Below are 144,179 nucleotides of genomic sequence, written 5' to 3'. Positions count from 1 at the left end.
AGTTAGTGTGGTGTAGCAGTATCCTATTTAAGATTGCTTTGTTTAATTATTTAAGAGCCATTATGGTAACTGGATATACTCTAACTGTAATTTATTAACTCATACACTTGAATTATCCAAGTGTCTACATCCACTTCACAGAATTACAGAGGAACAAGAATAAGGTAATCGTATCAAAATGCCGCAGAATATTCCCTCTGCTGAGAAGTACAGAAGTTCTGTTATCTCGCATAGCACAGGGTTCGTAAGCTTTTTCAAACTATGCACTAAGACCATAAGAATCATTTTATACCAGCAGCAGTTGTTCATATAGACAGTATTAAGAAAATGTGTGCATTGTATATGTATTATGTATAAGTAAATATTTACACATATATATGCATGCATAGATATGTCTTCAATGTAATACTACAATTTGCTTCCCTTTTTTGTGTAAAAAGTGATACATCCATCTGTTCATCCCCCTCTCTCTGCTCCTCCGAATATGCTGCTTTATACTCTGATCCTTGTCTCTTTTTCTACTCTTGTGCTTTCTTGTCTATCATCTTGCCTAACCTAGGCTGCCATGTTAAATGCTTCCTTCCTCGCTGGAAATACTGCCCATTCCCCTAAATCCCTCTTCACCATCATCCTCTGCATAGGCTGCCTCTTGCTTGCCTGCCTGGGACATCTTTTTTCCTCTGGAGAACAACACCTCTGGGAGCAGCACCTGGAGAGTAGCTCTTCCTTGCTCCAATGCGGTGTCTGTTCTTGCCATCAGCAGCTAGATTCTCCTCTTGCCATTCAGGCACTTTTACACATTTCAGAGCTGTCATTTGCGAAAAGAATAGAGACACATGGAGCAGCAGATGAAGAAAAAAACCTAGACTAAATCATGTGAGCAACCAGCTCCCTGAAAGCCATAGCAAGCACTCACAGACCATCTCAGTGTCATAAATTAATTTGGAACTGCTTAGAAAGGAAAACTTTTAGCACTCAAGATTCTTACTTATAGCAGTGTCTTGAACAGAATATTGCTTTAGTTACAGCATGTATCTTTCTTACCCCAAGATGCTTACCAGAATTCTGCCGTGCTCCAGACAATATGTCATAAACATCACGAACGTGCACAGCCATTATAAGTCCTGGATTCTGAGCTGCAGCATCCCTGCTGTTCAAATATACTGGCACAGAACAGAAAACTGATAACAGCAATTCTACAAAGCTTTTGAGTCAGGAGGAGATGAGGACTGCAACCAAATAGTGCCTTGGAGGCTCAGATGTTCCAAAGCAAAAAGGGGGAAAATTCATAATTTACCTGGACTGACCACTTTTGAAAAAAAAAAAAAAAAAAAAAAAAAAAGTAATTTGCTCTCAACTAAGAGCTTGCCAAAAACTAAAAGTTAGGCAGGCATGCCTGAGACAGATTATTAGAAGATACAGAAAGCTCTCCTGCACAAACAGAATTGTGTAATCACTAATGCCCAACATCCCTCTTACACTTAACCTTTATGTGCTACCAAAGCACAGTGTCACGATTGTCCTTCCAGCACACGTCTGTAACTGAAAGCTTTTAATATCCTCCTTCCGTCTCCCTCAAAGCCAAGTTATCAGGAACATAGAAAGATTTAACCACTTCTTAAACAGCACTATCGTGTCAAGCAATATGTTCTTTTCTGCAGGGCACCAGTGAATTGAATGTGCAAGAGAGACAAAGCGTCTAACAAAGAAAAAGTTGCTGCATGACAAGTATGGCTTCTCCTCTGCCAAGGAATTCGACGAGCAAGGAAACCTCCTCGTGCAGTACAAAACGAAGCAATCCTATGACAGCAAATAAGGAAATCACGCAAATAAAGATGTAGAGAGATTGGTGGACATTAATTTTGTAGCTTTGTTTTGTAAATGCTGCTTCAATAATAACAGGAAATCTTGGGGCCTAATTGCTTTGATTACCTGGCTCATGGTGAACCTGTCTGTCCCTTCCTCTTATTCTGCAAAGTGGAGTTGGAGAACCCAACTCTCGCGGTCATGTTTTACACCACCACTGCACAGACACGGCACACAGCAAGCCGAGTACGGAAAGCAGCTGAGAATCAGGCCTTGTGGCAGGCGATCGTACGCTTAAAACCATGAAAAAATTATCATTATATAACTATGGGAATGTAACACTGCGGGAAAGCTCTCATTGAGGATTGCTCCAGTGAGAGAAAATGCAACAACTAGTTGTCCCGTGGCAACATTAACACATCTTTATTGCACAGTATGGGTGCGTGCATACATACTGACATAGAGAGGTCAGAATGAGCCTGTACCCAGCTTTACTACTCCCAGCTTCAGCGTATCGACACCCGCACCGTCCGTGGGGACAAAACAGTGCAAGCGGTTCAGGACTCCGTCATTTTTCATCTTCCACTGAGATTGCTGCTGATACAGATCCACACTAGCTCACATTTGTTTCCTGTCTTTAATGCTATGTCGAAATCCGTAATTACCGGTTGATGTATAGTCATGAGCCATATATACAAAAGTCACCAGCACTTCTGGGCTCTTCAGTTTCTGAAACCCATCATGAGACACGCCAACCAACCCACAACATCTCTACTTGCTTCTGCAAATCTCTGCTAATTGGAGGACACAAAGGTTTGGTCATATTCCTTTATTTTTTTTTTTTCTTTTGGACAGAATTCAACCCAGAAAAAGAAGATGCAGCCAAGAATGTATGGATGCATGGCAGCCTCGAGTTTTAGGCTTCTGTGCTTAAAATGGTTACCTAAAATCAGTAACTATTTTTAAAAATGTAGGCTGTAACTTTTACAGGGCCTGGAGCATCCCTTGCAGCTGCTCTCACATGGCCAGATGAGATTCTAAGCACAGTCCTAAGGTGAGAAAGAAAAAAAAAACCCACAAAGCAACCCCCCAAACTATGCCCCCAAATTGAAATACATTGTGATTTCAACAGAAAACTAAAGTACTAATATAAAATTCAAAATTAACTATACAGCCATAATATTAAATTCACACAGTTAATTTAGCTTTCTTGCTTATTTCGCCTTTAAAAAAGGGAAATTGTTTTACATTCAGTAAAACACATATGTAATTAGGGTTTGTAATTCACATGTAATTGAATAAAATACATGGGAAAGGGCATATCCATCTCAACTCATTTTATACCGTTGTTTGAATTAATACAGCATACCTCCATAAACAGCCGCTACAGCCTGACAAAATGAGTGTGCATTGTTTTTAAATGAAACATTAAGCCCAAGGACATTGGAAAATTGTTGCATATTCAATCATTTCAGTTCCTTTCCACCTGCCTCCCGCGTTTAGTACGAAGGGAAATGGCTGGCAGAGACTTCTGTGCCACCCTTTGTAAAGCGTTACGTTGCTCCTGCAATGTGCGCCAGGTAAAGCCGACAGCCTTTGCGACAAGCTTCTGGAAATGATCTGAAATACCGGGGTGGGTTTGAAACTCCAGGATCTCACTCCCTGGGAGTTAAAAAGAAAGAAGTTCCCCTACACGCTAATCGTGTCCTCTGCGTATTTGTAGCTACAAGTCTCATCTCATTATATACACATATATATGTCACGTATGTCTATAATTTGATCACGTTTTAAGATTTTTCAGCTACACGGCACATGAAGTGTTAAAAAAAGCAGCCAGCTATGAATGTGACAGTGGGAGGTGCTGGAGTGAGCGCCCAAAACTTTAGAAAGGCTGAGCCTTCTTTTGACACTGACTTTTGGCTTTTGAAATGCTGCTCACCTCTCTGAGGTCTGAGTGATTCTGTAGTCTTTGTGCAGACAGGTCAAGTAGACCTGGGTGTTCTCGGAAAGCCATAGGCAACACACACAAAAAGCTAATGGATATAATTAAGTTGAAAGATACAGGCTCATTAAATCATTTCTGCAAAAATGATGAGAAGTCGGTAGCAATCAGATTGCTCAGTATGCTGCAAAAGAAATTGCTCTGGACCCAAATTTGACTTAAGGAATATAATGCTTTGTGCGTCTTCCTAAATAATCTTGCCAAGCCAGAGTAAAAAGAAAACAGCACGTTGGGGTTTTCAGTCTGAGCCGCAATTACTGCAACTGTAGTAGAATAATCATACGAAAACGTCAGAAAAAACATCCTGCAAACGCACATATGGATGTAGTAATGGCTTATTGTATACAAAAAAAGGAGTGTACTTACTCGTGTGCATTTAGCATTCAAAAGGCAAAAGAAACGACACGATTTATTTTAGCCAACGCCCCCCCCCCCCCCCCATAGCTTTAAAATGTAAAGGCTTCACGACGGAACGGCAGAGGAAGCCACCGGGAGGCAGTGTTGGCACTTCGCAAGTTCACGATCAAAGCCCTTCCTGCCGCCGCACGCCCCGGGCCATAACGCTGGGACGCACCGCGAAACAGCCGTGGGCGCAGGTCAGCTTCCAAAGAAGAACATCAAAGCACGGAAACTATAGCACGTCTAGATATTTAGAGGCTGATGCATTTATACCTACCTTGAATGGCATTGAAAGTACTTGCGATAAAAGTGGTGCGTGAGTTTTGCTAGTTACCCAAGACTAAAGTGGTTTGGGATTTTTTTTTTTTTTTTTTTTGGTATAGCATCATCTATCTTTATCCTGAACAACTGTGGTATAATAAAAAAAACGGGCTGTAATGAACATACAAAAATTTTATGTGCTTACGAAAGCTTCTTTGTATGTTAGAAATTAAGGAATAACTACAGAAGGAATCATTATCTTTCAAAACTGCAAATTGCTATGTAAAAGAAGAAACTGAAAGTGGTGATGGAATGACTCTCCTCTCAGTCGACAAAACCCCTTAAATTTGTGTTTTATTAATTTTCAACTGTATCAACCCCCTTGATTATAATTTACAAGGAGAAACAAAGCTACGTGCGACACAGATGAAAATCAGAAACCACAGGAGCCTGAGACATCCTGTTCTTATACTGTCTATCACCAGAAGAAAAGTCCACAAAATCCAATTATATTTTTTCTTCCAGATTCACCTATGTAAAATCTGGGTTTTTTTTCCCATGTAATTAACAATTCTTTTGCAACTTGAAGAATATCGTAGGTCTTTTTCACCGCTGCATTCTGTGATTCTGAAGGAACTTCATAAAAAAAAAATTGACTCTCGCTTATATAGAATCACAGTCAGAACAGGCTTTACTTAATATTCTTGTCTTATGCATTTATTATGTTATTAAAAGCTGCCATAAACTTGGAAAAATACAGCATTGTTTAGGATTTTTATTATTTTATAATGAAAATAACATATGAAAATTCCTATATCAAACCATGTTTTATGATCTCCTAATGGTCCATACATACAAGAGTTGAATTCCTAAAGCTGATCATGTATAACAATTTTCTTTCCTGCTGCTACCCACAATATTTCATATGCAGGATATTTGCCCTTTTTCACCTGAAGATGGAAAGACACACACCTCTAGTTATTGATAAATGCGCTATCGTCTCCTTTGACTGCCCAAGAACAATTAACTGAGAAAGATTTGCCGATAGCGTGAAGTACAGCAACACCTACAAAGAACCAAAGTGAACAATTTTAAAGCACACTATACTTTGAATTATTTAGTTTACTGCACAGAATACATTGGGAGAAATACAATACACGTCTCAGTTGAAACTCCTCTTCAGTGAAGAGGTTTTAATGTTAAAGTGAGTCTAGTAGGTTATCCCTGGGAATATCAGACGTTGCCTGGCGTATCGGTCTGCGCCAAGAGCATGTGCTAAGGCAGGTGGAAACATCTGGCTCTAATTTTACTTCCACTCAAAGCTAGCAAAATGCAAATCAGCTCCAGGTTTGATAGCGGTGCCTCTGCGAGAGTGTGTCACCCGAGATGATGGATACGAGCAGAAACCTGCGCCGATGACATTAAATAGTTCTGCTTTTGCACCCGGCTCGCGCCCTGCCGCGGTGCCACGTAGGCAGAGTTAGCCCAGGTCAGTACGCGGTCATGAAGACACGCCAGGGCGTCAGGGAAAGACAGCTTGGTGCGTGGGGTGCCAGCTGAAACCTAACCCGCTGCTCTGTCATAGCTTGTCTTTGGACAATTTTCTGTGCTTTGGATCTTCATCTAGAAAAGCTTAACTCTCTAATTATCACAGCATTGTAGAGATAAATCAATTTATAGCTGTCATGCACTTTGATACTGTTGTAATGAGGCTCATATAAAATACTTCAGAGAAGTCCTTAGAGCTGTCTTGTATGGAAGTGTAGTAAAGCTGGACAGGCAGCGCTTACATGCCTCAGGTATGAGACACCCAGCAGCTTCAGCAAAAGGAAAAAAATCTGTTCATATGATGTATTTATTTATTTATTATTGCTGGACAAAGGGGGGGGAAACCCAAATAATTTAATTCTACTCTAGATAGGGAAAAAAAATATGTAAAGTTCTACCAATATTCTGGCTGTTTGCTTCTACCTTTATTAAAAACAACTTGTGAAATTATAAAGTCAACTTAACTGTGGGGTTCAGACCCAGTCGTGATTCACACAGGCAGTGGTTACAAAACAGCTCTGCCCTCACGCTGCTTATCGTCTAGAAGATAAGAAGTGCTGAGAGCCCCAAAGAGTCCACTCATGAACTTGTGATGACACGGGTGCGTGTTTTCATTCCTTTATTAATGAGAATTAACAATATTACAGAGAAAGTTCATTGTTAAAAGTTGCCATTTCCAACCTTGATGTCAGAAGTAACCTGCAGGTAGGACAGTTTCACTGGCGTTAGTCACCAACTCAGTTGTTCGCTTAGCCTCAGACTTCTGGGGTTACGGGCAACCAGAACAGGTTTCTTGAACCAGTTGCACCCAGTAGCTCATCAGAGAGCACACACCAGATGATATTTCCAATGTCGTTCCTACAAATTACACCATCCAGGGGAGACGGTTGCAGAGAAATCCGTAATTTGACCAAATCAAACTCACCTACCTTCATTATTAGGAACATGAATTTGTACAGGACTGAGTATTCTTGGGTTTGGTTTTTTTTTTTTCCCCCTAAAAACCAATATTGTTTCTGCAACTTGGTGGGAGTGGAAACCTATAAACGACTGATGATTGGTTGGAAATTACAATCCTCTTGCAGCTGTGCAGAGTAATAATCATAATTAATAACTTAGTAATACTCTGTACAATGTCATGACCTGGTATGGTAGAAGGTTTTTCATCTATAATTAATTATACTCCTCATTTTGAATAGATTTTTTTTAGAAATAGGAATGACAGTATTTGTCCTGATCTATTTAACTGCTGACATTAGTCTAATTTAATTCACAGTGAAATTTTGTTTCTGATTTGCACCAATGAAAACAGATGCATAATTCCTGAAAATTGCCTTAAAACTAACTAAACCTTTGCTTGCTTTTACCAGGGTACAGAAATAGAATTTTTTCCATATAAAAATAAGATGAGAAAATATGCACTTACTTACCTTTACCATCTGGAAGTTGCTGTCCATTTCTTCCATTTCAATAATGCAGTAGCTACAGAGCTAAAAGACAGGCTCAGAGGACATTTGTTTTAAAATTTACTCTTTGGAGAGTTATTGCATTTATATGCTTTTTATGGAAAAGGGCAAAACAATAATGATGGTGAAAACTAGAATGCGTAAGTAGACCATGTACCTCGTTATGTACTATAAATCATGCAGATGAGTATTTTTAACTGGGGAAAGGCAACACAAGAAGAATGAAGAAATGTAGCTGTTTCTAAACCCTAATGTGATGATGTCCTGTTGTTCTAGAGACACTAGAAATGCACGTATACACAGAGGCTGATAGAGCTTTGCTTACTTCTCAAAGGGAATTGATGAATGGGGGAAGGCATCCCAAGGGGTTCCCTTAGTTTAACAAAAACAAAAGTACTTTTCAGTACTCAGTTGCTTTTTCCTCACGTCTTCTCTCAAATAAAATGAATTATGCACACAGATTGTTTATTGTCAGCTTGCACGCTGTGGAATTTCTGTTGTAATAACCAGGGCTCTGAGGACTTCTCTGTAAATGCTTTTCCTGTTTATTTATGTGTTTTTATCAATACAAATGCTTATCTCAACTTCAACACTTCATCCCCCCTCCCAAAAACAAAAAAAAAAAAAAGAAGAAGAAACATTATTAATTTGGAGATGCTGAGATATGTTGGAAGTTGCTGTCTCTCTGTGTCTTTCCATCTGCAGAGCAAATAGAATAGGAAAGTTTACGTTCCTGCAGGATCGATTGTGAGACTTTTGTTGCATTCCTTATACACTTAGAGAACAGATTTTCTAAGTGTTTAAGTTAATTTTGTAACTAAATTAGCTGTAGGATTTAGGAATAGTCATGCACAATTAAAAAGAAAAGTGCATATAAAACCCAACCTGATGATATTTTTATGGTAACTCCTTTCTGTACACAAATATGGCAAATTTTTTTTTCAAGCAGATGCCGTTCTGCCTTCTTCCCCTGATAGCCCAAAGCACAGGTTCTGTCAGGATCCAGAAAATACGTAGAGCCGTGCCTGACATCAAGACACCTCGTCTGGAAGATGTCTTCTGAGAATGGTGGGGATACATACTCTAAAGGACAAATGTTGCCAAAATGCACTTACAGCTTCTTTCTTTATAAAAACCCATCTGCAGCAGTATCTATCATTATAATAGCTCTGTAGTTGCCATATTTACCCAGAAACTGTTGAGAACTAATTTGTATGCTTTGGGAAGATTCTCCCCTCTCAGAAAGCTGCTCTAGACAGTTAGCAGTTCACTCTCTCACATCCTTTCTCCTCCTGCCATATGAATCTTTCCTCCTTTTCAGCGCAGGGGAACACTTTGAATGTACCTACAGGCTACTACTATGTTTTGCATTCAGCAGTCAATGGATTTAAAAAAGAAATCATCTTGAGGGCAAGTCAAGACTCCAGGACTCCACACTCTTAAGTGAAGGCATTAGGCACTAGTGTAAAAGCATTTCTGATGAAGCGTTAAAACCGGCGGGTTATTTTGTACAAGGAGGGCATCACAATGTTTCTGACACGAGATTTTTTTTCCATTCTTTCAGATTAGGCGTCTTTCCTCACGAACCGGTTTTGACTCTGGACTCTGAGGAGGCTGTGTAGCATCTCCCTTGCAGAACTGACTGTGGTGCCTAAATTGCAGTGAGGATACAAAAATTGGAGACTTCTCTCGTGCTCAGAATTTTCCACTGGTACCTACTGAGGTACTAGCAGCGCCCTAGTGAATCTGAGGGTCTTTGGATTGTCTCCCCAAGGGAACTAGTTCTCCCTAGAACTACTTTTCCCTTTTCTCTGCAGAGGAAGCATATGGTAGGCTTTGGCTTCCATTTCTTGAGACCAGCCATCTAAAAAATAACCATTGCAAAAAACCTCTGCAGTTCTTTATCCATTTGCTTTTAGTGGTGGTGTGAGACAATTTTACTCTTAAGTTGCTAGTACTGAAGGAGTCCTACTTCACTGAAGTACAGCCATCAAAAACAGCTCGGCAGAGAAGCTCTTCTTGGAGGATATCTTTGCTCACTGAAGCAGACTATAGTACTTCACAGACTTGGAGAATCTTGAAAAAGTAAGAAGATGCAGAAGGCTCATTTTGGCTAAGGTTTCTGTGGCTCCCTGTCCCCATTAGAAACGTGCTCATTAGAGGCCATCATAAGAGGTCTGCATCTATCTTTGAAGTTAAAGACCTGCACATCCTTTGGCACAACGGGGTCATGGCTATTACCAGTTATATTGGTAGTTGTTGTCATCTGCTCTCATGCTAACTTGTTTTCTATATTTTAAAGAGGTTACCAAAGCACCATAGTGTTATTAAATATTGTCAGGACATGAAAAGCTTGGTCAAGAACTTCAGTTCCTATAGAAAAAAAAACCCTACCAAACCCCAATAAATTAGTAAAGCCACAGAGGAGAAAGCATTTACAGTCTTTAAACATTTTTTATAATCACTAGTCTTACAGAGCAGACTTGGTCTGTGAAAACAAATCAGCTAATGATAGATTTCATTGGGGTTAGCATCAAAGAAACAGAATGTTGCTACTGGATACACCTCAGTCATTTACACAAGAATAAGCACTGTTTATTAACAATTAAGTCAATATATTTGTTTTCTTAACTGGGATGAGAAATCCCAATCATTCCAACTATTTTTGTCTGTCCAAGAAGTGACTTTCCATAGGCTAGGTTATGAAAAATAAATTCTCCAAGAATGGAAAGGGCTCAACTCAGTTGCCTAAGCGTAAGCATCTAGTGCCGCTTGAGATTCCCTAAGGTGTCACTTATACCGGGAGAGATGGTACAGCACGAGATCTATAGGTGTTTCACGTCCATCTGCAACAGTAGCGGCAGGTCAGGTGTGCTACTCTAGGCTTGTCGTGTCACATTAGGCAACACGTGTTTGGTACCTGCCTCCCACCACGTGAACACTGTATCACCTTTATGCTGAAAGAGAGCATAGTCCTTGATGCGCACTCTCTGCTGAATCCCAGTTGGTGGCCTTACTGTCCATCATTACTGGCGGGCAGGAATTAAAACAGAGAAACCAGAACTACAGTCATGGTCGTCAGCAATTCTAACTCACCTCCTATTCTCTCTCCTTCACCTCTAAAAGTTGTGTTAAGATCTCATTAAGAGTTAATTGTTTTTCATATACGAAATTTAAGCTATACATTTTTATTGTTTAGGCACAGCTCATGCAAAATCAAGTTTAGAAATCAGCTTTTAGGTTTAAATATCCATCGGCAGCTTCAGAATGACAGCAAAAAGAATTCACTGAGGATTTCTAAAAGATGTCGTGCAGTTCTGGTGACCCTCTTTTAAAAATGTAAGAGATTGTTGTTTCACAAACTAAATAGCGAGTCTCATTTTCCAAGAAATTCTTTGTCGTTCAGATTCAAAGGGCTAAAAATGTTCTCCAGTGGTACAGCAACACCCACCTGCAGGATCACTACAACATCAGCACTGCGGGAAACTCTTGACTTCTGCAGTGTATTAAAACTATTGATTACATCCCACAGATAGAAGAGCGATATAAGCAAAAGCTGTATCACCCCTTTGTCTGAATATTGAAATAATGTAATAAAACTCCAGATTTCAACTACTACTAAAAACCCACCCTATCGTAACAGTTTTCAAGAGATGATTTATTGTGTGTTGCTCACAGACCCTATTATGAAGCAAATAATGAAACCCAACCCAAACTGTCCTACATTATGCTCATAAAAAGTATCTGACTACTGAAAAATCAGTTATTTTTCAATAGCTCTCAAGACCCATCTAACAGGAAACTTTCTTCCTGAACCTTTGTCAGGGACAGGATATTAAGACCCAGTTGAATCAGCCACTACAACTGGTACTGTAGAGTTCCTCTCAACTCCGGTTTGAGGGTATTTGTAAAGAAAGACAAAAGATTAATTTTTTTATAGGAACCTTATCTCGTCTCACCTTACTTTACTGTTGCACCTGTACACTGTTGTACATTGTAACTAATTTCCTTATAACAAATTTTGAAGGGGGAGCAAAATTTGCTAAAAATATCCTCAGCACAGGAAGTGTTAAATGACATGTAGCACAGGAAACATCTAGGGCTATACTGACAGCTTAAAATTTTGGGGCCTTAAAATAATCTTAAAAACCACAAAGGATTTTCTTAATATGAGATAGCATGATTTTTCACATTTTCAATGCACGTCAACTTTTATTTGTTTCAAAATTTCTAATATTAAAGCCACCTTTTTGGTGGGTTGGTTCTAAGGCTCTGGAGGATCAGAAATGGATTCAGAATTCCAGGGCTGCTTCTTTCTCAATTTGGATAAAGAAACGCGTTACGAATACCACTAGCTGTGTGTGAGGCTTTAGGGTTTTGTGGCTTTTAAAGGTGGAGGTTGATGGCTTTTTTAAAATCAGGTTAGAAATTACTCCAGTAAAGACTCCTGCTGTATCAGCAGATCTGGATGAAAGTAATCAGTATAAAATGATGTATGGGTTTCTTTTCCTTAATAAAAAACCCCCAAACAAACAAACAAACAAAAAAAACACAAAAAAAACCAACCAAAAAAACCCTGAAAGAAAACAGAAGTTGAAAGCTCAGTGTAAGAAAGAAAAAGCTAGCAGCAATAAAGATTATATGAACAGTAAATTAGCTTATAACTTTGCCTCAGTCTTCACCGGAAAGCGCTCAAGCCACACCATGCAAGCCTCAGAAGGCAAAGGCAGGGACTGGGAGAATGAAGAACCACCCACTGTAGGAGAAGATCAGGTTCGAGAATATCTAAGGAACCTGAAGGTGCACAAGTCCATGGGACCTGATGAGATGCATCCACGGGTCCTGAGGGAACTGGCGGATGAAGTTGCTAAGCCACTCTCCATCATATTTGAGAAGTCCTGGCAGTCCGGTGAAGTTCCCACTGACTAGAAAAGGGGAAACAGAACCCCTGTTTTTACAAAGGGAAAAGAGGAAGACCCGGGGAACTATAGACTAGTCAGTCTCACCTCTGTGCTTGGCAAGATCATGGAGCAGATCCTCCTGAAAACTATGCTCAGGCACATGGAAAATAAGGAGGTGATTGGTGACAGCCAACACAGCTTCATAAAGGGAAAACCATGCCTGACAAATTTGGTGGCAGTCTACAATGGGGTTATAACATTGGTGGACAAGGGAAGAGCAACAGATGTCATCTACCTGGACTTGTGCAAGGCATTTGACGCTGTCCCTCACGACATCCTTGTGTCTAAATTGGAGAGACATGGATTCAATGGATGGACCACGCGGTGGATAAGGAATTGGCTGGGTGGTCGCGCTCAAAGAGTTGTGGTCAGTGGTTCAATGTTCAAGTGGAGAACAGTGACGAGTGGCGTTCCTCAGGGGTCGGTACTGGGACCGGCACTGTTCAACATCTTGTTTGGTGACATGGACAGCAGGATCAAGTGCACCCTCAGCAAGTTTGCTGATGACACCAAGCTGTGTGGTGCGGTTGACATGCTGAAAGGAAGGGATACCATCCAGAGGGACCCTGACAGGCTGGAGAGGTGGGTTCCTGCAAACCGCATGAAGTTCAAGAAGGCCAAGTGCAAGGTCCTGCACGTGGGTCAGTGCAATCCCAAGCACAACTACAGGCTGGGCGAGGAATGGATTGAAAGCAGCCCTGAGGACGACTTGGGGGTATTGATTGATGAGAAGCTCAACACGAGTCGGCAGTGTGCACTTGCAGCCCAGAAAGCCAACCGTGTCCTGGGCTGCATCACCAGCAGTGTGACCAGCAGGTCGAGGGAGGTGATCCTGCCCCTCTACTCCGCTCTGGTGAGACCCCACCTGGAGTACTGCATCCAGCTCTGGAGTCCCAGTACAAGAAGGACATGCAGCTGCTGCAGCGAGTCCAGAGGAGGGCCATGAAGCTGATCAGAGGGCTGGAGCACCTCTCCTATGAAGACAGGCTGAGAGAGTTAAAACATTAGTCCTCTCAATCTCAGGATAGTCATAGCAACAAAGTGGTGTAAGTCCAGATCTTTTAAGACCCTTGGTATGGATGAACCATCCTGTAAAATTATGGCCACAAATAGTCAACAGACTTTGATTTCATTCTTTAAAAAGAAAACAGCTTGCTTGTTTCTCAAATTACAGTGTTTGCTTTTCTCATCTGCTATCAAATTCCTTTACGTTTTTGTAAGTTTACAATAGAAGAGAATTAGACAAGTAAACCTCTTTTGACTTCATTTTTTATTGAATTAAGATCTTTTGTCTTACCACTGCTGTAGTAATAATACTCTCCACATCTATTTTTTGAGTCCTTTCCATTTAGAGGAATTTTGAGATTGAATATTGTTTTCTGAACTTCATTTATCCCATATTGCAGTGCACAGCAATCTAAGTAAAATGATTGAAGCATTAACATTTGAATTACGAAAATTTTATTCAGAATTTATTCTTCAAAAGCCCGTAACTTTTATGTTAACCTTTCACAAGTGCCTTCCTCTGGCCTTTACATTTAGTGAGACACAGAAGACCATTGGTCTGCAGCAATTTTATCACAGTAGGTTTTCTATAAAAAATAGACTAACCATTAACCTTTTCAGCTAAAAAGGGGTTAACTGGGAGACGGTATTGCTAGTATTATTTTCATAAGTGTTGAAGACTGAAACATGTTAGAAGAGCAGTGTGGAAAACATGTCAACTCTTTCATGTGCAATTTAGTCATTCCACATGTAAAGAGATATGGTGGTGTCAATTCAGAGTCTTCTGTGAGACCTGACTTAACTTGGAAAATAATTCATACCATGAAAAATAGGATACTGGGGGGTAAAGCTAGGTTTTTATCTTATGTTTAATATAAGAAAGGGTAACTAGGCACTTTTATAGAGACTTCGATTCTAAAAGCATAAAATAATTATTCACATCCTCTAAAGTGAGTGAATATTAACAATCAACAGGCAGGATGCGTAAGAGCAACCTGCATAACCGGAACAAGTGGGATAAACATCATATACATTGTCTTACAGCTTTAGGGCAAAAGCTCAAGTCTTACAGTGAGCTCTGTGCTGGTGCACTTGCACCCCATAACGCTTTACATCAAAGGAGATGTCTGTAGGTATAAGAAAAGGCCATTATCGAGGGCATTGTATCCAATTTTCTGGCAAGGCAGTTCAGCAGATATTAGTGTCCCCTGGACTCTTTCCTTGGGCAAACTGTTGGATTAGGTGACCTTGTGGGGTCTGTTCCACTCTGTTTTTCTTCGGTTCTGTATCATGCAGCTCACTGTAGGACCATGTTGTCAAAAAAAAAAATTCACGCTGTTTTTTTTCCCTGCATGTAGAGGACAACAGCATCTGCCAAAGCAATCTTTTATAAAGCTACAGTTGACCACTGGCCCATTGCGTTAAGGAAATTTGAATATTCGTATTTTCTTCCATATGAAAAAACAGCAAGACTTTAACACTGCTGTAGCTAAATACCATAAATCTTGAAATGAAAGCATATGTTTCTTTCACACATTCCCACTTTTATGCTTTAATTTGTCCCAGCCTACCTGAAGTGTTTTTACTGAAATTAGATCTGTTACTAGTATAAAATTATAGCTGTTCTATTTATGTGATATAAAAAAAAATGAAATAGAAATGTATCTGAGTATACTCAGGATTGGATATTTTTAGGATTGCTTCCTAATCTTGCTGTGGAAATCTAATGCAATATAGAACATAAGAGATCATGTTATTATCCTTATAGCTATAACATAGGCCATCATGAAAAAAAGCATACAATAATGAATATTAAAAATCTAATTATTTGTGTCATTTGGAACATTGTATTTGTTTTATAATACAACCAAGACTATGGCACATTTGTGTAACACATTCTGTTTATTGAAAAACAAATACAAAATGAGATAATTTTAACTGCATATTGTATCATGTGAACAAAAGATCTGTGGCAAAACACCAGAAAAAAATCACAGTAATGAATGAAAAAATCAGTAGCTGAGAAACTTACAGCTAGGGACCCATTTGTTCTTTAGGATTGTTATGCTAATTTTCGGGACTTGCTGCAGCAGCAAAGTTGAGATTTAGGATGAATGCATCAATCACTAACTACTAATGCTATAAAGATATCCTTAGCTTCTCAAGGTAATTTAAAAGACTTATTCATATCCTACTTTTCAAGCATTGCACTTTTACTTGAACTGTATGAGGTAAACTCTTCAAAAGTCAATAAAACTTAACAGTTTCCTTAAGAAAACATAAGTGGTTTCCTTGGGAAGTATTAGGTTCTAATTCTCCACTAATTTAAAAAGCAAAATAAAAAAAAAATTATCTAGAGGCCTGTGAATAAGAACCAGAATTGATGTATTAGCCCACTGATGTATTATTTTTAAGGAAATGTGTGCTTGGATACATTTTAAGCCTTACTAAGCATTTCTTACCCAAGCTTACATTCATGGCTGTTCGCTGCCAAAATAAGACACTGCATGAATAAAATTCAAACTATTGATTTTTAGTAACTTGTTTTTGACAAAAATATATTTCTCAGTTTACATCACAGAACTGCATTAAGTCAATATCCCAAATTATTAAGGAAAATTATTGGGTGAGGGAGGGAAACTACATTTAATTAAATTCTTTTAACAGTGTCCTGGTTTCAGCACGGATTGAGTTAATTTTCTTTCTGACAGCTGGTGTAGCGCTGTGGTTTGGATTTAGGATGAGAATGATGTTGATAACACACTGATGTTTTTAGTTGTTGCCAAGCAGTCAAGGACTTTTCAGCTTCTCATACTGCCCTGCCAATGAGAAGGCTGGGGGTGCCCAAGAAGCTGGGAGGGGACACAGCCAGGACAGCTGACCCCAACTGACCAAAGGGATATTCCACACCATACGTCATGTCCCGTTTGTAGCTGGGGGGACCTGTCGTGGCAGCTGGGGGTCTTGCGCAGCATCGACTTTGGTGTGATGGCGTTTGTCTTCCCAAGTCACTGCCATGCATGATGGAGCCCTGCTTTCCTGGAGATGGCTGAACACCTGCCTGCCCATGGGAAGTGGTGAATGAATTCCTTGTCTTGTTTGGCTTGCACATGTGGGCTGGAAGGCTGGGCCGCTGGGGGTCTTGTGTAGCATTGACTTCAGGTGATAAGAAATTGTGCTGTTCATGACTTGTTTTGTATATTACTATTATTATTATTATTTTCCTTTTTTGTGTTTGTCCTATTAAACTGTTTTTATCTCAACCCACAAGTCTTCTCACTTTCACTCTTCCGATTCTCTCCTCTGTCCCACCAGGGGGGAGTGAGCGACTGGCTACGAGGTGTTTAGTTGCCAGCCAGGGCTAAACCATGACAAGCACGAACACAAAAACATATTTTTGTCTTAACATTTCACTTTATAGACTGATCTATAATTAAATAGTCCTGCTTCTTACTTTCCCTTATTTTGCTAAAACTTAATACGTGGACGGAAGTGTTGTGATATTTGTGAACATATGGTCAGGACTATTGTTTCCCAATTGAGTTCTAAATTAAAAATCTGAAATCAGGTCATTCTCACTCACTGAATTCTCAGGCATACTTTGTAGAAACAGGTTCCTTTTGTTTTCTTTTTTTTTTTTTTTCCTAGTGACTTCTCTTTCTCTCCTCACAGCCACATTTCCTTTTACATTCCCCAAAGCAACAACTCTCCCAGTTCTTCTGACATTGCTCTATTCTATGTGGTCTGTCTTGTTTCCACAACACATTTAGGACTCACAAATCAGGGACAACCTCTAGAATTGATTTTCAAGTCTCAAAGCCAATCTCCTAATATACAACTGCCGGATTGTATTCTCAGAGCGCTTTCCCTTGGGATTTATTAGTGCTCAGATATTTTTTTAAAATGTAACCAGATTTGATACTTTTGTAGATTTTTTTCTTGTATCATCATAAAAATTCCAATACACTCTTTGCAATTACAACTTGTCCTTCTGGATTTTTTTTTTTAACACGACAGGTAAAACTGATTTTTATCTCTTAAGGAGAAATTTTGAAATTGCCTAAGCTCTTTCAACACTCCTAAAACTGCATGCAGTAAAGGAGGCTGTAAGACAGCTAACAAGATACCACCTTAGAACTGTAAAACTAACATGAGGGGCTGTGACCACTGTTGTAATAACACTCTTTCCCCTTATCTCCATGTAATGCTACCTGATGCTGTGACCACTCAGCATTTAAACAATGCATGATACAAATACTGATTTCCTCCTACAGTGAGACAACTAATAGGAGGATGAATCAACAATTTGAATTGATACTTCCATCCAGACAACTGCATCTCAAAAAGAGAAATAAATATATGGCTATATATTTCACATAATTATTATAAAATCTACAATTATTACAAAAAGCTCAAGATTACTATTCTAACCCAGTATCATATTGCAGAGCAGGCACTTTAAATTTCACTTCATGTCTGATATAAAAGAAAACCTAAAAATGATTTCGGACTGTTACCGAGATGGAAATTACCTAGTCTATTTACTGTCTAAAGCAAGAAATGCCAAACTTAAAGATATAATACTGTGTTTGCTTATTGCAAAAATTTAGAGAAAGTTAAGTAAGGAAACATTTTATTTCAAAATATAAGACCAAAACACAATGATTAGGCATTCCATTAGAACTGCATTTAAACTTATCATGTGACAGATTTAAAGAGTGATTTTCTTGTGAGACAAAATTCATAAATATAGTATCTGACACAACTCTACCTTGCCACCATAGGTACTCTCTTCTTCTGTTACTAATAATTATCAATATATACACAGCTGAAATCTTTTTCAGAACAATGGTTTTGCATATATTGGTACCTGCTTTGTGATATTACAAAATTAAGCAATGAGATACATATGTAACACTCACATCAACATTTCAGTGTGGATCTGGTATTGATAGGTGGCTTGAAAGAACTGGGCCTTAGAAAACAGAACTAGTTTGTGTTAAAAGTGCAAATGACAGTATTTGGAGCTAGACATAAAAACACACTAGCCTTTTCAGCAATTCCTAGTGAACTGAGGAAATCTCTGATGGCAACTGTTTGATGATTCTGTTTCTGTCCCTTATCTCTGCATCACAAAAGATACTAAGAACATAGGATACTGAGAATATTTTGCACTGCTTGATCCTTCCGTTGTAGGACATATGCCTGGCAGAGTGGGAGCACTTATAAAATCAATGTTTCACATACTGATTTGCCTGTATACTTTGAGCAGGAGCTGAGTCTTGCCGTCTTTCACAGCGAGTTCCGCTTCTTTCATCTGTTTCCTGTAGAAGGTGAAGAAGAAGCATGCTCCCATTCCTAAACAGAAGATGAAGGGGTTACAGTGGTTTACGCTTTTTTTCCCCCAACAGTTCCTTTGGGGCTCTCCTACAGCTGCTGCTTTGCTTCGTAATCTCACTTCAGATATGCAGACTCTTGAAGGTCATTTAAAAGTGTTATTATTTTTGTGTGCTTTGGTTTCATCACAGACTGCAAAGTTTTTATGAAGTGTGTTCTGGCTCATTCTTGTAGAAGTAGCTGTTGCAAGTGAAGACCTGGACTAACACCCCCCATCTTCTAGCATTTTAAACAAGATTTTTTTTTTCCAGAAGAAGAATGGTCATTTTTCTGTTGTCCCTCCTCCTTCTTAACAGAAGCTTAAGAAATGCTTTTTATAAGACTGCTTCATGATTACCATGTCTGAGTTAACTCTGTTTAAAAGAAAATGCAATAAACTACCATCACCAAATGGCCTCTATTATATAACAACTTTAGTTTACTCTAGCTCTCTGAGGATCTGAGCAGTCTGAACAATGATATTTTCCGATATATTATCAGAAGAAGAGAAACTATCTACAGTTTTCATGCAGAATAATGAAAGAAATGGGCCATGAGTAGATCAGAAGTATTGCAGAAGATAGTGGTATATAGAAGATATTAATGTAGCAGATTCCTTTCAGGGTTGGAGTAGGTAATACTCTTCACACTGAATAGCCACTCGTTCCACTAGGTAACAAGGAAAAAGGCAGGAGTATTTTCAAAGCTCAGGTGTCCAGTAAACTCATACAAGCAGATAAGAAAATACAGATTATCATTCTGAATTGAGTTCTGTTTCCTTTTAAAGAAAACATCACCATAGAAAGATAAATGTTGTGAGACACATCAAGGTCTTAATAAGACAACTGGTAAGTTATGGCTGATGAGGCCTTGGTAGTTAGAAAAGACAGTCTGTGAAAGACAGGCATTTAATGGGATTGAATATAAGAGAAAAAAAAGTAACAAACAATTTCACACTGGAAAAAGCTTTCCTAAGAACAAAAGAGAACATTCATTAGCACACAACATGATGTGCTAAAAGAGGTGCGACCAGGAAGAAGACAGTTAACAAAGATAAGGGTGTACTGGATCAGGGCAATAAAAGAGGTATGTGGGAGAACCAGACGCATCAAGGTTTGTAATACATGTTGATTGTCCAGCACCAGAGAAGAAAGTCACAAAGTGCACAAAGGAAACCACTTTCATAAGCATATTACACAGGAAAATAGGAAAGTAACAAGCATACAATTTTGCAAAAGCCTCTAGCAGAGGAATTCAGCAATACTACAACATTCCCTCATAGCTACAGTACAGGATCAAGGAAAGAATAGTAAAGATATATGACACAAGAAAAAGAATATACAAAAAAAGTCTTTTAACCATGATAATATTGATATCTTTTGCATCGTTAGAACTATATGAAGTGAGTATTAGCAAGTGTATAAAGGAAAATGTCAAAATCTAAATTTTTAATAAATACATGTACAAAGCAAATACTGGGACAGAGAGTTGTAAAATCATTGTGCCTTATTTAAAACAGAATTAGAAAATACTCTTTTAATCTTACAAAATACTTCAATGCAGAGAAAATAAAGTTCATCATGATGCCTACAGGCACATTGTATGATCAAGGTGTATGTGCATGCAGTTCCAGGACTATGTGCACTGTAGGAACTCCCATTAGCAATAATCATAGAATGGTTTGGGTTGGAAGGGACCTCAAAGATCATCTAGTTCCAACCCCCCTGCCATGGGCAGGGACACCCTCCACTAAACCAGGTTGCCCAAAGCCCCATCCAGCCTGGCCTTGAACACTTCCAGGGAGGGGGCATCCACAACTTCTCTGGGCAGCCTTTTCCAGTGCCTCACAACCCCGATAGAGAAGAATTTCTTTCTAATATCTAATCAATCTACCCTCCTTCAGCTTCAGGTAATTACCCTTTGTCCTATCACTCCATGCCCTTGTGAACAGTCCCTCTCCAGCTTTCCTGTAGGCCCCCTTCAGGTACTGGAAGGCTGCTGTAAGGTCTCCCTGGAGCCTTCTCTTCTCCAGGCTGAACAACCCCAACCCTCTCAGCCTGTCTTCAGAGGAGAGGTGCTCCTATAATGCCTAAAGGAAAGAAAAAAGCCCCCTGGATCATGGCATACATGAATATAATGAAAAAGGTGGTGAACTCGCTGCAATGTAGTGCCTCGATTACTGCACTAGAAACTGGAGAGACTGTTCTGATATAGTGCATTAGCTTTTAAGACCCCAAAAGAACAATAAGGTGGAATGCTAAAATTTACCTGCTATAAATTATGTAATTTTTTGCTTTCCATGTCTCATACATTCTACATACTATGCGTTCTACCTGGATACCAGTTCAGGACAGTTTGAGTGTAGCAACCTACTTTTCAGCTGTCTGGAAGACAGCAGTTCAAGGAAATGCTTTTTATCATGACTGTTGCACGTGAGATTTTTAAGGAAGATGCAGTGATATACTAGAAGAACTGTTTGGAATCAGCCATTATTGATGGTGACGACACTGAAACAAACCCAAAAGGTTATGAAAATTCCTAATGTCACAGGCAAAAGGTACAAGGAGATGCAATCTAAAATTCAATTGCACTTGCTGGAAAACTGGTGTTAATAATTTTGGTTATGTCTAGGAATAGAGATGTATCTAACTCCCCAGAGTTAGTGCTTAAAGCAAGTAAAAATATTTTCTTCATACAAGAGCTGAAGAACATAATGAAGATGATGACTAAGACTGGCAGAAATCTAGAGCAATTGGGGAGGGAAGGATGAAAATGGTGTTGGAATCACAGTCTGAACGATTTCACAGATGATGTTTTCCATAACAGGAAAGACTTAGTCATTTACTTGTTCTACTGTAGTATCTTAGCTCATTCAAGGAAACACAATGTAGGCCAATTCATAACAAGGAGAAGTAAGAGTAACCCTTCATGAATGTAAAATTATGGTTATCAGAATAGCAGTTACTTGTGGATACATTTTTTTTCATCACACATATGGGTACACAGGAACAGTAGAAACTAAACATAATTAGTTAAGATTCAACAAAAAATCTTGATAAACTTTTGGCTATTTCAGTGCTACTCTACAACACAATATAAAAAATACAAAATACAAATTCCTCATAGAAAAGATGCACCAGACCCTTCATCATCTTCATGGCCCTTTGTTGACGTCTATCCAGTATGTCCATGTCTGTCTTGTACTGGGGAGCCCAGAACTGGATACAGTTCTCTGGGTGTGGCCTCACCAGTAGGAAGCAGAGGAAAGGATCACCTCCCTCAACCTGTGAGCAACACTCCTAATGCAGCCCAGGATACCAGTAGCCCTCTTTGCAGCAAGGGCACATTGCTGGCTCATGTTCTCCTTGGTGTCCATCAAGACCACCATCAAATCTTTTTCTCCCAAGCTGCTTTTCAGCTGGGTGGCCCCCAGCATGTACTGCTGCCTGGGGTTACTCTTAACCAGGTGCAGGACTTTCCACTTCCCCTTATTTAACTTCATGAGGTTCCTGTCAGACCATTTCTGATATTTAATACCATAGAACAAGGTATAAAACAAATGCAAGAATTTGATGAACAGATGCATGTTGGCAGGAAAAAAGAAAAAAAAGTATTGAGGAAAAAAAAAAGGCTTTTGGGCATGTAAGTTCTTTGCTACCATATTTGTAGTCACTATATCAAAACAATATAACAAATCTTCTAAAAGACACAACCTTAACACAGCTGATAATCAAATAAGTTTCATTATGGACAAAAATAGCCAAACATTTGAACTATGGGGCAAAAGGTATAAAAGAGAAAGCCATGAATTTTTAGAAGAAAGCATATGGAGCTTTTGAAAACGGTTCATGATGGATGTTTTGATATGCCAGTATACTCTTGTCTATTTTTTCATACTTTAACTCACATGCAAGTATAAAAAAAAAAAAAAGGCCACAGGAATATTGGAAAAAGGAGTGCAATGGTAATTTTCATGTGCCTAATACAAATTGGCAAGTGATATATTGGAATACTAAGGAAGCCAGCACCTACTTAGCAACATGCTAATCAGAACTGTGGTGAGTCACATCAAGGACATATTCACTAGATGTGGTATTTGTGACAAACTATTTCCCGAAATAGACACTGCTTCTATAGGTCTTCAGCTGTGTGCATTTTAATGAGCTGAAGTCCCAAATAAATAATGATTCCATAACAGTCTGTTGTGGTCTGAGCTTTAAATCAGGAACACAGAGGTAAATCAGAGGTGAGAAACACATTAGAGCCATGTAAAGTCCTGTACCGTGGTCAGTGGCAGCTTCACATGATCATTGATTAAATGGAATAACACTAGTCATACAAAATAAAAATATGAGTGAACAGTAATTTAGGCAAAATTACAAATATTTAGGTGTACTTACAATATTAGGAACCAAGACTTAAATGGTGAAAATACCGCTTGTTATGCTGGCCCAGCAAATAAGGAAAATGTAACTGCAGTAAGCTCTACAGAACCTACATAGCAGAGAGAGGATGTACCTCAGTTGCAGCCTCTTCACACACAGCCCTCAGACGTCCCGTTGGCTGCATCAAAAGGTACAACAAGTAAGAAAGTGAATCTCACCCCTAAGAGTGAAGGTACTAACACATCCTAATGCTTCTATTACATATGAATATTAATTTTGGCATCTACACTTTTTGATTATAAATAGGCAGGCACACTGTCTGGTCAGACAACTGATGCTTTAAGGCAAGTAATAGACATTACTCTGACACTCGTTCTTGATTGATGTACACCTACCAAACTAACTTCCTGAGACTAATAAATGCGTATAGATAGCAGAGTGGACGTGTAAAAAAAGTTTAGTTTACTGGTACAGAGTAGGGATAAACACATTTAAACTGTGAATTTTAGAAGTTTGGACTCATGACTTTTAACCATTTGTGAATACTAAAGCTAATACTTACTGGGCAGTTTCTTGATTAAGCTGCTTTTCAAGCTTTGTATAGATTTCAGTAGCAAGAAGGCAATCAATCCTTAAGAAGTTGGTGTTTCCTGCCTTTCCTGGAGAATAAGAACTACGCGAAGCACGCTTTTCCCAGCTAACCACATCCTGGGCAGCTTTCTATGGCCTGAGGCTGATAATTTCCCACCCTTTCTGTCCTTCTCTTGTTTTATTACATCCTAGTGAATTTCATTGGAGAAAACAATATACTGCACTTGTTATGTGCAGGTTTGAGTTTGAACAATAGGGTAAAATGTGGACAATTTTATAATTCCTATATTATTATATGCCTGGTGAGAAACAAGTCTTCAGACATATAGAAAGTCTTTCCCTATTGTAAACCAGAGGGAATTGGTATAATTTGGAAAGAAATACTGTGGTTTCTTGAAACACCAAATGTTTATTTAATCAGTTACCAGGGAGAATATGACTCTTTCCAAAAGAGGTACATTGTGTTTTATACCATTTGTAATAAAATAGCTACCGTTCTGTCTGAGGTCCTGTATGCTGTAGAGGGACATTAAATACATTTTTAGCTTTACTGGCAAAGATGGGGATTATTTTGCTCCAGGTCATTCAATAAAGATTACACTCCTACATTTTGTTCTGTGTCAAAGTTGTATGTGTCTGCCTGTTTCACAACAGATGGCTACATCTCAGTAGTTTTATATAGAAGATGTATATGGAAGGTTGAAATAAAACGTTCATTGTAATCCAACTCCTTTCAGTTGCTATTATACGTTTTAGTTGTATCCATCAAGCTTGATGTCATGCAGGAGAACTTTTAAATTATAACTTTGCAAATTTCTTTGTTAGTCCTGGGTCAGGATTTATTTGGCGCAGTTGTAGAGAGAATGTAAATCAAGTGTATTTCATATTCTAACATATCAGCCACTGTTTTATGATATATTCCAGTCTATAAAATACAACAAGAAATATATGGTCCTTCTGTTTTAAGGGTGAAAGAATACATGTAATTCTGAGAAGGGAGCCTTAACCTCTTCTTCCAAGCTTTGAGTAATTTCTCATGCTAGATTTTTTTTTCCCAAAGCTTTTTTCTACCTGTCTTGCAAGCATATGACTCAGATACATTGCAAAACTTTTTTTCTGCATGAAATACAAAAGTAAATATGTAATTATTCAATTCACAGAGGTAAGAATATTTTCAGTGGTCTTTTAACTGTAGCTTATCAATTAAAGTTTCTTACCAGCTTTTCCAGTAAATGCTGGTTAGTTTAACACCAACAGAGAGAGGAAAGCATTACTTTAGCATTATGATTTTGGCTTCAGTGACTTAGTAATTTTCCTCTGTTTTGCCCTTGTGCTCTGTTACAGAGGAGAATATTTGGTCTCGCTTCCTTTGGGCTTTTGTCACGAAAGATTCATTGATGAAACACCTAAGGTCTAATAAGGAAGCTATGTAAAGCCTCAAAGCTAAAGATCAAAGTGAATAATGATCTAATCACCAAGTGTATCCACTGAAAAAATAGGAAAAGAGGGCTCTTAAATTTTACTTCTCTTTCTTGTAAAATAAGCTGGTACTGAATCACAAGCCCACTTACAATGGCCCATCAGTGTAATTCAGTGGAAATAAGATTTTCTGGCTAGTATTTACGAAGAGCTTTGTATTACTAGACACATAAATACAAAATGCTGGATAAATAAAGAGTACCGCTGTTTGGGGGAGAAAAAAAAAAAAGTTAAAATCGCGTTCTTACTCCTCCTTCGAAAAAAAAAAAATCTTGCCTTTCTTCGCTCCCCCTCCCCTTGAGATTTGAAAGGGAAGTTCAGGACGCTGCCCTGGCTCCCCCAAGCCCCTCTCACACACCCTGTTGCCTCAGGGGGTGGATCCCGAGGAGGGGAGCGCGGCCGGGAGGAGCTGGGACACCCCGGAGGGCTCCCTTCTTCCCTCGCCTCGCCACAGCTCTCCGTCCGGGCCGAGTGCCCGCAGATCCGCCAGCGCCGATGGGGCTCTCGTATGTCGAGGTGCCCGCGAGTTCCCGGAGGTGAACAGCGTCAAGTCTCCTCTCAGGAGAGGGTCCGCTGTGGGTTTTAATGGGAGACCCTGCTCCTCGACTCCTCGGAGCACCCCGGCCCGCCTCAGCGCCCTGCCCGATCCCGTGAGGAGCCGCTGTGGGAACGCTACCTCAGCGCTGTAACCGCCCGGCGCGAGCACCACCCCCCGCATCGCTGGCGGGCCGAGGGAGGGCAAGAGCCGCCACCAATCCGAAGCTACGGCCCATTCCTGACTGACAAGCCTCGCCACCCAATAGAACTCGTCATTTTAGTAGGCGGGGCGACAGAGGAGGTGGCTCCTGTATCACCGCCCATTGGGAGGAGTCAGGGGGCGGGGCAGCGGTCCGGGGCGGGGCTCGGTGGGCAAGGGGCGAGGCTTCTGTGCAGCTAGGGGCGTGGCCTCGCCGGGGGTATTTAAACCTGGCGCGGAGGGACTCGCCTGTTCAGTCGGCGCGGAGCCGCTGGAGGTGGTGACTGGTTGGTCGGTGGTCAGCGCCATCCGCCTCACGGTCTCCCTTTTCTTCTGCGCGCGTGTGTGCGGGAGGCCGGGGGGCCCCGTCCCGCCTGGGTCTGCGGCTCCCGGGGCTTGTCTCCTCCTTCCCTCTCCCCAGCCCCGTGCGCCTCCGCAGAGGGATTTCTCCGCGTCCCTTGCCCGCTGTGGGGGGGGCGTCCCACCGGCCCGCGCCCCTTCCCTCCTCGCTCCCGGCCGGGGGTTTGCGGCGCTTCCCTCTGGATGCGTCCCCGCAGCCCCGGGCGGGAGGCGGCCAGAGGGAAGCGCTGCCTCCGAGGATTTACCGCCGTCTGGGACTCGGACCCGCGCCGCCGTCGTCCCCTTCCCCGTGGGGCCACCCGGCGCCCCGGCTCCGCCGCCGCTCCAGGCCGCCGCCGCCATGGATGAGAAGTACCTGCCCGAGCTGATGGCGGAGAAGGACTCGCTGGACCCGTCCTTCACCCACGCCCTGCGGCTGGTCAACCAAGGTGAGGGCCGGCGAGGGCGGAGCGGGGCCGCTTCGTCCCGCCGAGGGGACGAGCGGCGGCGTGTGCCGGAGTTAGTGTCGGCCGCCGAGGATGCTCAGTGAGGGGTTTACTCTTCGTTTAGCACCGCTTGGTGGGGGGTTATTTTGTGTTCAGGCTGCTGGTGTTTATCGGCTCCTGCCACCTTCCCCTCGCTTGGCTGCGGGGAGGAGCCGGGGGGGGTCTGCCCAGCCCCGGCGGCCGCTGCCCGGGCAGTGCTCTGCCTGCCGCCCCCGGCGCTGCCCGAGGCTGCAGGGGCTGCTGCTCTGGCAGGCAGAGCATCTCCCCAGACGATAGTGAACACTGGACTGGTTTCGAAAAATTCTCCTCTTTCATAAGTGTTTTTTACATTTGCGAAGGCATGATCGCTCTCTGTTTGAATTCTGTATTATTCCGAGTTGAATTGTGTAGAACAGCTTGGGTCTTCTGTGCTCTGCTTGGGCTTCAAGTCGGTTAAAGCCCCGAAAGATTTTTCCTGTTTTACCCTGCTAACGTGTTTCTGAACAAATAGCTATGCGTGAGCTTTTTTTCAAAAAAGGAGCTTACAACCAGGTACTTTCCTAGTAACTTTTGTCTCTGTAACTAAAATATTAAGGAACCAACAATATATTTTGACGAATCTTTTAGAAACCCAAAAGCACATTTTCTTTTGGAATTATATAACTCCAAACAATAAGTGATTCCCTACCCCTTCTGCATCTGACATGTCAGATAAGCTTTAAAGTGCTAGCTCTTTGTTTCTATTACACTATACTGACTAGAAAAGGAATTCTTTGTTTACAGTGTGATTTTAATGTAAATTTGGAAATATTGTATAATTGGCTGGTGATTTTCAGGTACAGCTCTGGAGGCAAACACTTTATACAGCGCTTGGGATGGTCAAGTGAAATAAGTTAGGAACTAATCTTCTACTATAACTTAATGACAGCCGAAATGATTTTGGCTTCGGTTGAAGTGATTACAAAGCTCTGCTAGTGTACTTCCTAGAACAGGAACAGGTCTAAATCAGTGTGGCTTCTTTTAATGCATTGTTGTAGTTTTTGATGTGTAATGGACTGCAAATGCCCATTTCTAAATCAGAAGGAGAATCAACTATTGTCTGAAATATTCTGGAGTTAGTAGCAGCTGTCACAGTTTGAGCTGTGGAATGCATATACCATGTGATTTGTTAGCTGCATGTCTTTAGGTGATTGGTATTTTGCATATTTTTCCTAACTCTTACAAAGTACTGCTGTTGATAGTGGGAGAAAGAGAATTATGTTAATATATGTGTATTGTTTGCTGTAAAAAAGTTAAAATTTGGCCTGATGGCTGAGCATCTAATGCTGCAAATTAGGGAAGTTTCTCTCCAGCTAGTGAAAAAAGAATCTTTTTTGTATATGTAAATTATTTAGGCACTTGTGACTTACTGTTTTACAAATAGCGTTTATGGAAGTAGCATGGCTGTTACCAAAACTGACTTTTTTGGGACTACAATAGTTTTTTGAGGTTCTCATTGAAATGAGAAATTAGAGGACAAACTTCTGCCTGCTTTTATCATGTAATGCTTAGTATCTGCGTGCATACTTTCAGCTCCAGAAATAAATGATACTGTCAGTGGAAAAAAAACAAATGTAGATGGATGTGGATCCAATGTCTTTATTCCAATATGTCCCTAGATTTTTAGTTTACTTTGAAAGTGAAGACTTGCATTAAAACTGAAATGTTTTGGTGTTAGACATGGGTAAAAAAAAATTAAGGAGTGTGACTGTCAACTGGTTAACTCTAGTTTAAAATGAAAATTGTGTAATATCCATGTTAAATAGATATTTAGGCAGTAGTAGAGTCACCAAAAAAACCCCAAAGGTGAAGTGACTGTATAATACAAGTGGGAAATGTAAGAGGAGATGTTTTATGAACCCATCCTGTCAGACACTTTATCACTGACTTTTTTCTCAATTGTAACAATTCTGTGCAGTTAAACGAAGGCAAATATTAGTAGAAATGTATATGTAATAGTTCTGGCTTGTACTTAGTATGTCAGGTCTACTGAGTTCTTTCTATGATAGTTCAGTGAGCAGGCAAATGAAATGACTTGTCTAATTTTTTAAACTGAGTTGGTTTAGCTTTTCAATTTAGAATGAAACATGTTTTGCAGTTTGACTTCTTCCAGGTATGTGTGAGAATGCCTTAAGCAAAGGTTTTAAGTGCTTAAAATAACCATCTTAATCATGTAATAGCATTTTGATGTCTTAATACAGATACTAAATGTAATACTATTTACTTAAACTGAAATACTGTAGATCAGCCAACTTTCTTCAGGAATGCAAGATTGATTTGTAAGAATCGTATGGTTGAATTAAGAAATCCTTCAAAGATGCTGAAGGAATTAAAGTGTGTGTACTGCATAGACAAAAGAACCAAATTGCTAATAAATTTCTAACTATGTTGAAAATTGGTTTCTAGGGAAAAGTCCTGTGTCTAGACTTCCAAAATCTGTTAATTATAGTTATCTCAAATGGAAGTGGACACATTTGCATATTATGCTTATAATTACAAATTATATTTTGGGTACACACAAATTACATAATTTTAAATGATACAGGAAAAAAGTGGAGCTTGACATCCTTTTAGAGTTTCAGAGTAGCCTTTCAGTTGAAAGAACAATGTGGAAATAACTAGGATGCTGCAAGAATACTAAGAATACTTTCCTGGGCAGTGTTATTAATCTGTATTTCAGAATTAAGATATGACAGCATCTCCTGCCCCAACACCACCTTGGTTCAAGCATTTTGAAAGCATTAAAAGCAAAGATCAGTATCCTTCATTGTTCCTGCATAGTACATAGAAGTGCTGATTTTTCTTGTTAAACTCTGCGGAGGTATTTGACTTGTCTCTTTGGGACACAGTTATAAGACCTATTGCTTAAATTTTGCTTTAAACAGTCATTGAAACATTCAGCTGCTGCTTAAATTTTAGAACAGTTAGAATCTTTTGCAGGAGGCTAGACTATTCTTTTGCTCTAATTAGACTTACTTCTATACCTAAACATTAAGCCTTCCAAAAAAGGAGATATTTTTACCTGTAAAGCATTAAATGTTATAGATTGGAAGTAGACTTATTTTGCATGTGTAGTAAGGTGACCATGCTAATAGGATTAACTTGCAGCTGGTACCAGACAATGGGAACCAGAGCATTATGTCTAATTATTACCTTGTAATAAGTTCTGTAATTGCACATTGGAAAAGATTGCAAAGCTTCTGTGAAGAAGCAAGAGCTTAGTAAATGTGTATTTGTATTTTTCCTATTTACAACTCAGGTGCTCATCTTTATGCAAAATGTGAAAAATATCTTTGTATGTGGAAGTGATGCTTGTTCTGAAATCAGGTTAGTTCGTTGTGCTTATTGTAAGGTACTGAGTAGCTTTAGTTTTAAACCTGTTTTTTGAGACCTTTATTTTTACTTGGAGTTGTATGTAAATGTGGAAGTGTAATGTTGATTGTCATAGCTTAGTTCATGAGTGATGCTTTAAAAATATTGAAAGAGCTGTAAGAGAAGAGTTACTTTATCTTCTTTCACATCTATGCAGAGTATTGATTCATGACAAGTATTTTGTGAATGTTGGGTAAAGTATGTGACATTGCAGATGGAAGAAGCTAACTGTAAATAAAACATGTTGATACCAGACATGTTTTGTAACAGGGTAGGCATTAAAATGGATGCCTGGCACTTGTTTGATTTGTATAATGTTAAATATGTTGGTGGTGAAGACCCTGTAATCAAAGTTAGAGCAGCTGAAATCCTTATGTCAGAAGGCAATGAGCCTGTGTGCTGTTGCAGAAAGACAGCTTTTACTTCTCTGTAGACTGTAGTTGTGGTATTCTACCTTACAAGCTCATTTTGGCTACTTTGAGATTTGAGGTAATATTGCAAATTGGTGAGGCTTCCTTTAAACTGTCAACAAGATGATGTACAGGAATATCAAGCCTTCCTATCAGTAGATGGCTGTATATGCTAGCTCTATGTTGAATGATTTTACTGAGCCATGTGACTAGTAGTAATCAGTAGAGGTTTGCTGGTTCTTGTGTCAAATTTTGAGTAGGAGTTCAATAGTCATAGTCCTGTACCTCCTTAAATATCAGGGAGAACGGAGTGTGAGGAAAAGTGTACTGACTTGCTGCATTGTGGAGAATGTTAACCGATTTTTTAGCAGGTAAGGGATAGCTTTGTAAAAATGTTTGAAGTAAACTTATAAATTAAGGTTCCACAGATGTTACTGATAGTTAATAAATCTGTCTTGATATGCAAGGTCTTCTGGGCACTTAACAAGGATTTTCTTTAATTTTTCACAAACAATTTTTTCACAATTCTAAAAGATGTACTTGATTATGTGTAGTGAAATGACATATGTATGTTGTGATATAAATAATCAGTTTGCTACTGAATCATCCACTTTCCTGGGGACCAGCATTTCATGGCATGGAACAGACATGCATGGTGCTGCTCGTTTCCAGTCTCTAATGGTATTGCATGTACTCCATTGCTGTGTAACCTCAAACTCTCCTTTATTTCTCATTGTAATCTCAATCACATGAGCAACACTTCAAGTCTCCTACTCTGAGAGGCTGGCAAAACACTTCATGAAGGTCATAGGTGTTTTGTAAAGTAAATATAACTGAAGAAAGCTGATGGAGTTTTAAGGTTACTTGGAGCATCCTATTAATTTGAATAAAATAGTAAATTTTGTAATATGCCCTTCAGACAAAGATTTTTCATCTAGCAGGTCACTTTAAGTTGTTGTTCTTAGAGGTTAATTAGAAAGAAGAAACTCTTCTGTTGTCTTCTAGTGATCAGACTTCAAAACAATCTATGAAAATGTGCAGGTGGAATTGGTTATTTGGCAGGCTTGGTGTGATGAGACACTTAAGTGACAGTAGTAGGAATGGATATGGTGTGATGGTAGCACCATAAAAGCAGGGATGGCTGATTTTGGTTCTATTTCCTTAAAGCAGTGTGTAAAGTAAAAGATTTGGAGTGAAGGGATATTTCAGACACTGTCCCTCATGTATCAGCCTGCCTTGTTCGGTAACACCTCAGAATCTCCCATTTTTGTAATGATTGACTCTTTACTTTTACTGCAGTGAAACTGTTTTGGGAAAGTCATAGAACTTATTAACAATTAGATTCCAGTCTTGGTCTCTTAAAAGGCTGGGGAAGTGATTTATCAGGTATTCCAGTCATGTTAACAGGGCTGCTGTGAAATGCAGCTGAAGATAATCATACATACTTCACCCTAGGCTCAGCTGCTCTGAAGCATGACTCTAGCCTGTGGCTGCTCACCCATGATCACATTTAGTCTAAAGCTGACTTCTAATTCACTTGCACACTTACTTTGGCAGTCAATGAGAGAGATCGAATTTAAAGGTTTCAAATTTAAACTGACATGGTTTGTCACTTTCAATCCTTTTCGACACCAGCCATGCAAATTAAAACTGTAACCTTCTGAGTACTTATTTACTGGAGAAATCAGAAAGAAGGTCACAGCATTGGATGGCTGCTCTTCTGGCCCATGGCTTGTTTGACTTACATAGATTTTAAGTAAATGCAAGTTATGTGACCTTTTTGCCCTCTGAGTTTCCGCCCTTGGACTTCACATAGTTAGGAAACAAAAGAATTTAGGATGTGCTTTGATTTGAAAGAATTGGGTATCAAAGTTCAGAGTTGAGTAACCTCTATAAAGTATTCGGTGTGGTACTGCATGACTTTTTAATTAGTATTTAGCAGTTTCAGTAAAAAGCATGTTTAAATGGATTAACTGGTAACTGACACACCTAATATTTTATGGTGAATTAACTGACTGCTCTTAGCTGAGCTCTGCAGGAATCTTGTAAGCTTAATGTTTACATTATTAATACTCTTTGTCAAATAGGAAATGATAAAGGACAGGATGTTTATCCTGGACAAGTGGAGCATCTTGATAAAGTGGGATTATTTACCCCTGAGACCTGGGAAGGCAAGTCTCACCTGCGTAATGGGAGCTGCATGGTAGGGGAGATAGTAGTTCTGGGGATGACTCAAAAGCCGTATATTGCTAGCTAAGCGTGAGATCCAAGTGCATCACTAGCTAGAAAATTAATCTTTATGGCCTTAAGCTAAGGCCATAAGGGCATATGGATTAGGGAATTTCATTTTCTTGTGACATTCTAGGTAGTCTGTCTTAATCTTCAAGATCTTCATGGAAAAACCACAATGCTTTGCAGGCTTGAGAAGGTGTGCAGACTTCTTGCTAGTCTGGTCTGTGAAAGTGATCATTAACCTGTTTGAGAGCCTTACTCCTCTCTCAGAGGTAAATAAAGGTGCTAAGAGGCCCTCTAAACTGGTGATGAAATGTCTGGCCAAAAGTGCAGATGAAGAAAAATAAAGCATAGTGCTTCAGCAATGGATGGTTAACTCTTAATTACAAGAACCGGTACCTTTTGGATCTCTTGACATCTTTGATTCAAAGTGGGATGGGTTTCTGGACATTTGATCTCAAATCAATCATTAGGCTTTTTACTGAACTGTCAATGACTTGCAATGTGCAGTAGATATAGGCTGGCTATTTATGACAAGGAGTAAATTAAAGAGTACTGACTAGAGAGGTGAAATGAAGAAACATTTTTGTTAAGCTGAACTGTATTTTTGAGTGATTCAGCAGCTAAGCTGTGCATGTGTTATTTTTTTGTGTGTTTATTCTGTCTTAAAATATTCCTTTTCTTGAACTCAACTTTGTCATATTTATCACTTACTGTTCTTTTTGTGTTGTCATTTTTCATCCTTTTACCTTATTGTCAAGGTAAAATTAATAAGAAACTAGAAAGTTAAATGGCTTTCCTTCCTATTCTCTACTTCCAGTTGCTGTATTGCTGGCTGCCTTCCATTTCTTATTTTGATGTGTTTATCAGGCTTTTGGCTTCAGCTAGCAGCTCAACAGGAACAAAGTTGCAAGGCAGCAAACAAATGTCAGTTTAATTCTTGTAGTTGGTAAATCTTTTGCTTTTTTGGCCTATATAGGTGTTCTTTTATAGGTCTTTATTTTCTAGGAAGAATTTCTTGACAAAATAATTGGAAACCTAAAAGATTAGAAATCATTTCAGTAAACCTATTGTTCTTGCACTTAATCCGAAAGAAAATTTGTTACAACAACTGCTGCTGTGCTGATCTTGGTATAATTTAGTGACAGTGGAAATCTGAAGTTGCAAATCCTTTGAGGATTTACTGGTTTTCTTCAACTTTATTAATCCATTTGGGTTGTAAAAAGAACTAGTCAGTAGGGGAAGATGCCTTTTCGTTGACAAGACAAAGAATCTGGGAAGAAGTCAAAATAGCTGTTGTTGCTCTGACACTGAATACTACTGCATTTACTGAATGCTTGGAGAGTAAATACATCTGTAGTCTCTTATTGCCTCTGATTATCCAGTAACAGAACTCTGGAAAGCAGATGTCTTTCAAAGCAAAAAGTTTTAGATATTTTCAGCCAGGTTTTCCTGCTGCTTTGGGATAATCTTTTTTAAAGATGTAGAAATGGAAGGACTGCTTTTAATGCAGTTCTTCCTTTCATGTGTCTCCTTTTCTGTTAACTGATAATGAACAAAAGTTTTTGTTACTGGTTCCTCTTGATCTGTGTCCTAATTAACTAGAGGTGGTCAACCAGAGATAGCAATGAAGCTGCAATCCTGATGCATCTATGGTCAGCAGCCCAGTTTCTGCTCCCTGAGCTCCTTAACCCTCAGATACTGAGGATCTGATTTTTTATGTTTTTCTCCAGCTATGAAGCAGAAATTATCAGCTCCCTTGTATGCAGGTTTGAGTGATACAGCTCTGGGGTAAACCAGTGAAGTAAATAATCATCCTTTTCTGCCCACCTCCAAAGGAATATTAAATCATGTATTTCACTTTTGCAAAAGTGAAAAGCACTAGGGTCCATCATAGCTGTTTGGTTCTTTCATGGCTTTTTATGCTTAACTATACCCTATACCCCTCCCCAAGTTTGAAGGGAAACATTTTTCTGTTCTAAACTTGCCTTCACACAGATTGAGTACAAAGTTCTTGGTCCATTTGTACAGTCATGGAAGTTCAGAAACCTAGAGTTGTTTGCCACTTCACAAATTATCTGACTGTTTCATGACCACTTCCAGCCTGCTTTTAGGATCAAGAAGTCCTGATTTCAAGGAAGAAGGTAGTGTCACAGCTGAGTGTTCTGCCTGCCTTACAGGGGTTCCCCAAAGTTTTTGTGGTAGGTGGAGGTGTTTCTCAATGGGAAACAGTTTCAAACTAATGATTTGACTCAGTTTCTCCATTTAAATCCTGATGTGTGTGGAAGAGCTCATCTGCTTCACTTTCTGCTTTACAGCAGATAGGTTGTGGTGATATCTTTAGTGCTAGTTATCCCTCTCTGCTTTTCTAGAGAGATCCTAATGATATCCTACACTGACCAGTCTGCAAGGTGAAATGTGGTACCCGAGTACTAGATCTTAAGACTGGAAAGGACTGCTGTGGTCCAATTTGTCTTGTGTAACACAAATGAGTCTTAAAGATTCTTTTCACTTACCATATACCCTTGACCTTTTTATTATACCATGCATCCATGGTCTGGAAAAATGATTAGGTTTTTATTGGCCTACTGTATAAAAGCATACAACAGACTATTTATCATGTTTTTAAAGCTTACAGTATCTGTTTTTCAGACACTTTTCCTGCAGATGTGAAGTCTTCACAGAAGCTTGTTAATACCATGTGAAACAAATGTTGAGAATGATGTGAGTGTAGTCATATAAAATGCTTGTGAGGGAATTAAAGACCTTTTAAGATTTCTTCCAGCTTTATTTTTTCTATGATTTGGGGTTCTTGGGCAATTATGAAGTATTAATATGAGCTTATTTTGGAAAGAGCAGGAGTGTTCCACAATGGCTTTTCCTGTAGCATACCTATAGAGCATCTTAAACATAGTGATGCTGGAATTTTGAAGATGTAACTTACACAGGAAGGTTTTTGGATACTATCTTTGTGTCAGAAAACTCTGTTGTATAGTGTGGGTCGCTAAGTAGTAAAGGAATCATCACGCAGTTTTTAATTTTGCGCGGAGCTTTTTTCTGAAGGGCTTTGTTAGCCCATTTTTGGAATTACTTAGAATACGACGCAGCCTGCCTGTTCAGCATGACGGCACCGTGCCGTGAGTGCAGCGCTGTGTCAGCAGGGGGAGCCGGCGCGCAGCCCATCCGGCCCTGCCGGGGCTCCCCGGGGAAGGGGGGGGTGGTCAGCCCCCCCCGGAGGGAAACCGGGAGCTGCACAGGAGTGCTGGGTGCCATCGGTGTTAGCTTGTCGCAATAACTCTTGCAGCAAGATGCGTTCTGCCTGCATCTTAAAACGCAGGTCCCTCCTGAAAGCCGGTATTTGGTTAACTGAGATGTCAGTGCTCGGGGAATCATTTTGTCAATATTGCTCTTCACGTAGCTTCGCTGTGTGACTATAAAAAGTTGATGCTCAGAGTATAAAGGGTTTGATTGGTAACTGGCCTGTTTGAAATTAGCATAGGTTGTGTCTTTCTGCTCAGCTGTCTCATAGCTATTTGTCTTTACTGCTCATAGCTGGATCACAAACTTCAGCTCAAATATGGACTCAGTGCTGCGGCTGTGGTACAACTACCTTATCTTTGGGCACAGGGTTTCCAAACACAACTGAAATACGGATGGGAGCTGAAATAGCTTTGGTCTGTGCTGTTCTCTTGACGTATACTTGAACTAGTAAGACTGCTGTCAGTCCAGTTTGTGTTGAATGAGGCTTTAAAGAATACTTTGCCAGACTTTAATCTCTTAGAATATCACATTATTATCAGCTGATTAAATGGAGAGTGCAGGGAAACTACCATAATGTTGTTTATAAATCATCTGTTCATAGATGCACTTACAGAATTTGCAAATCTCCTGAAATAATAGGTCTTGTTTAGAACGCTAAGTAATAGTTCACATAGTTCAATATAAGGTTAATTAAAAATGCTGATGTGTTTCACTATCAAATAAGTAGCAAGTAGCTGGCTGTGAGATCAGCTCTATGAAGAACTCCAGACAAATTATCCTTTTTAAACTAATGTCCTGATAGAGGAGAATACATATGATTTGCTTTCTTAACCAGTAGATCAGTTTCTTTAGACTTCAGTGGTATGCTGAGCACTATGCTAACATAATGTATTTTCTACCTCTGAGTAGCTTGTAGGTCCCCAAGGCACTGATCCCTTTTGTCAATGTGCCCAAAGCAATGACCAAAGCTTTCAATGACTGGTTGTCTGGGCTAGAAGCCTACCTGTTATGATGGCTTGTGTGAAGATGATGCTGAGATGTTAGTTACTCTAGGCACTGGCTGAAGTACTCTGCTGGATAGCCTCCTCGGTCTTTTTGCTGGGGAAAACAGTGAAATAGATAGAAAAAATGGAATCAGAAGTACTTCCCCCCGCTTGGATGAAGTAGGATGTAAAACCATAGGTTTCATTTTGTACAGTCATTTCAGAATACTTTGCTTAATAATACTGTGTTGGAGTAATACCTGGCTGGAGCTCAAACTTGTAGCTTGTAGTATGTAAATCTTTCAGGAATAACTACTCATTATTTGTAAGTCTGTGCAAATGATGCTAATCATGTAGGCATGTCTTGTCAGCATTTGTACGAGGTGTTTTTGGGCACCTCATTTGGAAGGTTTTGGTGCTGTTATCAAAGCTGAGATTTGAAGCTTTTCTGCAGAGTCATCTGAAGAGTGGAGTGCAGAGAATACAGAAAGTAAACATAGACCCTTTATTCCGATTCAGCACCTTAAAACATGGCTGTGCATACTTGTCATAATGGATGTCAAGCTGTGTTGTAGTAAAACAAATGTTAGAGTGTAGTTTTCCCTTCATTTTTTCTTAATTGTATTGATGACTAATTAGCTATTTGAGCTATATCAATTGTAGTCAATCAGCTTTTGGTAATAACCCCTTTTCCCACTTCATCTTACAGTATTTCATCCTCAAGGCAACTATCCTGATGTGGGAGAGATTTTACATGTAACTAATTGAAATACTAACAGAATAGTGAATGCAATTTCAAGTTAGGCCATGAAATGAAGAAATAAGAGCAGATGGCCCCTTCAGAAAAATAGATTAAAGAATAGATGCTCCTGGCTGGCTACATAGTTAATCCCTTGCTTGTCGAGGTACTGCCAATAGAAAGTTGTTGTGCAAGGGTAAAATAAAAGCTGTATGAATTTAGTGGACAAAAAGCTTTTCCTCATTCCCAACTCCTCCTGTTTTAGTGATGTTCATATTTTTAAGATATAGCTATAGTATATTGGAATAGTAGCCTGTTAAGTTGGTTGCGCGTTGCTTCACAAAGGGATACTACAAAAAAGAACAATCTTGAGAATTTAGTTCCATTTATATTCAATGAGGATTCATTCTAGCATTTCTGGTATTTTCTTGCTCAAACACTGAGTCTTTAAACTTCATGTCAAATTTGGTAGAGGTGTTTGTGCTTATTTATTGTGATGGCTTGAGGAAGAGTTTAACTTCTCCCTTGTTAATATTCTTTCCTGATTTATGTGTAGTAGTACATTCCAGCATTTTAAGTGGTTATTCTGTTTGTAACTAGGCAAGTCATTCATGCACTTGCTCTAAAATAAATGAATCAAAGGGGAAGTGGGATTTGAAACTTAATATAAACATGGTCCCATGAATAAGTCTTCCTAAAGAATGGTTCATAAGTACCCATTGTGACCATTTTTCTTTCGTCCTTCCCAAATACACGTTTTATGCTTTGCTTCTCTCTAGTAGCAAAGAGTGATAGAACAGTCTACCATATTAAGTGTTATTGTATTGACTGTCCTTCTTCCTTTGGGCACCCAGACCCTGGACTACTTAGGCAACTGCATTTTTAAATGCATCCTTTTTGTCCTCTGCCATGTCTAGAAGGTAGCTTTATATTTTACTTTTGGAGAGTGGAGCACCAAAATTTCCTTTCCCATATAGAAACAATTCAAACAGCACTGAACCAAGTAGTAATGACACCTCAGGTTCTTGGTGTTAGCACTTCTCTTACTGTTTCTTGGCAGACAGAAGCGATGAAAGAGCGGAAACTTGACTACATGTGATTATGAAGGCAAGTGGGGGACAGGTAGGATGGGAGTCTGTGGTTAGTAGCAGCTTCTGCATTTTCCCAGCATTACTCATATCAATGAGACCAATTCAGATTTGGTGTGTCAGCTTAAATGTAGGTGTACTTCCCTGGCTGTGAATTCTTCCACTTAAAGATGGTGGCTGCCTTGTGCATGTGACACTTTCTAGTAGTTAATTTTCTGTGTAAAATCTGTGGAAATGTACTGAAATCTGTTATTTAAACTTTTGTATATAGGAATTACTGCCATAAGAAAATTCATAATACACACAATCATCACTGGGAAAAAAGTTGCAGTGTTCAGTGAAAGTTGGGATTTTGAAATTAGTGGGATTAACTAAAACAGTAACACTTCTAAAATCAATTCATCACGTAACTATGTGAGAATGACTTCTGAAACTGCAGTAAAACAGAGGCATCACATTTTCCACTTCCATATATAAACGCTTGATTTTAAACTGTTGTCAAAATTTCTGATAAATGAATTTGCAATATCTTGATGTCTGAGTAGTTGCACAGAACATCATGCAGGCATTCTGCTTACAGCTGTGACATAACCATGCCTGTTGGAAAGAAACTTGACCTTGGGCTTTTAAAAATACTTTTTACTCAAGAAAGATGCTTTTCTAAAACAAATTTACTAACCTGAAATATATGACTTAAAAGGAATTGTTTAGTTTTACTTAAGCTAAACATGAAGATACTTTCTTTAGAAAAAAATTATAATTCAGAGCTGTTTCATATGGCAAGTAAAACCATACCATAAATGCTACTAAAATTGTGGTATATTTTAGTTTTATTTACAACGTATGTTTCAGCAAAAGCTTACTGGCACAAGTTGGTTGTTCAGATATTTATGCAGGTATAAGTAATGAAGATCTGTTTCCTTTTTTCTTAAATTTGGAAAATGGAGTAATGTTCTGTAAGGTGAAGGCTAGAAATACTAGTTAGTTTCCTTGAGCAAGGTGCTACATGGGTAAGCACATGGTCCTACAGAGAACAGGCTTATTGCAGACTTAGATCTTCTTTCCTGGAGAAACTGGTCTTACCAGATGTTAGTTCCTTCCCTTATGAGTTGCAGCTGGAATGAATCCCTAAGCTGGACTTTCAAGGTTTATCATGCTTCTAGGGAAGTGTGATCTTGGTCTAAAATTCCATTAAGTGATTCAACTGATTTTGAGAATAAGTTTAATGGAACAATACTTGGAAACAATTGAATGTGGTAGTGATCTAACTCAGTGTAATATGTATCTTCATACACAGAAAAGATATTTGAATTCACTTGCTATTGAGCATGTGGAAGGGATAATAATTAATGTTATTGCTCTGCTAGTTAGTTTAACTTGGATGGTAAGAATTTTTAACATTCAATTCATGTTGAAGTTCATACATAAAATTTTCACATGCTGCTTTTAAGGCTGCCTTTATATTTTTTCTGCCAAGCTACATTACTGCAGCCAAGGACTGTAATAGATGACAAATAAAAAATGTACTGCCTACAATAATTGTATCAAAAGTAGTGTTTTGCCTCTTGTCTGCTGGCAGTGGCTGTAAAGGCCTTCTGAAGCATTAGAGGTGTTAAATTAACCCAGAGCGGTGTGCTGGAATTAGTCACCTTCCACATGCACCAACTGCTAATGTCCATAGGTTTCTTGTATGTCTGTGGACCAGAATACACAAATGCTTTAGGATCTCTGGGTTATTATCTTTTTTTATAAGTATTCTGAAAGCATTTTTCAAATTCTTGAGCTCTATTTGTTTTATATATTAAAATACAACCCATCTACAATGTTATGTCCCTTCACATTCATCTGTGGTTTCATGTTCTTTCAGTACAAGCTTACCTTTTCACACATGGTATTTACACATCAATAGCTGGTGCTTTAGAAAACAAACTTGCAGACAGATTGCTGGAACTTTATCAGAGCAATTTACATCAAAGACCAGGAAAGTTGTGTTAGAATCAACAAGCTGAGAAACTTATGAATGGCAGTTGAGTCAATGCAGATAGGCATGAAGGTTACTCCAGCAGATACAGTTTTCAATAGCTAATCTTTTACAGGCACCAAAGTAGTGGTAGCATTCATTTTGCTAGTTCACTTGACCAGTGCAGTGTCACAGAACTTACAGATATTTTTTTCAATTTCTGTAGTAAGAGTAAGGTTATGCTTGTTGGTAATGGTTATGTTGGATCCAGCGGGTATGACTTTTTTAAGTTGTAAGAGTGTCTGGTGCAACTCTGAGTTTCACTGAATTCAGTGTAAGAATTTAGATGCATTACAGGTACTTATGATAGCCTCATCTCTGCTCCTTTCCCTAGCACTGAAATATGAACAAATTTTTATTGGACAGGAATGTATTTTAGACAGCATGGTGTTCTGGGAAGCGGTGGGAAGAGATGTGTAACTTTGGAAGTAAGTGTATACTTCTAGCCACGCAAAGCAGGGTAATGGTGGGGCTATGATGAGGGGAAACAATGGACTGCTGTACACAGGATCTGTCCAGATCTGTTTCTCTGGACTGAGCACATGTAATCTGTGATGCAACATGAATTTCTAGCATGCTTTCAGGTAACAAATCATGGCTTTCTGTGCTCAAGTATTTAATGAGAAATCACATTGAGATGGGGACAGAATTCACTAGAAGTAGTATTCTTTAAAAAAATACCAAAGATGGAACAAATCTTACCTTTAAAAAATCCTTTCAAAACTCTTCTGCAAAACAGTAGAAATCAAGTAGCTTGCTAAAACTTGCACCAGTGCTGAGAGGAAGGATCACCACCTTCAGGGTGCTGGCAGTGCTGTTCTAGTGCAGCCCAGGATGATGGCCTTCGAGCATGCATTCCTGTCTAGTGTTCAGCTTGTTAGGACTTCCAGGTCCTCTTCTGCAAAGCTGCTTTTTAGCTGTTTGGTTGCTAGTCTGTTCTGGTGCATGGAGTTATTCTTCCATGGGTGCAGGACTTTGCACTTTCCTTTGAACTAAATGAGTTTGCTGTCTGCCTATTTGTCCAGCTTGTCAATGTACTTGTAAGCATCATTACAAGCCTCTGGTGTTTGAATCACTTCTCCAGTTTTCTATGAGCTGTAAACTTGCTGAAGCTGCACTCTGTCCCATCATCCAGGTCACTGATGTTAAACAGTATTGACCCTCAGAGCACACCACTAGTGTCTGGCCCCCAGCTGGACCTGTTGTGATGCCACTAACTAAACCCTTTCAGCCAGGCAGGTCAGTTTTGAGTCCATCTTGCTGTTTGTTTCTCTAGCCTGTACCTCCTCAGTTGACATGAGGATGATATGGGAGACAGTCAAAAGCCCTACTACAGATTAGATGGACAACATCAGCTGCTTTAGTCTCACTGTGGAGGTTATGATATTGATGAAGGTTCTGAGTTTGGTGTGGATAAATCCATGAAGACTACGTACAATTACCTTGTCCTTTATATGCTTGGAAATGGTTTCCCCGGGGCTGTTCACTACATCACCTTCCAAGGGATCATGGTGAGTCTTACCATCCTGTTAATCACCAGATCCTCCTACTTCCTCTTGAAGATAGGACCGATACTTGCTTTGCTTCAGTCATCAAGAATGTTCCCTGATGACCATGACCTTTAAAAAGGCTGTCTTAGGCATAGTGATCATGAAATGGTAGGTTTTTATTCTTGGATAGGTAAGGAGGTGGATCAGCAGAACTCCTACCTTGGACTTCCAGGGGGCAGACTTTGGCCTGTTAGGGGCCTGCTTGACAGAGTTCCTTGGGAGGCAGTCCTGAAGGGTGGAGGAGTCCAGGGAAGCTGGACATCCTTCAAGAAGGACATCTTAAAGGCGCAAGAGCAGGCATGTGCTGAAAGATGAGCCGTCAGGGAAGATGACTGGCCTGGCAGAACAGAGAGCTTTGGGTGGAACTCAAGGAAAAAAAAAGGAGAGTTTATGGCCTTTGGAAGAATGGGCAGGCAGCTCAGGGGGCTACAAGGATGTTGTGAGGCTATGCAGGGAGAAAATTAGAAGGGCCAAAGCCCAGCTAGAATTTAATCTGGCTACTGCTGTAAATGACAATAAAAATATTTCTATAAATACATTAACAACAAAAGGAGGGCTAAGGAGAATCTCCATCCTTTATTGGAAGTGAGGAGAAAAATAGTGACAAAGGATGAGGAAAAGGCAAAGGGGCCAGAAGGAGGATCTGGGGAACTACAGGCCTGTCAATCTGATCTCGGTGCTGGGAAAGATAATGGAGTGGATCATCTTGAGTGCCATCCCATGGCATGTACAGGACAACCAGGTGATCAGGCCCAGTCAGCATGGGTTTATGAAAGGCAGGTCCTGATTGACTAACCTGATCTCCTTCTATGACAAGGTCACTCACTTAGTGGATGAGGGAGAGAGAGGCTGTGGATGTTGTCTGCCTAGATTTTAGTAAAGCCTTTGACACTGTTTCCCACAGCATTCTCCTGGAGAAACTGGCTGTTCATGGCTTGGACAGGTGTATGCTTTGCTGGGTAAAAATCTGGCTGGATGGCTGGGCCCAAAGTTGTGGTGAATGGAGTTAAATCCAGTTGGTGGCCAGTCACAAGTGGTGTTCCCCAGGGCTCAGTACTCTTTAATATCTTTATCAATCCTCTGGACGAGGGGATCAAGTGCACCTTCATTAAGTTTGCAGATGACACCAAGTTGTGCAGGAGTGTTGATCTGCTCGAGGGTAGGAAGGCTCTAGAGAGGTATCTGGACAGGCTGGATCAATGGGTGGAGGCCAACTGTATGAGATTCAACAAGGCTCAGTGACGGGTCCTGCACTTGGGTCACAACAACCCCATTCAACGCTACAGGCTTGCGGGGGGTGGCTGGAAAGCTGCCTGGCAGAAAAGGACCTGGGAGTATTGGCCAACAGCCGGCTGAATATAAGCCAGCAGTGTGCCCAGGTGGCCAAGAAGGCCAACAGCATCCTGGCTTGTATCAGGAATAGTGTGGCCAGCAGGACTAGGGAAGTGATTGTGCCCCTGTACTTGGTACTGCTGAGGCCTCACCTTGAATACTGTGTTCAGTTTTGGGCCCCTCACTACAATAAAGTCATTGAGGTGCTGGAGCATGTCCAGAGAAGGGCAGTGAAGCTGGTGAAGGGTCTAGAGCACAAGTCTTATGAGGAGTGGCTGAGGGAACTGGGATTGTTTAGCCTGGAGAAAAGGAGGCTGAGGGGAGACCTTATTGCTCTCTACAGCTACCTGAAAGGAGGGTGTAGCCAGGTGGGTGTTGGTCTCTTCTCTGAATTAACAAGCTCTAGGGTGAGAGGAAATGGCCTCAAGTTTTGCTGGGGATGTTGGCTGTTAGGAGAAGCTTCTTTACCAAAAGGGTTATTGGTCAGTGGAACAGGCTTCCTAGGGAAGTGGTTGGGTGACCATCCTTGGAGGTATTTTTTAAGATATGTATATGTAGTTTAGTGGTTGGATGTGGCAGTGCTAGGTTAATGGTTGGACTTGATGATCTTAAAGGTATTTTCCAACCTAAATGATTCTATGATAAACAGTGGCCTGATGTCAGCAGCTCCCTCAGTGCTTGTGGATGTTTCCTGAAATTTCTGGTTCAGTGATGACTTAAAGTAAATTGTGACTTATAGGTGTGAATTGTTTTAGAAATGTCATATCCTATTGATAAATTCTAATAAATTAAGAATTGCCAGAGTGTGAGGCTGTACCCTGGGCTTCTGTTAGTTGGGATGAAGAGTGCTGGCCAAACTCTAGAGTTGCTAAAAGAATTTTGAGAAGTAGGGGAAGATTACACTGCTCTATCTTGCTGATGGCTACATAAATCTTGCATAAGGCTAAGTAAACAGTTGTGTGCTTATTTGTGTAACTATCAGTTATACAAAATAGGGGATGGAAGATACCCCACTAAGATGTGTTTTGGTAGTATAGATATCTTCCAGTATTAAATGTGGTTTTATTGAATCTGTCAGCAACTTCTTAGACTCTTTGTCTTTGCCAGTGCCCTAAAAAGCTCTAAGTGTGGTCTTTAATAGTGCTCAAGTGTGTCTGCTTTATGGTTCAATAACTAGATGTGTTATGGCTAGTGTTTCAACTTGGCAATAGCTTAAAATGTGATACAGGCATATTAAGAGCTGCAGGTGTTATTCATTTTTCAAATGAGATCTGAAATGCTGCTCTTGTGGAAGTTGTCAAAAGAATCACAGAAAGTTTGTGCTATGTACATAATAAGGAAGAAAGGATCTAGACCTTTCTTGATGACTCACCAAGATGACAAGTTAAATCTTGTTTAAGGGCTACCTGATCATGTTCATACATATAAATGAAAAAGATGGAACAGCTTTTTGTAAGGGCTCTTGATACAAAACATTAACTTCATTTTGTCTAAACCCTATGCCCCAAGTAGTTTAAGATGATCTGTATGTTGGATCCCCTTAAGAAATAACAAGTCATGGCTTTACATTTGAAACCTGCATCCAAAGTAGCTTACATCTATAGTGCCAACTGTCATGTTTGCACATACTGCTTGTTTGAGGGAACTACTTTAGGCTGATGTTTAAAACTCCATAAGAAATGTCTTCTAAAAAAAGATCACTCAATACTAACTCCTCCACTTTGTTCGTACTGTACTATCTAAATAGTATAGAGGGCTTCCAGAGCTTTCCCTTTGAGGCTTGTGGGCTACTTGTGCTGTCATATGGAAGCACAAAAAATTACTTGCAGGAAGGGAATGTGATAAGTGGTGCAGAGTCTAGTTGGAGTCCTGCATCTAGTGGTGTGCCTCAGGGGTCAGTACTGGGTCCAGTCTTATTCAACATATTCATCAATGACCTGGATGAGGGGACAGAGCGTACCCTCAGCAGATTTGCTGGGGATACTAAGCTGGGAGGAGTGGCTGACACACCAGAAGGCTGCACTGCCATTCAATGAGACCTGGACAGACTAGAGAGCTGGGCAGAGAGGAACCTAATGAAATTCAATAAGGGCAAGTGTAGGGTCCTGCACCTAGGGAAGAACAACCCCAAGCACCCAGTACAGGTTAGGGGTTGACCTGCTGGGAAGCAGTGCTGTGGAGAAAGACCTGGGAGTCCTAGTGGACAGCGAGCTTTCCATGAGCCAGCAATGTGCCCTTGTGCCTGAGAAGGCCAATGGTATCCTGGGGTGCATTAAGAAGAGCATGGCCAGCAGGTTGAGGGAGGTTATCTTCCCCCTCTACCCTGGTGAGGCTGCATCTGGAGTACTGTGTCCAGTTTAAGAAAGACAGGGAACTACTGGAGAGAGTCCAGTGGGAGGCTATAGAGATGATTCAGGGACTTGAGTATCTCTTATGAGGAAAGGCTGAGAGAGCTGGATCTGTTTAGCCTGGAGAAGAGAAGACTGAGGGGGAATCTTATCAATGCTTACAAATATCTAAAGGACGGATGTCAAGAGGAGGGGGCCACACTCTTCTCAATGGTACCCAGTGACAGGACAAAGGGCAATGGGCACAAACTGGAACACAGGAAGTTCCATCTGAACATGAGGAAAAACTTTGTCATTTTGAGGGTGACAGAGCACTGGAACAGGCTGCCCACAGAGGTTGTGGAGTCTTCTGTGGAGATACTCAAAACCTGCCTGGATGCCATCCTGTGCATCATGCTCTAAGTGATCCTGCTCTAGCAGGGGCTTTCCAACCCCTACCAAGCTGTGAATCTGAAGGGTATTACTGCAGGCTATTGTGCAGTAGATATGGTAGATTAAAAACAAGACAGTAAGAGTCCCTCTTCAGACACTTTATTATAGGAAGGATTATAAAGTGCCTGAGGCTTTAAGAAACCTCTGAAGGTCTAGTCTCCTGCTCTAAGCAGGAGAAAAGCCAGTGCTCTTGTCAATATTTAGGCAGCAAGATTAGGTGTTCCTGAAGCAGGGAGGAATATGGCAGTCAAGTATTTTTGTCTTGATAGGATGTAGCATCCAGGTTTGAAGTACTTGAGTGTAGGACATTGGGTATTGTTTTTCCACATATATATGTTGCCTTTGGAATGTTTTGGTTTGAAGTTATCAAACAAATATGCTGAAATTCTTGTAACTAGTAGATTCCTGACCTTGCTAATGTAGAAATCTTCATGTTTGGAGAAAGCTGTCAACAGTAGGTAAATCATAGGAAATCGTAACACTTTGTTGTAAGTTCAGAAACTCTCTTCACAGTGAGATAAATAGTAATTTTCAGTGGAGTAGGGTGGGTATACAAGACTGAAGCCTGTGTTTACATCTTGTTTTTTCTTGAGCAAGACTGACTGAACATCTGTTAACATCTTAGTGTTACTTTTGACAGTTTCTACTGTGGCACTTTCTACTTTATTGCTAATATTAATCAGTCTGAACAGATTTTAGTGGAGTCATTTTTGAAGTGAAGGTAATAGGTGTTCAATTAGCTTTGAATTGCTTAAATAAAAAGGCCTATTCAAAATATTTGTCATATTGGTGACTGAAATGTATTTTCAGATCAGTGCAGACAGTAATACTTAAACTGTAAAATAGAACTTACAATGCCTGTGAATGCAATTTAAATAAAGATTGGTTGAAGTCCTTCAACAGGGATATTATTATTAATTTGAGTATGCTGAATGTTGTAGACATCAGTCTAGCATGAACCACTCATTTTATTGTAAATTCAAATTAGATTCATTGTCAGTTGCTGCTACGAAATTAAGGTGGCATATAAAAGACAGTTATTCTGAATTCAACTATTGTAATAATTGCATTTGTTGAAACAAATTCTTATGTTTCTTATGCACAGTTTATGTTCCTACTCTTAATGTGTTACTAATGCTAGTTCAGAACTAGAACCTACTGTGGAGGCTAAATTTGTGATTTAAAAAGGCTTTTTTAATGTATCAAAATGATGGCTGAGGAGGCTAGGTGGAGTTTTCTGAACTTCGTAGAAGTATGGGGATGGATGCAGTAATAGAGCAGCTGCATTAAAAATTGAAAATGTTACTGCTTTTTTGATTTGAGAGACTCATTCTGGATGGATCTAGATATAACCATTCCACATATATTTAACCCCCTTATTTTTAAATTTTTAAGGCTATTTTTGTTTTGCTTGATTACTTTAGTTCTCCAGTTTGACTTTTTCTGAAGAGACACTAAGCAGTATTTGCTTTGGAGAAATCTTGTGGGTGGAAAATATTTACATCAGACAATGTTCAGTTGCTGCTCTCAATTGTTCTGGGATATTGGGGTGCTGCATACAACTCAAACTGAGGAATTCTGCATCCTTTGTGAATATATATACACAGAGAAACTGCTTTGAGGCTAAACTTACCTCTTCTGCTTAGTGCAAAAGTTGAGTCATCCAACTTCATACTGATCAAGAGGACAGGGACAGTGAGTAGTAGGTCTTTTAGAGTCTGCCTTCAGGAAATGTGGAGTTTATTTCAGAAAGCCTTTCGAAATGTATTCGAGTTGTAGTGTGGTGATTTTAGTTTAAGTTCATTTTGTGCGGTACTATTTTTTGTCTGAAAAGACAAGAAATATTTGTTGGAGAGGTACTGTTTCACACAATTTAATCACTCCAGTAATGGTGGTTAATGATAAAGGAGTCCAGTGTAAGAGATGTATAATCTGAAGCACAGTTGAGACCATTTTGCTATGGTAATGAGATTAAGCTCTTGTCAATGTCATCAAAATTAGAACTATTGTTGGTCTCATCATCTTAGATTACTGCACTTTGGATTTACCAGAACAAGTCATGGAAGGACTGTGAGCATTAAAACAACATCCAGCATAGCAGATTTTCTGTGATTTAGCTTCTGTGCAAAAGTTCTAATTGCCAGTGTTTTCAGAAAAGTGTCCTTAAAATGTACCTTCTGAGATACAAGTACGGATTTGCCACAATGAAAAGTTTCAAATAAACAGTATACCATGTGTAAAAATTCTCCAGTATTCTGTAAAGTAATGTTTTAATCCAAAAGACTATTTCAGAAGTACTACTGATCCTTCCTGAGCTGCAAGGATTGTAGAAAGTTTCAGGAAACTGAACCAATATTGTCCATGTTTTTTCCTCCATTCAGAAAAAACTATTTTTGCTGTGAAAGTTTTCTACAACTGCCTTGGAGTCCCCCTCTTCCTCTGGAAGCAAACTAATGAGCCAAAGTCTGGGTTTTGTGGTACCATCACTTGGATTTTTTCTAATGTGAAACCATAATGAATCATACTGTCAGACCAGATACCCATCTACCTCAGTGTTGTATCTCCAGCAATGGTCAATAGCAGAAAGTCTTTTCAAGAAGTTAAAAGACAAGGAAAGTATAATACTTCCACAGCCTTCAATTTGACTTAAGAGCTTTATCAGCTGAAGATGGTGTGTTGGTGTTTTTTTCTAAGACATCTCTGAAGTCTTGAGAATGAACTGAGAAGTGCTATTGTTGGGCATCCTTCAGTAGTTGTGTAACAAATTTGTTTGGTTGACTTGGTCCAAATGTTGATGTTTGTTTCTTAGCTACAAGCTAATAAAATTGGAATTGTCCAAATAAAGCAAAATATATTGCTGTTGTATAGTGTTAGTAATTTCCAAAATCACTCCAGTGTATTTCACTCAGGCATTGTTTAGGAGTATTTATGAAGGGTAATGTTATTACAATATTTTCATTTTGAAAATGAATGTGGAAACTATTTCTAGTGAAATTGCAACACCTTATGTTTTCTAAAGCTGTGATCATTTGGATGTCCTAAATCTAAAGAATTCTTGGATTCTTCACTTGTTCTTCCATTTGAAGTGGAAAAAAATAGTATGAATTTTTTTGGATTTTGCAGGGTGTCTGATAAGACTTCTGAATCTAAAGAAAAATAGTAGAATGTTTCTTAAGGATTTGCAGACAAATCTACCTGGTTCCTGTTTCTCCTGATCTTGTGTTTTGGAAACACTGTATTAAGGACAAATGCAATAAACTTTGAGTGACATTTGATCTTACATTGATTATATTGATTTACTACAGACAAATACAGAACATCACTTTGTTCTGCATCAAACACAAGTATTTATATTGGCTTAGAGGGAGCTGGAATCCTGGCTTGTAGTTATGCCACAGGAAGATTAATTTTACCTAAAGATTAATGTGAAACAATTCTACTTTGTCATTATCTGATGTATCTAGCAATGCTATTTGAATTAACTGAGGAGTAATCATTGCTTAAATCTCTCTGCTATGATTAAATGTAAAGAAAAAAATCCATGCAGTTATTACTTCATCCAGTTAAAATCCTGGACTGTTGCATTAGCTTCATCCTTAGTTTGAGAACATGAGATTTTAATCTCTAGCATTATGGGAAGCTTTAATCACATGTTTATTTACTATTTGTGATCTAGGAGATGTCATTGCTTCATATAGCTAAGGAGTACAGAATGTAATCTAAGGATTAGGAAAAGGCAAATCTTACTATCCATTTGACCTTGAAAATCTGATTGGATTTTCTGTGTGATCTGGCATGATTTTTCCCTAATTACCTAAAGCTTGATGTATGTGATAGATGTTGAATGAGCTGTGAAAATATGGATGCTTAAGTTCTAATGCTTAACTTTATTTCATATTCATCTTGGATTTAAATGCAAAGAAGTGACAAAAAAAACCAGAAAAATGAGAAAATGTGGCTTCAATGTAAGATAAATTTTCAGTAATTCAGTGGCTTTTTTCATTCAAAACCAAAGCCTTATAGCAGTGAATATGCATAAAGCCTTAAGTCAGTTTGATTAACTTTGGACCATATTAGGAAAAATTCTTTTATTTCATAGTGCTATGGCAATGGGCTATGGCTGTTTATTAGAAGAAAACCAGGCCATTTGACTTTAAAACAAATGGTAGAAATTGGGATCCATTTTGCAGCTTGATTGGCAGTCCTCTAGAGGTTTCAGTAGCTTCTTGAAGCAAATGGAAAGTTGAATAGACAATGAAAGTTAAAGAATAAAAATGATTGTTCTTAAAATGGTCAATAAAAAGTATGTAGTCATGTAGAGTAGGAAAACCGATGTTCAGAGTAATGAACAGATTTGTTTTAATATTTACTTTGGCCACTTTAAGTTGAGTGATTATTAGAACAAGAAGGAAATATTCTTTTTATGACTCTTTAATGTTTTTTGTGTTAAGTAAATCAAAATACTGTAGAATGATGAGTATATCCAGCATTAATCAAGTTGCAGTTAAATTCGTCAAATACTGAATTGAAATAACTTACGTAAGCTAAAATACTTAGGAAATGCAAACAAGTGTATTGATCTTCTAAGAAATTTATGCAGCTGGCTCATCTGAGGAATGTTACTGCAATGTTGTTAGAACTCTGCTCTTAACTCTTCAAATACACTTTAACCTTGACAAGTCCTTGTGAGACATCAATGTTCCTGAAACAAAACTCACTTTCAGGTTTATTTCTTGGCAGTTTCTAAGAAGGTCTTCAAACTACTTTTTATTCATAAAATTGTCATTCTAATTTGGAATTCCTTATTACTTCAGAAATGGAATTTTTATGAAATGCAATTTTCAGGTGGGCAAGGGGATTGCGGTGTATGTAGTTGTGTACAGTAGTGTATGACTCAACAGGAGAAATCAAATTTTTGGCTTTACCAGTTCATAAAAATATAGTGGGCTTTGTTAAAGGTACTTTTATTTTGTAGTTTAGATTATTTCAGAACAAAGTCCTTTACTTGTATCAGTCTAATTACCAGGAGTCTTCACTGATCTATTCTCAAATACTACAGTACAGTGCATTAATTTTTAATCTTGAATAGAGTTGAACTGTGCACTTCTGATTTTCTGAACAAATTCTAGTCCTAACATTTAAAGTCAATACTAACTGAAATCATTAAATTTTGTTGTAACTGCATTTGCTTCAGTAATAACAAAGTGGATATATTTTAATAAATTAATATTTGGTATGTCTTGGTATAAAATGTTGCTGAACAGCATACTTCTGATCACAGCTTTGTGTATTTATACTAGTAATAGTGTATACCAACAGCAGCCTTAAAAATCAGTGTCATGTTTCTGGTTTTACTCATAAAATGTACAAACCTCTAAGTATCTAGTTTTCCAAGAGAAACCAAAGAGCTGTATCATAACTGCCTTTGTTATATCAGGAATCAGGGGTGTTAAAAGTAGTTTATTTGTATCTGGGTGGCTGTGATAGTACTACACTTCTCTGTCTCAATGTGATATTCAGAAACTGACTTCTAAAAAATACCAGTCACCTGCTTTGAGTGGGAACATCATGACCTATAAAATTTCAGTCTTAATTTCATCTGGAAATGAATTTCAGTGGCACTTTGGATGACTTAATTACCCATACTTCTCTAGTCCATGAAGTGGTGTCTAAAAACATCTGAATTTCACTTTTACTTGGATTCAGCTGTTAAAATATGTTCCTGAGTAGTTATCAGCTTGTGGGCTGAGGGATTTGAAGTTTTTTCTGAGCATGCTGCAACTTAAATGACACTTTAGAGGAAGATTGCTGTACAGACTAGGACTCAAGATTGTTTACATTACTAGAATCCATATGAATCAAACTTCCTAGGGACTTGCCAAGAAGATTTGAAAGGATGTTGTTTCAGAAGCCTTTAGGTAGTCTGAGGCTAGTTTGGCTTGCTTAGTTCTTCAGTCACTGAACACTAGCTTGAATAAATGCAATTGTATTTCCTGTTCTGTGCTACTAAGGCAAAAACTTGCATAACACTGGAGTTTCAGTTATTTGGGAAAGATGTTAGCATCATCATTTTTGTGGTAAATGGGAATGGACTGGTATTAAACAAAGCTGTAATCATGCATGGATTTTTTCAGTAGTAACAAATGTGTTGCTTTACTACTCCTTCTGACTAAGTTGACTTTTAAAGTGCATTTCAGGGATACTTTCTTCTACATTTTTGAGTTTCTTTGCACTCAAATTTTTGTTACTGTCTTCTGTTGACATAACATCACATTTCCACTACAGAAACTTCAAGGTATTGATAAATTTCACTAATTTCTGCAGGTTAAATAGAGTAGAAGAGTTTTGTGAAAAGCTAACAAGATATTTGAAGATTTGGGCGGACAAATGCTAGATGTCCGTAGAACCTACTGTTGTGCTTCTGAAATTGATTGGATTTTGGAATGTCCTGTGCTAACATGTTTAACACAGCAACTCACAACATGCTGGACTCCAGTCCAGCAAAGGGTTCAAGCAGTGCTTCATTTTTAGTCTCCTTTTATGTTCAAGTTTCCCCACCAATGAAGCTAAATCTGCTATTTTTCATTAGCACACTGGAGGGTCAATATTTGGAGAGAATTACATACAGAACTGATTCTTGATTATAATTCTCTAGACTGAGTAGTCATGCAGCCTGAGTTTTTGTGTTGTCATTGATATAACACTAATATCAGATTTTTAGGTGATCTATGGGCCTCAATTACATTCCTAAAATTTTGAAAGATTGATTTGACATTTGCTCATAAGTGCACTGTAGACAACCACCATTAAAACTCCATACTTTGTTTATAGTATAGAGGAATAAAATAGTCAAGTATTAAATTATGCTCTAAGTTTTCAAATTTAAAAGCGAATAAAGTTATCTAAGAATTTTTACTGCTTGAGTTGTAAAATGTATCTTAAGCATTAAGTTAAGTTAGCATTTAAAATGCTTGCAATGCTAATTCATGGTGCTGATATGAACATAAATATTAAAATAGACTGAACAAGCAAAATGTGGTTATCCTATTGGCTTATGTAACTAATTGTAAGTATTAATTACACAATATGTTGTATTATGCAATATAGTATTAGTTTTAAAGGTTATAATTTATGCTGACTTTGAAGATTCTCAGCTTTTAGATTATGTTAAACTGAGAAAATAACTAACTTTTTTCCTTCAACAGAAATTGAAAAATTCCAAAAAGGGGAAGGGAAGGAAGAAGAAAAGTATATTGATGTAGTCATCAATAAAAATATGAAGCTGGGACAAAAAGTTTTGATTCCGGTAAAACAATTCCCTAAGGTAAGCTCAATCTTCATACTTGATAAATATAAGTGCTTATGAAAGATATTCCACTAATACCTTAACTAGTTTAACTGTTATACTTAAAACTATTAATCATCTCTGTTCTGCAGCCTGTTCTGTGGAAGTTCTAAGGTAGGAGTAGTTTTTGTTGGAATAAATGTGCAGGAAAGTAGTGCTTGTCACAAACAATAGTATGTTGAGAACAAATGATAAATCAATTGTATTTTCAGGATAGCAGGATCCTTCTCTTCAGAACAGCAAGAGAAATGGAATATATTTAAATTTACTCTGTTGCCAGGCTTTGAAACTTTCTTATTGTAGATAGAGAAGTGCAGCTTAAAATGTTCCATTAAAGGAAACTTGCTGTGTAAATTTTTCCTTCTCATCCTCTTAAGTTTCAACCATTGTTAGTTCAACCATTGTTAGTCTTGAATTAGTTATAGCTACACTCCTAAATTATGCAGTATATTCTGGAGGGGCAGGGACTGTTTTGTTAATATCCTTGACCACCATTAATTCTTAACACTTCTTTACTGCCAAGTATTATCCTGCACTAAAATATTGCTACCTGGAAGCATTTATTCAACATTCAATAGGCTGTGGAACTTTATTCCTTTGGTTCCCTTTAAATTTTAAGGCTAATATTATGAGAATCAAATTAGCATTTTTTTCACTTGAAATGGCTTTTTCTTCCTATTAGAAATTTCAAGACTGTTTCTGTTTCTACTCATGGAAGAAAAGATTTCCTTTCTTCTTTCCTCTATTTCTTCAGGAAGACTTCTTTAAATATTTTTCCACACTGTCAGTGTTTTCCTCACACTGTGCTGGGTAACTTGCAGGGATTGCTTTACTGCTGTTCAAAGTTTCATGAAGTACTGCTTCGGTGAATTCAGGATTGTATACCACTTATATGTGGGCACCTCTTTGGAACCCTGGCTTAAGTCATCTTTATCATTGGGAAGAGCAATGTACAAACATAGAGAAACGTAAAGATGGGAGGGTAAAATATAGGGGAAGTTTACATGGTCCGTGTTTGTAATCAGGATGTTTTTCTTACAGATGTTGATACTTGAACTCAAGGGAAAAACAGGCAAAATGGATATTAAGAGGGAAAACAGGGCCTTTAGAAAGATGCTTCTGCTTCTTTACGTAGTGTCAACTTTCATTAAAGGACTAAACACTGAAATTCTTATTTAGAATAGCTAGTAGGAAAGCCCTTGCCCTCTGGTGAATGGGCAGGTATGCTCTGCTGTGTGCTCAGTAGTTCTGGTCCATGGAGACAAACTTTGAGCTGTATTAAAATTTGGTATATGCTATGGAAAGAAACCTGAATTTATATCCAGATAGAACTTTGATGTAATCCTGTATGTCTCTGTTTAGACCACTAGGTTCCAGGGAGCACAGAGTACAACTGTTGTGTAAAATAAACATGCCATGTGAGTTCCTGTCTCCACTAGGACTTTCTCCACAGAAAAGCAGAATAATATCTCTACTTGCACAAACTTCCCTTCTGCCAGAGTGAATAAAATCCTAGGTATTTTCTATTTAAGAATATTTTTACCCCAATATAGGGGGTTCAATTTTCAGAAAATTGCATTTTATTATAGATGGATATTTAGTTTAAAGCTTACTCATTAAAAATTCTGGATAGTCAAAAGGCATTAAATTTCTCACTGTATAAGAATAGTCTGGGAGGTGAGTATGAAGTCAGACTTATCACAGGTACTCTAGATCTTTGAAAAACACCCACCCTAAAGCACAAGCAGTCACTGCAGTTTCATAGAATCGTAGAATGGTTTGGGTTGGAAGGGACCTTAAAGATCATCTAGTTCTAACTAATAAATTTAAATACACTGTATGAAGTGACATAGCTTCAACATGGCAAACTGAGAGCCTTATCCTGGAATACTGTAGTCTGCAGTGAGTGATGTGAGTTTTGAATGCCTGTATGCAGGGGAACAAAGTCAGTTTGGATCCTAATGTTTGCTCTGAAGGCTAATCTTCCTGTTAGGTGTGTTCAGAGGAGGGCTCAAAAATTAGGGATGCTCTTCCAAGTCTTTTGGGGTAAATAAGGAATTATGCCAGTCATCTTGGTATCACTGAGCTGTATTCAGATTCTGTAGAACTTAAGCAGAAAGTATTATGTGATGCTTACATGAAGCATCATTTCATGCTTTATAAATGCTTTATCCCTCTATGCTCTTCTGTGCATGTATGCAGTTTCCTAGACCATTTTGCCTACAAGAGGTGTTAGTATTAGTGTAAATGTGTCATTTGTAGAAGATTACCAGGTGACAGTTCCTCAAAAATGGTTAAAAGATTTGGTTCTGACTTAAGAGCAATTTTCTCCTTCCTACTGATGAGGATTGACAAATGATTCAGAAGAATGAAACTTAAGTCTTAATATGGATGAAATCTGTGCAAGAAGCTCTTCATCTAAATATTGAATTTAGAGCAGTTCTAGCAAGCAGGCATCTGTTTCTGTGTCTGCAGTCCACACCAATGTGGTTATATTGCTGATCTTCAGCAAAAAGATACTTCCAGTCTTTCAGGAGCTACAGTCTTTTTGGTGTTAGTGAATTGAGAATCTGCTGTTTGAAGCTGACCAAATCACTACAATAATTGATAAATCTGTCAAGTTAGCATTGGGTACCAGTTTGGGTTGAATCTGACAAACTTGGGTATCCAGAAAGTGGTAAGGAAAACCAAAGTTTGTTTCAACTTTATGAATAAATACTGCTTCCCCAAATAAATGATCCTGCTTTTAAACAGGATTGAAAAAACAAGTTACTAAAGTCAAGTCCTTAAAAGGGTTTAATATCTGAAAATGAAACTAACTACAAATGTAAGTGATTTTTCTAGCAGAAAGTATTCTGTTTATATTTGCCAGTGATGACTCTGGCAAGCAAAGATGTCTCTGCTCTTTAGATATATAGATAGGATTAATGAAATATCAATTGTAATTTTTTAATAAATGTGGTCTCTGGACCAAAACAGCCCACCAGTGCACTACCCCATTCAAACAGCTTACTGGACCTGACACATGGTTCACTAAGTTTCCTTTAAGTATTTCATTGTCCTTTCCCTCTTTAAAACTTCTCCCTAACTCTGACTCCTTGAATAAATCATAATAGCCTCAACACGGGTCAGGCAGTCCTAGCTCTGATCCGATCAGCCTGGCATTGCAATGCCTGCTCGCATTACCTGTCTTAGATATATTCTCATGGGCTCATAGTTGGGTCCTGTGCAAATTCAGCCTTGTTACCTCTGACAGCCCTGGAGGGTGACAGGTTAACTGCAGCAGAGAGCTATTCAGCTGAAGTTCAGAGCAGCTGGGTTTCTGTTGGAAAAGAATTTGGTAGACTGCAGATTGAAAATGGGTATTTTACTTTTTTGGGCATCTTTGCTCTCCACGAAAAAGCCTTAAGAGTTTCTGGTCTTCTGTTTAGTGCACAAACAGTTGGCATCTGTGGTGATGTGCTTAACTTGCCTCCTACCTAACTGCTCTTGGTTGCTTCTGTGGTGCTACGCATTTATATCCTTTAGCTGGGACCTCTTGTCTTGCTTAAACCTTGTCAGTGTTAACAGGCCTAATAGCTCATGCTAGAGCTAGTTGGCCTAAATGGTTTTTTGTCTGGACCTTGATAAGTGATAGAATAATCAAGACAGCCTGAATTTTGTCTGCTTTCTGAAATAATTTAAGATAGTGCCAGGAATTATGTTCAGTTTCTACTTGAGGCTGGTTGTGCATTTGAATTAACTTAATTTGTGTTCTTTAGACTCCTGTACACATTTAAAAAGCAATAATGTCTTGAATGTGATGACAGTCTTGGTAAGACAAAACCTTGTGGAAACTCTACTACAGATTGCAGGTCCAGTCAAGTCTTTTCAAAATACAATTGTGTACAATCTTGTTATGAATTTTCAGGTTGGTCCAGCTCTACAGATCCCTCTGAGAAGTCTGAATTGCTGCGATATGGAAATCTGAGGTATTTAGGTGAGGCTTGAATATGCTTTGGCAATGCTGTCTGCAATCCTGTTGTAACTCGGACACATGCTAAAAGCAAGAATTAGAGAGGTTAGGGCTTTTCTGCAACCTTGTAGGAAAAGGGTCAACTTTTTGAGGTAGCATTCAGTTCTAAATCGAGTTACCTATAGGTAGGAGTCCATGTGGATGCTGGATGTCTATACTGCAGTTAATGGAATGAGATCTTGTCAGCTTAGGCAATGGAGTTCAAGGTGATTTAATACACCTTGCTATGTGATCAGCTGAATACCTCAACTGACTCCAGGTCAAATGTGAATGTGACCCTTAAACCTGTACTTGTGTTGCATTTCATGCTTGAAAATAATCTTCAAACTTGCACAGACTTAGAGATAAAAGCAGAAAAAGTGAGCTGGCCATGGAAGGTCATGATGTGGTTGTCTTGGTGAAGGGATTCTCTGGATCTATACTAATGCTGCTATGAAATGCCAGCATGTGTGGAAGGTATTTTGTAGCTTAAATATGTATGTATGAGGCAGGAGGGTGTTATCCCCTCCCATGCATTTAATGAATATGCATTGTGAAGTAGTTTAGTCTCAGGTATCTGATTTTGCTTTGACAGTTTAGTGAGCTTGTGTTCTGAATTCAGAGAATAAATAGCTCCCATGGATCATAAATGGAATGATGATGGCTTTCCATGAGATGGATCAAAACTATGGGAACAATTATTTCCATTTTGTGACAGGCCACTGTTTTAAAAATTGCTCATGGAACTATACTTAAATACTGCGTGAATCTCAGAAGTAGATAAGAAACGGTTTGTTGTTCCCTGAAGTGATACTTTAAATATTTAATTCTTAAAAGTTACTGACTTAAACTGGTATCTCTAAGTCTTTTAGATATTTTTACTTGTTGAGCTATTTTAAAATATAATTGTCATATACAATATATCTGCAGTTATTATGTAAAGTCATAGAAGGATTAATATTTTAATCACATGATTAATTAGAAAACAATTTTTTATAATAGCTCTAAGGATTTCTTAGTGTAGAAATGAGAATGTGGCTGTATAATAAGTGACATGGAAGAACAAGCATCAAATACCAGGGATAACTTTTGAGTAACTTTATAGTAATTGACCAATTTTTTTTGTTAATAAATGTTTAAAGATGTACTACTGTGTTGGGTGAAGGAGGGAGTAATTTGTGGTACAATGTAGATGCTCAAAATACTAGCTTTCTATAGAGAGCTAAATTTTCTTGAAATGAGTAAGAAAAATCTTGAAATTTTCCTGGTTTCTGGTCATTGTAGGGAAAAGTGCTCTAAATCTTAATTTATTTTTATTTTTTCTAGTGACCCTATCACAGAGGAACCATTGCAGAAAATTAATATGCCAAGAAAGTTTTCTATGGCTTTAAATGACAATGGCTTGCTTAGAGCTTTACAGGAAAGCATTTGGTCAAGTGTTTATACTTTCACTAATATTTTAAGCTGGATGAACTGTTCCCAGCAGACTTGTCTTGATGGGGATAAACAAGGATTACGTTTTCTATTATATCCTCCTTTATGTAATATATACATTTAAAAATGCTGTAACATGGGCATTAATTCCTTTTGCTGGAATTCATATAGTAGATCAAATGCTTATGAACAGAATGTCATGCTTGTATATTCTTTAGCTGTGTTTTCTCCAGAACTGTTTTCAAGGAATAGTTTCAAGCAGTGATCTGATAAAGAAATAAATATCTAGATAACTGTTACATTCATTCTGACTTGGGGATTCTGAAGAAATGGGTGTTAAACAGCGATGTCCATAATCTCCATTGTACTATATCTACAAAAATGCTTCTTAAAATGAAGGTTTATGAATATCTAGAGAGGAAATAATTTTCAAGCAAAAACCTGATTAATTTTTTCTGTTTCTATTGGGATTGATTTTTTCTATTAAAATGTATTTTCAATTGGAGGTTTTCTGTTATACAGCACTTGAAGGTAATCTGGAAAAGGGAAACAAATGCATGCTTTCAGTATAGTTAACCAATATTTGTGGGCTAGTAGACACCATGGCCAAGGTATAGAATCCCACATCTGATAAATTTGAGAAGCTATTGTACTTCATGGTGTATCTTTACTCAAAGTAAACCAGAGGTGTAGATATAGGAAGATGGGTTTTCAGTGATCAGGGGTTTTTGGGAATAACACCTCTTAAATCTTGCATCCTTTTGCTCAAATGAATGTATATCTGGTGCTACTTTGCAATGATATAAGACTACAGAATGTATCATTTATCACAACTGGAGTGTTATTTGGCTTGAAGTGTAGTTGGCGTAACAATTTTTCCCCATCTTCAATTGTTTCCTTTCAGGTCTGTTAATCTGAATTTTTATACTGTTTTTGCAAAGATGCCTTAAATGTTTTGCTGTAATTTTGTTTGAGGTACCATATTTGGCCTATCCTTCAGAGCTGGTCTAGAAGCAACTTTGAGTTGGGGACTTCATCTTCTATTTTATATACACTCATCCATAAGATCCTGATTCTTACCAAAGACATCAGAAGTTGTCTTAATGTATAGACAATCCTTGATTTAACGTAGGTGATTCATGCAGTTTAGAATAATGTTGATGGCTGGCTCTTCAGAGTTCAGCTATCATGTAGAACTGAATACGGCAATAGCTTTCAGACCAGCTTGTGCCGGAAAGCAGTGTGAGTGCTTTAATACAATGTTAAGCTGAAGCTGCTGAATTTGAGGACGATTTGGGGTATTTATGGCAGTTTGGATATGATTGTGCTGTACTGGGGAGAAGGGTGAGTGAAGAGGGGAGTTTGGCATGTCTGAGCCAGAACTAGTGAATGACTGATCTGACTTACATGGAGCTGCTCAGATGTCTTTTTGTTACTACCAGTGCCTCTAATTCAGATGCTTTAAGCTTATGTTCAGTACCAGACCTGAACTTGGTTTTTGGTTTTGTGCTCTTGGGCAAATGAACTCTAGGAATGTGAGGTGTGTGTAAGAGCTAGCTTGGATCTGCCAGGCTTATTTGGTTTTGATTTGCCAGCAGATAAGCTGTATTTAAGTTTGTAATGAAAACTTGTGTCTTACTGTGGCAGTTTTGTACTTTTAGGTTTGAGTCCTGCTACTCCTTGATTACTGGGGATAAAGTGTATAATTAATGATAGTAGCTTCATGGTTGATATCTTTTTGAGGTATTTCAGAGATAAACACTCAAACTTTTGCTGATCAGATGTTTCCAATTTGATGCAAAAGGGAAATAAACCAATAGTTTGAAGAAAATCAGTACCTTTTGAAAGTAAATAATATTTTTACTACTGAAAGGATTCATTCAATATAAGTTTTATTCATGGAATAATCAACAGAAATGTTCCAAAGGTTTTTAGCTTTGTTACAGTGGAGCAAAAAGGCTTTGGGACTGCATTGTAAGGCATTGTAACCTTCACTGTTTGTCTTCAAGCTAGATCTAGAAGTATGGGCTTTCAAATCAGCAGGATTTCAGACTTGTAGCACAGGTTTCTCATGCTTCAGACTTGTCAAATCTAATATTTGGAGCCTCAGTGTGCAGGAAAGAATAGTTCAGTGCATCTCAGGATACAGCTAATACATTTTCATGTCATTAAATGTGTTGACTAGAACACGTCATCTGTGCAGCTACTTGTATAGCTACCATGATTTCTAGCTTCAATGCTAGAGATCTTTTGGTGGTATTAGTTTTGTAGGTCAAGTTTTAGATATACAGAACATATTAAACTATTTGGCTTTAAAATAAACAATACAGCTGGAATAAACAGTTGTGCTTTGGAACAGCCAAGTCCTCTCTGAGCTCCGAAGCCTAGTTACTTTTACTAATACAAAGTGGATTTCACTTTTGTTGCAGATATGCACTTCGGTTCGTTATGATTTGTAGTTTGTGTTTTAATTCAGGTAGCTGTTTGTTCCAGTTAGGAAATGATACTCAGAACCATGCATTGTGTAGTTAAATGCTTTCCTACTCCTAAATTTCAGTCAAAAATTCTGGGTAAAATTTCATCTGAATATTTTAACTAAGATTACTGCTAGAAATTTAGACTATATCAGACTGTAAGTACTCAACATTCTGAAATAATTTCAGCATACTTCACTGTAAATGAAAAATCTTTTAAATGTATGCAGTGTTTATTTTTGTTCCTAATAACTTACAAGGCTATTTTAAAGTAAACATAAGTAATGTTAAATAATGCTTGAAAAATTGATGTAGTATTCCACTACATGAAAGCTTTCATTTGAGCTTGACTCTGAACTCCCTGTTCATAAGTAATGATCCTTTATTTAAGGATACTGACAAGGGATTATTGACTTCTGGATGTTGAGACTTGTTATGAATTATTTGAGATTGTACAACTGCAAGGAAAGCATTCAGTAATAATAAAATCAGAAGTCCAAGTTAGAAGAGACCTTTAGAGACCATCTGTTTCAACCTCCTGTTGAAATCATGGCTGTAAATTAGATTACACAGGGCCTCATCAGTGGCCCAAATTCCTGAATATTCTCAGCAAAGGAGACTTCCACTGTTTTCCTGGGAAACCTATTTCTGACAAATGTTTTCTTTGACTGTATCTTAGGACCTAGAAGAGGAAAAATGGAATATATCTAATAAAAAAACCTTAAATTGCCTGAGGATTTCTTGAGATTTGGCTTGATAATTTCAGAGAAGACTAGTTCATATAGGGCCTTAAAACTAATAGTTTCTGTAGACTGTAGTTATCCATAAGCAATTGTATCTTGGTTCTAATTCAGGTTTGCATTGGGAATTCAGCTTGCAAGGACTAAGGAGAATAAAATTATATTTTTGTATTTAGGCTTGTAATTCTTGCATTTTTGTCTAAAGTGAAGTAGATGCACTGGAACTGTAGGTTTCCTGCATTGCATGGTGACTGCAGCTGGGCCTTGTTTCCATCAGCACTTCCTGTGTAGCAACAAAGGGTTTTGTTTGAGCTGCTACTACCCTGTTTTCAAATTCTTCCAGGGAGATCAAAGAAGCCCACCTTGGCCCCTTAATGACAGTAAAAGGAACAGTCAAAGAACTTACAAACTGTTTCATAAACTTCATAAAGCCTCCTTCACTGACCTTAGTGTCTGCAGGGCTGTTTCAATTTTTTCACTCCTCCCTCACAGCATTGTCACAGAAATTTTTACCCTTAAATATTTGATCAGAGGTGCTACCAGTGTCACTGATGGCCTCAGCTTTGGCCAACAGTGGGCCTCTTTTGGAGCTGGCTCTGTCTGACATGGGGGCAGCTCCACCCCTGTATCCCCCTGCTACCAAAACCTTGTCATGTAAATCCAATACAGGAATCAATTGTTACTTCCTGAAAGTATTTGCAACATTGTATACAAACTTTGAAGTGTAGCTTATATTTATCAGCTCTTTTTTGTGAATTTTGTTCTCAGCTTAAATAGCTGTCTGCGTACTTTAAGTGAATCCTCAAGTCTTTTCTGTAGGTGTCCTTCAAATCTCATATGCCTTCCAAACACAATGTGGTGATATGAGTGGACTGCTGAACGTACACTGCTTTTCTCCCAGTATGTGTGGCTGGAAGTATATGTCCGACAAAGCAGTGCTCATGAGAACTTCCACACATCCTGGCTCCAAGTACAATTTTGTGTCCTTGAAATGACAATAAGCAGAGTCTCCTTTTTGTTTTCCTTTTATGAATGTTTTTATACATGTTTCCTTTAGCCTGCTTTCCCTCTGAAGCACCAGCTGTATGTTTTGGTGTTGTCTGCAAATGGAAATGGTTAGGCTTTCCTTGTCTTCCTTTTTTTTGTGGCTCACCACTTCTCCCTGATTATCTCAATGGTGTAATGCTATGGTTATGAATCCCAACTGGCTTTGAACTTCAGTGATAATGGGGGTTGAGTGGCAGTTGAGAAGATCTTGAGTGATTCTGGTTTGGGACTGAATTTATATGCTTAAGTTCTCTGGATTTAATTCCTTGTTTGTTTCTGTGCTTTAGTGTAGGGTGTATTGTATGGGTTGTTGTGTTACTTGATAAATCTTCAAGGGAGGATAAGACTAAGATATTTTTAAGAGCTTGGTTGGTATTGTATTGTGAGATTGCTGCCAGCTTTGTTTTTATGGTTATGTACCTGGTAACAATTGTTGACAAATGGAATTGCAGTTTGAGCACATCTGTTCTCAGTGTTGAATAGGATAAACAAAGTTCTTTATACTATTTCAGTTCAATACTTCTGTTTCTGTTGGCACCTGGTGGAGACACTGGCATGCTGTTAACTGTCCTAATTGACTGTGTAATTTCTGATGTAATACTCATTTGCACCTAAACAAAAAGTTGATCAGAAAAATATTTCATTTTGCTTGTTGATTTATGCTTAGAAGTCCAATGAGCTTAATGGTTTTCTGTTTTCTTACAGTTCAACTTTGTGGGAAAACTTTTGGGTCCACGTGGCAATTCTCTAAAGCGCTTACAGGAAGAAACACTGACAAAAATGTCTATTTTGGGAAAAGGTTCTATGAGGGACAAGACAAAGGTAAGACCTGAGTATGTTAGTGGAGTGTTTGATACCTGAATTTTGTAACTTTCCTAAAGTTTTTGGGGAGGTGAACAAACCTCATGGCAAATTGGAGCAAATAAAAAGCTTAAGTTATCATTGTATTGGTTAGCTTCAGATGGAGCATATTTTGTTGAAGGAATCTGCTCTCACTGTTTACAGGCTAACAGGAGTTGTACTTAGGCCCCCACCAAACTATGGTCCTTGGGGGTATAAGTGGAGCATTACCAGTGATGTATTCTAGATTGATCTTGTGTGGCTTGTAATGAGTATTATCCAAGTGACCATGACAGCGTTCTCACTTTTGAAGGAACCTGACTTCTAGATAGATTGAAACAAACATTTTCACATAAAATAACACTTTTAAATTTAACATTTCTAGACAAAGGGAAAAACAGCTGTTGAAGTAAAATACAACCAGAAAAAATTTCACAGCTCTGAGGATGTCTTATACAGCTTAAGCAATTGAGAGACTGCAATTGTTTATGGGAAGTATTTGGTTATAGTGGATTTATCCATTACAAAACCCAAAGTAGACAGCAGAAGAAACCTTTAGCTTGATAAGTGTTTGTGCTAATCAGTTTCACTCTTTACTAAATGAAATCTCTGCCTAAATTTGTAGCAGACAAGTGTACATCAGTGAGGAGATGTCACCTGTCTGGTAAGCTGCATTTTTTAATTGGAGAATTCCTAATGATACTGTTGTGGCTTACCCCAGCTGGCAGCTAAGCACCACACAGCACCCCTATTTTCCCCCAGCAGGATGAAGAGAGAATCAGAAGAGTGAAAGTGAGAAGTTGTGGGTTGAGATAAAAACAGTTTAGCAGGTAAAGCAAAAGCTGTGCACACAAGCAAAGCAAGACAAGGAATTCGTTCATGTCCCATGGGCAGGCAGGTGTTCAGCCATCTCCAGGAAAGCAGGGCTCCATCATGCCTAATGGTGATTTGGGAAGACAAATGCCATCACTCAGAACACTGCTGCTCTGCCCTTCCCCACTCTTCCCCAAACCCCTTGTGCTGAGCATGACATCACATGGTATGGAATATCCCTTTGGTCAGCTGGGGTCAGCTGTCCCAGCTGTGTCCCCCCCAACTCCTTGTGCACCCCCAGCCTACTCACTGGTGGGGTGGTGTGAGGAGCAGAAAAGGCCTTGGCTCTGTGTAAGCACTGCTCAGCAGTAACTAAAACATCTCTATGTAATGAAAACATCCCTGGATTACCAACACTGTTTTCAGCACAGATCCAAAACACAGCCCCATACTAGCTACTATGAAGAAAATTAACCCTCTCAGCTGAAACCAGGGCAGGTACAAATTAAAACACTAAACATATTTCTTGCCTGTAGCATAACATGCTTTATCGGCCTCCAGTGAAATCCTTCTGTGATTATGTAATCTGAAACTTTAAAAAATAGTGTGTGCTATAGACTGATAATGATGTGTGTATGGAAGAGTGACTTAGAGAAGTGTGCTGAAAAATATATAGTTTAGGAAATTCAGTAGCCAGCCCTCTATCAGCAAAATGTAAATGTCATGTGATTTATAGAGTATTTATCAAGAACTTGATTAGAGCCCATAAATTTGTTCTCTGCAGCTTGAGATAACACTTCCTTTTAATTCCTTCTTGAAAATATTTTTTATGTAAATATAATTTACACTTATACAAGTACATCATCCTATAATAAAGGCTTGAAGATGAGAGGGACTTTTGAATGGGAGCTGTTAATGTAATACATAATAAAGATAATGTGCCTTAAGATTTAAGTGTTAAATAATTAGTCATGAAAAACTACATTGCTAAAAACTTAAGAGGAAATATGACAGTTCAATCAGGAAAAACAAGGACATAAACTGAAATTGCTCTAAGCCAGTATGACAGTCTCCAAATTGTTCTAAATAACACTCTGAACTTTATCAGTTATTGTGGAATGTGTCAAACTGACATTCTTCTGTTACTGCATTACATGTTTCTATATCAAATTATGTGTCATGGAGTAGGAAGGCTCCTGAGTTTTCCTAATAGCTCTGCAGTATAAAAAAGTATGTTTTATTAAAACCAGAAGCTCAAGGTAAAAAGTTCAGATCCTAACTTGAGTCTCAGAATCCTGGGAAAGAGTCTTAAAAGTTTCTATTTGAATCTTTTTAACTTTTCTTGTTTCCTTTAATCAAGTAGTTATTCAAATTTTTATTTGGCTTTTTCTTGATTGAGATGCTAGCCAAAACTACTGAAGTAACTTTTTTAAATTGACTAAGTTGTTTGAGCTATTGTTTGTAGAAAACTTCAACATAATCTTTGAGTTCAGAAACAGTAAGATTCCTGTCACTGTGGGTCTGGTTGTGTTTTTAAGTGACAACAGAGGAGACCTGGTTTGATACTTAAGAATAATACAGATGGAATGGCTTGTATGTACCTATTTGAAATGGTCCTTCAGAAAGCATCATTCAGACCTAAAGCAAACCATTAATAATGCTGATTCCAGTACTCAATTGAACCTGCAGAATAAGTGCAAGAAAGTACTGGTGCGACAAGGGGTTCTATCAGCTAATAACCTAAACCAGGCTGTGCTTATCCTGAGTTCTTTGGGGACATTGCTCAGCATGCCAGAGACTCTCTATGTGGAGAACTTAAACAAGAGAACATACGACTTTTTTTTCTAGATTCATGTAGATTATCCATGTACTAATTTTCAGCCATATCTCACTAACAATTTACTTTTTGCCTTGATTTCTATACTTTCTTAACCAGTGTTTTGAAACTACTTCATTATACTGTCCAGAGAACTAGCAAATAAGAGAACCTTAATTATGCAGTTCTTGCTGTATGAAAAGGTAGTCTGTGCTGAAGAGAAACCCAGGATTGAATTACTTGGTGTCAAGCTTGTCAGAAAGGCTGGCAAATTTTCAGGTCTGACTGGTTTTGCATTACTTGGAAAATCTAGTTGAGACTTTAGTGTGGTATTGACAAATAAAGTACATCACTCTTGCCCTGTTTGATAGAATATTTCAAATGTGGACAGAAGCCTGAGTTCCTCCTGTAGGAGAATAATAGGTAAATCGAGTACATTACTTCTTCTATTTGCCAGTAATCCAGGTGCCAAAACAAGCAATTTCATTGCTGCCTTGTAGAGAAGATAGATGGTGAACCAAGGTGACATGCCAGCCTAGAAAGACAGATGGGAGATAAACTGCCTTTCTACTGCCTCTGACTCCAAGCATTACTTGTCTATCATAGCTGTTCAAGCATGGTTGCTGCTGCCTATTTTCCAATGGGTTATCTGACCAAACCACAAGTTTCTAGCCTAATATTTTGTCTTGCAGGATGGAAGGAATTGACTAAAAAGTATAGTTGCAATTATGTGGGATTTTCTTGCAATTCTCATTGACTTCTGGTTTAAGGGTCAGATGAAAGTGGAAACTCCTGAACAGTATTGTATTCTGGTGATCAGCAAGTTAGAGCAAACGTTGTTTTCAGAAGTGCATATGTGATAGAAGATGCTGATGTTCAAAGGCATAAACTGTAATTAAAAAACTTCTGGAAAATTTCAGTTTTGGAGCACTTCAGTTAGAATTTTTGTTACGGGTAGAAAGATCTTTAGAATTACATTGTCACAGATTAAATAATTTTCAACTGATGCAAATTTGGCTTCAGTGTAAGAGTACTCCTCTGCATTGCAAAACAGCTGAGGATCTCATCTATTGTCTCTAAAGTTAATTGCAGCATCTTTTACTGCTGTCACTAGAAGTGAGATAGCATGTATTGCATGTTGGTGATCAGATTCTGGGATGAACTAATTGGTGGAGGCTCTGGATCAGATCATCAGATGTTTCTAAACAGTTACATGTTAGTACATGTTACCTCACCAGTTGTAAATGTATGATTATTACCTCTTCCTGAAGAAGAGTGGCAGTAAGCTCTATAGACTGGCTAAGCCAAATTTCTAGCTACTTAATTTAGCTTTAAGAGAACTTCAAAGACTTGTGGAAGACAGCTAAGTGATATGAAAGGTTGACAAAATATAGCAACACAATTACCTTCTGCAAGTTTTCTAGGGAAAGATATAAAATGGGAAAAACAGGGTGCTGTCTCACTTTAAATTCACTTAAATAATAAGACTTGAGTTTAAAAAGAGCACATTCAGGAAAGTATTTTCACTGTATCTTCCTTACTCATTGAAAACTTGAGTTCCAGAATCAGTCTAGAGTTTCTATTTCAATTTCTCTTGTCGCCATCTGGAGAAAAAATTCATCTACTTCTGATATGCAGTATCTAAATTCAGTAATTCTTTTGTTTGCCTGTTTTTTTCAAGCTGTGCTGTCACTTTAGCCTTGGCTTTTCATGAGTCATTGCTCAGTGTGGAGATAGCTTCTGCTAGACTATCCAGGCTTGCATGTGTCTATGAGAGAGTGAAGAAGTAAAAAGGTCCATTTCAGGACTACTTTACTGCATGGCAAGATTGCTTTTATTCCAAATCTGAAGAAATAATTGTTCAATAAAGCCTTCTGCCCCAATCGATTATTCCTGTATTATCAATAGTGTGACACTGGTACAGGCCTTTCAACTTGAGTATTCTGAACAGTATTAAGAATATAACGGAAGCCAAATTTCATTAAGATAACATTAAAAAGAGATTGGGTAGTACCTAAAGAAACTTACAACCTAAATCAAAGATGGTGTAGTAAAGATGAAAATGGACAGTACTATGAGCATATATTTTGATAAATACTGCATACAACTACTGATTTAAAGCAGTGGAGTTCTAGGGCTGGTATCTTGTCCTTGATAGTTTGACAAATAGAATGAAAAGCAACAGGGTCTATAGGTATAACAGAATACAGGGCAAAGTATATTAACTGCCTTTAGTAGGTGTATTGCCAGATGCCTTGTGCTGCTGTGCATCGTAGGCTGTGCTAGTACTCTGTTCTGCACCATGAAGGGATGAAAAAGCCTTCCAGTACCTGAAGGAATCCTGCAGGAAATCTGGACAGGGACTGTTTACAAGGGCATGGAGTGATAGGACAAGGGGGAATGGGTTTAAACAGAAAGAAGGTAGAGTTAGATTATATGTTAGGAAGAAATTCTTCACTGTGAGGGTGGTGAGGCACTGGAACAGGCTGCCCAGAGAACCTGTGGCTGCCCCCTCCCTGGAAGTGTTCAAGGCCAGGTTGGATGGGGCTTTGAGCAACCTGGTCTAGTGGAGGGTGTCCCTGCCCATGGCAGGGGGTTGGAACTAGATGGTCTTTGAGGTCCCTTCCAACTCAAACCATTCTATGAAATACAACAGCACAAGGTACAAGGAAGATAGTGAGCTTTCTCATAAGGCTCCCTGACTGCTGTACTGCAGGTATGTGTCTGTACTAAAACATATGTTAGATCAGCTTGTCCAGGTCATGAACCATTTGGTATGATAGACTTTGTGTGAGAAGATGGAGATTTAAAGGACAGATTTTAAAAAAACAAACAACTAAAGGAAGTGGCCACCTTACTGCCTTTTAGGTCTTGTTCAATATCTGCTTTACTTTCCTCTTTTCAGCAGCTCTCAAATCTCCATTGCAGTCAAGGAGAAAATAAGTTCTATGTTTTGGCCAGCCACACAGCATCCACATGGACCAGGCAAGCCCAGCCAATGTGTGCACTGTCAAGTAATGCAAGGCAGAGGGTTTTGTGGGAGCTAAAAACATGGTCAGTGAGGGATTCTGGAATGGAAGCAATCTGTGGCTTTTTTTGTTGGTCATCATGGGGAATAAAGCCTGAGATGCTTAATGTGTGCCCACGGCTGGGAGATGTAGGCTACAGAGGATGAGCTTTCTCACTTCTACGCTGTTAAAAGCTGTGCAGAATAGTGTGTGGCCAAGTCATGTTACAGAATTGGAAAAAAAATATTTTAAAGCGAACTTTGCAACTGAAGCAAGAAGAAATGATAAAGTACAATCTTGCTTATGGGAATGACTTAGAAGAACCTGCACTGAAATATCTTGTATGTTTTGTTAAAATTGCTGATTGGAATCCTTTTTTACCAGGTATGGCACATGAAATTGTGATGTTTCTATTGCTTGCTGCTATTACTAGGCAAGCTGATAACCACAGAAATAAGTTTTCTTAATTCTCAATTCTCTGCACATCTAACTTCATGGTGGTGTTTAACTTTTTAAAGGAATGGGGATGCTTGATAGCATGTATATACTAAAAACCAAAGTATATGGGGAACTCCACTGATGAAGACATCTAGCTTCCAGTGCTAGATGATGGTTGATAGGTCTTGAATAACTGTGCTTAAGTGAGAAACAGTTCCTATTAAAACTAAATGTTTGAGCTTCAATGTTTATATTAATTTACTTCCTATTTGAGATCTGTTACTGTATTGACAAGATAATGGTTTTGCTGACAAAGTCTAATCCTGCTGACTCTGGCCTCTTAATATCCTTACTGTGGATGTTCCAGCAGTTAACTAGATTCTGTTGATTTTTTAAAAAACATTCCCATAGTCAAACAGTCAGACAATGTTATTTGAGAAGCAGAAATGGATTGTCATTTATAAACCTCAACCCATAATTAAGGGGGGTGTGTGGGGGAAGATTTCAACTATCATTGAAACTATAATTTTAGTAATCTGAAGGATGAAGTACTTACCTGGTTCTTGCTAAATACAATAAGCAGCAGGGGACAACTTAGGGCTGTGTATTTTAGAGAGCAAATCTGCTAAAAATTTGATGGAATGTTATCTGATAATACAATGAAATTATTTTTAATGGTGACTTAATCTCTTGGAATGCACCAAACACATGGGAGGGGTGGGTGGGGAGCCTATTTGAGACTATCAAATGTTCTCTAGGTCTGTGAACGTTTTGCATTTGATAGCAAGTACTACATTGCAATAGTTTTTCAGTCATGTTGAAGTAGGTTGGGTGAAGCAGAATAAAAGAAATAAACTGTTCTGAAATAGCTAGTTTTTCTCTAATGTCCTCCTCCCTTGTCTCATATGCAGAACTGTTAGTTTTGTGTCCAAGTAGCATAGTTCTGTGAAGGATGTACTCACGGGGTAGAAATCTCTGAGAACAGAAAATAAGAATCTGAGCTGTGCAATAACACTAAGAAGAGTTTGAAATAATATTGGTAAAAGAATCTTTTGTGGAATATTAGATCAAACCTGTTTCTGAAGACTTTACTTTGGAGAAAAGAGGTTTCAAGTTCACTTATGTTTCTCAGTGTCTTCTGTGTGAAACTGGTGCACTTGAGAACTCCTGTGAATGTTCTCCTTTGTGCTACAATTTCTGTATGTAAGCAGAAGCTGATAGGTCCTATTTTGTGTTACCAGTCCCTTAGTGTTGATAAACTGATACTATTCTGATATTTTAGCAATGTGATTGGTTTGAAGTGTTTCAGAAAAGTATGTAATTTTATACTTCCAGTGTTCAGATGTCAACTAGAGTAAATAGAATTTGCAAATGCCTCTGAAGGAACTTTAACACTTGCATTATGTTTAAAAATCAGGTGGAAAAAACCAACTTCTTTCATTTCTCCTAGGAGGAAGAGTTGAGAAAAAGTGGAGAGGCAAAGTACTTCCACCTGAATGATGACCTGCATGTTCTAATTGAAGTATTTGCTCCACCGGCAGAAGCATATGCCAGAATGGGACATGCTTTGGAAGAAATCAAGAAGTTCCTCATCCCTGTTAGTATTTTAATCTTTTTGTAAGGATTCTGGCAGTCTTGAGTGAGAAATCTTCACTAAAACTAAATGTATGATATTGATCAGGTGATGTTGCTTAATTTCCTTCAACTGAGAGAAGTGATGTTTACAAATTTTCATTCTGATATAGACACTTAATGAGTGAATGTGTAACTGCCCACATACTCTCACCTCATAATGTGACCTTTAGTAAAAAGGTCACTCTTGCTTAACTGGTCATGTGCAAAGTATTTAAGTTTACAAATAACTGTAAAAAGCTGTAAGATATGAAAAAATAACTTTGCTTAAGTTAGGGCTTTCCTGTGTTCTTGGTACACATGAAGCATCAGCATAGGGTTCTTTCACTAAAAATAAATTTGAAGTTGTAGTATTGCTCCCACCCATAATCCTGGTTTAATGTTCAGTGCTGAGAATCAATGCAATTTTATCTTGTAGCTTTATTTTTCTCACAAAGCTAGTGATATGTGGGTTATATTTGTCTTCTGGTGTAATCTTCAATGTGCAATGTAGGGATGTATAAGATGAGATGTGATTTCCAGGATAAGTTTGTACTCCATGTTTGGGATGTGTATAGATACTGATGTTACAGGGTTTCCAATATCTTTTTACAGAAGACTCCTTTATTTGCTTCTCATAAGGACCAACCTTGATTATTTTGCAATATTAAACTACTTGGAATAGTCCAAGCTCTCTTAAGAAGCTGGGGCATTTGAGGTGGTCTTACTGTGTGTGAAGTTCCCAACTGTATTAGCTTGTCAGTGAATGTTCTTCTATTGTTATTGGTTATGAAATGACTGAATATAGAAAACAAAGCATCCTCAAGGTGTGTTGATTTCTGTTTCTTTTTACTGCTGAAAATGTTATCCAAGTGTTATTCTTGATTAGTGTCAGATCTTAGAAACATGGGAGACCTAGCTAAGGAAATGTCACTAAGGTGTGTATCTGGCAGCAGCACACATGTTTGAGTATAGTCAGTGTAGCTGCATTCAGGGCTGGTTGGGGATGCCTGTTTTATGGCCGCTACAGCCTGTTGGGGCTACAACTGCCATTTGTACTCTAGGGTGAAGCAGTTTGTGCTGATGACCTGACAGTGCTTCTGTATGCGTTTTTAGTGATTTTTAGTTTGTACTAAACCTAGTCCAGATCTGTGAAACCAAGTCCCCAAGTGACTGGAGTTCATTGTGTGCTCCTTGAGTGTTTCTTCTGGCTTGTTTTTGTCTGAGTGAAAGTTAAGGCATGCCCCAACACTACAACATGATAGGAACCAAAGCATACTAAGTAATAATCATCAGGAGGTTCATTTAGTAATACATCCTGATGTGTATGACACTAGTGTAGATGCACCTCAAGACAGTTAACCCCCCCACAATGTCATGGGCACTATTATATTCTATAATAAAGAAGCAAGCAGCACATCATAACTCTGTCTGCTGGTTCCAAATGGCTTTTGTCTTAACTGATTAGGTAGGGGATACTCAGCAGAATACTTGTAGGAATGCTGAGCTGTCATGATGTTGAAAGTTACTGTATTTACATGATTCAAGATTTGATTGTTTGAAGAGATAAGGGAGAACTAAGTTCTTGGCTATTCAAGTGAGCAAACAGCTGTTTTCTTTTTATGAAAATGAGAATTGAAAATATGCTCCATTTGATAAGTGCTTTTTGTGTGCACCAGAAGTAAGGATATATCAAATTTCTGTCTCCATCAGATCTTATTTTTCTTCATTGAGCTTGATTCACTTAATGTCATAAGTGAAGTAAGCTTATCAAAACCTTGTCATTACTCTATGGCTGTTAAGCCAGTAGAATTAGACTGATAATGAGCAATTCCACTTTTCCTTCTCGATTTTTGATCATTGCATCTTTATTGTACTGAGCTGAACTGATGCTACATAATCTTTTCTGAATTATGGGATCAAGCCAACACTGTCTTAATTTCCCTATGGCTTTTCAAATGTAATCTTATCAGAATGGTTCTAAATGCCTTAATCTCTTTTGCCCCCTGCCCCCCTTGCAGCAGCCACTCCAGGAAGCAATAAGGAGCAGCTTTGTCCTCTCCAAAACTACTGTTTGGCTAACTGCTGCCAAATGAGAAGCTCGATTTTTATTTTCTCAATTGTGGCTTTCTTAGCAAATTATCAGTTTTCTTTCAAGCAAGAAGTCCTGCTATCAGAATGATGATTATAATCTTAATTTCTGTTCTTAAAGTGTAAGATAACTGTACATTTCAACTTTAGATACTGATCCTAATTTATGGATATGGTCATCATTCAGTTTTCAGATCAGCCTGAATATATGATCACACTTGGTGCTAGAACGTAGGATACAAAATATCCTTGTAGTAGCTGAGTATAGCAAAAATACGTTGGCCTCTTCTCACATCTTCAGATCCATGAACAAGCATTTCAGATCCATGAACCTTTGCATTGAAGTTCAGCCTCAAGCAGCTGCAGTGGTGTACCTTCCTTTAAACTATTGGTGTAACTTGAACATAAAAGCTTATGATTTAAGGGGTTTTTTGACTGTGCTCATGTTGCCTTGACTCTCACCTGTCTTCTGCAAGTAGAGTTGTGGCTTCTGACTGAAGTATATTCATTTGTCCTCCTTTAATTTAGCCTGTCCCTTTGGTCTGGCCAAACCCTCTGGTCAGCAGTCTGTCCTTCTGTCAGGACAAAAAGCCAGGTACTTCCACCCTCACCTCCGGGTCATGTATTACACCATGAGTACTGCAGTTTTGGCCAAAAAGACTTTTTTAGTCTATTTTGCTTAATTTTTCAGTAGTGGCAGTCATTCTTTTGACAGCTACAGTATTATGCTTTGCTGTTGGTTACCTGAGTTGTTTTCCTTGTCTTTAAAGCAAAGTATAGAAATATCTTTGAGAGAACAATCTGTAGTAGTCAATTTACAAATGTGAGCAGAATTTACAAGTTTTTTCCTGTAGTCTGTCTTGCCTCTTGCATGTTCAGTTTGTAAGGTGTGGTGATGAAATACCATTTAATGGCATTTGGAGGAGCTGGTGGGCTTTGGAAACTCACACACTTTTCTTCAAGCAAGCTGCCAAATAACTGTAAGGTGTGTGTATATAAAGGTGGCTGGAAACCTGATAACTATCCTCACTGCCAGGATAAAGATGTGCTTGGGTGTTTTGCAAAACTGTTTAGCGTTTTGCAGGGATCTGTCCTAACATTAAATAAACTTTTTACTTAGTTTGATAAATTGGATTAAGGCCTTAATTTACACATGATCCCAAGGAGAGCTGCAGCTGGCATGTTGATCAGGGCTGAGTGAAAATTGTAGATAACTAAGCAACATTCTTTTAAATATTGGGTCATGTAAGTAATTCTGTATAGGGAGAAAATCTCTTGTATGTATCTTGATGCAGTCATTCCTATAGAAGAAAACATTCTCCATGTCAAGAGACTAGTTAAAGTCAGGATGGGCAATATTCATACAGTGAGATTAATTTCATAGAATGGTTTGGGTTGGAAAGGACCTCAAAGATCATCTAGTTCCAACCCCCCTGCTACAGGGAGGGACACCCTCCACTAGACCAGGTTGCCCACAGTCTCATCCAACCTGGCCTTGAACACTTCCAGGGAGGGGGCATCCACAATCTCTCTGGGCAACCTGTGCCAGTGCCTCACCACCCTCACAGTCAAGAATTTCTTCCTAACCTCTAATCTAAATCTGCCCTCCTCTAGCTTAAACTCACTGCCCCTTGTTCTATCACTATACTCACTGATAAACAGTCCTCCCGCGTCTTTCCTGTAGGCCCCTTCAGGTACTGAAAGGCTGCTATAAGGTCTCCCCAGAGCCTTCTCTTCTCCAGGCTGAACAATCCCAGCTCTCTCAGCCTGTCCTCATAGGAGAGGTGCTCCAGCCCTCTGATCAGATTCGTGGCCCTCCTCTGGACTCGCTCCAACAGCTCCATGTCCTTCCTATGTTGGGGCCCCCAGAGCTGGATGCAGTACTGCAGGTGGGGTCTCACAAGAGCAGAGTAGAGGGGCAGGATCACCTCCCTTGACCTGCTGGTCACACCTCTTTTGATGCAGCCCAGGACACAGTTGGTTTTCTGGGCTGCAAGCGCACACTGCCAGCTCATGTTGAGCTTCTCATCCACCAACACCCCCAAGTCCTTCTCCTCAGGGCTGCTTTCAATCCATTCCTTGCCCAGCCTGTAGTTGTGCTTGGGATTGCACCAACCTGTGTGCAGGACCTTGCACTTGGCCTTGTTGAACTTCATGAGGTTTGCACAGGCCCACCTCTCCAGCCTGTCAAGGTCCCTCTGGATGGCATCCCTTCCCTCCAGTGTGTTGACCACACCACACAGCTCGGTGTTGTCAGCAAACGTGCTGAGGGTGCACTGGATCCTGCTGTCCATGTCACCAACAAAGATGTTAAACAGTGCTGGTCCCAGTACCAACTCCTGAGGAATGCTACTTGTCACTGTTCTCCACTTGGACATTGAGCTGTTGACTGCAACTCTTTGAGTGTGACCATCCAGCCAATTCCTTCTCCACCAAATGGTCCATCAGTCAAATCCATGTCTCTCCAATTTAGAGACAAGGATGTTGTGCAAAGCATTTGACACTGTCCCACACAAGTCCAGGTAGATGTCTGTTGCTCTTCCCCTGTCCACCACTGCTGTAACTCCATCATAGAAGGCCAAGTGAACAGATGTAGTCATCAGCATGTGACTGAAATTAGTGTTGCCTCTGCCCAAACTGTACAGCAGAGTGCAGTCTGAAGAGATTCCATGCCCCATCTTCTGTCCTAGGTAAGGAAGAGATTGTCTCCTCAATTCGACTTGAAGTGTGCTGTTTTGTGGCAGTGGGTATTCATAAATTGACCATCTGTCACTTTTAATTGAAGAATCCACTTTGGAGTCTAATGGATTAACACTGCTGCTTATCATGGCTTCCTTGTACTGCCCCTTCACTCTGTATCCTCCTGCTGCCTCTGGCACCTGTGATAAGGACCGTACTTGGTGTTGTCTGTCCCTTTGTGCAGTGGAGTCCTTGTCTGTGACTAAGGCTGCTGGTATATCTGGTAGTATGCCGCAGGAAAAAGAGAAATCATTGGGAAGAAAAAGGACAAAACATGCACAGTGACAACATAAGCATGTGTCTAAAATTAAATGATGATGATCAAGGGTATATTTCCAGGAGCCCAATTCTGAGGATGTCTTGTGGAGAAGTTATAAATGGGCATCTCTAATATATGCTGTGTCAGAACTTGGGACATAAGTATTGTGTTTGTGTTTTAACAATTCATTAGCATTTCTTCAAGACTCAAGTTTTGTTCCATACATACCTTACATAGAATTTTGCATTTGAAGCCAGTTCTGGTCCAGCAACAAAGCACAAGTATAAAGTGGGTTTCTGTACAGTTGTTGGCCAGACTAGTGTTCAGCTGTTTCTGTTCTGCTCCCTATGATGGTTTGGTTGTACGTTGGGTCTGAGCTACTTCATAGTGAAATCTGTTTCTCAAAAGCTTAAATTATACAGTTTAAAAGAGCTGATTTGATCTTCCAGACTTTTTTCTTCATCTTGTTTGGTTGATTTCTGCTGCTTAGTAGAGGATGATCTCAGGTGGGCAGTTGTGAGTTAAATTTCAGAGCCTATTCAAGACAGTTTGGACAAAATGCCTTTATAGTGACACTCTTAAACATGCTCTATCTTCAGAAATGGCATGTAAAGGAAAACTTTCTCGTTTGTTTGTGGAAGCTTAGGGGAAGTAGGATGTTTCAAGGATAACTGAGACTTGAATTCATTTTAACCTCTTTTCAATGCAGAGTTATGTTTCAGAGTTGTCTGCAAGGCTACCTGGCAGTTTTTTGGTACCTACCTTGTGCATAAATGTAATAAACTCCAGGTTTCCAATAAGATTCAAATCCTTTGGCTTGTAATTGAATTGTAAAGTGGGCAGTATTTGAACAAACCTTCCTTCTTTGAAATGGGAGGATTTGTGGAAGATAAGAGCTGTTACCAGAAGTATCACTTCATTCTTATAAGGATCTATTAATATTTTGATACTTTGTATGTATACATTTTGAGTAAATATTTTCCTGATTCACCTTTACAGGTGTATTCTTTGGCTCACTTTAAGTGGAGCAAAAATGTGTATAGCTCAAGAGTTCATTGCTGTATATTTTTTGTGATGTGCTAGTTCTGGAAGTTGGCCCAAGGTCCCTGGAAAGACTCTTGTGTATTTTAGAAGTACATATTCCATGTAAATAACTTCAGCTTTCTTTATGATAGAACTTGAGAGAGGATTTGTGCACAATAAGAAACAACCATGTGTTTTCAGCATGTTTACCATTATGTATTCTAGAATTGAAAATGTTGGAGCTCTTTTTATTAGATAATAGTGCACGTGTGTATGGAATGAATTTACTTGTCTAGTCTTTAACTCCTGATTTTAAAAGTGTAGGTGTCTAATCTATTCCTTTATGAGGGGCTGTTCTCAACAGTGTGTTCTTTACTGCTTTGCAACACCAGGCGATGGGATTTTTTCTGCTTTTAGCATGCTATCATTCTACAGCTGGAACTACAAACCAGATCTCAGCTCAGAATATGGGACCTTCAATCTTCTTTTCCCCTCTATCTACCACTTTAAGTGGTAGTGCTACATGGAGGTAATATGCAATGGGAAAGGAAAAACCATTCCTGAGCAAAAATTGTAACTAATATATAGAATTCTTCTAGGAATTTTCAATTGAATAATATGCCTATAGTATTCTGCATATTAAACTTTTTCAGTAGGAAAGTCAACTTAAGAGGAAACTTGCAGGATCAGTGTTTGCTGATACTTTGTGGTTGAACAGTTTGTTTTTTTCTCCCTCTCCCCCCCTGTTTTAGGACTACAATGATGAAATCAGACAGGCACAGCTTCAAGAATTAACATATTTAAATGGAGGTTCGGAAAATGCAGAAGTTCCAGTGGTTCGTGGAAAAGCATCTATTCGAGCGAGAGGAGTGCCAGTTCCTGCTTTGTCCAGGTAAGTATCTCAGCTGCAGTGGAATTTCACTCAAATGTACATGTTTTAAGCTTCTCCCTTCAAACACCACCCTCCCAAGTGCAGCAGTAAAGTACTTGAAGGACTCTCAAAATATGGGCAAAAGATAAGGGAAGTAGTCTTGATTTGTTGAAGATAGTCTAATTAGTTTAGACTGAATTAACAATGGTGCTGAATTTTGTCTTACGAAAATTGAACGATACCTATGTTAACAATCTACATCATACAAGATACTCAATTTTACTGTGAGCATCTGCTTGACTTCTAACTTTCAGTTGCTCCTTAGGTGTGTGCAGGGTCTGTGTATGGGCCCTCTGGAGCTCACGCCTTTGAAAAAGTGGTAAATCTGTCTTGCCTTGGTTGACATACGAATTTCAGAGCAATTTCTCTAACTCGAGGAATATACATATTCCTTTTAATGTATTAAGTTTTTTTTGTAGTTGTGATAAAATGTTAGAAGAATGTTTTAGAGGTAGAATTTGGATTTAGTCTCATCTGAGTGGCACTAATTTCATAAAAAAGGCTTTTGTTTGATTCAGGAATAGGCAAGTCTACTGCTGCTTTTGCTTTATTTTTCTTTGACACAGGAGATGTTTTATTTTTACTCTAGCATCCCCTATCTTCCTTGCAGTACTGAGATGACAGCTTCAACTCCTTTGAGTCCTGAAGTGTGAAAACAAAAACTAAATAAAGTGCATAACTGTTTCTGTTCCAGTACCAGAGAGATTGTGGCTGCAGCAGCTGAGTGTAACTGGTTTCTACAGTGAACTATTTTCCTTCAGTGGTGGCTATGGTGCTTATTAATGTGAGCTTGAAACTTGTATTTCAGATTTTAAAAGAATTTCAAAATAATATCCTGAAGTGTTCTAACTCAGATTAAGCATGTTAAAAGAAAAAGCACTGAAGAGCTACTCTCTTCATACAGATCTGTTTACGGTAACATGTACCTGTAATAATGATTGTCAATCCAATGCAGAATGAATCTTAATTTAGAGAACTTACACTTGGTTGTGTCCTGTAAGAATATAATTATTTTCTTTAAATCAACAAGTTTTGTTCTTATATTAAGTAATGTTGTATAATATATCTATTCTGCTTTTCTTGATTTTAATGTTGTTCAGAGTAGTGGTAATTACATACCAAGGTTTACTACTTCAGCACTGTAATCAGTCATACAAAAGTGCTTGCAAATTAGAGATCTTGTTTGATTTTGGAGACTTGTTTTTTGCTAATTCTTTCCCATAGATGCTTGTAACACCTCTGCTACAGATGCTCAGTACAGACACGCTCCCAGTTCTATTTCGGTTTTCTTCATTTTTCATATGTCCTCAAGCTAGTGTTTGATACAGAAGTTAGTTACTGTTCAGACTGATCTTATCACTGAAGTTTGATACCTAATTTCTACTACTAGTATCTAGCACATGCATGCATAATGAACTTTTCAGAGTCCTGAATTTCTAACATCGCTAGTTCCATCCTCTGGATTTTGGTAAATTATTTCATCAAATTTGTGTTTTATACAAGACATGCTGTTAGGTGGCTCACAATCCTTTGTAGTTAATCCTATTCACCTACAACTATTGGAGTGTCTTCGGGGTAAATTTAAATGTTGTTAGCATTTGATTTGGAGATGATGGCTAAAAGTCATCTTTTATGTATGTTTTAAAGAAAACGGAAAGGTTGTTGCTGACTAGTCCTTTCTTTAAGGCTTGTCTTAAACTCAAGACTTTTTCCCCTCACATCGAAGTGCTCTGTTAGAATAAAAGATTCCTTGAGTAAAACTTAATGCCATTGCTACCAGGATACTACAACCATTGAGTTAAAGATCTCAAACTCAGTTGCAATGGTCTGATTCTTTTTTAACACAAATTGATTTCAGTGAGTAATACTGTAGTTGAAGGAAGGCTTTGTTAAAGACTTTGTCTTAGTGTTAAACAATGGTTTGAATAGCAAGCATCCCTGAGATCCAGGAGAGGTTGAAACAAAGCTTGAGAAGACTTGTAAAACGAAGTTTAAAACCTCGATCCTAACCTCTCTTTATAGTCTGTAGAATATTTAAGATACCAAACTTGATACATGAAACATCCTGTGAGGGTACAATAATTGAGTGTTTAAATTCCTGCTTTTAAGCCTTTATTCCTGAATAGTTTCACTTCAAAAACCCAAAATACTAATTTATACCTTTTTTACTCCTTATCAGACATGTTGAAACTGGAGATAATGCATCTTATCAAGTGCCTTCTTTTAAGAAGACTTGTTACGTGTATGTTTAGCTCCATACCAAAATTTTACTATGTAGAAAAAAAATACATTTGTTGTGCTTACATGCAAAATTCTAGCTTGTGCACAGGTATTCCTGTATATGGTAAGTAACTTCCTAATGGTTGTGGTTTGGTAACTTTTTATTCTGCTGTTTCTGACTTGCTCCAGATTTTGACTAACTTCTTATGACTCTAGAGCCAAGTAAGATTTTGGGGACCCGTGGATGGAATTTGCTCTAGGAGGATTGTGTGTGTTTTGAACTTACCTTTAGGAATGTGCTTTTCCTGTCACTGATCTTGGACTTATAGCTGCTTCCTTCTCCCCCTTTGCCCCCATTTTTTTTCTTCATCCTAATACTGTTAAAGATGACCTTCAGATGTAATACCAACATTTCTATTTTCTATGACACTTATGCTGAGCTTTTAACCTATTTAGGTGGTACCTGCCTCTTCTGTGCAACAAGAGAAAGGACATGATAATCTTTCCCTGGTGAAAGTCTGGTTTTAATTCCTTTGTTTTTATTGTAAACTGACATTGTTTTTAAATTTTTTTGGAGACAACTATATAAAATGAAGTATCATACTAGTTATTTTTAATTTATTGTGCTAGGAAGCTTAGAGGATCCATGATATCTAATGTGATGTTATAGTGTATAGCTACAGATGTAACTCTTCTGGAATCAGTGTTTCTTTAATGCATTTGAATTCCCATCCTAAATCACTGCAATATAATTTATAATACTTAGTGAAACATGAATTGAGACTTCTGATTAAGACTGCAAATAAACATTTCTTAACATACATGTTAATGTACATCTCTGAGGACATTACGCCAATGGAAAAAGTAGCATTTCCACTCTAAAACTTCACATTCCTATATTAAGAATGAATAAAAATAAGATTTAAGGATCACTCAATTCTGACTCAAACTAAGATATATTGAATAAATGAAATTCTAGAAGATGATATAGTAAGTCTAAGAATATGGATAAATCTTCTTTGCCACCTTGGGGTCGGGGGGACCAATTCATGTTGTTTATAACTAGTAATCACTGTTAGAATCATAGAATGATTCAGTTTGGAAGAGACCTTAAAGATCATCTAGTTCTAAACCCCCTGCCATGGGCAGGGACACCCTCCACTAGACAACGTTGCCCAAAGCCCCATCCAACCTGGCCTTGAACACTTCCAGGGAGGGGGCATCCACAACCTCTCTGGGCAACCTGTTCCAGTGCCTCACCACCCTCATCGTGAAGAATTTCTTCCTTAGATCTAATCTAAATCTACCCTCTTTCAGTTCAAATCTGTTGCCCCTTGTGACTACTGGCCCTGGTAAAAACTTTTTCTTACAAGCAGCTCTCCTTAAGTATGAAAGGTCACAATAAGGGAGAGCTCATTGGGCTCACTCTCCAGATTGAGATGCATTTGAAAGCAGATATTTTGGTTTCACCAAGATGAGAGGAGGAAAATAATTTCTCAAAGTCAACATATAGGAATAGTCTAATGAAAGAAATAGCAATTTTCTGATTTATGCGTGCATGAAACTGGGGTTTTTACTTTTGCCATTCATTCTTTTTATTTATATTCCAGTATATGCGTAGCTGGGATCCTAATGGTTGAATGACTGTCACTCTGGGGGAAAATAAAACTGTTACAGAAGTTGTAGGTTAGAATTTACTGTCTTATGTCAGAAACATTGAGGTGATGTGGATTACTGCTGCAATATATTCACAACTTCCAGTTGTTCTCCTGTCATGTGTGTGGAATCAACTGGTTTCTCTTTTGAAGAATAACTTTTTGGAGAACACATAGGTAGTGTATTGGAAAAGATTCTGTAATAGAAAAAAAACCCAATTGGCAAAGCCAGTTCAGGATCCAGGACAGAGGCAGGTATATTCAATGTGTTTTGTTTCTTTAGTCTTGTGATGTCTCCAATTTTCCACAAAATTGAAACATGAGCATACATATTGTTTACAAGTAAAACGGAAATAAAACTTGTATAAGACTAACTTCAATGGCAAAGCTCACTTAAAGATGGAAAAGCAGGAATCCTAGCTCTGTGAGTGGTATCTGGATATTGGTGTTCAATAATTTGGTGCTGACACGTTAAAATAACAGGTCTGTTTTTCAGATGTTTAATACAAAACCTGAACAAAATTATTTACTGTTTGAGGAACACTGAGTGTAGTTGGCTGTAGTCAAAGGAAGAAGATATATCAACAGCTGATAACAAAATTTGTTAGATCCATTTATTGAGCAGTCTATATCCCTGCAGATGAATGCTAAAATTAAAGAATTCCAAATGTTTCCTTATTGAACAATGTGTTAGGGAACTGGTCTTAAATTTCACAAGTATTTTTATTTTAAAGCTATTCTCACAATTACTTCCCCTTCTGGAGGAGAGATGCTGAAAAGGCACTTCATATCACATAAACTCATTCAGTTTTTGTTCTTTCACTGAAACAAAAGGAAATCTGTGAATTAACTGTAGTTATGATTTCACAATCAGACTAATTTTACTAATTCAGTCATCCAGTGAAAGGTGAAACTCAAAATAAAATGCAGTATAATACTAGAGAGAAGAATGTGGTAAATGAAAAGATAAAGTGGAGCTATTACTGAGGGAAGCTGGAAGGGAGTACCAGCTAGATGCTGTGCCTGCTGTGGTCAAGGGCAATAACTTAACTGGCTGGAAACAAATCCTAGAAACACAATGGAACTATAATAAAGTAGAAATGTCAAAAATTATTAATAAAGGCCAAAGAGGAAGTATTTAAGTAGTTTTCTATGGATGCATTTAAGTTGTATCAGTTGGTAAAATACTGTTTTAGTGGCAATCAATGATTAATACCTGTGAATTACTTCTAAACATTCACAAATGACTGCTGACATAGTATAATGTGATTCTTAGTGGCATTAGATTTTCTTTAAATGTTTTTCCATGAATTAAACTACTCAAACAGTGAGAGGTTTATAATTTACAAAATGCAGTGCTTAAGTAATATTTTGACTGTACACAGTACAGTACTTTTCAGTTTTTTATACATTAAAATTGTCTTCTGTAATTACTACACTATTTACAGATCACACTAGCACATTCTAATGCTTTTGTGAAAAGCTTCTTCTCCCATTCTCTAATGTATGTGACAGCTTCATAGAAATTAAGTGCTTCATTTAATATTTTTTTCCTCTCATACAGAATTGCAAGTATAAGTAATAAAATAATGTCGAGGGGGAAGAGTCAGGTTCCAACAAAAATAGTTTTCATGATGTTGTCTTTAAGGGATGCTGTGACATATGAGTTAGATTATTTCCACCCACTATTCTGGTACTGTTCAGTGTAGTGAAGCAAAAGATATTAAAAGAGTTGCTGATATTTGCTTTATTTAGTCTAGTCCATGGTGTAACCAGATTGAAAAAGAGCCTACAAGTTAATTACCCAGCTTTGGGAGTAAAATTATTCTTAACCACCAAATTACCTCTGCATTTAATGGGGAAGGGTTAACTTCCTTTCTTGGATTCACCACTGCCAGATTAATAAATTCAGGAAAATCAAAACCAAAGTGATAAAGGTGAAACAGAAATATTTTAAAATTTTCTCATGGCCATGATCTGGTTTAGGGCGGTAAAATGTTTCTTTGAGAGCAGGACTCAATGGTTTCAAGTACATAGGTGATCACTTTGTTGCTAAAGCATGTCTGGAGGTGACAATAATAGCACCTGGTTAGAAGCTAGGATTTACTGAGTATAACTACTGTATTTAGCTACTACAGTCTGTTTAGTAGAAAATACAGTTAGTAGGTACTTAAGGAGTAGGCTTCCCTCATCCAAAGAAATCTGAGATTGTGGATAGCATACTGATGTAAGATTCAGAAGAGTAGAGTTTCTTACAAACGTAGCAAAAAAAGAAAACCGAACATCTAGTGTCTCCTGCGATGCCTCAGTACTTGTGTATTTGCAGTGTCATAGTATTGTGTAGTTGGCTATGCTCAAAGGAAGAAAATATATCAACATCCAGTAACAAAACTTGTTAGATCTGTTTATTGAGTGGTTAAAGTCAGCAGATGTATGGAACTATGAATGCTAAAATTAAAGAATGACTGGGCCTGGAGGGTGGTGATCAGTGGTACAAAGTCCAGCTGGAGGCCAGTAACGAGCAGTGTACCCCAGGGGTCAATACTGGGTCCACTCCTATTTAACTGCATTAATGATCTGGATGAGGGGGCAGCGTACCCTCAGCAAGTTTGCAGGTGACATTGAACTGGGAGTAGTGGGTGATATGCCAGGGGGTCGTGCTGCTGTCCAGAGGGACATTGAAATGCTGGAGAAATGGCCTGACAGGAACCCTGTGAAGCCTAACAAGGGGAAGTGCAAAGTCCTGCACCTGGGGAAGAACAGCCCCATGCACCAGTATATGCTGGAGGCCACCTAGCTGGGAAACAGCTTGGCAGAAAAGGGCCTGAGTGGACACCAAGTTGAACATGACCCAGCGATGTGTGCTTGCTGCAAAGGCAGCTAATGGTATCCTGGGCTGCATTAGTGTTGCTGGCAGGTGGTGGTCCTGAAGGAGGTGATCCTTCCCCTCTACTCATCACTGGTGAGACCACCTGGAGTGCTGTATCCATTTCTGGGCTCCCCAGTATGAGACATGGGCATCTACTGCAGAGAGTTCAGCAAAAGGCTGCAGAGGTGAAGCGTATGGAGCATCTGTCCTGTGAGGAAAGCCTAAGAGCTGGCACTGTTCAGCCTAGAGAATAGAAGGCTCTCTTCAGTGGTGCCCAGTGACAGGACACTGGCACACATTGCCCAGAGAGGTTGTGGAGCCTTCATCCTTGGAGGCATTCAAAAACCACCTGGACGTGGTCCTGGGCAACTGGTTCTAGGTGGCCCTGCTGGAGCAAGAGGCTGGATCAGATGACCTCCAGCAGTCCCTTCAAATCTGAACTATTTTGTCATTCAGTGATTGCATTTCATAGGAGCAGTCATAGTGGCTCAAGCCTTAAGGCAATCTGGTTTAATATTCTGTCCCTCCATGTTTATATCATCTGATTCTTAGACTGGAAATGACTGCTGAGTAATTCCTTCTGTACTGCAGAACATCTCAAGTTGGAAGGGACCCATAAGGATCATTGAGTCCAACTCCCTGCTCCTCGCAGGACTACCAAAAACTAAACCATATGACTAAGTGTTGTCCAGATGCTCCTTGTACTTTGACAGGCTTGGTGCCATGACCACTTCCCTGGGGAGCCTGTTCCAGTGATTGACTACTGTCTTGGTGAAGAACCTTTTCCTAATGTCCAATTTGAACTTCCCCTGATGCAGCTTCATCCCATTTCCTTGTGTCCTATCACTGGTCACCAGAGAGAGGAGAGCAGCATCTCCCCCTCCACTGCCCCTCCCTTGAGGACGTTGTAGACTGCCATGAGGTCACTCCTCAGCCTTTTCCATTCCTTTGTTTCCATTGGATTCTATCACATAAGCCTCAGTTGTCCTTCGTAGTATGAAGTGCCTTAATTTACTTAATTGTTCCTTATATCTTAGCTGTTCTATACTGTTGGTGATCTTTGACATAGTTTGCACTTCCACTTCTTTATGTTCTTTCCAAATTAGGAATCAGGACTGTGAATACACAGTCAGGTAACAAAGTGTTCTATGTTCTCTTTTTTATTTTCTAAAATTGTTTTTTTACTATCCTGACCACTGGGCCAATCTTAATTGTAGATGTTCTATGGGTAGTGATAGTGCAGAATCTATTACTTTGTATAGTGTTAGGATATATAAATTTATATGTGTGTATTAACTCCCAAGTGTCCCCTCTTAAAATTTGCTGCTTTGAATGTTTTCTGTTATTCTCCTTTCCTTAACATTCAGGTTGGGATTCAGCTACAGGTTAGAGCTAGGCATCTGAATTCCTGTTATTCTTTATAGAAAGATAGTGCAATTACTTTTATTTGCTCCTTTTGTTCTGAAATTTGTCTCTAAGACAGTTGGTAGTACAATCCAATGCATTTCCCATAAGGAAAGGATCTACCATGAGAACCTTGTCCAGTCTTTCTTGATTCTGTAGCCAAACTTAATGTATACATACAGATATATACACATATCTTACTGTTCTTCACTGATGATTTGGCCTCAGTCTGGCAGGTTTCCTGATTCCAGAATGTTTGAAGGACTCTCTTTTTTTTAGGCTTTTTACAAATTCATTAAATTATCTCTGACCTGCTTTTCTGAGTATTTTATACTTGTTTCATTAGCATTTGTCCTTTGAGGTTGGAGATGGGTTCAGCTTTTCAAGTGATACCTCTTTTAATACCTCTCCTTATCCCTGCTGTTCTAGCCTTACTGAGCTCCTTTTGCCCTCTCTCAAGCTTTTTTAAATAATTGTTGCATATTTGCTCTGACTTCCCATGGGATTTCTCTAAATGTTTTCCCATATTGTGTATATACATTTTATTCTTTTAAATCTTTTTAAACATAATTTATACCGCTGCCTTTTTCAAATTAAGCAATACCAGAACTGATCTGTTGTTTTTGCAAAGGTTCCTGTTGAAGTGGTTCCTCAACATTTTGACTCAGTTTCTGTTCATTGTTCATGTCAATTGAACTTTTTTAGTTCCCTGATAACTTAATGAAATAACAATTTACAGTTTCTAAAAACTTGATCTTAGCATCGTACCCTGATATGACTCAAATCTGCATGGTGGGAATTGAATTCTCCTGTTACTGGGTTTCCTATTTCTGCACCTTTCTAGTGTCCAGCTGGATGCAGTAACCATTTGAGTGGTGTAATACAGAACTATACATTTCAGATTGTTTGTTCTTCCTGCAATAAGTTAAAAAAAGCATACAAGTGGTCTCCTAATATAGGAGAAATAGATTTCCCACCCATCACCACTCCAGTCCTATTAACTGTTTTTGAAATGCAGAAAAGATCTTCTCATCATGTGGTTCTGGTGTTCTAATTACTCTTAAGAATAAATCTATGCTGGCTATAAAAACTGTACTTTTTCCCCTCCCTCAAATGTTCTTCCATGTTTTTCAGCATGTCCCATTTCCTGCTATTTCACTTGCACCCTGTCTGAAGGATGCCATGAAGATTATGGCTAGTGATTCTCGAGTCTTTTTACTGACTTTTTTTTTACTTGGTATTGACTATTGTCTATGCCAGTAGGTTCATTTCCCTTTCTTTGGCTTCACTTGGAAAGTATCACATTTGCTATTTCTTTATATTACTTCAGCAGGCTGTGTCTGGGAACTTCACTGCTCACCCCTGCCCCCACTACAATGAAGTCAAATAAGCAGCTGGTACCCTGTCCTGAGGAGGCATTCTACAGATTAGCCAAAACCAAGTAATAAGCACAGTTTTAAATCACTTACTCTCTAGGCTTGTTTAAAATACTTTGTGACTGTGTTCTGATCAGTAATTAGAATTAATAAAGTCTATCCTGATTGTATCAAGTATTTATGTTTTTGCATTCTTCATTTAGTGACGCAGTTTTTCGAATACTAATTATTTGTGCTGAAATGATTATATCTTTCTGTAAGGTTAATTATGACTTCTTTGAAATGGGATAGGAAATCTTAAGGCCAAATCTGGATTTTGCTTTATATTGTTTAAGTTGGAAATTTCTACTGAAATCAAGACAGAGTATTTTCACTCAATTACTACTCTTGAGATTAATTAGATGATGGCTTGATAGGTAGAAAGGTAGTGTAGAGCTTGTGATTGTTTTCTTCTATGTATCTGTTACAGTATACAATAAGGGTTGTGACTTCCTTGGAACTAGTCTATATACCTACAGAACAGTCATTTAAACTCAATTATAGTCCATGGGGTGATCTCCTTATTAAAGGAGATGTCTAAAACATTGCTAATAGACATCTGGTTTAAAAGAGAATAAACGATGCAAATTTCTCACAGATTGTACCTCTAAGTCTCTCCCTTTACTACAGGGAGGCGGGGGGGGAGGATCCATGGATCAAATATTTTTGAAAACTTTCAGTTTCAGTTTAGGTTTCACATTTTTCATCCATATGTTAAGTGTCCAAAATAATGGAATACAAGTTAATGCTTTATCATGCTTTCAGAACTTTAAAACCAAATATACTGTTATTTCTTGTTGTTAAATACATGTAGAATATCAGGTTATATCCTATAATCACCCTGCACATTTATTACGTGTCTGAATGTTTCTTGCAACGGCTGGAAATCTCTTTAGAACCAGAAGCAAATGTAATTTTTCTGACCTGCTCAATCTCTTACGTGCAGTGTGATCTTTGGATTGCATTTAGAAGCTCACACAGGATCAGAAGGGAGTTGCGACTGATTCCTCTGTGCGGGGTTTGAGTACGATATAGCCTGACAGCTTCAAATTAACCTGTTAATCTATGATTGTGAGTTTACATACTAAAGTCAAATTCTAGTTGAAGTTGACTGATTCCAGCAAATTGGTTTGGGTGTCTCTGTATGCGAGAATGGCTCAAGCTAGTGAGCTCATCACTGAACCGCATGTCTAGTTTGTATCGTTCTGCATTTACTGCATAATGTGTGTAATTGGGTTAAAGCATACAGAAGAACGGCAAACTATAAACCCCTTCTAGACTCTGGCTGTAGCAAAACAAACTTGTCAGGATGTGGGGGAGGGAGGTGCTGGAAGGGAGGCCAAGGGCGTAGTATTTAATGGTAAGTGATCCATATATTCACAGGGGCCGTGGGGGAGTGCCTCCACCACCAGCAGGAGTACCGAGAGGGGCACCAGCACCCAGAGGAGTGCCTCCCAGTAGAGGACCAGTCAGTCGTAGCCGTGGACTTCTAGCACCCAGAGCAAGAGGAGTACCTCCACCTGCAGGCTACCGGCCCCTTCCACCGCCTCCAGCGCAGGACACTTATGGTGAATATGTAAGTCAAGCTGTTGTCATACTGTGTGTAAAGTGTGTAATTTTGGAAGGATGACCCTAACTATCACTTGAACTTCGTAGAATCTCTTTAATTAGTACCTAATTAAGTCTTGCACCCAGAATCTATGGCAAATGTGGTCATCTCTCATCATCTTTAGACTTGAACTGTTTCATATTAATAAAGCTTCATGTTGTATGTACTACCATAAAGACATTTATAGTGCATTTGGTAAAACAGTTATATACCTTTTAAATGTATTGTATTAGGTTTCTGCTTTACAAAAATCTGAAAAAACATTGTCAGATTTTTAATTATCAACTAAAACTGAGAATGATGTTCTACTCTTCTTCCTAAACCTATATTTGTGGTCATATAACTGTTCCATCGATTAGACAATTAAAATATTTTTATGAATGCTTCAGAAATGATCCTAAATTTTTAACGATGTACAATGTATCTCAATAAGCTGTACATGTTTATCTTGATTTTATTGTATTAAAAATTAAATCCAAATACTTTATATTGTATATGACTGACAACTATAGACAGTTAGGAATTGTTAGGGTAAATTTAATTTAAATTGAACTTACAGAGCAGTGACATAAAAGCTTATTAAATCAAGACTATTGTCATAAAAATGGATTTAGTCTTATAGAAAAATAACATTTTCAAGGACAATGCTTTTAATGCTTTATATATCTTAAAGCTTTTAGTGTGCCCTCTTTACAGCCAAATCTGTCTGGACTTTGTTCAGAAGAATTCCTGAGCTCCAGAAGATGTTCTTGCTGTTTAGACACTTTCTGCTTTTCTCAACCTTTTTTCTACCTACCTTATCCCTCTCTTCTTTCACTCCCCCAAACCCTCTAAATCAAATCTCAACTACTGTCCTTTTGATCAGAAACCTTATTTTCTGTATAACACTTGTAGCTTTATGGAGAAAGTTTAATGTCATTAGTACAAACATTTATAAACTTAGCTAAACAATCCAGAAGAAATTAATGTATCTTATTAATGTTATGAGAACTAATACTTGAGCAATGTATCTAAATATCCCTTTGCTATACCTGACTTGACTAGTCAAGGTGGGTACTGTAAATAAGTGGTTGTTTCACAATGCTTTCAAAGGAATTAGTCCTCATTAAACAGCCTGTTTCCAGGGCATACACTGTAGAATGCATGGTGATGTGGTAAAAAATAAACTTCAAGTAACTTCATATTTATATATATCTTCTGTTTATAGCCTGTGTATGTAGAAGTGGGATGGAAATAACAGCTGTTTAGAATACATCAGGATACTGATTCATACTTCTGAGAGAGAATAATTAGAAAATAGCACTAGAAAGAAACACAGTGCTCTGCTAAATAACTTAAAAAAAGAATATTCTCTAGAACTGGATCACTTATCTTCCAAACAAGATATCTTAACTGGGATAGTTATATTTAAAGCTGTAATTAATAAAGCAATGCTAGGTGGCCCATTTTAAAATTACTATATTTTTTGTCCCCTTTGTTAAAATAATAAAGTTTGGGTAGGACATGAACCATTTGTGTATGGTATGTTAAGTGTTAATGCATGGTATTTTTTTACCTGCCCATTTGTAGTACATCATCAAAGTGCCTTAACTGTATCTTTATAGATGAAGGTAATGTAGGAGTCAGTAGTATTTCTGTCTTTCCTTACTAATTGCTGTTTAGCCATTAGTATTAAGTGCTGGTTTGCCAATCTGAATATCTGAGCAGGGTAAGGTATCACTGTTTGCTGAGAAGCATCTGTAAAACGAGAACATCAGTGAGATTGTGGGTATCATAAGAAGTTATTTTAAGCACCATATAGTTTCAGAGCCTTGGGATATCCAGAGAGGTTACAGAGCAGCCTTGAGAACTTTCCATTGAGGACTGGAAAGTCAGCAAGGCTTCATGAAGCTTTTCATTCCCTTAGGCTTACAAGCCTCTCTGTACCTTTTAAAATAATGTGAAACTATGCAAGTTCAGGAAGAAGCAAACTATATTCTGGATGGAAGCCTTCAACCACTTGCCTTCTGTAACTCTGTAGGTATCTCAAAGATGGAGTACATAGTCCTTGCCCATTTCCTCTGTGGACTACTATTAAGTATGCTTTGTGACAGAAAATGAGGCCATCATTAAGTACGAACAGCCGCCATTTTCATTCACTCCCTTTGTTAACTTTTTGCTGTTGTCCTTGAGGCCAACTTAATCAAGATCAACAAAACTAGGTGACCATTGCTGTCCTGTGCTTGAAGCCTGTAGGGAAGTTGTCCTGAGCTTTCCCGGTGTGGAAAGCTTTACACAGGTCTGCCAGCTTTCTGGGATGTTTGTGACGCTGACTTTGGATGCTTTGTGTGGCCTTCTCTGCTGAAGTCATCCACCATATTGGACTAGCAGCAGTATCTGCAAGTTTCCTCAGTCCAATATAACTAGTTTTCCTGCTCCACTACTGCCACTTTGACTTAGGTATCTCTCAGCCCCAGGGTCCATTCCTCCTGAGACCTCACCATATTGTTAGTACCATGATGAAGATTTTGAAGCCACTAAATGACAGGTCCTTATTTTCTGTGAACATTCTTTTTAGTAGCTGTAGCATCAGCTTAGTCAATATCAAAAATTCTGGCCTTTGTGGCCAGCCAGTTTTATAATCACTGTTCTCACCTCACAACTGTGTGGTGTGATAAACTTTCTCTGAAGGGTAACACACCTCCCATTTTTATGTCCTCAACTGCTCAGGTCAGGAGAGAGCCTAGTGAGACAGGTGAAGCATGGCGAGGATTATTTTTATAATACTTGGATAAGGGAAATCGTACTAGATGGTTGCTAGATTTATTGAAGCACTTACAGATAGTTTCAGGGACATGAGTCTCTTAATTACATGAGAATTTTTCTCTACTCATTGAACCAAAGTGTGTAATAGATAATACTTTCATGTATTTTTAAGTTGATAATTTAGTCAACTATTCTATTCTAAGAAATAGAAATTGTATTTAATTACTAGCTGGAGATTTTCAGCTTTTCCATAATTTTCAATAAGCAGGAAATTAGTAAGAGGATGCTAGCAATTCACTGCTTTTTAATAGTGTCCATTCCTTAGCCAATACTCACTCAAACAAGTTAGACCATAACTGTTCACTCAGCTACTGTCTAGTAACAGTTGCTGCTCTCTGCCTCTTCCTGTTGTCCTCTTCTTACCAGCTTCAAACTTTGAGGCTTTTTCCAAATTAGCAACACTGCAGTGTGTCTGAAACTTTTTAGATTTTTATTTGCTGCTATTTTCATTTTTACAAAGGTAAATATTGTGCAAATATTTTGTAAGTATTTCAGTTCTGTACTTTGTATGAATATATTTGCGATCGTGCCATGTCAAGTACCATTTTGGCTGCTTAAATGTGTTAAATGAAAAGTGAGATTTATCTGAGTTGATAATCAGATTTTTTAGGCATTAATAACTGGGCTTTAAATGTGCATTTAAACATCGTTGCTGTAGCAGTGTAGAATGTCTGCACGGAAAAATAAAACTCTAGCAAGCTATGGCCAAGACTTGCTTCATACTATTTCAGAGAGCAGTCAGATTTAAACGTTCCTCCCTAGTGGGCGTGGGGGAAAGTTGTGGCAGAGCTTCAGATCTGTTTCTGGCAACTTTATTGATGTTTTCTTGTGTTCAGACAAGGGTTACCTCAGCGGCAGATTTTTCTAATGCGGTGACCACATGTATAATTTCTAGCGGTTAATGCTTCAATTAGAATCCTTCAATGAGATTGCTTTCTGTAATAAGAAATTGAATTAAGACAGAATGTCTACCAGTAAGAGACCTAGGGAGCCTTTCTAATGTTAAATAAATTGTAACTTGAAAAAGAACATTATGAACTTTTTCCAATTACATGCAAAGGTTTTTTTTAACTTAAAGATACAGATACAGGCTACTTAGGTGCACAGAACACTTGGACACAAGGGATGCTGATAAGACTTCAAAATCTGCTCTTTAAAAATCTACATTTTGTTATAGCCTGATTCTGGAAGATCCTAAAGCTTAAGATTACTAAGTTTTAAAAGTTTATAGTTCCTGAAGCATACATTTCTGCATATTTCCAGAAATACATTGCTTTTACTGGTGGAAAAAGCAGTGCTTCAGACTGAATTCAGATTTAAGCTTGTAATACTCATACAAAGTCTGTGCTATGAGACAATACTCACATTATGTATACTAGAAGATACATGTAGATACTGCCTTGGTATGAGACTATGCTCATACTGTTTCCCATGAGAAATGGGGAAGATCAAAAGACATTAGCATGCTGGCTAACAAGATCCTACCCAAACCATGAGCAGAAGGTGTGATGCTATGTCTCTTAAAGCTTCGTGTTTCTCCAGTAGAGGAAGGCCCTTGGTTCAAACTCCTGTTGCAGGTAGTCATATTCCCTTGGCTCTCTCTGGAGATGGTGTGCTGACCACCAGGACACTCGCTGTCCTAGCATATACAGTGTCAGGAGCAGTGGTTTCTCTCCTTTCGATTTTCCAAGAGATCCTTACAAATTTGTGGGAAGATTTAAGGGAAGTTTGTTCTCAAGTGACACTTGGCTGGATGGCTAAGAACAAAATCCATTTCATGATCCAGTGATTATTATAAAATATGCATGTATACGGCCATTAGTGAAAAGAATGAATGCAGTGTCTTACTACTTACTGATGAGAGCCCATTCAGCTGAATAACCTATAGCCTATTATTTAGTGCACTGCCCTACAAAGCTAGTGCAGATTCTCTGTTTTGATCTCCAACATTGAGCTTGAATTCCCTATCTCCTCACTGAGATCAGATTTAGTTTAGATTTTTAAAAAATGAAAATTAGGATTAATATGGAAGCAATTTCTTGGAGCTCTTAATACAAAGTTGATTTTGCATGGTGAACTATTCTCAAAGCATACTTTCTCATTAACATTCATTTTCTCACTCTTCATAGTTGAAGAAAGATCTGTAGGAAAAGAGCAAAAAAAGTGTACTGTATTAAAAAACCTAAGCTTTTTATTTACAGAGAAATGCTTCTTGGAGTTGAGGTGGCAAAATATTAGGCAAAGTAAGGACTAGTCTATATTATGTGAGACTTAAAAAAGTTTTTAAATTCTCCCTGAATAGAGTTCAGGTATAATCTTAGTGTCACTTTGCAAGAGTCACACCACACTTTAATTTCCTTTGGTCATCTGAATATTAATAGTTTTCTAATAACATGCACCATTTAATTTCAACATTAATTTTTATTTGCTTAGTTGTTTTGTGTGAAGCTTTTTGTTTGGATTCTTGGAAAAGGACTTGTAGCTTCATTCTCTAAGAACGAGAAAAATGATTTTTTTTGTCCATTTTGTCTCTTCCCATCTGTGGGTAATGTTGTGGTTTCCACTTGAGTATTATGCCTCTTTTTTAAAAATTTATTTACTGAGTTCTGGCTTTTCAGAAGTGTTAAGACTATTCTTAAAGTCAGGGCGAATTCAGGTAAGACTTTTGGAAAGCCTGTTCGTAACATGAAACTGCTATTTCTTGTCTCTCTTTGCCAATTACAGTGTTCTTTTTCATGCTGGATAGGACAAGCAAGAAGTAAATTTAAAACATTTTTACATTTAAGTCCTTCAATTGTTTTGTTTCATTTTGAATCTTTACATGTACCTCCTCTGGGGTTTTTGGGATGAGGTAGAGAATGGAAAACTCTATTTTCTCAGGAACTCAGGTGACTTTGGCTATGGAAAGAGTGGAATGTTTTGGAGGAAGGGCTGAAAAGCTTTTCCACCTGCCTATCTCAAAGTTGAAAGTTCACCTATAATATGCATATTAAAATATTTTAAGTATTTTAGTTAAGCTGCTCATTTAAGTTGACCATTTTCTTACTCGATATTATCGAATGAGCATGAGTTGTCCTCTTGATTCTGACACTGCTCCCTGCTGTTGTATATAGATGATGAGAATTGTTTTGGCCTCATAGTAAGTTAGTTTGAAAGTTACTGCCTATATTCATTAGCAACTCTTTTTTTTGGAGGGGGGGGCGGGCCATGAAAAACAATCGACTAGTACATCTCATTCCAGGAATACCTTATTTGTTCTGGTTAAATATGCACTAGACTCCTTCTAGATGAAAACAGATTAAAATCTACAAAATAAGAGCTTACAGTCTGTGCGTCTTGGCTGCTGATGTCCTTAATGTTATCACTCAGACTTTAGATGGTAGCAGCTACCCATATTCGATTTGATTGCCCCATATTCCCTGTTGATTAAATGATGGGGAGATGTTATTTCCATGTAACAAAATGGCTGTTCCTTCCCTTTACAGTTCTAATTTGCCAAAAATTCTTCACTGCATTGCACTGATGTCTCATGTTTTCTATTTCAAGTTAATCTCTGTGCAAACAATTTTTTTTAATGTGATAGTTTTTATCTAAAAGGAAGACATTCCTTCAGTATTCTGTGCTAAAGTACTGGTGTAAGTATTAATTTCAGAGAATGATGAGGAAAAGAAACAACCACCTTTTAGTTATAGTGATAACAGCCTTAATTTTTTCCCTTGGATGGATTTCCTTAGTTGGGGAGAGCTGGAAAATTGATTTCTTACTGAATTCATGATTTTTTCCAGCACTGCAAATGGCCTTTTTGTTAAAATGAACTTTTTACCCTCTTCTTTCTTCCTGTTTCTCTGTCTTGTTCGCTTTGAAATGTTGTTAATTTTCCCTAAAGAGGACTCCAGTCTGTCATTTTCACTGCCAGCAGATTATAATTTAAAGCCACCATTTCCTATTCCCCACAAACAAGGGTATGTTTAGAGTACTTAATAATGAGAAAGAAACACTGATGAGCAAGCCTTAGCATGATTTATAATGTTTTGGGTAGTGCAGAGGTTTTGGCAAAGATTGTTTTCATTGCTTTTATCATCTTTTGACCTGTGACAGTAACTTACTATTTAATATATTTGAAGGGTGCATATTTACACATTGCCTTTGGTTCTGTTCATGAAAAATTTCTGTACTTTGCACTGAACAGTTACTGTTAGCGGTGCTGCTTTTTGGATTTCTATCAACTGCGGGCACTGTTGTTGAGACAACTGCAGGCCACAACTCTCCAAGAGGAAATGTAATCTGATTCTGGCTTAATAAAGGAGTTATTAATCAGGTTTGAGATTTGTATAGAGTAATTTCATATTCTTTTGAGAAGATCTGTCTGGTAATTCTAGCTGTTCTGTTACTTTGGGGAAAGATTCTTAAGACTAAAATTAACAGAAGGCAGGAGAATTGCTCTTGATACCTACTTGGTTGGTATTTCAAATGCTGTGTGGAAAATACCTGTAGTTTAAGAGGACTTTAGCATTTTCAGCTCATTTTTCTTCTACATTTTTGTTGTAAGCACAATGTTTGCAGCATACTAGTTGTCTTTTGCTCAGACCTGATGTGATGAGAGTTATTTTTGTAGGTGTTGTGGTTTTACCCCAGCCGGCAGCTAAGCACCACGCAGCTGCTCACTCGCTCCCCCCCCCCATCGGGATGGGGGAGAGAATTGGAAAAGTTAAAGTGAGAAAACTCGTGGGTTGAGATAAAGTCAGTTTAATAGGTAAAGCAAAAGCCATGCACACAAGCAAAGCAAACCAAGGAATTCATTCACCACTCCCCATGGGCAGGCAGGTGTTCAGCCATCTCCAGGGAAGCAGGGCCCTGTCACGCGTAACGGTTACTTGGGAAGACAAACGCCATCACTCCGAACGCCGCTGCCCCCCCCTTCTCTTCCCCCCAAGCTCCTTATAAACTGAGCATGATGTCATATGATATGGAATATCCGTTTGGTCAGTTTGGGTCACCTGTCCTGTCTGTCTCCTCCCAACTTCTTGTGCACTCCCAGCCATCCCGCTGGCAGGGCAGTGCAAGAAGCAGAAAAGGCCTTGGCCCCGTGTAAACACTGCTCAACAATAAGTCCATAGAACAAAAACATCTCTATATTATCAACACCGTCTCCAGCACAAATCCAAAACATATCCTCACATTAGCTACTATGAAGAAAATCAACCCTCTCAGCTAAAACCAGGACAGTAGGTTATCCTGAAAAGTAGAGTAACAACAAACAAAATGCTCCCATTCATGGGATGAAAACAGGATCTTGTTTGGGCTTTTTTTGGAGTGGGAGAGGAAGTGTGGCTTCACCAGTAAACTGTTTTGGATTATGAAGACAGGCTGAGAGTTCGGCTTGTTCAGCCTGGAGAAGAGAAGACTCTGGAGACGCCTTATAGCAGCCTTCCAGTACCTGAAGGGGCCTACAGGAAAGATGGTGAGGGACTGTTCATCAGGGAGTGTAGTGACAGGACAAGGGGTAATGGGTTCAAGCTGAAGGAGGGTCGATTTAGATACTAGAAAGAAATTCTTCACTGTGAGGGTGGTGAGGCACTGGAACAGGTTGCCCAGAGAGGTTGTGGAGGCCCCATCTCTGGAAGTGTTCAAGGCCAGGTTGGATGGGGCTTTGGGCAACCTGGTCTAGTGGAGGGTGTCCCTGCCCATGGCAGGGGGTTGGAACTAGATGATCTTTGAGGTCCCTTCCAACCCAAACCATTCTATGATTTTAAGATTACTGAGTACCTTTAGGAAGAGCCATTTATAGACTTATGTAATTGGAATAGAGGGGGAAGTCCATTGTACTGCATTTGATAGGTAGAAGGAATGGAAATGCTGTCATCCACATGAATAATGACTTTAAATACAGAAACGAATGCTTTATAAATACCTGAAACATGCTGAAAAATCAGCAGGAAAAATGCAATTAAAATACTCTTATGAAAATGTAATTCTTCCTGTATTATACAGAAAGAAATCCGTATAGCAATGCTTGTCAGTGAATCTGATGTACTTTAGTACAGGATATCTGTGTATATTTAAGTTCTATCCTGTCCATTTTCATTATATATGTGTAAAAATGATAGTTACTTTAAGTTAGCATGATATTTTATAGTACTGAAACATGCCAGATGGCCAAGGATGTTTCACCTAGATACTAAAAGCTAAAGAAAACATTTATTGAAGCCACAAGAGGTCTGTGTTTCAGAAAGAAAATACTCCAGTAGTGTGAATTTAATCTAAAATATAAAACATTCTGCCTTGGCCAACCTTATTTGTAACCTCCTGAAAGAGAAAGTTTTCAAATACTGTATGACTAAGAAAATACTGTGTCAGACCTAATTCAGGGTAAGCTCTGAAACATACTTCAGCTGCCCCTGCCTAATTGCTACTTCAAGGGAATACTGCACAGAAATGTTTTGGAATTTGAATCTCTTATCTCTTAACAGAGCAAGCTATTGAGCAGCTCTTTAAACCTATTTTATTTTTGCAGCATGTTACACATGAAGTTTATCTTGAGTTTAATGTAAATTTTTAGTTTTATAAATGTAAATACAACAATAAAAGGGAAGAATTGATCTACTTAAAAAGATTATAGTAATTACAAGACCACAGGTTGATCTTTTTAATGCTAAGTGATAGGAGTCCCACATATAAACTACAAACCAGATATCTTGCCATTCAAAGCTTAAGAACCACCTTGAACAATACAATAATGCAGGGCTTGATTTCTGCAGTAGTTTATTAACATACAAAATGGTGAACAGTAATGAGTTCTGGGCGAAGTTTCTCTGGAAGAGAAATGCTAATATTAGAAACATTTAAGTCTGATACAGCATGGACCTCCCTGAAATTTTTTGTTCTGCTGGACATCTTGTTAACATAAGGCTTTTATTTCAATTTACTTTGTTCCTTTGTACAAAGTCATAGATATACCATAACTTCAGAGTCCTCTGTTTTCCCCCTTCTCTTTCATGATCAATTTTTAGTAAAATAATTAACATAGATGTGAAGAATAGGACTGACCGCTTAAGAAATCTCCAGCGGTTCCTTAGTGGCAAAGCTTTCCTAACATGTAAAAAGGTTAATTTCCATCCTCTGCTTTCATTTGCTGTTGCTGCTGGGCGTGCATGGTTTGAAGTTTGGTAGTCCCTCTTAAGGATGGCTGGTTCACAGTTGGGAAATTCTATGAGAGGAGACCAAATGTCATGTAAATGTTCTGGAATAGAGCAAATAAGTTGGCTCGGACAGCTTCTGCTGTTGATCAATGTCTGTATTGTTAACAGATGTCTGTGTGTTGCATCAATAAGTAATAAAATGCTTGTTCGTAAGAACTGCCAGGAGGCAATGGTTTTGTGGGTTTAGTGTGGTTTATCAAGAAAAATCCATATCAGATGGGCAAAGAAAATGCCAAGACTCTATTTTAATTTTTAGTTGCAGGACGGTGAATTACTGAAAGAGAAAACAATGAATTTCCTCTTCATGTAGGACTATTCATCCATGAATCTCTCAGACAATTGGAAGAATCTTCATTTCTTCTTCCAGACCTATGAATAGGCTGTCACTCATTTGTGCCTGCAATTATTTGTAGATACCCTCCTACCAATCACTGCTGGGAAACAATCGTGTTCACTGATCGAGCGGTGGTGAAGCAGTATTGATGTGCAGATTGCCTGGTTTTCCATATAAGCGATTTCAGATGACTGGAAAAGTGCTAAAAACTCTTAGCAAATGTAGCTTCCTATCAGTTGTTTTGAGGATGTCATTGGCCTCTGCTATAGGAAACTTTCCTTACGATGTCTAGACAGCTGTCAGATTTCAGTCACTGGAGATGTTTCCTACTAGATTTGGACAATCCATCATTTGTCATCCCTACCTAGTTACTGCTAGTTGGTTTTGTTTACTGTCATCGCTGAAAGATTCCTAAAGGTTCCTTTTCCTAGGCAAGAGTTTGTTCTTTCATGAGAATTTATCCTTCGTATGGCCAGGGTTTGATACACTTATTCAGAAAACACCATATATAAGATGCCTGATTTTCATTTCTCTGGGTCCCTGTATCTTCAAAGTGTCCTCTCATTTGGTCATTCTCATCTGGCAAAACTGGGCAAGATACCCCTAAATATCCACTGAGGTCTGTGACACATTTGGATAGGATTAGGATATTAGAATTTCCTGGGAATTAGTACAAAGGAAGTGCTGTTTCTACTTTTCATGTGTCTAGCTCAGGTTTATTATTGGATGAAGCAATAAATAGTGACTACTCTAGATTTCTGTAGTTCATTCTTCTCTGGGAAAACACAGCATCATTGTCACCTTTTATCTTAAACTTCTGTATGGCTTGTAGCTGGACTTAGTGGTTTGTTCAACTTGGTATTTAAATCCAGTGCTATTTTGGGAAGAGTGTTACTACAGTGTATATTTAAATAGTGTGGATAATGTGGGAGGAGTAAGAAATCCTTACTCTTAATTTCTTAATGGATGCTAAACTTCCACAAGTTGAAGAGTATACAGAGGGCATTCAAAGTAGTAAAACCATCATTTTTACTAGTCTTATCTCTAGGGTTTTTTTCCCATCCATAGTCTATGTAGAATGTTGAATTTATTTTCCAGAAATAAGTCAACTACCTAAGTCAGTTGCACAATATTTATTCAGATGTTTTGATTCCTGAGGTATTTCCCAGGTCTTTCTTGAAGATCAGTAGCTCACTCATCTCAAACTCAAGTACAGAGACATGAAGCATTTGTACTGTCTCTGCACAAGCCAGTGTTAACTAAAAAAGATCTTTCTGAAGCACATTGCCAATAGTTCAAAATACCTTTAAAATAATTATAGTCTTAGTCTTCCTAAATGGAAGTAGTCTCTAATATTGTTAAGATTTTGCCATTTCACGGTGCACATACGTAACGTATGCATTTCAGGAGAGTGTTGTGTTTCATCTTTAGAACTAGGTTACTGCCTTGTTTCTGAAGTGTGCTTATGGTTAATAGTACCTTTCTGTTATATTATTTCAGGAGTATGATGATGGTTATGGAACTGCTTATGATGAACAAAGCTATGATTCCTATGATAACAGCTATAGCACTCAAGCACAAAGGTAAGTTTCCAGATCTGCTGTAACTACATTTGAAATATTCTGCAGTTGGAAAGTTATACTTAAAGAGTTTTTCAATTTCATCTTAAACAGCAAAAATCTTATAAAAGGCTTATAAGAAATAACCCCCAGTGTTATTTGTCTCTAGTATCACATAGGTATAAAAGTCAGGTTACTGAGTGGTTGAAAAGAAACAGAAATGAGAACTTGAACAGTTTTAGTGATGCCAAATCATAAATCAGAAAGCTTTCAAAAGTTCAGGAAAACTTAATTCAGTTTACTTTGGGGGGGAGGAGAAAAAACTTTATAAAAGGTATTAAATCATCTGAAATGCGGAGTTGATTGCATTTTCTTACTAAAACACGGTTATATTCCAGTATTTTACCTTTATTTAGCTGTAAAAAAAGTACAGCCTTCAGTTTGTTTTCATTCCTTTGTGGAATTGTCTTTGACATCGTTTAATCTCTTGCCATTTGTGTTCCTTCCCCACTTCATTCCCAACAGTATTTTTAACCACTTGTGATTTATTTTCTTAAAATTTTGCTTTCTTCAAAGGAGTATCTGAAAACTCGGTGACTTACAAGGAATACTAATGTCTCTTGATGAGAAAAATGCTATGAAGTGCTAACTAATTGTATAAGGTGGTAGTTTAATGGCAAATATCACATGACATTATCTGGTAGCTTCGCTGGTCGTCCTCGCTATTAGGCACTTCTAATGTGCATGTCTGGAAAGGGGAATTCTGTGCACGTTTTACTACTCTGTAATTTATTCTTTTACTCTTAGACCAAGAGTTCATAGCTTGATCAGTGGTAGATTTTGTAATGTCACAGAATATTTTGAAACTTTTATGGCAATAAGCTTCCAATGGTTGAGAGAAGAATGTTGAGAAAATGGTAAAATAAAATAAAATTAAATGCTCTAGTTCTACGTTATCACTTTGGTTATTTGAGGTGATTAGAGCTTTAAACCTTGCCCTCTGGGAAGATGATAGTAGGAAATTGGTGGATATTTTGAGATTGATAGATACTGATTAGACTACCTTCTGCTAAATATTTAACTTTTACAATGTAGCCTTATCTGAAATAGTAAAGAACTGTTCACAGCAAAGTTGAGAACAAAGCTGTTTACACCTGACATCTGCTTTGCTGTAGTGTTGACACACCAACCTTAAATTTTGTTATATAAATGAATATTTTCCTGTGCCCAAAACTTAGTCAGTGTGAGAAAGCTTGGTGGAAAGTTCAAATATTTTTATTCTTGAGAACTAACAAAATGAAAATACCTTTGATACTTGGCTCCTACAGAGTCTTGTAAGCTACTGAAAATTGATAAAGATATGACTCAAGAAACCAGCGGTGTAGGACCCTCAAAATATGAGGCTCTGTAAGATGTTACATTTTAGAGAGCAGCTGCTGGTAATGTGTTTTTTTAAAAAAGAAAATTACCAAAATAGTCCTCAACTTTTATGTTGGTAATTCTGTTCTGTTTTACTGCTTCTAGTGTTGGTAAATGAGTTTATTGCACACAAACATTTGGACTTCATTACAAAGTCATTTGCCTGAGCCAAAACTAAACATTACTTGGACTTGATTTTCTCCATGTTAAGAACACTTTCCCGAAGTTATTTTCCTTTGAACTAAAATTAGGAAAAAGCAAACCTCCCAAGAAATGGACTAATACATAAGAATATGTATAATATTCTTAGATATGTGCATATGCTTAGTGCAGTCTGGAAGGAGATACTTCATAAAATAATTGCTCTGCTTTGTATTTTACCTGTAGTTTCACAATACTTAGACTGTTAGATTTTGTTGAGTTCATTATCTTCTGAATGATTACTTCATTCTTCTCCGTAATTTTATTAAGTGCTGCATGGTAGAAGAAAACAAGAAATGATTCACTTGTACGTTTCTCATGGGGTATCGACACTCATTTTCTGGCATATTTTTCTGGCTTGGCAAAAAGATTTTTAGGATTGTATTGGCAGGCAAAAAGTAATAACTATAAACAGCCATCTGAGCTACCTAGAACAGCATTCCTATCTTTAATCTGAATATGAAATAGTAGCCCATATTGCAAAATGTCATTTTGTAACCACTAAGTGATACTTAGCAGATTTAGATACATTACAATGTCTTTACTGTGGAGGAAATTAGGGAAAAGTGTATTGTTTTCATAGTTTAGCCTTATATCATTTTTGATATTTTACCCTCGTAAAGAATGGAAAGAAAATACATTTGTGCGTAGAGGGCATTCACCTGTTTAAAATGCATCATTTGACTAGCATGTGTAAATAACTTTTCCTCTTTCCTTTTGTAAGTTGAAAGTAGTAGTCTTAAAATGCAATATTTCTAGTATGTCTTCTGATATTAATTTCTCTAGAAGATTGTGATATTAATGATATTGTATATGAAAGAAGAAATTTGAGAAATAGCTAGTAAACTGAAAAGATGGGTTTGCTCCGTAAATTATTTGCAGTAGCTTTTCAGGACATGAACCCTCTTCCTCATGAAACCTGGTTGATGTTCACAAGGGTACGCTGTGTGTACAGCGTACATGTGGGATAGAGCAGAGGTAGTTGAAATACTCATTTTGCTTTTAAAGGTTTTGCTTATTTTAGTGATTCTTCTCTTAAAGATGGAAATTCTCCAAATTTGACCATTCAGTATGACACAGCATGACTCTCTTTTATTGTGCTTAATTTGGATGTTTCTAGTGTATTTCCCAGAACTGGCCCATCTGAGATGGCCTAGGATGGGTGATACATTCAGATATGAAGGACAGCATGCTGTGTATTTCTCTGTGCACTAAGGTAGTTGAGATTTTGCATGCCTCTGCAAACAGTTCTTCCTTTCTTTAACCTAACTGCTTGCTGCTACCAAATCGTGTGTCTTCAAAAGTTTAATGGCATTTTATTTGATGTTGTGTGAGACTGTATCCGTGCTTGGCTATCTGAATCTTCAGTTGAAACCTGTAACAGCACTAATAGGGAGAGAAATGTCAGTTTTCTCCAAGTTCTCATCTATCTTAATGCTCTGCAGTCCTATAAAAAATAGTTTTCCTTTAAAATATTTTCTTATCCATAGTTGTTTGTGGAACAAAGCCCCAAATAGTGCTTTAAGATGTCTTTTAACAATTATTTTTTTATAGTCAAAAAGACTTAATTATCCCTTGGAGCTGTACTGAGCTTGACTAGATATCTTAACTGATTGTTAGAAGAGATTTGACTAAATTATACATATATATTTTTTTGGGGGGATTGCTAGATGATATTTTTACCAGTATAAACTTGGATGGGTAATCAACTGGGCTGTTCAATATCGTTATAAAAAACAAAAGCAATTTAAAATTAATTTAACAAAATATTTCCCTATTTCTGAAAATCAAAAGCTGGCAAATACTTAAAGCAGCCAAGACAGTTTTACCTTAATAGAGCATAATGAACACTGAAAAGCTATGATCGTTTATGGTTGATACTCAATGCCTAGCTAAGGAGAGCAGCAAGACTAGGTTGAATGTTACTGTCTCACGCAGGGCAGATTTCACATGATGCAGTCAGTAATTCCATCATAAAATTTCTTCTGTATAGGTAAGTAGTAATTTAATGTGCAGTTGTATGCTAAAAACAAGGGTGAAGCACCACACTTGTGACTGCTGGTACTGAAATGTCATGTCAGACGCAAGTAGATTTGTCAGCTCTCCTCACTAGTGCGTATGCATGTTTATTTACACAACCTAGCTGATTATTAAAGGACTTCCCCAAATCTGTCCAGAACTGTAATCCTTTACTTGGTTTTATTGCAGAAAGCAGTGGATGTTTTAATGGCCTGATGTTAATTTTGGACCAATTTTATTACAAAAATATGGAGAATAATATTGTGGAGGAAGCAGGAGCATTCAGTTTGGGTCTGCATTTAAATTTGTACATAATTTTAAACATTTTCAGCATAAAGAAAAATTCTATTTATTTTAATCTCTGAAATATGTTTCAAATTGAGCAAAAGTGCTTTTGTCCCTTAGTGGCTCCATACACGATCTGCACAAGTGTTTGTGAAGACAATAACAGGGCAGAGGGAAATGGATGCTAATAAATCAATCGGCGCTGTCAGTTCACTGTTTAATGTTCTCTAGAATACATAAGATTTATCACCAAGGAATTGTATAATAATGGTAGTGTATGGAAACAAAGTCCACCAGGGAGATGTACTACATCATTCGGATTTAGCGCTGCCATCTGCTTAATAGCATTGAGATGACTACAGAGGTACTTATGATCAACCATTCATAGCAGTGACAGATGCTGCGGAGAGTTAACATGCCAGAGAACGAGGTTTGTTACTAAAATTCAGATTATGTGACAGGGTTGCTGAGAAAGGGAGCTGAGTTTGTTACCTCTCCAACAGCATTAAAGGCTTACTGTGTACTTTTAAGTTTACTATCAAGAGAGGATGGCTAACACAGTTACTCTAGTATAAAAAAAAAAAATGTGGAGAACCCCATCTGTCTGCTTCATGGCACTCAGAAGTTTCAAATAACTTTAGGCTTGTCTGCTAGCATTCAAAACTGGATACTTCTTTTCCTAGAAAAAGAAGCTTTTGTCTAGCTTCATTATTTTTTACCTACAACAGAGATCAGCAGTCTCAACTATGAATGGAGTAGTTTGTGTGACTATATGCCTGTGTCTGTTTAGGGGCAAGAATAAGTCATCCATGTATTAATGTAGGAATTTTGTGTTATAATTATAACTTATTTATAATTTTAAAACTGGTTTAGATCTTCAGGGTGATCTCACCTTCACTGTGTTGCAGAATTTAAGCTAAACGCTGATATAAAAGGGGAAAGATGAAGACTTGAGGCAATTGCTGGCTTTGTCTACAGTTTTGTGCAATGTTTTCTGGTTTCTACACTTGTCTATTAATGCTCTAGATGTCTCTCGGCAACAACCGTTGTGCCATTGGCTTAACCATAGTGTTTCTCAGTTGCTGCTCTTGCATATCTAACCATAGTTGTTACCATGTCAAATCATACCAAAATGTGATACATTCAAATACCTATAAACTGCCTGGAAACCTCAGAGCCATTTAGTCAAGCTAATCTGAGGGAATTGGCAAATTCTCTTTAGTTTACCTATGTTTATTCAGTGCCTTTAGTCCACTCTGTGTTCATAGCTTAATGTGTTGGGAAGTGAAAAGTACACGCTGCAACTTTATTTTAAATTATTTGTCTAAAAGCATAAAAAGATAACTGCCTCTGTGGTAATTCCTAAGCACGTTAAAAGCCGGGTGTTATGAATGTCATGTGGCAAGGCCTTATTTGTTACCTTTCGTTTCAACAGTGAGTCAAGACATAAAATTTCTTGAAAGTAGGGCAGACTGCATAATGACCCTGTGGTTTGAAAGGTTTGAGGAAGTTTGTGTTTTGTAGTGTGTGGTAGTTACTTAAGAAAAAGGTAATTGGATGACAGGCTGAAAAGAGGACTAAAAAAAAAACCCCATCTTGAAGTTGGGCAATGGCCATTGTTCAACTGATGCCTAAATACAACTAAATTTAGAGATTTAAAGATTTCAAATCTGTAAATTTCAGATTTTCGTGCCACTCCAGAGGTACCTTAATTTTGAGAGAAGCTGATTCTTAGTATGTAGTTCTTGCCAAGACCTAGAGATACGGTCTTCCCCATTTTCCATTAGGAACTCAAATTTTCGGGTGTATTCTGAAACTGTACTTAATCATACAAAAGATGATGACATTGCTGTTTATAAGAGGAGGATTTTCATACCACTGAGTCTATGGATTTGAAATTGGCTTATGGAGGTGTTGCTATTCGTATTTGAAAGTTAATTGCTAACATTTTGTTTGTGATGTTTCAGTGTTTTAAATTTCCATTGTTAAGTCTGTCAGCAATCATGCATTTCCAGGGTGTATAAATATGCATTATATGCAAAAGAGTGTCTGTTACTGTAGCTTTTAAAGATGTAATTCTTTGGATTTTAATGCTAGTAGCTGTTTGTATTTCATGCTCTGACTTGTAAATCAAATCAATCCACAGCAGTTTGAATTCTGGGGATAGTGCAAATGGCTAGTATTTTGCAATTGTTGCTTATGAACACCTGGTATATGTGAGCTTATTGGAGGTTATAATTCTGTGCAAATAAAGCCTCAAAAGCATTAGCATAAACAAGCTAATGTGTCTTTTAACTGAAAATCCCTGCCATGTGGTTTCCTGCTTAATTTTTACACTCGTAATATTGGAAGAGATTTTCTGCAGTGTTTCAGATCTAGTTCTTCAGGTTTAGATAGATTTTTCCTTTTTGATACCTGTTAAAAAGTGGCAAGATAAATTATTCAGAAGTGCCTCAGTAGCACAGATAGCTTTAATTGTGTCCAGCATACATGTTTGATTTTTTTTTAAATTGGTTTACAGAAATCTGGTCTGAAACTTCAATAAACAGGAATAAGACTAAGACAGTTCAAGGGTGATGATGGAGGAAACTCACTTTTAAAGGAAAAAGTAATCTTAAGACAAGTTTATTGCAAGCTGCACTCATAAAATTGGAAAAGGTTTTTAGAATCCTCATCATGTTGACATTGGTAGATTACTTCGCTTTTTAAGAAACACTAGGATTACTTTAAATTTGTACTAATTATACTTAGTAAAATGCTTTTTAGATGAAAAAAATACTTGTTTTCTTCATGGCTTTGCTATTAAACTTAACTGTGAATGTCTCAATGTTTTGAAAACCAGTAAAACTGCATTTAAAAATTTAGAGACCTGTTGGAGAAAACTTATATAGAGGTGTTATAGTGCTACAAAAAGTAGCTATATGAAATTTTAAATATTTGAGGAATCAAAAAAAGGAATTATTTCATAAAAATAGATTATTCATTTTGTGTGATTGCTTTAACTTTACTTAGATGATTGTAGAGCAACTTAAACTAAGTGGTTTAATTACCACAATTAGAGGATTAGTGTTTGGTAGGATTTAGGATTTTTTCCTTGTTGGATTACATAGGTGCAAACATGAGAAAAGAGGTCAAATAGGATCTTTTAAGTCCTTAATAGGAAGAAAACCTCATTAACAGGTAATATTTTTGAAACATTAAATGCTATATTGTAGTTGTTAATGGTAGCTTGTGGAATTTGTCATAGTTTAAAAATATTAGTTGAGTGCTTCAATTTAATTACAGTATGTTTTAAAAACAAGGTACTTTAAGCCTGGATGATGGAGGTAACAAAGAGGAAGGAGAGTTTCCAGTTCTGAGGCCTCAAGCAGGATGCTGCAGCAATGCCACTAGAGATGTGGTCTTTGGAGACAAAACTTGGATAATCAGGCTTTCAAGTCTTACAAATCAAAGGTGTAAGATATTTGAAAAGTTATTTCTAAATGAATAATGTAATAAACTTTCTACTGGTTTCATTAAGAGATACCAAGATAAGGAAGAGAAACTACGTAGTGTCTCTATGACTAGAGAAAGGACAGCATAGAATCATAGAATGGTTTGGGTTGGAAGGGACCTCAAAGATCATCTAGTTCCAACCTCCCTGCTGTGGGCAGGGACACCCTCCACTAGACCACATTGCCCAAAGCCTCATCCAACCTGGGATCATAAATTCACACTTGCAGTAGGCAGTGAAGAATAAATATAGGGAAGATTTATTTTCCCTGGTGTGGGGTAGAGAAGGAACTTCATTAGAAACCCACACTTGGAAGCCAATGTCTATTAGTTGAATGAGAGGCATGAGAAATCAGTCTTCATCACTTCAGAACATATTTTTGTCACAGATCTTTAAGGTCCCTTCCAACCCAAACCATTCTTTGATTGTGTAACAGCTTTTTGTAGATGAAGGTTTGACACTGTTTTACTGGTTGACAGACTGCTTACGAGCAGTAACGAAAATTGCAGTTTTTTCCTCTCAGACTATCCTGTAGTATTTGGTTTGCTTTCAAGGGAAGAAAAATTTTGCCTTTTTCCATTGGTGAGGTAATATCTATATAATTGGGCAACTGTAGAAAAGGGAGGTGGTTGCAGGAAAACTTTAAATTGGTCTTATTTGTTTCTCCTGCTTGTATTTCATTTTAGAAGAAACGCTGGGAGCTGTAAATTGTACTTCTAAGCACAATTTTGGCATCATTCAGTTGACAGATGATGAAAAACAGTTTAATCCTTAGAATTTGAGGTTTATCATGGTATAATTGTCAGGTGCAATGTGCTTGGAATGTACATTTTGATAAAAGCAATAGAGTCCACGTAAGCCCAGAAAATGAGTCTTAGTAGTTAAGTGGATTGAATTATCTTAACACAAGAAGTCTACCTTATTGTACTTGGAGAGGCAGGTCTCGTACCTTGCCTGTATAAGGGACATTAGAGAAGCACTGGAAAGATCTCAAACATACATTGCTTTTAAGATCTGTCAGATGCTCATGATTATGCAGCCTTGAAAACAGTCAAATATAATCTCTTTAACGAAATACATTCCTTGATGGCACATTTATTATTTTTGAAATATAATTGTATAAATCTGGGATGGAAGGATATTTCTCTCAAATGCTCTTCAATTCAACGGATGAGTAAGGTATCAAATTTATAGGAAACTGATGAAAGTTGTACTATTCCTTCAATAAATTAGGAAGACAAGAATGTATGATGTATATCTTAGAGTAGTATTTCTGATGACAGAATGGTGACATACTGTCTGTGCAGTTTCTGTGGATGATGAGGTATTAGAGGCAGTGTTGTCTGGTACTCCAGTCTGTGATAAGTAACATCATCTTGGATCTCTAACAACATCTTATGCAGGACTTGAGGGATAACCAAGAATTAGATGGAATAATACCCACAGTTCTTTCCAGTGTTGCCATGGATAGTCTATAAAGGTTTTGACTAATACTTGTCAGATCTTCATTATTCTCTGCTGCTTCTACAGTCCTGAGTAGTCTTGCCCGTTTGGTGGGAAAGGGAAGAAAATGTATCCTTTTCCAATGTTAATGTTCATGTTAGTTCACATATCTGTTCTCTGTTTAGCAGTTGGAACACATTTGGTACACACTTGGATAGTTTAAGACTTCAAGTTTCGTTTTCTCTAAGTCTAGTTCACTTCCCCCAAACTGCTTTGCAAACCAGACAGATGTGTTGGGGGATGGCTGGGGCTTGGTTCTCATTCACAGGCCAAACCAAAATACTTATATTTAGGCAGCCTGAGTTTTTAGTTTTTTCTGCTGGTGCTTTCTTGTCTGATGTTGTGAATTTTTGACATTTTACTTAGCATTTTTGATGTTTAGGAATGGATTGTTGCTGTATTCCGTTCATAGTTTCAAGGTAAAGCTGTAGCTCCCTGCTGCTCGTCCTAAGAAGCAGCCTTATTTGTACTGTGTGCGTCAGTCACCTCTGCTACTTGCCATTTACCTTTCCTGTTTTGAGAGAGAGGACATGAGTGTGGAGCAGCGGAATTACTGAATGAATTCATGGACGGCAGTAACTGGACATTTCAGATTGTAAAACTGTCAGCTTTAGGGAAATCTTTGTAGTTCTGTGCCTGGGTAGGTAGCACCAGACTGCGGATGCCTTTGAGGGCATTTCACTGTTCTTCAGAAGGGAAATTTATTACAACTTCTGTGATAAAAAATAATTTCTAAATAGTGATAGCTAAGGGAATTCTTGAGGGGGCACTCTGGTCATCTTTTATGATTGTAGGTAATAGATTTGCTATTTGTATCATTCATATGAGTACAATGGAATACAACTTAAGGAAGATTGCATCATTTTTCTGTATTTTATAAAGCTTTCATACAGGTTTCAGATGCTTTCTGAGATCATTATCTGTTTTAGGCATAAACTGAGATGCAGGGATGAGACTATGTACCAAAAACTACCTGTAAGAAGCAAGAAAAGATGTGGATCTCTTGATATCCTGCTTTTAGCTGGGTTATGGAATATGGTGTTCTAGTGATCCACAGAAGCATTAAGAACAGATACTCAACTCAATAGTCAAGACAATTACTGAGTTGTAAGAAGCTTCACTACAGTGATTGTTGTCTTAACAATAAGATTTGGGACACACTTCTTCCTGTCTACTGTTGACAGATGCTTTTTGATATCAGAAGCAGCTGAGCATGAAGGTCTGGTAGGAATGAGAGAATGAGACTTGTCCTTGTGGAAGAGTTCTGTTCAGATGTGATCACATCAGTCAGGTCTATTGTAAGACCTCTTGCTAAAGAGATCCTCATTTGTTCTTTCTACTTTGCTGTTCTGTGTGACCTGTGTAGAAGGACAAAGGTGATGCTTGTGGAGCTACTGTTAGCAGTGCAAAAGGAAACCTTCATGTGTGGAAGGCTTTTTGGTCCCTTTCTGAAGCCGTCCTGGCTTCTAGCTAAAGGGATCAGTCCCAGACTTACTTGATACCAATGTGCAAAAGAAACTTTTTTCCATTTTTCCCTAGTAAGCATTGCAAGAAGCTGACCTGGTTGCAAAGGCTGATTTTCATCACTGAAGACAAAGTTTCAGTTCACTTAGTGCTTAAACCTGGTAACTAGGTTTGTCAAAGCTTAAATCTGGGTTTTCCATTAAACTTGAAGCTTTCAATCAGAGACCTTTTAGTCTCCCCTTAACAGTCAGGCTCCTTGCCATACTACTTTTGTTTCAAACACAGAAGTGGCATAATGCTGATTCTGAAAGATGCCTGTATCAAGTCTAAAGGGCCATGGCGATCACATTCATTAATCACAATGTATTTTGACTACCTCTATGCATTTTCTGGAAATACTGTAGTACACTTGCACTGTGTGGTTGATGTGACTGTTCTAGGTTTGTCCCAAAAATAGCCTGAAGACCTATTCTGATATCTGAGTGTTAGGTTGAAACTCTACCATACTGTTGATATCTGTCCCAAGAGAATGTCCCAACATCTCTAGACAGAATAAGCTAATAGTTAAGGAACTCTACCTTTTATACATATTAAGACTTAACTGTTGTGTCAAGAGCAGTTACTGCTATGTGTTTTTTTCAAAAAGATTTGTTCTTGAATTACAGTTCATCAAGATATTTTCATAAACAATCAGCTTAGCAGAAAAGCCTGAGAAATTCAGGTCATATCCATAAGACCTTTGAAGGCTTATGTTGAATACCTCTAAATTAAAGTATAAGATACTTCTCACAGCACAGTGGTTCAAGAAAAATGGCAGGAAGCTTCCCAGTCCTCTGTTTTACTAGATAAAAAAGCTCCTCTAAGGCTTTACTTCATCAGTGATGCAGTGCTAAAATCTGAGGTCGATCTTCTCCATCTCAGGCTTTTTCTTGAACAGAGAAAATGAACACTTCCCCCGGCTTTATTTAAACTACTTAAGCCTCACTTCACACTTCCTCTAAACATTGTAGGATTAATGCCCGGCCCTCAGCGACTAGAAGGGACATACTTCTTAAGTTTATTGTTCTTTGCTAATCCTTCCATATCATTAGGTGGTTACAAGTTTTTATTGACGTGGAAAATCAAAGCTTTTTTTTTCTTTGCCATCTCTGACTTCTCTCTTGTCAGCCCAAAGACATTGTGCTGGAATGGGAATACAAAAGAAGTTAAATGAGGAGATAGAAGCAAGGGCTCTATATGTACAAAAGATCTAAATCACAGCAGATGCTCCAGTGTTGATTGCACTTGTACTGTTCACTTGATGTTTAGGAAGATGCTTGAAAAGTCAGCTGATTATACCACGTAATGCAATTATCCACCTACGAAGTAGATGCCTTGAAGTAAGGAAAAATTAAGAAAATTGAAGAAAATGGCCTCAGGAAGGGATTTCACATCTGAAAACATAAGAACTCGAAGCAGACTCCAGGTTTAGTCTTGCTGGGTTAAAAAGGAAAGGATCCATGGCATGTGTTCCCTTGTTTTGAACGGAGGGAGGCACATGGGGTAAAATGAACCTGTTTTGTGGTTTTGTTCTCCTTTCTATGAAATAAAATGAAAGGAATAGGAAGAAAAGGTCTTCCCTTGTAGAATAAATCCATTAAAGGGAAATACAGAGTTTGAGTAGTCTTCAGTCAGTATGCTAAGATGCCAGTGAACCTATATAAAAAAGTATAAAAGTCAAGGATGCTTTTAAAACAAAAATTGACATCATACCTTCTGTCCAGAGGAGGAAGAATTTAATACAGCTATTTAATTCCTCACAACAGAATTGACCTCAGCTTCTCAGGTAATAAGTTCAAACGTGCAATTTAAAAGTTTAGTATTGCAGGTTCCTTTGTCTAGGTTACCTTTCTGCAGGTGATTGCTTTGGGGAAAAAAAAATACAGTTCTGTAAGCTGTAACTTCATATACAGTACTAGATTTTTCTGTAATTCCTCTAAAAAAACCCAAAACAGTTCTCTTTGGTCTTGATTGTGAACTCCATGGGCTATTCAGACTTCTACAGTGAAACAAAAATCTAATCTTTTTAATGTTTTTTTACCCAGAATTCCCTACAGCCATCTGCATGTCACTTTTTCTTTGGGTCATAGTCTTTAAGTTGTCTTATCTGAAGTTTTGCATTTGTTTAATGTACAGTTGAATTGAGAGTGGTGGAATTGTTCATAGAGCGCAAATGAAAGTAGTCGGAGTAGATAACATTGAATTGCACTAGGCAACTTTACTTCCCGTTATAACTTTTTGGACAGATTTAGTTTTGAAGGGTTTGCTCATAAAGATGGGTCATGATATGCTTTCAGTATAAGTAAAAGATTTTTTTCCTTTCTGATGTTTATTCATTTTGCAGTTCACATGCTGTAAAATGAGTCATTTTTTGTTTAATAGATATTTTAGATGTATGAAATCAAACCCTGCAGAAGTCATTCCAACAGGATTGACAAATACGGGGATAGGGCTCAGCTGCTATAGGCTTCTAAACTTGATGACAGCCTTAAATAATCAAGTACTGTGTGGAAGGATAGTGAATGTCAGCTTTAAGTTGGTTGTCAGAATAAAGGCTACTTTATCATTGTCTACTGCCGGGCAAAATTATGTTGTTATGCTTCAAATTTTGCCCTTGTTATTCTGGGGTCCTCAGCACATGGACTGACAAACCATAGATAACATTTAGGTTGTATACGTATACTTTTTTGTGAGTCTTCATAGTACATTTGGGTTAAGATTTTATTTAGGAAGCCTTATACTAGCAATAACAAATAGTTATCCACGCTTTTTAGATATGCATTTGCACACACCAGAACTGTATTATTCTGGCCTTTGTGGGATTTTAAACTAGTTTAAAAAAAAAAACACAACTCTCCCTCAAAAAAACAAACACAACAAATGATCCTTGTGCCAGTTTAGAAGTGATATTGATGTCTTGTTTTATATAAATGCTTTACCTGTTAATTCATGTTAAGCCTATAAATTGCCTTTTCTTTCTGTTTTATTTTGCTAGCAATCAATCTAATGTTAGAAACATTTTGTCAATATTAGTAATTACTTGCTAGTGATCATATATTACAGTGATTTCCTTCTCATGCAGAAGGTAAAGTTCTTCAACCTTCTCGACTATAGTAGTATAAATATAAAATTTCCACATCCATGTTTCACACTGTGGACCAGGGACTCAGTGATAAAAAAAAAATCCTAAATGAAAGTAAATACGGTTTATTTTCTCATTAATGAACAACAGGACCTCAGTTGTTATTATCACATGGATGCTTACCTTAAGGCATGTCTACACCCTTCTTCTTTTCAAAGGTAGAATGTATAATGATAAGCATTGCTTCTTAAAATGTAACTGCTTTGTTTCTTCTTTCCTCCTACTTCCCTCCTCCCGTACAGTGGGGCAGATTACTATGACTATGGCCATGGACTGAGTGAAGAAACATATGACTCTTACGGTGAGTAGCTTTGAGCTGAATGACTACAGTAGTAGGATCTTGAAAAAATACTGTCAAAGAAGAATTTCTATAAGGCAAGCATCAGTTCTGCAGTGAATAACAGCTGTTCAGGGATTCCTGCACTGCCACAGAGCTCCTTAGGTGGTTATTGAGAAAAATACTGAAGAAGGTTTCTGTGGTATGTTAGTTAACATAGTCATGTGAAATTAAAATCAGAGAGATAAAAAAAAATCTAAATCATGCTGCAAGTACCCTTTTCATGTCACATTCAGTGAAATTTAAGGAAAAAAACAATGGGGCTGTAGGACCTTTTTTCAGGAGCTATTTGCAGCTGAAAGCAAATGCTTCCAGTGTGGTACAGCTGCTGTTGAAACTTGGTACAAGGTAAGAATTTGCTGAAGTTCTCAGCTGAATCAGGGCCTAATTGAGTGCATTTCAGACTTATATGGTCTCTTTGTATTCATTTTCATACATCAGTCTTGTGAAATCAAGCAGGGAGTCATTATGTAAAGGTTATGAAAGTACTTTAGGTAGCTAATAGACATGAGGGCAGTGGGTTACTCATATGGAGACAAAACAATGCATAATGAAGCAAAACCCATATGCCAGTGGTAAAGATCATGTTTTTCTTAAGCTAGAAGTGTGGTAGTGACAGGTTTAATTAAAGAAATCTGTTACGGATTAGAAGCATAAAGCATATTAAAAGGCACCTTTGCTTAAGGGATAAATGTTAAATCTCTGGCTAGAGATCAGAGAAATATAATCTCGATCACTCAAATATCAAACACTTGAGGATTGTTAATAACTAGTGTGAGAGTTGTGATTCTGGGTAATGGATGCTTCAGTGATACTTTTAGAGCTCTACTTAATTTGGTGTATTTTTTTGAACTCCAGTTGGAAGTGCTTCCTGCTGAAAACTAAAATGACCTCAACTAACTTATGATAAATGCACCTAATACAGAAGTTTGCCCAATGTCGTCTGCTTAAACTAATTATTTTGCTTAAGCGGCAAGCCAGTTCATCAAAAGAGGTCACTTGAAATTCCTCTATTGCCCAGCACTTTCAATTGCTTTTGATAGATACATAGCTTAAATCTTTATTTCAGCATTAAAATAAACTATTTGCCATTATAAGCTTAATATTTCTAAGACACTTTCATGAATGCAGAATTGATGGGGGGGGATTGTATGAAACTGCTTAATGTAGATAGAGTTGACTGATGGGGGAAAAACGTGGATTGCAGTATTTAAGGTTGAAAATATGGATTTTTTTCATTGCTTTTGCATTTAAAATTGGCTTTCTATTTATCAGACCACAGCCACTCAGAATATTAAGTGATGTATTTACTCAAGTTGAGAGGAAGACTATAAATACCTTGAAGAATGATTATGGGTCACAGCCACTGAAGTTTTTGCACATACAAATAGTTATATACTTTATTTCTTAACTAGCTGGCCCTCAAGTACATCTTTAAATGCAGAGCTAGATACTAATAATCATCCTTACAGTATGTAAAGAACACCAGGTGCCTCGGACTAAAATTCATAAGGGTGCATAGCGAGCAGATAGTTGCCTAGTGCTGGCCAGGAGGAAACAGTTTCCCAGGAAGTACCTGAACTTTTCCTCCTCTGAGAATCTCAGGTGCCAGTCCAGAAGGTGTAGGAAGAATATCGGTATTTTTAAGATGTAGAGCCCTGAATGGCACCAAAATGAAAACCGATAAAGTAAGGTGACTCTTCAGCCTACTGATTTGACCAACGCCTTGAAAAGGAGCAAATATTCTCCTTACACTGTAACCAAAACTGCTTTTGACATTTGAACAGTTCCTTGCAGTGGTGCTTAAGCTAGGGTATTTTTAATTCTTACCCCTCAGCCAGCTGCCTTCGCTGTTAGGCTAGGCTGCTTTTCCTTGACTGGTAGAAGCCTTGCTTTCTGTGAGACGAAGCAGCACAAGAGATTACTTCTCACGTATGTTGTTCTGTTGTCAGATTTCTGTGGAACTTGCCTGAGGTACAAGTTTAATTCTTTCAACCTTATGCCAGATTTGAACTTGTTCCTTTTACCTCCAAGTAGCTAGAATGAGATTTCTGTGAAAAAAATTGAAATTGGAACCTTTACTTAGGGGATTCTTATAACCTAATTTCAGATCTCTACTCTGAGGAAGTTACCTTACCATTCATAGTAGTACAGGGATTCTTTGACTGTTGACTTTTTTATTTTTTAATTGGCTAGAAAAATAGCGATGCCTACACTTTAGACTACTGTACCTAGTCATTTACATTCCACCCTTAGTTTCTGGATTGCTTTGGGTTCACCTGTCAGTACTCTGATTTGTTTACTTGATCAAAGATTACCTAAGTACTGTTTCGTTATGCTCTGCATTTGGTCCTGTGTCTTTTCTGTTGTAGTAAATGCGTGGTACGGTAGGTCTAATTCTCATCTATTACAACAATACTTGGCCATTTTTGTTTATTATTTATTATATCGTCACTAAGATGTGGTAGAATTATGAAGCACTAAATATATCACAAGCTTTTCACAAACTTTGGTCTCAAAATTCAAATGAGCAATCTCCCTTGCCCTTTTAATTTTTTATAATCTGCCTTCCTATTTCTTGTGTTTTAGAGGAAGTGTATGTTTACAGTGAAGTTGAATATTGCCCCTAGATTAGAAGCCACAGGTGTTTTTAGTGATACTTGAGGTTTTTCACTATTGCATTGCATATTTGAATTAAGCCTAAATTGGTACTGATGCAAAGAAACTTATTTCTGAGGGTAGCTTATTTGCTTATACATAATTCATATCCTCCATTCATTTCATCCTAGCATAATTATTTGTAGGTCTGCTGCTATAGCTGACACTTCTCTGTATTTGCAACAAGCAGGTCCAGCTGAATGCCGGAGCCCTAAATATCTTTGCCATTAGCCTGTCACACTCCCTGCTGTTATGTGCTGAAAAACCATTTTGGGGTAGCTCATATAGATGTGTTGTACCCAGAATTTTTGGTTCAAGCATTAGACTTCACTTTGTACACCTTGGTTTCAGTAAATAAAACGTTGCTATCTAACTGACAATTAAATAAGGAAAAACGTACAGCATCTGAGGACATGGGAAGAGGTCTAACTATATTTCCCTTCTTGTAGGGCAAGAAGAATGGACCAACTCAAGACACAAGGCACCTTCTGCAAGGACAACAAAAGGAGTCTACAGAGACCAGCCATATGCCAGATACTGATTGTACTGTCTGATGTTGTGAAATATCCAATCTCCACCAGTCCTGTATACTGTTCAAAGTAATTTTTTCTATGAACAATCCCTTTTTATTAAATCAAAGCGCTTAAAAATCTGAATGGATGGACTGAACTTAAAATATTTTGTTGAAAGAGCAACCTGGACAGAAAGATATGTAAAACAAGGAACTTTGTTATTTCCAAACTGTATTTGAAAAAATAGGTGATCAAAAAAATAACCTTTGATTAACTAGTGTTAAACAAAAAATAGGTTCACTAAATATGTTAGTCCATTCTTTTAACATAAGCGTAACCTTTTATTTTAAAGGTTTTCAATTTAGTTTTTAGTTTTTATTTTCAGCCATTTGCTAGTTTTCTCTTTGCAAACATGCGTAAAAAGGGAAGCAAATTACAAATGCAAATAATGTGGTATTTTGTAACTCAAGTCTTGAAATGTTCTGTAGTGTTAAGCAAAGTTTTACCCTTGCTTGATACTAAATAAACTTTTGAAAGAAAATCAGTGTGTGTGAGATTAATTTTATGCTTTATCTTATAATAAAACTTCATAAATAGTAGTAAACAGGGAGAAATACGTTTAACAGCTGTCAGCATAAAAGGCTTATTTTAAACTTTGCGCAACTTCTTTAAAAAATGGTATAAACCTAAATGTTTATATATACTCACAGTAGATATAAATGCTGTTTAAAGTATCCAAATGGTATGGATCTGCTTGAGTGCCACATTAAATCAAAATATTTTTGTTAAAAATGGTTTAAAATAGCTAATGAATTTTCTGAAAAAGATGTGACTAGTTTTCATCTTGTTGAGCATTTTTTCACTAGTGCAACTTTGGAATTTTTATGAGAATTTTGGTACGTTAATGACCACCTCGCTCCGTGCTGGAAGCAATAAACACAAAGCTTTTAAAGACTTTCTGACTTGACTAATTGAGGTCGCTTTCGTCAGAGGCAGAGGATGTGTAACCCTTAAAACGGTCTTCATTTGCAAAGGTAAATAAATCAAATAAGATTTTAATCTCACTTAATTTATCTTAATATAACCAATAAAAACAGGGAGGCTACAACTTAGAAAGTTTCATGTTAGAATGTAGGAAAGACTTTGAGGACACCTAAATTCTCATTTTAAAACGTTTAATTTGTATTAGTAATCTAAAAAGCCTTAGCTTAGCTAGTTAAATTTGGACAAACTATTCCCTATTAAACAACTGTAAAACCTCATAACTAATAGTTTGTAATATATTATTTTTCCATAAATTCTAGTAACTTAAACATTACAAATGTTATCTAAAGCTTTGTTAATCATTAAGTTTCTATTAATTATAGTTCGATTTACATTGTTTTCTTTAGTTTTTATTTGAAAGTCTTTGAAATTTAGTAAAAATCTCTTTTTTCTCTTGTCAGGAAACCCATCTCCTTGGACAGCCAAGAGAACAAAAACCTTAATCTTCTGATGCTTTGGTGGGTATCTTTACTCATCTGTGAAATTATTAGAGAAATACAATGCTTTTGATCAGGTCCTTCATTCTTTATACACAAGGCTTTAATTTATGTAATGATTACAGGTACTGAGCTGGAGGCCAGCAAAAATCATTGGTTATGTTCAATTCTGGTGGGAAAAGTCATAGTTTTTAAACTATCATTAAACAGGACATTAAACTGTCCTAGCGTGTGGACGCTGTCCTAGCGTGTGGACGCTGTCCTAGCGTGTGGACGCTGTCCTAGCGTGTGGACGCTGTCCTAGCGTGTGGACGCTGTCCTCCAGCTGTTTGTTTATTGAAAGGTACAGTAGCTGTGACATTTCAACCAATTAAGTATTTCATTGGACAGAGGATGGTGAAAGAAAATGAATTTAATTTTATGCTAGTAGTGTTCAAATGGGAACTTAAAACTCTAATCTGGTCAGCAAACAGGTCTAAAATGGTTTTCCAAAGCTGAAGAAAGCATTTTGTAGAATCATTTTTCTAAGTCAAGCATTTCTGCACAAGGAGCAGACTGATTTTTGGCACAAATGAACAAATCCATTGAGAAACATGAGCTGAAGAACAGCTAGTTCTACTGTTTCTGTTGAATTCAATATATAAAGTAAGAAATAATTTAACTTTATTTATGCTTAGATTGTGTCTATTTTAAATAGAACAGATATTTTTCTTTATTTCCTACTGGGAATGGTAATTCTTCCTGGTAACCTCATGATCTCAGTACCTTTAGTTGATGTGACTTAGAGCTCTATACTTTGAAATATTGCATATGTTGCGCTGCCTCTGTATACCACAGTAAATTTAAGAGATTCCTGTCACAGGCTAAAGGAACTTTTTGTACATACCAAATGGCTTTAGAACAATTTTGAGTATTTTAAAGATTTAAAGCGAAGGGCCCTTTTAAGGTTAGGAGAGCTTGGAGAAGATTTCTGCCCTCTGGGGCTCAAAGAGCAAAGATTTGATAACAGCTGCTAGAACTGCTAGGGCAAAACTGAGTATTTAAATGTCTTTTAAAAATATTTATAACAGAATTGGCCCAAGTCTATTTCTCCTCACATCTTAAATCACATATGATGAGTTGCATAAGTTGTAACAAGTTCTTATTTGCAAATAGGAAGTTTTCCATTAACATTTACATTTATGATGAAACTTAATGGGTTGAAAGTGAAATATCTACTAGCAGAGATGGCTAGTAGACAAATAAGTGAATCAGAAGTGAATTCAACCTTTTGTAATATTTATCCAACTCTTTTTTTATGCCATCTTTCCTTAGTTCCTCCTATGTGGAGGATGAATGTATCAGCATGCATTTGTGTCCCTTTTCTGTTACTTTGCCCTGAAATCCTATAAACCCTTAAATTGTTCCAGGTTCCTTTTTTGGGGGGGAAAAATGTGTCCTTGTCAAATCATGCAGAGGCCGTCTGGGTGCACCATTGTGTGACAGGATGTCATAGGACTGGATGTCATCTCATGCCCTATACGTGGGTGTACAATAAGCTACAGCAGTTTGAACAGCTGCTATTAGATATTCTTAGAAACTAAGTATTTGCAGTACAAAACTTGTCTTGGCAGTTCCTGAAATAACATGCATTAGCATTGTGTTCTGCTATTGTATTTCTGTTTTTTGGGTTTTTTTTAATTTAGGGTAATCTAAGAAGAGGGAAAAATAATGTAAAGATCCTTCAATTTGTAAAAAAAAATAAATAAATCAATGCAGAAGGCAGCCTTTCTTTTATTGTGACAAACTAACCTGGGAGTGTTTATCCATTCTAGTAGGATTTTGTGTTCTGACATTGGTCTACTTCTGTGCGTTACTGGTCAAACAAGTAACGTTAATGCTTATAATTAATCATATAATTAATATGCCTTTATTGAACCTTTTTATCACACTTGCACTGAATTTCAATGATAGCAGTTTCTGCAATGTTTTCCATAAATCTACATACATTTAATATAGGCATAATTGCCTGATCCCACTGCTTGTAATTGGACAGTCTTTGGGGAATTCATAGTTGCTAGTCTTGGGATGTATACAAATAAATTATATTTTGTTCTTTTTCAGGAACTTCTGCCATGTTAATTACGGACTGCTTAGAGCATTGTACTCATCCGTGTGCCTAGACAACAAGACAGGCTACGGAATATGAAAACCCTGTTCTGTATTTCTTGTATTAAAGCCTTAAAGTGTATAATATTATACACTTTTTAAAATAATTGTATATTTAAACTCTCAATTGTTTAGTGATGCAACAGTGTTTTATTTGGAGCTCAATAAAGAATTTTCATCTAATTTCCTGTTACAAAGCAATAATGCAACCTCATGTTCCTTTAGTGATTCTTTTTAGCCTTATGCAGCAAGTGTAAGAGTGTGAAGTCTCATGACTAGAATTTAAATGCTTTTGGAAATAGCTTGTCTAATGTATGAACAACATGGTTAAGTTAAAATGAAGATTGGTGGGGTTTGCTGAAGCTTTTTGTAATAGCTAATTGTAAACAGGTCTACTCAAAACAAGACCCTTGGGTAGAAATGATACTACAACTTCCATTTCCTTCAGAAACTTGTATAACACGAAGGTGTGTTGATCCCTGTCAATTATACTGTACTGCCTATTCTCTTTCACTTGGTGTTTGATGCATAGAAATGTTTTATCTAATACAGTCACAGATTTTCTAGTAGTAGTCTTGGATGAGGCTTTTACACCTTGATAAATCTTGTATCTAACAGTTCAGTTTCCTCAGTGCTTTCTCTGTTTTATATTAATTGTGATTGTGATATTTGTAACAGAAATAAAATTATGATAATTTAATTTCTTGTGTTCTTTTTCCTAAATACTGCTTTCAAAGTATGAGTGTCCCATTCTTCAGTTGTGTTTCCATCAGACTCATTTTTCTTCACTGAATCTCAAATTCATCCCAAGAAAAGCATAATTTGGGTCTCTCTCGTTTTTATTTTGAAAATAAGCAATACTACTTACTAGCTTCACACCAAATGCTTCCTCTTCATGTATTCATAACTTCTAATACCATATACTGACTGTCAAAGAATGGCTTTGAAATTTATGGGGATGTGGAAAAAATTTAGATTTCCTACTAACCCTGGCACTGATCAAAATGTCTTGAGCAAGATACCATTTTTAATAGATGAAAAAAACCCAGTATAAAATAAAGTCTGTATTTCAACCTTCAAATATTTAAGGTGATTTTATCAGTTAATCTCAATCTTAAAAGATTTTCCCTGCTGTCATCTCTCACTGTACTACAACTGCATTTCTGCAATGTCTTCCACAGCAAGCAATAGTAATTATTTTAAATAAGTAAAAGCAAAATCAAAAAAACCTTTGAATAAGTGCAAGAGATGTATAATAATGATTCCCTTCAGACTGACAGGCAGGAACCTCTGGTGTGGAACAGCACCTAGCATTTCAAATGCTGGCCAAGTATAAAAATTGTATATAGATACTGTGGGGGGAATTTAGATAAGTGGAATGCAATTTCACTTGCTGTAATTTGGACTGGACACCAGGATTACCAACACAATCTTATTTGGGGGGTGCTATGAACTATTTAAGGAGCGAAGTATCAAGCCTTTCACTCTGGAGTCATGAACAGAGCTTCTTAATGTCAATACAGCAATATTTTGCTTGTATAACTGATTTTAATATGTGACTGTCGAAGCTAGCTAGCAAATCTGCTAATTTGTCTGAGATCTTGTCTGATTACTGTGTGGCCTAAAACCAGAAACTGAGGGTCCAGTCAAGGCGGGTTGACTGCAGACTGTCCAGCTGTTGGTCTTGCAAGTATTTTGCTTCACTTCAGTAACAATGTAAGGAATGACTGTTTCTCTGCTTTGAAGCCTGGACTTCATTTCTGCTGGTTTTTATTCTTACTGGACAGATTTATGTATTATGCGGTTGTGTTTTGAGTGAAATCTGGGTCTCATTGGAATAGTTTTGTCATTCACTTCAAGTGACCACGTACACATGTGCATCCTACTTGTGCTGTCACTGATGACTTCAGCCTACGCTGTGGGACAGTCCTGATGCTCTGTTCTGTGGTACGTGTTCTACATGACGTTGCCTTACCTAAAGGTTTTGAGCAGGGACATGAGCCTGCTCCTTCAAATGAATTGTCCGGTCTGCATCACGGTCTTTCCAGTAGTGTTTATCCTGATGGGGGGATGTCACCACACTTGGCAATGTAACAACTGTACAAAATACTCTATGCGTGTATTAGAACAAACCTCGAGGTCATCAGTCTTTACGAATGATACTGCAGAGCATACTTTTCAAGTTGGAACTTCAGCCTTCTGACCAAAGGAACTGAAAATTTAAAGATCAAAATGCAGAGTTAAACTTGCATACATACAATGGTTGGTGATAAATAGGATCAAATCTGCCCTTGAGTGGTTCTGCTTCTATTTCTCCACACAGAACTTTGCAGTCCTTTTTATTATTTTATTATAGTTGGATTTTTGTGGCAGGCTCACAATTGTGTGCTGAAAGGCCCAACTTATAGTAGAATTTCCAGGTTACCGATGTCTAACATCCTCAGTACTGTTGCGGCTCAGTAGATGCACACAAAGAATCAGAATATCTTTGACTTTATGAAAAAGATTAATTGGATGAAAGGGCTGAGAATGATTTTAACAAGTTCAGCAATTTTGTCCAAGACAGCTGCATTTGTTTAATGGGGAGAAAAACCCCTTTGGTAATGGAAATTATTGAAGGTATTTAGTGTTAAAGCACATATTGCTAAGATGATAAATGTTTGTGCAGCCTCAGATACTTCAAGGAGTTTGCAGTGCGTTGACCCTTGTCTACAGGCAGGCTTTCTCTAGGACTGCCAGTCAGGAGAACATCTCTGGCAAACTTGGATTTTAAAAATGCTTAGAAACTGTAGCTGAGGGCAGAAATAAAGCTGCTTTGCTCTATAGTTTTTTTTTTTAGGTTCATCATTGGGAAAGTATTAAAGTATGAAATGTCAACATTCCTAAAAATAGCAAAATAGGAAACAGGCTTAATGGAAACTTCCACTTTTCAGTCAAAGATGTACTTGAAAATTACAAAATTAAAATAATTTAGATTGAATAAAGGCTTATGACAAAATTTCTCAGGAATCTTTATAGCCAGTAATGAAAATAACTCATGCTCTTTCAAGATAAAAAGCTACTGAGCTAGAATTCCTGACTAAACAAGGTTCTGCTCCTATTACCCTGAGAGAAATCAAATGTAAATCAGTCCTTGGAGTTTAGCGTTGCAAAAGCAGAAGCTCAACCCTTAACCAGTTCTTCAGGCCTAGAACCAGTTGGTAAAAATAGCCTGAATGATCTTATCTTTATATTCGTACTGAAATTTAAAATTAAGAAAGTTTTCACCTGAGGTGAAATGCTGGCCCCTTTGTGAAGCTAAAAGGAAGTTTGATTTTTTTTTTATTGACCTCTATAGACTTGACTTTTTTTCCCCCCTCTTATGCAAAACATGGTGAAGTGCTCCAAATGCTTACTCAAGCAGCAACCCATGAATGCAGTAGTTCATTGTCTTCTACGGCAAGAGATTAAGTGGTAACTTGTGCTATTGCTGTTGATCTGTGTGTGAAACATCCTGGTGCCCTAAACATCTCATGAAGATGAAACGCTTTTTATTTATTTGATAAATTGCCTCGTTTCTTCATTCTTCTATTAACAGTTGGAGTTTCTTAATGTGGAGGTAGCTGTTTCTTGTGTGTTTCTTACTGAGAGAAAAGATGTGAATTCACTACTCTATTTTTAAGGATGTATTGAAAAAGAAGGGAAATACATTTGTCTAAGTTCATTCTTCTGATAATGCAATTCCCAGTTCAAAAATCCATGGATGAAGATACTCTTCCTTCAGACTGTACGACTGCTACAGCATTACGCTGCTAAAAACACATTCACAGACTTTGGGCTTTTACTAAACCATTTTGCAATGTTCATAGCACAATATAAATACTTGCCGGTTTAAAAATTCGGTTGACCTTTCAGGGGAGTTAATTACAGGTTTGAAAGCAAATGCGAGGACTAAGTACAAACTGGTGAATGTTGCCTACATGCATAATGGCAATCATCTGACCCATGGTGATGATCAGAATTATCCACACATGAAAATTAAGCTTATTCTGTTTAGTATAAGTTTCACTTTTTTACAGCACTCAAAGCTCTCACTTGAAATGATTTGAACAGAAAATTCCCCCAGATATTCAAAATAGTCTAGTAATGATTTTCTCATACATCTTATTAATAAGAAAAGTGTGTGTTTAGTTTTTTCATGTGATTCACTTGACTATATTACTTCTAGATCAGAAATAGAGTCCCTCTAAGACTGACAGAATTAAGTATAAGTCAAGAAAGCAGAGATAATCCTCAGGCGGTTACTCCTCTTGAAAGAACTGCGGGATAAATGCATAAGGGATTGTGGTAAAGTTTTGTGGTATGTTTTATGGTGGTGATCATGAGTTGCATTTATTTTTTTTATTACTCTCATTACAGATTTGAGGAAATGAAAATGGAAAAAAAAATATAAGTGTATTACACAACAGGAAACTGGATGGGGAAGACAGGTTGTTAAAAAGCAATCTAAATACTAAAAACCATTTTGGATTTCAAATTCTGGAATGGAAATGGAAAGCCTCCATATTCCAGAGCATATCTTCCCTGAGCTACCTTGGGAAGCCATGCAATAGCTGCTAATCTTTAAAAAGTTTTTTATTGGCATAGACTATTCCAACAGTTATTCCCAGGAGTTCACTTGTGATTTAGACATATTTGATGTTAGGAAGTTAAAGTGATGTATCCTAGGTGAGAGAAGCATAGGTCACAGGCACGGTCTATGATAACTACTGGGTTTTTTTCTACCTGTAGCTAGTCTGGCATTGGAATCTCTCATGTAGTAGGAATAGCTTCGTTAATTTTTGGTGATATTCTTCAAGGATATAAGCAGATCATTTTTATAAATGCCACAATCAATACTCCTTTGAAAGGTCGTTTTGTGTACTCCTGAATAATATTTATATGCATGCGTACATAATTTCATGTATTTGGTAAGGGCTCTTCAGAAGAATAATTCAAAGGACACAAGATGTTATCTTACTGTGAGAGACTTAAAAAGCTTGATTATGGTTTATAATTGCTTGCACAGGGAGAAAATAACAAGTACTAAATGACTCTAATCTAGTAGTGAAAAAAAGTAAGAACTAATGCTGAGTGTAAAAGCCCTGTAGTTTTAAATGAGAAATTAGGCTCAAATGAGAGTGATTAACCACAGCAGTGAGCTACATGCAGAAGAATGGGCTTCTGTGGGTTTTTTTCTACATAGCAGACTAGATTGAATGATCTAATAACTGTGGCTGAACTTGAAAGTCATGGATCCATGATTGTTGTATAATAATTCTAACCATCAGAAGAAAGTGCTTTCTTTGTCTGATTTGCGGGTTAATACAGTAATCTGTGAGGGTTAAGATGAACAAAATAGCTTTTATTAACAAGGATGCATTCTCCATTTCCATAAATATATTTTATATATATTATGCATGTCTTGCTGCCTTTACAAACAGTGAAAGTGATGGTAAGTCAATATTTAATGATACTAACATACCAACACAACTCTTGTTGCTCATGCAAGCAACATTTAGAAATCTTGTATATCGCTGTGGTTAACTTGCTAATTATGCTTTTTGAAAACAGCATCTACTTATTAACAGAAGTCTAAATTTTGTTAAAGAAACAGGCTGGATTTTTCAGTTCTGATTTATATATCTACAGCTCAGATGACAAACTCTTGACTGGTTGCTCAGGCTCCCCTTATCGTCAATCAAGAGAGACAAGCTCAAAGGATAACTCATCTTTTTGAGACAGAAGTACATTGAGATCAGGTGACCCACCCTCTGAAAGCACCTGGCTCTCCCTCCTTGACTCATGAGGGTGATTAAACTTATTTGGATGTTTAAACCCAAGATGTCTGAAGCAAAGCGTGATGAATGCCACTCAAATTTCTGTTCCAAATCCAGCTTTGTTGATACCTTGAAAACAGCAGCAATTGATGGGGTCTGGAAATAAACAGGTACTTGGAGAAAATCACTGAAGACAGCTCTCATAGCAATGTGTGTAGAAGATGTGGTTTGCTACACAGTATAGAGGGGGCTATTCCAAATAGGTAGGAGTAGGTGAGAGGATGTGTATGTAACCATGTTTGTTACCTGCTGTCTCTGCCCTTCTTTCAAACAAGTTTTATATTCTGCTTGTTTAAGCAGAAAACAAATGCAAGACTGCCTTTTGATGGCTTCTGCTCCAAACATTGTGGTGCAATAGCCTTCTTAGCGTATGTATTTATCAGGACATTTTCATACTCAGTGTTTCCAGAGCCTTCTGTTAAACATGGCTGCATGTTTTTGTTTGTAAGCATCTTAAATCTAAGGATTAGCTAGGATATTGGCTGAGAGGACTTGTACAAGAGGGAATTTATGGTTATGCTATAAATGTTAGTCACTGCTTAAAGGAAAAGTTTTAAATGGGATTGGCTGAAGGAAAGTCTAGAGACTAGAAAAAGCAGTTGAATTTCTTTGCGTAAGTACTTAGAACAATAGGAAGTAAAATATTTCCTATTTCAGTCTAGTGTCTAAAATATTAGTATCCAGCCCCCACTAATAACCAGTAGATGCTACACAGAAGGAAGATAAAACTCTCCAGTCTACTTACCCAGTTATCCAGAGCTGTGTAAATAAGATTCTCTCTTCTTTGGAATATCTGCAGGAAATCTTTTAACTAGGAAACAGAAAATATGCAACGCTTCTGATAATGGAAATTTAAGACTTCATACTTCTGTGGTTCTTAACATTTAAAGAATTCACTAACTTTCAAACACTGCTGTGTTAAGGAAGAGCTGATGCAGGTAGATCATTTTGCACTATACAGAGTAAGAGCCAAAACAAGCATGAAATTTATCATTGGTGCAATATTCCTCAGAGACTCAAATTTCCCCCGAAAAAAGTTGTTTTGCAGGAAAATATGTTTTGGGAACAGAGTAACTGCTTCATTTTAAAATAAATTCTTCCAAAAGTTGTTTGGTTTTTTTAAAAAAAAAAAATTATATTTTTAAAGCATGATTTTGAGGACATGCCTAGTGTTGCTAGGCCACTTGAAAGATGTGACAAATCAATTGGGAGGGAAAATAAAAACAAAACAAACAAAACACAGAAACAAGCGTAGCAGGACACTGGCACACACTCTCAAACTGTAGTTCTCTGTATTAACATAGTCCTGGGCAACCTGCTCCAGGTGGAGCTGCATGAGCAGAGGGAGTGGATAAAATGACCTCAAGAGGTCCCTTCCAATCTCAACCTTTATGTGATTCTGTAACATAGTAATGTCACTATGATGGAGATCTACCTGAGATGTATTAACTGTGTCACCACCCCCCACCCCTTCCCGCCCCTCAGTCTCTACAGGAGTATATATGGTGCACTCCATCCTATTGACCAGTATTGGCTCAGTATAGATCCCTGAGGCATGCTGCAAGGAACTGGCTGCCACCAAATCTTCAAACCAGTGACCTCTACCCTTGGACTCCAGCTGTCCAGCTATTTTTTCAATACGGCCTAGTTTTCCAGTCACCAAGGAGTCCATCCAACTACTTTTTGTATCTCCAGATTGACTGCAAGTTAGCCACACTTGTCAAAGTACATGACATTGACCACTCTCTCCATGCGAGTCACCACAGAAGGCAACCAGGTTAGGCTTGATTTGCCCTTGCTAGATTCATGTTGGCTGTTCCTAGTTACCTTCTTGTCCTTCACATGCATGGAAATGTGCTTCTGAGTGGATTTGCTCCATAACTTTCTCAGAGATCAAGATTAGGCCAGTCAGCCTGTAGTTCACTAGATCCTCATTCTTGATGATGGACATGACATCCAGGCATCAAGAATATTATTCTTTTGCTTTATATTTGATTTTATATATGTTGGGGGTGGGGAGGGGGATGATACTTCCCCCAAATCTTCCTGTATTCTTCCTTACCTATAGTACACTGGACTAGTTACTTAGTTTTTACCCAACTAAAAGTAGTTAGAATCCTGGAATCATAGAATTGTTTTAGTTGGAAAAGACCTTTAAGATCATCAAGTCCAACTGTTAACCTAACACTGCAAAGTCCACCACTAAACCACATCCCGAAGCACCACATCGACACGTCTTTTAAAAAATACCTCCAAGATGCTGATTCAACCACTTCCCTGGGCAGCCAGTTCTAATGATTGACAACCCTTTCAGTGAAGAAATTTTCCTAATATCCAATCTAAACCTCCCCTGGCACAACTTGAGGCCATTTCCTCTTGTCCTATCACTTGGTACTTGGGAGAAGAGACCAACACCCACCTGGCTACGACCTCCTTTCAGGTAGTTGTAGAGAGCAATAAGGTCTCCCCTCAGCCTCCTTTTCTCCAGGCTAAACAACCCCAGTTGCCTCAGCTGCTCCTCGTAAGACTTGTGCTCTAGACCCTTCACCAGCTTTGTTGCCCTTCTCTGGACATGCTCCAGCACCTCAATGTCCTTATTGTAGTGAGGGGCCCAAAACCAAACACAGTACTTGAGTGTACTGTACTCACCAGTACCGAGTACAGGGGCACAATCACTTCCCTAGTCCTGCTGGCCACGCTGTTCCTGATGCAAGCCAGGATGCTGTTGGCCTTCTTGGCCACCTGGGCCCACTGCTGGCTCATATTCAGCCATTTGTCCACCAATACTACCAGGTCCTTTTCCACCAGGCAGCTTTCTAGCCACTCTTCCCCAAGCCTGTAGCATTCCAAGCACTACGAAAAAGCATTGTAGTTGAGAGGAACCTAAAACTATAAAGCTCCTTCCTCCTTTCCCTTCTGTAAAAATGCATGAAAAGGCGATTAAAAATATACTACATGCTTTCTTGTTACTTTCTCTTCTCAAGTTGGTCATGGTAAAAGAAAGATGTTTGCACGTTTGTTTTTCTCCCTCAGTCAACAGGCCTTGGGACCATTACAACAGTTTTGTTCAGTGCAGTCTTGAAGGACGCTGTAAGCATCTGTGGGCTTTTCAAAGGTACTTACAGGGTCAGGGAGTGTAAATCCCTTCACTGTATATCGTGTTTCAGGTACTTTGGACCCACATAATGTGATCTTAAGTCTGGACTGTCATTGGTCTAGGTTCCTTTATAGACAGCTATGCTAGAAAGCAATGGAAGAAATGGAGAGACACGTCAGGTATGATTTGGCTAGCCTGAGGAACGAGAGCACTCTTCTCCTATGCTAGAAGCCTCATTTGGTTCCCTGAAGTTAGCTGACACCTCCTTACTGACTCACATGAACTGCTTTTGAAATAATTGCGGTTGTTAATATAGTAATAGAATTAATTTTGTAATGAATAAAAGCACTAAAGATGAAGTCTGTGCTCCCTCCTCTGTCTTCTCTTTTGTGCAAACACAGACTGTAAGTGAGCTGATTATAAATAAGTTCCCGATGATCAGCATATGTTAGCAGGAAAGAGTTGACTTATGCTACCCTACCACCAGACCCATTATTGTCATTCACTGACGATACCCTGTTCTGCTAATTCAAGTGGAGGATTGTGTAAATGGGAATGCTGTTAATCAGATAGTGCTTGAGAAACAGTGCCACTTATTAATCATCCCTGCAGATCTTTTGTTCTACTACAGGTACATCTAGAGAGCAGGCAACATTTTCAATTATATTCAGGCATTTATTTTTCAAAGAGTTTCTTAGCATTAAAAAAAAAATCCACAAAAAACTAGCGAAATACAATTTATTATTTACTTTCTTTTGAGCACCTGCAGCATTTCACATCCAGTTGGCAGAACACAACACTGCATTAGTTCATGTATCTGTGAATGTATTGTTCTATTAGCTCTGTGTAAGAGGCTTTAAAATTTAAAAAGCCTCAGCTATATTTTAGGATGGGCCCCCTTATCCACCTGTATCTTTCAAAGGAACAATAGTTAGAATTTTAAGTACCTGGCCATAATATATCATAGTTTCATTAGGATGGAGCAAGCCTTAAAAGATTTACAGCTTTGATTTAGACATCTACTCGCCCAAGTACAAGTCGCCAGTATTGAAGCAAATACAGTTCAAAATTTTGCCATTAGGGTCATATTTGCAAATCAGGGCTGCTATATTTATCGAAAAAAAGCAGATCTCTTAAGCTTATGGGTTGAGATAAAGATAGGAGATGACTGTGGTGGATTGACCTTGGCTGGCCAACAGATCCCCACCAAACTGGACTTCAACTGGGCAGGGGGAGAAAATAAAGCAAAAAGCTCGTGGGTTGAGATGAGGACAGGGAGATCACTCAGCAATTACTATCATGGGCAAAACAGACTCACCTTGGGGAAATAAATTTAATTTATCGCCAATCAAAATCAGAGAAGGATAATGAGAAACAAGAACAAATCTAAAACCACCTTCCCCCATTCCTCCCTTCTTCCTAGGCTCAACTTCTCTCCCAATTTTCTCTACCTCCTCCCCTTGAGTGGAGCAGGGAACGGGGAATGAGGGTTGTGGTCAGTTTATCACGTCTCTGCCACTCCTTCCTCCTCACACTCTTCCCATGCCCCAGTGTGGGGTCCCTCCCACAGGAGACAGTTCTTCTCTGAAGGAAGCTGTGACCCTGTGAACATCCACCTGCTCTGGCGTGGGGTCCTCCACAGGCAGCAGGGTGTATGTCTGCTCCACTGTGGACCTCCATGGGCTGCAGGGGGACAACCATTGTCTTCACCATGGGCTGCAGGGGAGTACTCTGCTCCAGTGCCCGGAGCACCTCTTCCCCCTACTTCTTCCCTGACCTTGGTGTCTGCAGGGCTGTTTCTCTCTCATTTTCTCAATCTTCTCTCCCAGCTGCTGCACAGCATTTTTTTCCCCTTCTTAAATATGTTCTCCCAGAGGCACTACCACCATCACTGATGGGTGTAGCTTTGGCCAGCAGCAGGTGCAACTTGCAGCTGGCTGGAACTGGCTCTGTCTGACATGGGAAGGCAGCTTTGGGCATCTTCTCACAGAAGCCACCCCTTCAGCCTTCCCTCCACTGCCAAAACCTTGGCACGTAAACCAAATAAATCAGTCATCAATTATTGTCACAGGCAGAACAGACACAACTTGGGGAAAATTAATTTAATTTATTGCCAAATAAAATAGATCCATGATTGAGAAAAAAGGCAAATGAAAACAAACACCTTCCCTCCATCCTCTTTCGCCCAGTCCCACCTTCACCCCCTCACCCCTGACTCCTCTTCCCCCTGAAAAGAATCAGGAAGTCCTATGGCCTTTGGTGTAACCATTTCCTGCTGGCCCTGCAGGGCCCGGCCTGAGGAACCATCTATTGTTTCCCAGTCCTCTGCAATAAGTCTCTGAAGTTATTTCTGATCATGAGTTCTCTTACCAGCATGCTGTGCTCCAAGATCAATACTGTATTGTTACGTTAGTGCTATGGTCATGCATAACACTAAGCTGCGATAATATCCTGAGGATTAAATAAACCAAAAAAAAAAAATGTAAGGGGTATTGACCTCTAGATGAGGTTTGTTTGGATAAGTCCCCTGCTCCTACCTTATGTACCGATGTCTGATTAAGATATCTAAGACTTACTTACCACATGAAACTCGAGGTGGTTAGTTTGAGTGCCTAAGTACGTCGAGCTACCAGACCTTGGATCCATATATAACAGATGAGAGGAGCAGGTCTGACTCCTGCTTTGTTACAGATGGTGGTGGTGGTGGTGTTGGTATAGAACACGTCTCCAGTGGGACTCAAGAGCATCTGTTTAACTGTGTCTAAATCTTTCACTTAAGCCTAAATTTTGCTTATGAAGGCCCACTCTTACTCTCCTGAGGAGGCCCACAGATTACTGACAGAATGGCATATTCCTGCTATCCAAGCAGGTCATGCAAAGGCTAGCTGTGCAAAACAGGCAGCTCTTTGATGACTTAAAACCTATGGAAGGTAGTAACAGGTCACCAGCCTCCTGTTTATAGCAGCAATTTGTGAGCTTCACAAGAACTGCTTAGGTATTCCTTCTTTTGATGCCTTTTACATTTACCAATGCTTTAATCAGCAAAATTCCTTTATGGGCAAACCCATCACCTCCTCCTAAGCCTCTGGCAAAGACGGTTATTTGTCTCTTAGATTTCCAGCAACGGCATTAATTTTTCACCCTGCACTTCCCCCTTTGAGAAGCAAGTGAACCATTGCTAAGCCTGCGTTCTAACGTTCGTCTAGAGCCAGGTATTTATTATCTCAGTTCAAGTCCCTGTTGACTCTGTGGGTTGCACAGCTTTTGATTCATATTTGGATTGCTGCCTTTCCTGTTTTCTTTTTTTTTTGTTGTGGTTTTTTTTTTTCTTTCCTTTATTTTTAACCCTTTTTGGAAGCAGCCCAAGTTATTAGTACCAGCAAACTCAGCCTGTAACCAAATGCTGCTCCTCAATGAAAATGTATCTGCCGTTATGACACTAGAACAGCTCTCATAGCAGCAGTATCAGAGCAAAGGGCCCTATGAGTTGGTGGTTGCCAGGCTTCAAATAAGACATCAAAAGTCAAGCTTTGCCACATAGGGGTGTTTAAAGGCCCTATGGTACAGGAAGCCTAATTCCCATCTCTGTCCCAATAATCTGAATGGGTAATGACTGCACAGTTTGTCTAGCAAAGTTCCTGAAGCCGTTGTGCCTTCACATGTGATTTTTTCTTTCCTGTCAAGTTCCTGTGTGGCATTACTATGTGGTGTTACACAGCTGCTTCTCTCTGCCCCAGAGATAGATGCATTTCAGCAGAAGACAAAGCAATTGCTGTTCTTCAAACATGTGAAACTCCTGGGAGTAAAGAGCTCCTAATCTTCTGCCTTAATTGACTTTAAAATATTTTTCAGACATCTGCATATTAAGAGCCATGCTTTGGATATTGGTAGGGATACATCCTTAAATTATTATATCCCTGCAGAGGACTAGTTCTTTTCACCTCCGCCCACCCAGAAAAATAACTTAGTGAACTCTTCTAGAAGAGATAGATTTTCAGGCTTACTAAATCAGACTAAATGTTTGCAATTAAATTTCAATGTACTGGAGGTCATTTGTATTTGAAATTGAAAAAAGACAGCCTTAAGATTCTACCAGATGTGCTCCTCTTGCCTGTTCGTGGGATGAGTTATATTTAATTTGAGTTTGTGTTTATTCCTACTGTAGTTTTTCAGCTGACTTCCACAGTTTATACCAGAAGAAGATCTGACCTAAGTGTTTTGGTAAAATTAGATAATAAGCAAGCAATCTATGACGCAAATGAGATGTTAAAAAGCCCACTTAAGACACAACCAAACACCAAATATCTATTTTTTCAAGAAAGAAGATGCGCCATCTTGGCAATTTCACATAATACATAATAAGGACAATGAAGAAGTGACCTTGATGCAGATAACTCATTCCAGATTAGCCATGTGTGGTAGGCAAGGTTGCTTCTTCCTGTCACAGAGAAAAATCCAGTCATGAGCTGTTTCTGTTTTTCAGTAATAACCAAGCTAACTTAGAAAATTTTCCTCCAAAATACAAGGATGCTAATGTCCCAGACCCTTGGGATCAGTCTTTGTGTACATGCAGCTCGCCGGAAAAAAGCTCTTCGCACAAAGGCGCTCTGTGCATATGAGATTCTCTTTCCTGCTCTGTAATCTCCATAGCCACCTTCATCTCAGCAGCCTTACTCTTTTAAAGTAAGGACTCCTGCAAGCAGGGGTTGGAAGTATCTCCACAACGTGGAATAGGTATCTGACATGAGAGAAGGGTTGTCTCTCACAAACAGGACAAGAGATGGTCGTCACTGGCTTGGTGGATGAGATGGAGTGCTTCCCTAAATCGTGAACATCAAATAATGAATCCAAATTAAGCAAAGATATTTAAATAGGTTAATTTAAATAGGTTAATTAAAAGTCATTAAATTTTATATGAGATCCTCTGACTCAGAGTTGAACAGGCCATAAGAAGTGGTGAAAGGAGGCATGAGTTTCTCGTGTGCAGGTGCCTAACAAAGTTTCTTTTGTTTCTGGTTTGCAGTGGTCGATCCCACAAACCTCAGTTTCATATCTGGAAATTGGCTACTAAAACTCAATGAGATGAATGGTGCCTGGTTTGGACACTGAGCTGCACTGGGGGTGAGAGTATTTTAGCTAGGAATATTTAACAGATCTTGCAGTGACAACTAAAGCCAATTGCTTTTAACCCTCAGTTCACTTCTATTTCCCACCTATCATATTAAGTATGTTGCTATGGGACTTGCTATTTAATGTGTATTTCTGTAGTGTATTCACCTATGTGTAGAGAGGTATGTCCTGAGCTTATTTTCTTTATTCTGAAAAGTTTAAATGGTCATTCTAACTCTCGTTTGAACCAACTCTAATTGCAGTTTGCTCATTACTAACTGTAAAAGCAAACACTGGAGGCAAGGGTCACACCAAGAGGAGTGGTTCTGTGGACACAAACCAATGGAGCACAATAGATCTACATCGGATGCTTTTTCCCTTCATTTTTTTAATGCATGTAGTTGAGAAAAAAGAGTCCTTCTGACCTTTATAGGTGATAATCTGTCATGTTAAGTTCTACTGCAAGAAATTACTAACTGTTAGCTAAACTACTGTGTTATGAATGCATTGAGGGCAGCACAAGAAATCCCATTCCTGTTACTGATGCTCATAGCCATTCAAAAGAGGAGGCTCATATGTCCTTTCCCCCTCAAAAAATACAAATCCAACAATTCTTTCCGAAGCTGGATAAAGAGATCTCAAACCTTGTTTAAGAGGCCACAGGAGACAGTGCCTGCCCTCCCTTTCTTTGTGTAAGCATTGTGTGAGCTCTTACCAGTACTATTTCTAGGAAATCGTCACTGATTTTAAAGTTGAATTTTGCAGTCTCCAACTTTCAACTCTTGTTATGCCCTTGTTAACAATGTCAAAATAAAGTTTAGGATGTTTGCATGCAAGCCTATGAAATGAATTAGGCCAGATCTGTTACCAAGTGTTTTCATTTTGCACTAAAAGAGCATAGGTGATGAGAATATTGCATTCTGCTTGACTAGTAGACACAAATCTAGAATCTGTAGAATCTGGCACAGGGATATATTTCCTAAAATTGCAAGGCATGTCACTTCACAAGTGCCAGAACTGACACAGCAGAGAAAGCTTTTCAAACTGAGTAAAGCTAGCAGAATCTGGCCCTAACAGCACAAATGCTACAGGGAGAATAGCTATTAGGAGAATAAAATGTAGTGATAATTATATATGAAGGCTTTAGGGGGGAAAAAAACCCCCAAAACCCAAAACCCAACCCAAAAAAGCCCCACCTATGAAAAACCAAAGGGTGATTCAGATAAAAAGGTGTCCCGGTATTTAAAGTTCCCTGCATTGTTCGTTAGCTAGCATGTTCAGAGAGCTGTCTGTGCCGACAAATGGCTATACTGTGCTCTATCACAGAGAACAGCACGGGGGAAGAGGGAGCTGCTTCACTAGTCTAGTGGGACTGAGAGCTGTGCTTAGCAAAGCCAGCTCTTTTGGTCCTTTTAATAAAATGACAGTAATTTGACAGTAATAAACATTAGGTTGTCACTGTAATGTAGAAGTTTGTAAATAATGTTGACATTATCTTATGCTTCATGTCAGAACGTGGGTCCGCTTTATCAGCTGATTAATGGGGAAATTGGATGAAATTCTTTAAATCTGACAAAAAGAAGCTTGGATTGCACTGGGAATGAGTTGTCTTTTGTTTTCCTCTGTTCCTTTTAAGCCCTGGTAGTGCTTTTTCATCTCCTTTTTTGTTTTTCCCCTCATTTTTAGCTTTTGTGCAAAACTCTGACAAGCTGAACATAAGTGGTAATGTTGTCTAAACTACTGGAACTGCCATTTAAACAAGTCCCAGAGTTTTTTTGTTTGTGTTTTTTGTGGTTTTTTTTTTTTGTTTGTTTGGTTGGTTGGTTGGTTGGTTTGGTTTTTTCCCCTAGAAATACACAGTTCTGAAACAGTGAAGTTTTGGGGGTTTTTTGGGGGGTTCTTTTTTTTCTCCTGTCTACCTACTGTCACAAATTGTGGCTATTCCTACAGACTAGTAATCTAATACAAATGATGATTAGCCTACCAGAATTCATTTTAGGGCTGAGAGAATTATGAACACAAAAATTTGCCAATGCCATGCCAGGGATTTCCTCTGTCATTGCAGCCCGTTGTTGTGAGCCAAGCAGCCTGTCGCACCAGAGCCATCTCAAACACATCCTTCCAAATCTTAAACTTTTCTTTCTTTCTGGATTTCCTAGAAATTCATCTGACCCTAACAAACAAGCACTGGGGAGATTTGGTCTTTGCACACGTTTTGTAACTGTTTATGATCCAAATGCATTTCATGGCATTGAAGACGACAATCAGAAGCAGGCTATTGGACATGTATGTACCAAACAAAATTATCAGCTGGCTTCTTTTCAGAGAGGAAAGTATCACCATCTAGTATCCCCCTTCAGAGGTGTTTGAGGAAGCTGCTGGAAATACACCTGACTCATAATGATTTCTGTGTGTGCTGGATAGGGAGAATGACAGATCTTCCCATCTGTCCATTCTCCCCCATAGCTCACACAGAGGCAGTGTCCAGCACCAATGTACCCATTTTATAGGGTGATCAGATATGCAGGTGAAATGGGACTGTCCTAGTTTCAGCTGAGATAGAGCTAATTTTCTTTATCATAACTAGTACGGGGCTATGTTTTGGATTTGTGCTGAAAACAGTATTGACAATGCAGAGATATTTTTGTTATTGCTGAGCAGTGCTTACAGAGCCAAGGCCTTTTCTGCTTCTCACAACACCCCACCAGCGAGTAGGCTGGGGGTGCACAAGGAGTTGGGAGATGGCTGAACACCTGCCCACCGATGGGAAGTGGTGAATGAATTCCTTGTTTTGCTTTGCTTGCGCACACAGCTTTTGCTTTACCTATTAAATTGTCTATCTCAACCCACGAGTTTTCTCACTTTTGCTCTTCCGATTCTCTCCTCCATCCTGCCACGGGGGGAGTGAGCAAGTGGCTGTATGGTGCTTAGCTGCCACCTGGGGTTAAACCACGACAGGCACCTCAGGAGATCTCTACTCCTACCTACTTCTCAAAACTGGGTCATCTATGGAATCCTATAATATTGATCAGAGCTTTATCCATTTGAGTCTTGAAAAACCTCCAAGGATGAAGAAGGCACAATGTACCTGGGCAACGTGCTCCACTGCCTGGCTGTGCTCATGAGGAAAAAAGTTCCTCCTTATATCCAGTCTGACACTCTCTGAGCTTGTTGTCTCTCATCCTCCCTCCATGCACCACTGTGAAAAGCCTGGCTCTGTCTTCTTGATGACATTCCTAAGAGTACTGGGGGCTGCTGTAAGGCCCCCCCAAAGCCACCTCTTCTCCAGGTTGAACAATGCTTATCCCTTAGCCTCTCTTCAGGGGGTTCCAGCCCTGATCATCTCAGAGGCCTCCACTGAACTTGTTCTAGTATGTTGATGTGTTTTCTGTATTGAGCTATTTACCTCCCATTTAAGTCAGCTGAAATATAAAATGATCTAATCACTTAAAACCCTGTGGACCTGGCACCAACTGCTCAGACCAGTTCTGTGAATGATAATAACTTGCCCTTTCCATCTCTGAATCCCGTGGGCAAGAGGACAGGATTACCTTGCTTTCTAGATGAGAGATGCAAACATATTACTCAACTTGGTCAGAGGTGGTATAGTCATTCAGTGGCAGAGTCATGATTATTACCTGAATCCATAGTCCTTTTCCAGCTTTGCTGGACTGGACCTCAAAAACACATCTGATTTTGCTGGCATGGGTGGCAATTCTGAGTGAATTGGGAATAAGTATCAGTAAGTACTCCCAAGAGGCACTTGACACCCTCTACAGGAAAACCAGCAGCCAATATTAAAAATCAATTAGTATTTCCACAGCACAACGTTTGCCATACAATATACAATGACCTTTACAGGCCAGAGAAGAGTTGGTTTAATGTACTATATAATGCCAGATGGTAATGTCTTTCCTCACTTAGGTGGCTTGTGATTAAACTCAATTTTCTCAGCCACCAATTGACCTTTATCCATCTCCCGCAATTTAGTGAATGGAAGTTGGTAAAACCTAACAGGGTATATACATCATGTTGTGACAACTTCTCCTTATAACAAGACACAAGTGGGCAGTGAGGCACATCTGAGGTGCAGTCATTTCAGTCAGTTTGTCCAGATAAAGAAGAACTTGCTGAGATGCAACCAAGTTACTTTTGTGTCTATCATGTCCTACGAGTACATTTTCCATTCAGTGAGAAAATGGTTACAACTGGTTCTCTTTTCACTGTCGGGCTGTGTTGGAGGTGTTCAGTAGATCATTATTTGCCATTTAAGAAGAGAAGGATGAGACATTTGTCATACCCCAGCTGGTCTCCTGGTAAAACTGGAGAGAATTTACCCTCCTTCTCCACCTTTGGAGATCAGTCTGTATTCAAAGGACATCTAGTAGTTGATACTGTGCAGAGCCATAGTGCAAGGAATGGCCTTTGCACTAGTTGATTACCTCCTTGCTGACGCAGTGGCTTCCCATGATCCAAACATTTGCTGGCCCTAGAGGTCTGGCAAAGGTCAGTAGTAAAATGAAGTGTCACAGGACAGTCTTTTCCTTCTCTTATGAACCAGTGCATGTGCTACCCCAAATAGTAGTGACAAGTAGATTACTTCAGCTCATTTACCGCATTGGTAAACCCATGCCAGGGGGAGGACTAGTTGATATTGCTTTCTAAAACACATCTATTTATATTTGTTCAACCTCTTCAGTTCAACCTGAAGACAGATTTATCATTTACAATTGCTATTTCACTGTGAAAGTCTGGATTTTACAAGGCCCCAGCATGTACATGGCACACTTGCCTTTCCTGGTAAGATTTCTTAACAAAGTGTTTCTGTTTTTTGTAAATATTCCACACAATACCTGTGTCCAGGACACAGTCTCAGGATGCCAGATCTTGAAATTTGGTTTAAATGAAAGCTGATTTGAGCTCTCACTATGAAACAGCCTGTGGTTAACTCTGTAGTGCAGTAATGCAAACACAGCATTAAAAGGGTATTTTTGAAATGAAACAGCACATCTTTAAGTAATTATTTTGCTTCTTCAGCTTTTTACCATATTTCCCTTCTATTGAAATAGTCTGGAAGGAAGTAAGGGAAGTGCTGTTTTATCATGCCCCATTCCTGTGAGCTCAACTTTTCTTCCCTTGCTCATCTTCACTCTGCTCACAGTGTCACGAGTGATGCCTGAAATTTCTTCCTTATTGCAATTGTCTTTTAGAGCTTTCCTTTGGTGAAGCTTTCCTTAAGATGGTCTTATTTTCTCTCCAGACCCCAAAGATGTCAGCATATGGCAATGAAACACTGCCACTGAATTACTGTCTCTTTTCATGGTAATTAGTTTAGACTTTTGGACTACATCTATTGTAGCTAATTGAATGGCACCAGGGAATGTTCCCAGGGACAGGAACTTGACTGCTTGTCCTGGTAAATGGTTCCTGTTATGATTTTGGCCCCAGCCAGCTGGCACTCTCCCAAATGCATCCTGGACGCAGTTTGGGAATCAGCACAGACCAGGGACCATTCCCAGTTATCAGTTTGGATGTGCCCACCCTGTTTCACAGGCTGGGAGACTTTAACAGTACAGATATAGACAAATCTGTGCCAAAGAGTGATCCCAGACACATAGAGGATAACTTTCTAACCATATTGTAACCAAAAAGCAGTGTCTCCCTTTCCCTCTTCACCTAAAAAGAACCCCAATTGCTCTTAGTTCTTAAAAAAAGCTTAGGTGTTATTTAACATGTAGAACACATAGCTTGGGAATCACTAGAACTATCATGTTCTGTGACAGCTGAATTGGTGCTGTTCATAAATATATATATTACCTTCCAGCCATTGATTATGCAAATGCATGCACATATTGCATGTATATGTTGGACCTGCTCCGCAACTGAATCAGGACTGTGTAGTGAAAGCGATCCACTGCCTAGACAAATTGCTTGTTGCAGCAATTAGAAGATATATGATGAATAAGAAAGAGAATAGGGGGAGGGGAGGATTTCTTGCCTATCATGGTTGAACACCAAACTGAGAACTGGATACTATCCCTCCACCCAGTGCGGAGCTCCCAAGAGATGCTCCACAAGAGAATCAGAGCCAGGAGGTTAGCCTAAGGTGGAAACTTTTAGTAAATTATGACACCTCAGAGAAGTGCCCCATTGTCTGTATCTGCGAGTAGTAGGCAAATTCAGGCTGGGCTAGAGAGGCAACCATGACTCATTCTCTTTAATAAAAAGTTGGGGAGGAGAAACAGACAGAAATTATGTCTTTGTGAAACAATCATATGGTTTTAGATTTATTTTCTGGGTAGTCAAGTAACCTGTATCCTGTTAGATTTTCTGTCTAATGAGATGGCAGGTGTTTTCACGCAGAGATCTTTCCTTCTCGCAGAAGACCTAGAGGGGCAGTCCCCTTCCCATGCGTACATTTCCACATATTGCTTTTCTAGGTGCCAACATATTCACCCTGCAATAGCGATTGCTTGTAGTGAAAGCCAGCCTAGAGTGTGCATCAACTGTACTTTCATACAGATATTGTGGCCTTGGCACCAAATGCAGACGTTGGCCTAAAATGATCTTATTCTGATTGCAAACTATCCTGGTTTCAGTGCACTGGCAGGAAATTTGCAGCAATGCCTAGAATTTTAGTTCGAAATTGAGAAGATTCTGCAAATAATTCCATTTTCATGGAATGTGTATTTCTGGATTAAAAGTTCTATTACATCAAATGAGGATCAATTTTTATATCATAAAAAATGGAATAAAATTTCTATTCTTCATTTCAACCACATTGTTAAAACAAACCTGTGCTCCAGACATGTACAATTAAACGTCCCTAGAATGTACTATCAAGGATAGCAAGTATTATTGACTAATTTCATGATACAAGTTACAGTATTCACTTTAGAATACTAGTTATGAAAATATATGCGTAGGACAGGTGAAGGTTATAAAACTGTCTGAAGAACACAGCTAACAAACACTCAGCTATGAGTTCTGTGCATGACTTATTACTTCTAATAATGTAAATATGTGCATATTAGAGGCCCTATTGATCATCAGTAGCTACATTTCAAGTTAGAATTAACAAAGGTAGTAAGACAAAC

The 144,179-nt window shown here is 38.2% G+C and overlaps 1 protein-coding gene across 4 annotated transcripts; it reads left to right on the top strand.

Annotated features, from left to right (window-relative positions):
* Positions 1–26,272: 26,272 nt before the first annotated feature.
* Positions 26,273–123,718, top strand: KHDRBS3 (KH RNA binding domain containing, signal transduction associated 3). 4 transcript variants are annotated; one of them, XR_008575929.1, is made up of 12 exons: positions 26,276–26,803; positions 53,851–53,969; positions 64,385–64,501; positions 72,045–72,191; positions 79,070–79,209; positions 88,727–88,837; positions 90,195–90,387; positions 102,259–102,341; positions 116,125–116,183; positions 119,327–119,476; positions 120,835–120,891; positions 122,974–123,718. XR_008575929.1 is itself a non-coding variant. In XM_054817250.1 (10 exons), exons 1-10 carry the CDS (start codon positions 26,716–26,718, stop codon positions 119,416–119,418), a joined length of 1,149 nt encoding a protein of 382 aa, XP_054673225.1. In that variant the 5' UTR covers positions 26,273–26,715; the 3' UTR covers positions 119,419–119,930. The 4 variants fall into 4 exon arrangements, 3 of the variants coding, with proteins under 3 accessions (XP_054673225.1, XP_054673228.1, XP_054673226.1); XM_054817250.1 differs by lacking the exons at positions 120,835–120,891; positions 122,974–123,718 and having other exon boundaries at positions 26,273–26,803; positions 119,327–119,930; XM_054817251.1 differs by lacking the exons at positions 120,835–120,891; positions 122,974–123,718 and having other exon boundaries at positions 26,277–26,803; positions 88,730–88,837; positions 119,327–119,930.
* Positions 123,719–144,179: the final 20,461 nt, after the last annotated feature.

The sequence above is a fragment of the Grus americana genome, chromosome 2 (genome assembly GCF_028858705.1).
Source record: "Grus americana isolate bGruAme1 chromosome 2, bGruAme1.mat, whole genome shotgun sequence".
In the NCBI taxonomy this organism is placed as follows: Eukaryota; Metazoa; Chordata; class Aves; order Gruiformes; family Gruidae; genus Grus; species Grus americana.
Note: the sequence above shows the minus strand (reverse complement) of the source record. Positions and strands in the feature narration are given on the sequence as shown.

Bases quoted from the DNA above. Each gene is read 5' to 3' on its own strand.
- KHDRBS3 (XM_054817250.1), top strand. From the start codon at position 26,716: ATGGATGAGAAGTACCTGCCCGAGCTGATGGCGGAGAAGGACTCGCTG. The intron at 26,804-53,850 runs GTGAGGGCCGGC...TTCCTTCAACAG, and splicing joins CCTGCGGCTGGTCAACCAAG to AAATTGAAAAATTCCAAAAA. The intron at 72,192-79,069 runs GTTAGTATTTTA...CCCCTGTTTTAG, and splicing joins TCAAGAAGTTCCTCATCCCT to GACTACAATGATGAAATCAG.